The sequence below is a fragment of the Oncorhynchus keta genome, chromosome 28 (genome assembly GCF_023373465.1).
Source record: "Oncorhynchus keta strain PuntledgeMale-10-30-2019 chromosome 28, Oket_V2, whole genome shotgun sequence".
Taxonomy (NCBI): Eukaryota; Metazoa; Chordata; class Actinopteri; order Salmoniformes; family Salmonidae; genus Oncorhynchus; species Oncorhynchus keta.
The window spans coordinates 43,860,100-44,004,278 of NC_068448.1; the positions used below are offsets into that span (position 1 = coordinate 43,860,100).

Consider the following 144,179-nt stretch of genomic DNA (forward strand, 5'->3'; position numbering starts at 1 on the left):
TGAACAAAATGTTCCATGCACCACTATGTGTTTGGGCAGATCAGTGTACTATTGGAAACATCGACATGATCTCTAGCTTTGTATGGTGAAGGTAATGTAATATCTACAGTATTGTTGGCAAATGTGCAGAGAGCGCATTTTCTCTTTGATTTTTTAAATTTTTTTTCATTGAATATTTTTTTTTTTTTACATCATATATTAAAGTGTTGTGATTTCAGGAAATAGAAAACAGATTTTGCATCAACAAGCTTGAATAGTGCCATCCTAGCCAATGCTTGTTTGTTGAGGCGTAAAAAGTTATCAATACGGTTGAGAAGCGAAAAATACGGAGAAAATAAAGTGCAATTTAAATGCTGTTTTACAAGGAAAATACAAGTTTTCTGTTTGCTGGAAGCGATAGCATTGTGATAATACACTAGCCGTGCAAACTTTATATTGTCATATTGTGTTTCAGTATTGATCCATATTGAGTTTGATACCTTTATATGAAATAACGACTTAATCTGTATGTTGGTATTTATTTGGATTGTCATGCAGTACTGTATTCTTATCAATAATGTGCATTATAATTAGTGGCATATTGATTACAACTTATTGTCATATGCATGTTTTTCAGTCATGGGAACCTTTACACAGAATCGAAAACAAACCTATAACTTTGGAGATGCTGAAAAAGTGAAAAAATAAAATGATGAAAAAATGAGTTTAGTCTAATGTATTACTGCTGAGCTAATCCTATGAAAGTGTTGTTTTGTTTTCCTATAGAGAGGTGTTATGCTGTGTAAAGGTAGTCATACTGGTTCAAATCAATAAATGTGACTAAAAAGACAAAGTGTCCCGTGTGTATTTTCATCCCAAACTCTCCCACTGTAAGTAAATGAACAGTTAACTTTGGAGCCAGTCTGATGCTGCAGGCTCCCCCTCAGAAGATCCCCAGCTGGGAAACAGAATGAGGGGGGACTTCCCAGCTGTCTGTAAAGACTCCATGACATGATCAAATTTCACACAATGCACAAAACTCTTCCACCCCCACCTCCTGTCTGGCTCCCCCTCTTTTTCCTCTCTCCCTGCCCTCATCCTTTGTCTTCTCTATTCTTCCTGTTATATTCCATTTTCTTTTTCTGTTCTCCACATCTCACCCCTTTATATCTCTTTAACTCTCTAGATCTTTTTTTTCTCCCATTTACTCTCTTTTTCTGTCCTTTCCCTCTCTTTTATCCATAATTTGCTGCTGTATATTAAACAAAAACTCCCACATACAAACAAACCGGGTGACTCTTGACCTCTCCACCCCCAGTAACTTCCTGTCCATGCTCCGTTAGGACCAGTTTCCATGAGTCATAAAGACTTGCCCCGTTTGTCTCATGCAACAGTTTTATACCACGTGGATGGTTTTATATGGCAAGAATATGTAGAGCGCTATTGATTTTCAGAAGAAAAAAAATGGATACAAAATACAGAAACAGATGAACAATACAAGTGATACAATAATCGGTCCCGTTCAGAAGGTGTCATTCTACAAATATAAGGATTTATTGTATTCTAATGTCCAAAGTTTATAAATCACATTTTTAGACCACCGTACAATTTTGATTAATAACCATCTTACAGAAGTAGAATGGAAACAAAAGGACCATTCATTGAGTTTTTAAATAATCTATCCCAGTGAGAGATGGTGGGAGAGATGCGAAAGTTCTGCAAGCAGGGCTCTGCTCTAAACGCCTGATTTCCTCCTCTAGTCCTCTCTGTAAAGGGGGGCTGATGAGGATGGCTGGCTTTGTGTCTCTGAAACCCCACAAGTACAGAACAAATTCTGTTCCAAATCTGGTGACATTGAAAAGCAATGTGTGTGTATGGCCAACAATGAGTGTGATGTCTGAGTGATGGAAGAAGTGCTCTAATCAAGACAATCAATGGTTTGCATGCAGGGCTGAAACATAAAAACTATAATACACACTATTCATACACAAAGAATCACATACAACAAGGCTACAGTGTACCATTTACCAACCACACTAAATAACAGAGACTGCCCCAACTGAAAAAGTCCCAATTTGCAGAATCAGGATACTGTATGAAAGAAAGGTGGGAGGTCACTCCATTGGCAGTCTATGACATCACTATCCCCCACAGTGGACGCTTTGTCGTCATGGCATCTCCCCCATTTCCTGTTCATTATGCCATATGGAATATGGGTCAGTGGAATATGATCTATCCCACTGCTCCAATCCAAATTCAGGTGGTATGATTGTACCTGAAGCAGCATGCAGCGTCGTCTCACAGTGGTTGGTGCAGTATCCTCTCTGACCAATTGGGGTCACCATAACACTGACAAATACAGTGGTATCCAGTGTCTGTCTGAATCCAATGAGATTCTTCACTCTTTTTTGAGTGATATGATATGGGTATGTGTTTGTGCACAAGCGTGTTTTGTATGTGTGTGTGCGTATGTGTGTGTGGGTGTGTACGCAATGTTGAGTGTGAGTGTGTTTACGCAATGGTGAGTGTGCTGCTGTCAGTGGAGTGGGGCTACTAAACCGTAACCTAACACAAAGAGCCCTCTCTCTTTCTCAGCCACTCCTGTCATGTGATGAGCTGAACACATGAGGACCCTGAAGGAGCATTGAATGCATCAGGTGGTGCACAGAACACACACACACACAGTTACACCACACGACCAAACAGACAGCCTCGCCATGTCTGACTCATGTGTCTCTGACTACTGTGCGCCCCCCACACACACACACACAGCAGGTCTGACGAACTGTGTGACCTCATCCTCATCATACACCAAACATTCCTGCTGGACAGGGATGTGTCTTCTCCCCTATGCTCATGAGATAAATGGATACTCCAACAGAGATCTATCTCTCTGTAATCTGTCGTGCAAAATGTTCACTTTATTTTCAGTTCACACTCTTTGATGAGTGAGGTGGTTTGATAACAGCAGAGGAGGTGTGATTTGAAATTGGTGTGAAAGAAGTGGATGGCCTAACTCACACCTTCCCTCCTTTCCCCCACATCTCTCTTATCTCTCTGCCTACCTTTCTTTTTCCTCCAATTCTCTGCGCTTCTCTGACTCCCTCCCCCCATTTTCACTCTGCTTCTTTCCTTCCTCCAATCCTCTCTCCTTTATCCATTTCCCTCCCTCTGACTATCTCTCGCCATCTCTCTCTTCACTCTCAATTTCAATTCAATTTAAGGGGCTTTATTAGCATGGGAAACATATGTTAACATTGCCAAAGCAAGTGAAATAGATAATAAACAAAAGTGAAATAAACAATACAAAATTAACAGTAAACATTACACTCCCAAAAGTTCCAAAAGAATAGATACATTTCAAATGTCATATTATATATATATACAGTGTTGTAATGATGTGCAAATAGTTAAAGTACCAAAGAGAAAATAACATAAATATAGGTTCATTTTAAAATGGTGTCTGTTCTCCACTAGTTGCCCTTTTCTTGTGGCAACAGATCACTAATATTGCTGCTGTGATGGCACGCTGTGGTATTTCACCCAATAGATATGGGAGTTTATCAAAATTGGATATGTTTTCACATTTTTTGTGAGTCTGTGTAATCTGAGGGAAATATGCGTCTCTAATATGGTCATACATTTGGCAGGAGGTTAGGAAGTGCAGCTCAGTTTCCACCTCATTTTGTTGGCAGTGTGCACATAGCCTGTCTTCTCTTCTCTCTTCGGCAGCCTTTCTCAATAGCAAGGCTATGCTCACTGAGTCTGTACATAGTCAGAGATTTCCTTAATTTTGGGTCAGGCACAGTGGTCAGGTATTCTGCCACTGTGTACGCTCTGTTTAGGGCCAGATAGCATTCTAGTTTGCTCTGTTTTTTTATCAATTCTTTCCAATGTGTCAAGTAATTATCTTTTTGTTTTCTCATGATTTGGTTGGGTCTAATTGTGTTGCAGTCCTGGGGCTCTGTGGGATCTGTTTGTGTTTGTGAACAGAGCCCCAAGACCAGCGTGCTTAGGGGGCTCTTCTCCGGGTTCATTTCTCTGTAGGTGATGGCTTTGTTATAGAGGGTTTGGGAATCGCTTCCTTTTAGGTGGTTGTATGGGAGTTTATCAAAATTGGATATGTTTTCACATTTTTTGTGAGTCTGTGTAATCTGAGGGAAATATGCCTCTCTAATATGGTTATACATTTGGCAGGAGGTTAGGACGTCTATTTTCTGGATTTTGATAATTAGTGGGTATCAGCCTAATTCTGCTCTGCATGCATTATTTGGTGTTTTATGTTGTACACAGAGGATGTTTTTGCAGAATTCTGCATGCAGAGTCTCAATTTGGTGTTTATCCCATTTTGTGAATTCTTGGTTGGTGAGCAGATCCCAGACCTCACAACCATAAAGGGCAATGGGTTCTATAACTGATACAAGTTTTTTTAGCCAGATCCAAATTGGTATATCGCATTTTATGTTCCTTTGATGGCATAGAAGGCCCTTCTTGCCTTGTTTCTCAGATCGTTCACAGCTTTGTGGAAGTTACCTGTGGCGCTGATGTTTAAGCCGAGGTATATATCGTTTTTTTGTGTGCTCTAGGGCAACGGTGTCTAGACGGAATTTGTATTTGTGTTCCTGGGAACTGGACCTTTTTTGGAACACCATTATTTTTGTCTTACTGAGATTTACTGTCAGGGCCCAGGTCTGACAGAATCTGTGCCGAAGATCTAGGTGCCACTGTAGGCCCTCCGTGGTTGGGGACAGAAGCATCAGATCATCAGCAAACAGTAGACATTTGACTTAAGATTCTAATAGGGTGAGGCCGGGTGCTGCAGACTGTTCTAGTGCCTTCGCCAATTCATTGATATATGTTGAAGAGTGTGGGGCTTAAACTGCATCCCTGTCTCACCCTCCGTCCCCGTGGAATTAAATGTGTGTATCTCTCTCTCTTTCAGTAACTGGTTCTATTTAGCACTGATCTGTGGCTTTGACTGTGGGAGCCCCCAGGCGATTAGAGGATGTTGTTATAATTATACATTATACATTATTATTACAACAATAGTCCTCAGACCTCCACAATATGTGATTTAGAGAGTGCAAATCTGAAACGTATTTGTTTTGCCATAAAAAACATAGGCTTTTTCACATTGGGTGCCTTTCCTTTGCTGGGCAAGCCGTTTGGGATTTGTTTAGCAAAATATGAGTATACACACTTCTCCAGGCTCCAGTACACCACTGCATAGTGCCGATGGAAAAACAGCAGTCACACACAGAATGATGTTAAAGGTTAGGCAGTCCATTCACTTGGACATTAGCCAGTAGGTCCCAATCATAAGAATACAAAAACACAACCATTAGGCTAAGCATTCCAAATAAAAATGTACAGCAATTGCTTCCCATGGCAAAAAACCTTTCACGTTTAGCACACAAAGTAACTGACGACCTAAAGATTAAATGCAACAATGTTTCACACATCAGTTATTTTCAACGAGATGGCCAACAACAGCGAAGGCGCTGCAATACACAACACAGTTCCACTCACCAGATGATAATTTGAAACGTAACTTCTTGTTGAAAGTTATTCTTGAAAAGGGAGAAGATAACAAACAAGCAACAACATCCTCTTTGATAATACCTGCTGCAGCCGCAGCAAACTAGCCTATAACAAAAAATAGCTAGCTAGACCGTCAGAAAATGAATGCTTGCTATTTCGCAGTGACCTTTTTTGGCTTTTGAGAAGGCAGAAGCTTCCATACGTTTTTTGTCAAAATGGTCCCAGCTAGTTGATTCCACTGTCACTCCAAAATGTTGCTCTCGTACAGTTGAACAGCAGATAGAACAGCACCTTCTATCTAGCTTCTGAAGGCTTAGCCAATGGCTGACTTGGCTAGCTAGATTTATCTCCCTAGATAGCACAAAATAACAATCCTGATTGGATCTTCTTTCGCTTCAATGTTAACCCTTTCCTTTCCAACAAAACTGAAGCGATTAAATCAGAACATCATTGAAAATAATAATGTAATTATAATTATAATTTTTATTATAATTATTTTATAAATCCTTAGCCCTTCTCTGAAGGGGTAGAAGGCCCTCCTTGTTCCCCACTATGTTGGGGTTAGTAATCATTTGTAGAGTGGCTCTATTTTCCCTCAGCACGCATTGTTTCACCATTCTAAATGTCTAAAGAATCCATATGTCCTTCTGAAATATGAACATAGAAATACTGGACATTTTGAACTCTTATTATGGTGGCGATTTGACAAAATGTTAATCGTGGTCTAGAATTGAACTCGCATTTTTCTGGTCTCGGTTTTGACCCCTCCAGGTCTCACCCCTCCTCTGGTCTTGGTCTTATATATGCCATTTAGCAGACGCTTTTATCCAAAGCGACTTACAGTCATGTGTGCATACATTCTACGTATGGGTGGTCCCGGGAATCGAACCCACTACCCTGGCGTTACAAGCGCCATGCTCTACCAACTGAGCTACAGGAGGACTCGATTTGCTCCAGTCTCCCTTTAGATGGTCTCGAACACAACACTGTTAAGTGCCATACTCATTTTGTATTACAAGGGCATATAAAACAGACATTTCACCTTGGGTATTTGAACCAGAAAATATTTGTTTACTAACCCAATGCCTTAACCGCTAGGCTACCTGCAGCCTACAATAATGTAGCCTACAACTTTTTTCTGTGCTTGTCCTTAGTGCCTGCTATGGCTAGCTACAGTAGCCGGACACAGACTATCACAGACTGCAGAGTGTCAGTGAATGAACAAGTGAATGGCAGCCAGCCAGCCAGCCAGTGGGCATGTCACTGCAGACTCCAACACTTTGGCTGTGTTGATCAAGGGCAGATGAGGAGCGTGCAACTACAAAACGAGGCACAAAAGGGGTTAATTGCGCATAGCTAAATTGACATGGGTTAACTCAGAGGGAGCGAGAGGGAGGGAGAGAGAGACAGGAGAGAGAAGGACCTACCACAGTCGACCATTACCCACATGATTGGCTCAAAATGGTAACACAGTTAGCCAAACAGTAGGCCTTGATATGTCTATTCAAATTAGATAGCATTACAACATGCCACAAACATACTTTACAATCATATGGTTATTGATGGCAGAGGGTGGCTACAGACAGTAGCTCTACACAATATCACATGTTCGTTGACATTATTAAAAAAATTATATTGAACCTTTATTTAACTTGGCATTAGACATTAAACTTAATTATAACTCAGGGAGTCATACCGTCACCTCAAACTTTGCATTTTTATTCTGAGGGGCGAATTAACAGTTGGTTATGATACAGAAATAGCAAAGTATTTCATATTTAAGCAAGCAATTTTGCTCTCTGCCTCAATCAATTCCTTGTTCCTCTGAAAACTAACTCACAGGGACAGCTGACAAGGTTTATTCAGCGTGCTGGGAATTCAAGATGAATCAACACTGCTCATCTATGGGAGGGAGAGGGCCTGAGCAGTGACATAGAAATGCCAGTTAATATTTGTGTTTTGTAGTCAAAGGACCAAGGAGGACGCCAAGCCCAATGATAACCATTAATGCAGTGATGGCAGCACCCAGCGACCCTTATACAAAGGGTCAAATGGGGCATCGATTTAGGCCTACAGTGGTGCTCATTTCAACATATGTTCTGTTATAATGACCCTGCTAAATGGTCAATATTAAAGGTAAAACAATTTGTGTTTTCCAAGGCCTGATCCTGCCACTTTGTTTGGTAGAAGGATGAGGCTGGGTGGGAACTGACAGTCCATGAGACTGACGTGATAGTTTGTTTAAACATATTTTGAAGCACTGTTTACGGACTCAAATACATAATCATTGGAAATATTTGATTTGGGGTTATAATATGGTAAAAGCCTATGGTAATAGGTTCAGGGTTGGGTAGGTTACTTTATAAATGTAATCACTTACTAATTGTCTGTCCAAAACTGTAATCAGTAAGGTAACTTTTGGATTACCCAACTCATTAACGTTACTGTTGAATTACTTTCCCCTTTAGAGGCATTAGAAGAAGACAAAAGGGATCCATCAACCACATTTGGTGTGTCATCATGGTGTTCTCTGACGTGCTCAGGTGGAACAGACTTAAACTTGCACCAGTTTAAATGCTGAATTTGATGTAATTGAGAAAACATAAACATTTTGTAGGTTATTGTGTAAAATAACTAAGAAAAAGACATGCAATAAACAACAACGTATACAAACATAATAGTCCCATGGTTTACTTTATTCTACTGTCCTCAATGAATGACCATGGTTGTCGTGACCGCGCATCAGCGTGAACTCGCAACTCCTTTCTCCAGTGGCGGAGTTGAGCGCACTCAACGCATAGAGAAGAATAGTTTTGCTATAAGGAGGACAGAGCCGGGAGGAGTGAATGGATCAGTGCTCCAATGCATCAAACGCGCTCATTGGACACCCTCTTATATCCGTGAAAGAAACCCTACATGCCCGTTATGCCCTGCCGCGGAGGCTAGAGATTTTTGCCAAGAGAAGGGAAAACGCAGAGGACTCTGAAGTCGGGACACTCCTTCGTTTGAGTTGACTGTAACGATAGTTCGCCTGTGCACTGTTTCCAATCTCCTGTGAGCCTAGCGTCGGAGAGGGGGGATTCAGCCAAGCAGGACAACAACTGTAGGCAAGATGCAGGGGGTTTCAGCAACAACTGGTAAGCTAACGCTTAGGCTACACATTTTACAGCTCTGAATGGTTCTGTTTCTTGTTTTGGGAGGTTTGTCTTGAAGTATCCATTTCTAGTGGCAGTATCGTGCCACAAAGTTACAACAGGGGAGGCTACATGTAGCAAAAACGATCTCCTTTATGGCGCAAATTTATGGGGCAAACTTGTCCTTTCTATTGTTCCCCGATTCAAGTCTAACGAATGCAGTTTATACGGGCCAGAAAGACAAACTTCAACAAACGGATTATCATTATTCATAGGCCTACATAACAGGACATTTACCTTTCAATCAAATGTCACACACACACATCACAAAAAACGTCAAGGTCCTTGGGGAGAAGAGGGAAAATCGTTACCAAACCCCAAGTGGCAGCAGCTCTGACTTCACCATTGCCCCTGTGCCACGCATTATAAGGCATATGCTTCTCTCAGCCTTTCTCTTAGACACACACACATACACACACACACACACACACACACACACACACACACACACACACACACACACACACACACACACACACACACACGCACACGCACACACACGCACACACACACACACACACACAGCTCAGCTCTCTAGACACGGGTGGATTGGCCATCTGGCAATTCTGGCAAATGCCAGATGGGCTACACAATTTTCTTGTTTGGTGGGCTGGTCGAAATTCACACACAAAAATATATAAAGGTGACATGGCCATACTAATCTATAATGAGCCTTTGGCTGATCATTGGGCAACAGCTGGCACTTACCAATATGGGTTTTCTGAGCTGAGGTAACGCAAATACACATTCAAAGTCAAATGCGGTATCAGCAAAGAGACCTCCCCCGACTCGTGATCAGATCGACATCCAAGATCATGGATCGTAAAAAACGGAAAGGGTGCCTGTACATGCAGAAAGAGCACATTCTACATCATCATCTCATTCAAAACGTCCTAAAACCATGGTTTGGTCAAACAGTAAAGTGTATTATCCTCATGATCCCTGTAATAAAAGTGTCTACCCTGCCGCTGTGCCTGTGCCCTAGATAGGGCCTGCTGCTGTGATGGGCAAGCCACTCTCATCTCCCCCATGACATTTCAAAATGCAATTGGGGGAAAATGCTTTCGAAGCTTTGTCCCTTGTCGCTGTCGAAGAGAGATGGGTCTCAGTTTTCTGTAGGTACAGAAAACTTTCAATTTTCAGCTCAATAGCAGCTATTTTACAACCGAGATATTTGATATGGGTTTGAGATATGCACACCAGCAAGGGCATAGGCCGATAGATCTCGTGCTTGCAACTGCAAAGTTTGTTAGGACATTACATTTACTATTGGATGAATACATGGCTACTAGCAGTGGGTATTATATTTAGAGTTGGAGATCTAGTTCATTTGTGTTGAGTTTCCACTTCCTCAGGTGATGAAAATCAATTAGCCAACATTAGTTAGTGCACATAACAATGTATGTAATTCATCTCTATGGGGAAAAAAGGAGATTCTGGAGTGCTATTTTGACTAGGGTGACCAGACATCCGGAGACAGTCCCCGATTTCCGGGGACAGTCCCCGATTTTGGTGGCCTGTGCCCGGCTGGAGCTGTCCCCGAAAATGGCCCAGATTAGCCCTCAGAAGAAAAAGCAACTCTGAAGTTAAATTGAGGCCGATATCTCAATAATCAAAATATGTATCCAATGAGATTTGCATATAAAAGTGATGTCTATCCCTGTACCAAACTCTTTTGATACCACAACCTTTTATGAGAACATTTGACCAGTGATACATTGTAACCACCGCATGAGCAACCATGCCCATGTCCAGAAAATGAATACAACAGCATAGGCTACCAAATTTAGGTGATCGTAAAATTACTAGGTAGGCGAAGATTCTGTGTTATACAGTGCTTTCAGAAAGTATTCAGACCTTCCCATTTTCCACATTTTGTTACATTACTGCCTTATTCTAAAATGGATTCAATATTTTTTTCCATTTCATCAATCTACACACAATACCTCATAATGACAAAGCGAAAACAGGTTTTTAGACATTTTTGCAAATGTTAAAAACAACAACAACAGAAATACCTTATTTACATAAGTATTCCCACCCCTTTACTATGACACTCCAAATTGATCTCAGGTGCATCCAATATCCTTTGATCATCCTTGATTTGAGTCCACCTGTGGCCAATTTAGTTGTTTGGACATGATTTAGAAATAAACACTACTGTCTCTATAAGGTCCCACAGTTGACAGTGCATGTCAGAGCAGAAACTATACTAAAAAGTCCAAGGAACTATCCATAGATCTCTGGGCTGTTGTGATGAGGCATATATCTGGGGATAGGTATAAAATCATTTCTGGTGTTGAAAGTTTCCAAGAGCACAGTGGTCTCCATCATTGGGAAATTGAAAAAAATATAGAACTACCCAGACTGCCTTGAGCTGACCATCCAACCAAACTGAGCAACCGGGCGTTGGTCAGGGAGGTGACCAAGAACCCAATGACCAGTCTGACAGAACTACAGAGTTCCTTGGCCGAGAAGAACCTGCCAGAAGGACAATAATCTCTACAGCACTTCACCAATCTGGGCTTTATGGGAGAGTGGCCAGACAGAAGCCAGTCCTGAGAGAAAAAACACATGACAGCACACCTGGAGTTTGCAAAAACGGGATGTGAAAGACTCTGAGATCATACGGCAAAATATTCTGTGGTCTGATGAGATGACAATTATATGTCTGGAGAAAATTAAGGCACAGCTCATCTCCCATCTAATACCATCCTTACCGTGAAGCATGGTGGTGGCAGCATTATGCTATTGGGATGCTTTTCAGTGACAGGGACCGGGTGACTGGCAAGGTTAGAGGGAACAATGAATGCAGCTAAATACAGGTACATCCTTGATGAGGACCTGCTTCAGAGTGCAAACGACCTTAGACTGGGCCAAAGAGTTACTTTCCAACAGGTCAATGACCCCAAGCATACAGCCAAAGCAACACTTGAATGGCTTCAGAACAAGAATGTGAAAGTCCTTGAGTTGCCCAGCCAAAGCCCAGACTTGAGTCCCATTGAAAATCTGTGACAAGACTTTAAGATTGCTGTTCACTGCCGCTCCCCATCTAACTTAACAGAGCTTGAGAAAATCTGCAAGGAAGCAGATGGGAGCAAATCCACAAATCCAGATGTGCAAAGCTGATACAGACATACATACCCAAGACGACTCATAGCTGTAATCGCCGCCAAAGGTGGTTCTACAAAGTATTGACTCAGGGGTGTGAATATTTATGTGAATACATATGTAAACGAGAGAGTTCTGTATTTAATTTTCTATAAATTTGAAAGTTTTCACTTTGCTATAATGGAGTATTGTGTCACGGCACACTCAGTGATGTGGCTGGTGTGGATAAAATGCCAGAGCCGAATTCTTGTCCCAGTCCGCCCCTGCCAAGACATTAATATGTTCTTTGTTGTAATGTCCCCTCCTCATTTATCATATGTGTTTTGTCTGATGATGATTATTAGGCTACAGGGAAATAGTTGTATTGAATGGAGGGAGGAGGAGGATGTTTGAGATGAGGATGTTTATATGACATGTACTGGGGGGCAGGATGTTGAGTGGAGTTATAGACTGAGATATGACAATTGTGATGAAGATGGTGATCATGAGAGGCCAGTAACTGATACTTGTAGAGAGGAGTTAGTTTCTGATGTGTTCTGCTGAAGATTATGAAGCCAGTGAACAGGGGTGATAATAATGATCACAATTAATTATAGAGGGGAGTCAGAGGCTGAGGCTGATACATGGTGTGTGTATAAAGACTCGTGTTCTCATGCTCTTCTCCATGTGAATCCCTCATGGTGAGGAATATGATTAGACTGGAGGAGAGTCTGTCTGCAGACAGGATCTAGGAGAGAATCGCCTGGCCTCAGGATCGCCTGTCCTCTGGAATGAGATGACTAGATAGGAGAGGGAAAGGGAGAGGGAGCGAGAGGGAGGGAGGGAGTGGGAGAGAGAGAGCAAGAGTGAGTATGTAAACTCAGCAAAAAAAGAAATGTCCTCTCAATGTCAACTGCGTTTATTTTCAGCAAACTTAACATGTGTAAATATTTGTATGAACATAACAAGATTCAACAACTGAGACATAAACTGAAGTCCCACAGACATGTGACTAACAGAAATTGAGTAATGTGTCCCTGAACAAAGGGGGGATCAAAATCAAAAGTAACAGTCAGTATCTGGTGTGGCCACCAGCTGCATTAAGTACTGCAGTGCATCTCCTCCTCATGGACTGCACCAGATTTGCCAGTTCTTGCTGTGAGATGTTACCCCACTCTTCCACCAAGGTACCTGCAAGTTCCCGGACATTTCTGGGGGGAATGGCCCTAGCCCTCACCCTCCAATCCAACAGGTCCCAGATGTGCTCAATGGGATTGAGATCCGGGCTCTTCGATGGCCATGGCAGAACACTGACATTCCTGTCTTGCAGGAAATCACGCACAGAACGAGCAGTATGGCTGGTGGCATTGTCATGCTGGAGGGTCATGTCAGGATGAGCCTGCAGGAAGGGTACCACATGAGGGAGGAGGACGTCTTCCCTGTAACGCACAGCGTTGAGATTGCCTGCAATGACAACAAGCTCAGTCTACTGTACTGTGACACACTGCCCCAGACCATAACGGACCCTCCACCTCCAAATCGATCCTGCTCCAGAGTACAGGCCTCGATGTAACACTCATTCCTTCGACGATAAACGCAAATCCGACCATCACCCCTGGTGAGGCAAAACCGCGACTCGTCATTGAAGATAACTTTTTGCCAGTCCTGTCTGGTCCAGCAACGGTGGGTTTGTGCCCATAGGCAACGTTGTTGCCAGTGATTTCTGGTGAGGACCTGCCTTACAACAGGCCTACTAGCCCTCAGTCCAGCCTCTCTCAGCCTATTGCAGACAGTCTGAGCACTGATGGAGGGATTGTGCGTTCCTGGTCTAACTCGGGCAGTTGTTGTTGCCATCCTGTACCTGTCCCGCAGGTGTGATGTTCGGATGTACCGATCCTGTGCAGGTGTTGTTACACATGGTCTGCCACTGCGAGGGCGATCAGCTGTCCGTCCTGTCTCCCTCTAGCCCTGTCTTAGGCGTCTCACAGTACGGACATTGCAATTTATTGCCCTGGCCACATCTGCAGTCCTCATGCCTCCTTGCAGCATGCCTAAGGTACGTTCACGCAGATGAGCAGGGACCCTGGGCATCTTTCTTTTGGTGTTTTTCAGAGTCAGTAGAAAGGCCTCTTTAGTGTCCTAAGAGTTCATAACTGTGACCTTAATTGCCTACCGTCTGTAAGCTGTTAGTGTCTTAACGACCGTTCCACATGTGCATGTTCATTAATTGTTTATGATTCATCAAACAAGCATGGGAAACAGTGTTTAACCCTTTACAATCAAGATCTGTGAAGTTATTTGGATTTTTACAAATTATCTATGAAAAACAGTGTCCTGAAAAAGGGACGTTTCTTTTTTTGCTGAGTTTGTGTGTGTATGCGCATGTCATTGTACGTGTGAGACATTTGTTCTCAGTCTATTAATATAGAGTTGTGTTACTTGTGTAGAGAGTTAACTACAGTGGTGTGATCACACATTTGCCACAGGTACCCAGACAGCCACTGACTTAACAGTTAAATGCAATGTCCTTTACCTATTAAGGTCTTTTGCATTGGTTTATTTTAAAATATCTTGGTCATTTTGCCTTTAAGAGTGTCAATCATTGGGTCAAAGTGCACACTAAACCACAAAGAGTTGGAGAACCATAACATAATATTAGAAAACAAAATCTTTGCATAGTCATAGAGATGAAACGATATACTGTAGGTCTTAGAAAGATATGTACAAAATGGGAGACAGTCAGAGAGAGATGGATGGAGAGAAAGATGGAGCGAGAGTGATGGTGTTGATTGGACAATAACAAAGGTTGTTGGGGTGGTGAACTGTAGAGAGTGTGTTTGTTGGTGGTCTCTGGGGACGGATCGATTGGCTCTCCTCCCGGCTGCCTTCCGCCAGTCTGTCTTCTTTCTCCTACAGTTCTCTCCATCCTACATATCTCTCTCTCCCTCTCTCAGACCTCCAGACATTCTCTTTGCCAGACCTCTCTCCCCCAGATCTCCCCCCGTTGTATATTTAAGCAGTAAGGCACAAGAGGCAGTCATATGTAAATGGCCTTGTTCAGCCCAATGGCGAGCAATAATTAATGACACATTTTCATAAAAAAACTTTATTTTAATAAAGTAAATTCATACAATTTCATAGTCCGGACAGACATCTGGTCGTTAGTTATTTTGGTCATGTTGCTACAGACGTTAATTATTTTTGCAGAGTTGCTATGGAAAAAGACTGGTTATCCGTTCTAACAAAAATGGTTGCTATCAAATCATATCAAATTTTATGGGTCACATCCACATGGTTAGCAGATGTTAATGCGAGTGTAGCGAAATGCTTGTGCTTCAAGTTCGGACAGTGCAGTAATATCTAACAAGTAATCAAACAAATTCACAACGACTACCTTATACACTCAAATGTAAAGGGATGAATAAGAATATGTACATATAAATATATGGATGAGCGATGGCCGTGTGGCATAGGCAAGATGCAGTAGATGATATAGAATACAGTATATACATATGAGATTAGTAATGTAGGATATGTAGACATGATTAAAGTGCTGTTATTTAAAGTGACTGGTGATACCTTTATGAAATCAATTTATTAAATGTATTAAAGTGGCCAGAGATTTGAGTCTGTATGCTTGGCAGAAGCCACTCTTTGTTAGTAATGGCTGTTTAACAGTCTGATGGCCTTGAGATAGAAGCTGTTTTTAAGTCTCTCGGTCTCAGCTCTGATGCACCTGTACTGACCTCGCCTTCTGGATGTTAGTGGGGTGAACAGGCAGTGGCTCGGGTGGTTGTTGTCCTTGATTATCTTTTTGGCCTTCCTGTGACATCGGATGCCGTAGGTGATGCGTTGTGCAGACGGCACTACCCTCTGAAAAGCCTTGCGGTTGTGAGCGGAGCAGTTGCTGTACCAGGCGGTGATACAGCCCGACAGGATGCTCTCGGTTGTGCATCTGTAAAAGTTTGTGAGTGTTTTCGGGGACAAGCCACATTTCTTCAGCTGTTGCGCCTTCTTCACCACGCTGTCTTTGTGGGTGGACCCTTTCAGTTGGTCCGTGATGTGTATGCAGAGAAACTTAAAACTTTCCACCTTCTCCACTACTGTCCCGTCGTTGTGGATGGGGGGCTGCTCCCTCTGCTGTTTCCTGAAGTCCACAATCATCTCCTTAGTTTTGTTGACATTGAGTGAGAGGTTATTTTCCTGACACCACACTCCAAGGGTCCTCACCTCCTTCTCTGTAGGCCGTCATGTCATTGTTGGTAATCAAGCCTACCACTGTATTTGTGTTTGTTTTTATTACCGATCCCCATTACTCTTAAGTCAGTTTATACCATTTTTAAATATTACACTACATTCACAACACACTGTGTGCACTCAGGCCCCTACTCCACCACAACCACACATCTACATTACTAAATCCATGTGTATGTATAGTGCGTTGGTTATCGTGCGCGTGTGTGCATGCATGTGTCTGTGCCAATGTTTGTGTTGCTTCACAGTCCCCGCTGTTCCATCAGGTGATTTTTATCTGTTTTTTAAAATCTAATTTTACTGCTTGCGTCAGTTACTTGATGTGGAATAGAGTTCCATGTAGTCATGGCTCTATATAGTACTGTGTGCCTCCCATAGTCTGTTCTGGACTTGGGATCTGTGAAGAGACCTCTTGTGGCATGTATGAGTGTCTGAGCTGTGTGCCAGTAGTTTAGACTACTGGATGTCCTAAGGTGTATGCACCAATTTGTAAGTCGCTCTGGATAAGAGCGTCTGCTAAATGACTTAAATGTAAATTTAAATGATGTCCACTGACAGCTCGGTGTATTCAGCATGTCAATACCTCTCATAAATAAAAGTAGTGATGAAGTCAATCTCTCCTGGCTGAAAGTGGAGGAGAGATTGACTTCATCACTACTTTTATTAATGAGAGGTATTGACATGCTGAATACACCGAGCTGTCTGACATGCATATTATTAATGATCAACCCTGCCGATGACGCATTGGCATCAATGCTTTGGCAATTCAAGATGGCCTACCTATACCTCTAATAAATGTTGTTCAAGATTAAAGTCTTAAAAATAGAGATGTTTCTATGTTAAATGTACATGTTTAGTATTAGTGGATTGAATTACACCTCTACTGCCCAAAGTGTTTCCATTCCCCTGTAACAGTTCCATTTGATTTATCAATGTGCATCCACTGTCCCACAGCCCAGCCAGGCAATTCATAAACTTAATCTCCCCCGGAAAAAAAGTGTCTAGACATTATTTCCCCATGCTACTAGGCTAGCATTTGGTTTGCAACAGTTGGGATGTGTTTAAACATTGCTGCCTGCCTCTCTGACCATGTGCAACAGTGTTGCTGTTTTTTTTTGTTGCAATCTCCACTTTGCCATATTTTTTATTTATTTTACCTTTATTTGACTAGGCAAGTTAGTTAAGAACAAAATCTTATTTTCAGTGACACCAAGGAACAGTGCGCCTTGTTCAGGGGTAGAACAGCAGATTTTTACCTTGTCAGCTCAGGGATTCAATCTTGCAACTCTTACTAGTCCAATGCTCTAACCACTAGGCTAACTGCTACCCCAAACCATAGAGTGAATGAACGTGACGAGACTGACAGCTTCTTTGAGCCAGCCAAATTCATTTATCAGGATCATTACAATGGATATATCCAAAGAAATGGCAATAGAAATAAAGGCAAAACAAATGAAAATGCACATAGTTTGCTGTCATTTCAACTGCTTGATGTGATTGTTAGTTGGCTAGCTAGCAAAGGAGAAGTAGCTAACCTCCAAACCAACCTTTTTTGCTTAGAACTTTGGATAGCAACTAGAGATCAACCGATTAATTGGAATGGCCGATTAACTTCTTAAGCACACCCGACACGCAGACGTCCCATCTAGCCATCTGGAAATGCAAATGCGCTACGCTAAATGCTAATAGCACTCATTAAAACTCAAACGTTCATTAAAACACACATGCAGGGTACTGAATTAAAGCTACACTCGTTGTGAATCCAGCCAACAAGTCAGATTTTTAAAATGCTTTTCGGCAAAAGCATGAGAAGCTATTATCTGATAGCATGCAACACCCCGAAAGACCCGAAGGGGACGTAAACAAAATAATTTGCATAGCCGGCGCTACACAAAACGCAGAAATAAAATATAAAACATTCATTACCTTTGACGATCTTCTTTGTTGGCACTCCTAGATGTCCCATAAACATCACTATTGGGTCTTTTTTTTTCGATTAAATCGGTCCATATATACCCTAGATATCGATCTATGAAGACTGTGTGATCAAGGAAAAAACAGCGTTTTAAAACGCAACGTCATTTTTTAAAATTAAAAAAGTTGACGATAAACTTTCACAAAACACTTCGAAATACTTTTGTAATGCAACTTTAGGTATTAGTAAACGTTAATAATCTATCAAATTGATCGATGTGTATTCAATAGCTCCACGTCTTGAAATCATGTCCGGATATTTCTCATCCAAAATATCCTGTCGGAGACCGGAAGAAATGGGCTGTCTCTTACTCGTTTGACCAAGAAACAAAGCCAAGGCAAATGACAAGACTGGCGACATCGTGTGGAATCTGTAGGAATTGCAATCTAAGCCCCATGTAATTTGGTTTCCATTCAACAATACATGCAAGTGGTGCATTGATATATTTTCCAGTTTTCAGTGATCAGATTTTCTTGCGCTTTTCGATGAAACGCACGTTCTGTTATAGTCACAGCCGTGATTTAACCAGTTTTAGAAACGTCAGAGTGTTTTCTATCCACACATACTAATCATATGCATATACTATATTCCTGGCATGAGAAGCAGGACGCTGAAATGTTGAGCGATTTTTAACAGAATGTTCGAAAAAGTAGGGGGTAAGCTTAACAGGTTTTTAATTAGGGCTGATTTCAGGTTTTCATAACAATCGGAAATCTGTATTTTTGGACACCGATTTGGCCGATTTAATTATTATTATTTGTTTTACACCTTTATTTAACTAGGCAAGTCAGTTAAGAACACGTTCTTATTTTCAATGACACCTAGGAACAGTGGGTTAACTGCCTTGTTCAGGGGCAGAACGACAGATTTTTACCTTGTCAGCTCGGGGATTCAATCTTGCAACCTTACAGTTAACTAGTCCAACGCTCTAACCACCTGCCTCTCATTGCACTCCACGAGGAGCCTGCCTGTTACGCGAATGCAGTAAGAAACCAAGGTAAGTTGCTAGCTAGCATTACAAAACAATCAATCATAATCACTAGTTAACAACACATGGTTGATGATATTACTAGTTTATCTTATTACTAGTTTATCTATTATTATTATTATTATATTATATTTATCTAGCGTGTCCTGCGTTGCATATAATCAATGAGGTGCGCAGTTGTGAAAAAGGACTGTCGTTGCTCCAACGTGTACCTAACCATAAACATCAATGCCTTTCTTAAAATCAATACAAGTATATATTTTTAAACCTGCACATTGAAGGTTGTACAATGTAACAGCAATATTTAGACGGGATGCCACCCGTTAGATAAAATACGGAACGGTTCCTTATTTCACTGAAATAATGTACGTTTTCGACCATATTAATGACCAAATGCTCGTATTTCTGTGTGTTATTATGTTATAACTAAGTTTATGATTTGATATTTGATAGAGCAGTCTGACTGAGCGATGGTAGGCAGCAGCAGGCTCGTAAGCATTCATTCAAACAGCATTTTTGTGCGATTTTCGAGCAGCTCTTCGCAATGCTTCAAGCATTGAGCTGTTTATGACTTCAAGCCTATCAACTCCCGAGATTAGTCTGGTGTAACCAATGTTAAATGGCCAGCTAGTTAGCGGGATGCGTGATAATAGCGTTTCAAACGTCACCCGCTCTGAGACTTGGAGTAGTTGTTCCCCTTGCTCTGCAAGGGCCGCAGATTTTGTGGAGTGATGGGTAACAATGCTTCGAGGGTAGCTGTTGCGAATGTGTTCCTGGTTCGAGCCCAGTTAGGGGTGAGGAGAGGGACGGAAGCTATACTGTTACACTGGCAATACTAAAGTGCCTATAAGAACATCCAATAGTCAAAGGTATATGAAATACGAATGGTATAGATAGAAATAGTCCTATAAATACTATAACTGCAACCTAAAACTTCTTACCTTGGAATATTGAAGTCTCATGTTGAAAGGAACCACCAGCTTTCATATGTTCTCATGTTCTGAGCTCATGTTCTGAGCTTTTTTACATGGCACATATTGCACTTTTACTTTCTTCTTTTGCATTATTTAAACCAAATTGATGTTTCATTATTTATTTCAGGCTAAATTGATTTTTATTGATGTATTATTTTAAGTTAAAATAAGTGTTCATTCAGTATTGTTGTAATTGTCATTATTACAAATAAATAAATAAAAATTGTCCGATTAATCGGTATTGGGGTTTTTTGGTCCTCCAATAATTGGTATCGGTATCGGCGTTGAAAAATCATAATCGGTCGACCTCTATAGCAACCATGCTAAGAGAATGGATGACCAGCTTGTTTCGCTAGAAGCTTCAGGATATCAGATCTAACAACTGGCTTTTGCCTGGAATATATCGTCTGGTAGAAGGATGAAATAAAACCAATCTACTCATTAAAATAAAGTTTTTAATGAAATCACATTGTTTATATTTAAAAAAAAATGTTGGTAAATGTTTTATAAACGCAATAAGGCCCTCGTACCCAGGAATGATCATGAATAACACCCTTATTAGGGCTGCTTCCCCAGCCGGGCCTAAGAACAGCCCTCTGTTCGGAAGTTATTCACACGATAATCCCCGGGTTCTCATTCCTTATTGCTTAAGTATTCTAGAGTATACTACAGTTTGCTAAAGAATTCTATAGTATGTAGTACTATAGTTCCTTCCTCCATTGATGTGTTGATTGCAGCCCCCTACAGGTTTTAGCCTCCTTAAAGGTTCTACTCCTCAGACAAAAGATAACTGAGTCCTTGTCACATTCCCTCTACTGTACAGATGAATTCGTCCCTGTTTTATCTTCTTTTCTAAATAACCACACACACTATTCCACTCTCTGTCTCTCTCTCAACTTTCCCTCTCTCTTTCTCAACCAGGGAAGTGGGTAAATGTGAATGTGGGTGCTGTCTCTCTGTCTGTTAGTGGATCAGATCCAGATACAGGACAATGTCCCTGGCACACCAGCCATCCCAGCATGCTTTGCGGCATATTGCAGTTTACGTTATTTATTATTAACAAAAGTGATTGGCTCCGGCTGTGTTTAACCTAGACTCTGTAAACATCGCCCCTATGTGTTAAATAAACACTGAACACGGGAGAAGAGAGGAGGCGGAGGAGGATGGGGAACATTTTGAAATTTCTCCCATCCAACACCCTCTTTTAATCTCACTCCCCAGTCCCCAACTCTCACACACATGCTGTTTCTGTACTGTAGCTCTTTCACACTCAATGTCTCAAACTCTCCCTGCTTCTTTCAGCACTCTGTGTTATAATTATTTCTACCTCTCCCTCTGTCTTTCCCTCCCTCCCTCCCTCCCTCCCTCCCTCCCTCCCTCCCTCCCTCCCTCCCTCCCTCCCTCCCTCCCTCCCTCCCTCCCTCCCTCCCTCCCTCCATCCCTCCCTCCCTCCCTCCCTCCCTCCCTCCCTCCCTCTGAGACAGCATGACGAAGTACTAAAGACCTATAGAAGCCCCAGGTTTCTTCCCTGCATGTGTGTCACATTGATTTCTCTAATTGTGTTCCTGCTTGGGACACACTCACTGTTGGAGGCACGTCACGGAGCCTGCAGAAAGCAAGAGAGAGAGAGAAAGTGTGATTGTTGTGTGTGCATGTGTGCCTGTGTGTGTGCGTGTCCATCTCTATGTAAGATGAGATCGAGGCCATTTTAAAAAAAAGTTATGTTTTTGCTGGATGTCCGGAAGGAACGGAAGCCCTTGCCTGGACTCGCTGTTTGAATGGACTGTAGGAATGTGTGTGCTTGTGTTCGCATGCCATGCAGTGTGTAACTGTTTCCCTCAGATGATGCTGTTTGACTACTGGTGACATGACATTCATTTGTGACATTCAGAGTAGGGAACATTCACTACAGTCTACTATTCTATTCACATTTTCAGTCCTAAAGCCCATTGTTTGAATCTTGCTCTATCTCCAACTGTTCTGATGATATATGTGTTTATGTTGTGTTAAACATTAGCCATAATGACAGAGAACTCAGGGACTGTAAACTGGTGAACAGTGATGGTATTATACTCCCAGAGGTGCAGAGAGGAATGCTGGTGTGGTCTGTTACTGACACCCTAACCTCGTCCTCAGGCTATTGCACACAGCACATATACAGTTGAAGTCTGAAGTTTACATACACTTAGTTTGGAGTCATTAAAACCCATTTTTCAACCACTCCACAAATTTCTTGTTAACACACTATAGTTTTGGCAAGTAACTTAGGACATCTACTTTGTGCATGGCACAAGTCATTTTTACATTGATTGTTTACAGACAGATTGTTTTACATTTCACACACTGTATCACAATTCCAGTGGGTCAGAAGTTGACATACACTAAGTTGACTGTGCCTTTAAATAGCTTGGAAAATTCCAGAAAATGATGTCATGGCTTCAGAAAATTCTGATAGGCTAATTGACATTATTTGAGTCAATTGGAGGTGTATCTGTGGATGTATTTCGAGGCCTACCTTCAAACGTATTGCCTCTTTGCTTGACATCATTGGAAAATCTAAAGAAATCAGCCAAGACCTCAGAAAAGAAATTGCAGACCTCCACAAGTCTCTTTCATCCTTGGAAGCAATTTCCAAACGCCTGAAGGTACCACCTTCATCTGTACAAACAATAGTATGCAAGTATTAACACCATGGGACCACGCAGCCGTCAAACAGATCAGGAAGGAGACGCGTTCTGTCTCCTAGAGATGAACGTACGTTGGTGCAAAAACTGAATATCAATCTCATAACAACAGCAAAGGACCTTGTGAAGATGCTGGAGGAAACAGGGATACAAGTATCTATATTCACAGTAAAACGAGACCTATATCGACATAACCTGAAAGGCCGTTCAGCAAGGAATAAGCCACTGCTCCAAAACCGCCATAAAAAAAGCCAGACTACGGTTTGCAACTGCACATGGGGACAAAGATTGTACTTTTTGGAGGAATGTCCTCTGGTCTGATGAAACAAAAATATAACTGTTTGGCCATAATGACCATCGTTATGTTTGGAGGAAAAAGGGGGAGGCTTGCAAGCTGAAGAACACCATCCCAAACGTGAAGCACGGGAGTGACAGCATCATGTTGTGGGGGTGCATTGATGCAGGATCGACTAGTGCACTTCACAAAATAGATGGCATTATGAGAATGGCTACCTGAAACGTTTGACCCAAGTTAAGTGCTGCTCTCCGGACCTCGTGAAGATTGAACTCAGCCGACAGGGAAGATGAGTTTGACACCCCTGTTTGTATCTGAATGCATCTACCGTGTACTACTGGGGTTATGGTTGTTTACACACATTAACTTCTTGCGTCGAGCCATCCTGGATCCGGTATCGTGACTACAGCCTCAAGCTCATTACCATAACGCAACGTTAACTATTCATGAAAATCGCAAATGAAATGAAATGAATCTATTTGCTCTCAATCTTAGCCTTTTGTTAACAACACTGTCATCTCAGATTTTCAAAATATGCTTCTCAACCATTGCAAAACAAGCATGTAACAGTATTGATAGCTAACGTAGCATTGAGCGTAGCATTTAGCGTTAGCATTCAGCAGGCAACATTTTCACAAAAAACATAAAACGCATTCAAATAAAATAATTTACCTTTGAAATACTTCGGATGTTTTCAATGAGGAGACTCTGTTAGATAGCAAATGTTCAGTTTTTCCTGAAAGATTATTTGTTTAGGACAAATCGCTCCGTTTTCTGCGTCACGTTTAGCTACGAAAAAAAACCTGTATCCAGGATTGTATAAATCTATCCGCAAGCTCATTAGCATAACACAACGTTAACTATTCATGAAAATCGCAAATGAAATGAAATTAATCTATTTGCTCTCAAGTTTAGCCTTTTGTTAACAACACTCATCCCAGATTTTCAAAATATGCTTTTGAACCATAGCTAAACAAGCATTTGTGTAACAGTATTAGTATTAGTATTAGCCTAGCATTGGATTATGCCTCTATTTCAGCATGCAACATTTTCCACAAAAACCATAAAAGCATTCAAATAAAATAATTTACCTTTGAAGAACTTCAGATGTTTTCAATGAGGAGACTCTGTTAGATAGCAAATGTTCAGTTTTTACAAAAAAATATTATTTGTGTCGACTAATCGCTCCGTTTTTTTCACGTTTGGGTAAGGAAAAATAAATAATAATAAATCATTAAAACGCAAACTTTTTTCCAAATTAACTCCATAATATCGACAGAAACATGGCAAACCGATGTTTAGAATCAATCCTCAAGGTGTTTTTCACATATCTATCGACGATAACTGCCACGATGGATTTTTACTTTCTCTTCTGAAGAAATGGAACGCGCATGGACCTACAGATTACGCACACAGGACACCGGGCGGGACACCAGGTAAATGTAGTCTCTTATGGTCAATCTTCCAATGGTATGCCTACAAACACGTCACAATGCTGCAGACACTTCGGGGAATAGACAGAAAGCGCGGGCTCATTCCTGACGCATTCACAGCCATATAAGGAGATATTGGAACACAGCGCCTTCAGAATCTGGGGCATTTCCTGTATGGAACTTCATCTTGGTTTCGCCTGTTGCATTAGTTCTGGGGCACTCACAGATAATATCTTTGCAGTTTTGGAGACGTCAGAGTTTTGTCTTTCCAAGGCTGTCAATTCCATGCATAGTCGAGCATCTTTTCGTGACAAGATATTGCACTTAAAACGGGCACGTCTTTTTATCCAATAATGACACAGCGCCCCCATAGGTTGAAGAGGTTAAGATGAATCTTTCTACTAATTTTCTTGGAGAGAAATGGCTTAACACCAAGTGTAAACTTAATCTTCATCTTAAAGCGGTTATGGGCTTGGCGCCTCCAGCAATGCAGTCTCAGTCTATAATATTGAAAGACATAGTCGTTCCTGCCCTTTACATTTACATACAAATGAATGGGATGCTAAGTTAATCAAATCAAATTGTATTTGTCACATGCGCCGAAAACAACTAGTGTAGACTGTCATGACGTGGCCCTCTTTGGGTATATTGTGTGCCTTCCCCCTCTCTTCCTCTTACACCCAGGTTCTGTTATCTCAGGTCGTAAATTCCGGAAGGAGACTCTCTCCCTCATGGAGTATAGAGAGGGTTCACAGTAGAACAAAGAAACTTCTTCCTCATAGAACTTGAGAACTGAACAATATCCATGTTTGGACAATGTGTAAATGGTCGGTGGAGAATCCAGCTACGACCGGTCCATTTTGTCTAATGTTTGTGACATCATGAGAGACAATACAGCCACATTACCATAACTCTGTTTATACAAGAGTCTCCGTTATGAGATTTGCATCTAATTATTGTATAAAATTAATGAGTAAAGATGAAACTATTTATGAAATTATGTCATGTGATTTTAAACTGTTTAACCTTTCTGGGAAGGGTGTTCCGGAACACCTGGCCTACAGCCAGTGAAATTGCAGGGTACCAAATTCAAACCACATAAATCTCATACTTAAAATTCCTCAAACATACAAGTATTATACACCATTTTAAAGATAAGCGTCTTGTTAATCCAACCACAGTGTCCGGTTTCAAAAAGGCTTTACGGCGAAAACACACCATGCGATTATGTTAGGACAGCACATAGCCACAAAAAAAATACAGACATTTTCCAGCCAAGGAGAGGTGACACAAAAGTGACATAGCTTTAACATTAATCACTAACCTTTGATGATCTTCATCTGGTGGCACTCCCAGGACTCCATGTTACACAATAAATGTTTGTTTTGTTCGATAAAGTTAATCTTTATGTCCAAAAACCTCTGTATAAATTGGCGTGTTATGTTCAATAAGGCATTGTCTCAAACAAACATCCAGTGAAATTGTAGAGAGCCAAATCAAATGACAGAAATACTCATCATAAACATTGATGAAAGATACAAGTGTTATACATAGGTTTAATGAAAGATAATCCAATTCCCTTTAAAATTTAACGAAGTAATTGGCCCAACCCATGAGCACAGACATTGATCTGGCGTCATTGGACAGCCCTTTTCTGCTGTTCTGAATATAAACCCTACATGGAGAAGCCCACTTGAGACCATGTGTACCTCAATTACTGAGAGGGCTAAGGTTTGAGTAGAGACCATGCATTCCTCGGTTGTTGAATTCCTAACCAAACCACATGGAGCATTGGCTACACTGGTGGAAATGGTTAATCTCTGAGACTATTGATACCGACAGAGTAAGAGCAAATCTTCGATACGAATTACTAGTCTGCCGCTAGAATTTATGTCGACTGAGTGCGAAGACCGACAACCGCCGAAACATCTATACAATAAGAATATTTCTGAATGGGACTCTGAAGTATCCATTCTAACCACAAAAGACTCCAGGGACGCAAAGAAAAGTTCAGATGAACTTTCCAACAGAAAGACGGACGATTCCAACAGAGATCATGGCGACACACTGAGCGTAAATATATATATTGATTGCAATTATTCCCGAATGAGTGTGTGTTCATGTGCAAAGGATTAGCATTTACATTATTATAATTATCAACTGTGTAATGTGTTTTGTCTTTCGCGCCCTGCTCAGTCCCTTTGTCTACCATGCCGCCATATCTGTTTAGCCCACTAGGGCACATCCCCTATCATTTCCTTGTAACCGTATCTACTGTTTGTTTGTTTGTTTATGCATTTCTGTGATTATTTAGTGAGTTAGTAAATAAATTAAAGACAATTGATGTATGGATGATTCAGAGCAAAGACTGGGTTTGTGCAGATAACAAACAACTTTCGACGTTTGGATTGAGACTAGCGTGAGGTAAAGAATGATTCATTAATTAGAAGACTAATTGGTTAGATATTAAAATATCTGAAAAGTTATATTAGGAAAATTATAACTTTAATCTGAAGGTTTTCTTTGGTGCCCCGACTTCCTGGTTAATTACATTTACATGATTAGTTTAATCACGTAATAACAATTACAGAGAATTGATTTGATAAAATACGTCTTCACTTTAATGATGCCAAAGACACGACAAGACTTTACCTTGAAATGCTTGCTTACTGCCCTTCCCAATGAGGCATAACATAGTAACACAAGGAATCTAGGGTAGATAATAAAGAACAGAGTAGCAGCAGTAAATTCCAAATCAAATCCAATCAAAGTTTATTTGTCACATGCGCTGAGTACAACCTTACAGTGAAATGCTAATATACAGTAGCGAGGCTAAAAAAGTAGCGAGGCTACATACAGACACCAGTTAGTCAAGCTGATTTGAGGTAGTATGTACATGTAGATATGGTTAAAGTGTCTATGCATATATGATTAACAGAAAGTAGCAGTAGCGTAAAAAGGGGGGTTGGCGGGTGGTGGGTGGATGCAAATAGTCCGGGTAGCCATTTGATTACCTGTTCAGGAGTCTTATGGCTTGGGGGTAAAAACTGTTGGAAGACTTTTTGTCCTAGACTTGGCACTCCGGTACCGCTTGCCATGCGGTAGTAGAGAGAACAGTCTAGGACTGGGGTGGCTAGGGTCTTTGACAGTTTTTAAGGCCTTCCTCTGAGACCGCCTGGTGTAGAGGTCCTGGATGGCAGGCAGCTTAGCCTCAGTGATGTACTGGGCCGTACACGCTCTACCCTTTGTAGGGCCTTGCGGTCAGAGGCCGAGCATTTGCAGTACCAGGCAGTGATGCAGCTCAGGACCCAGGCCAAGTCTTTTTAGTTTCCTGAGGGGGAATAGGCTTTGTCGTGCCCTCTTCGCGACTGGAGAGGGCAGCACCAGTGTTGAGGATCAGCGTGGCAGATCAGCGTAGCAAAAGACACTTACCACATGTCCTGGTAATCCATCTGGCCCCGCAGCCTTGTGAATGTTGACCTGTTTAAAGGTCTTACTCACGTCGGCTACAGAGAGCATGATCACACAGTCATCCGGAACAGCTGATGCTCTCATGCATGCCTCAGTGTTGCTTGCCTTGAAGCGAGCATAGAAGTGATTTTAGCTCTTCTGATAGGCTCATGTCACTGGGCAGCTCGCGGCTGTGCTTCCCTTTGTAGTTTGTAATAGTTTGCAAGCCTTGCCACATAAGACGAGCGTCGGAGCTGGTGTAGTATGATTCAATCTTAGCCCTGTATTGACTCTTTGCCTGTTTGATGGTTCGTCCCCGGGCATAGAAGGATTTCTTATAAGCTTCCGGGTTAGAGTCCCGCACCCTGAAAGTAGCAGCTCTACCCTTTAGCTCAGTGCGAATGTTGCCTGTAATCCATGGCTTCTGGTTGGGGTATGTACGTACAGTCACTGTGGAGAGAGGGAATTAGAGCATACTTAAATTCACACAGGACACCGGATAAGACAGGAAAAATACTCCAGATATAACAGACTGACCCTAGCCCCCCAACACAAACTATTGCAGCATAAGTACTGGAGGCTGAGACAGGAGGGGTCGGGAGACACGGCGATACCCCCGGACAGGGCCAAACAGTACATAACCCCACCCACTTTGCCAAAGCACAGCCCCCACACCACTAGAGGGATATCTTCAACCACCAACTTACCATCCTGAGACAAGGCCGAGTATAGACCACGAAGATTTCCCCCCACGACACAAACCCAATGGGGAGCGCCAACCCGGACAGGAAGATCACGTCAGTGACTCAACCCACTCAAGTGACTCAACCCTCCTAGGGGCGGCATGGTAGAACACCAGTAAGCCAGTGACTCAGGCCCTGTAATTGGGTTTCTTAGGAGATAATCCCAGTGGAGAGAGGGGAACCGGCCAGGCAGAGACAGCAAGGGCGGTTCGTTGCTCCAGTGCCTTTCCGTTCACCTTCACACTCCTGGGCCAGACTACACACAATCGTAGGACGTACTGAAAAGATTAGTCTTCAATAAATACTTAAAGGTCAAGACCGAGTCTACGTCTCTCACATGGATTGGCAGACCATTCCATAAAAATTGAGCTCTTATAGGAGAAAGCCCTGCCTCCACCTGTTTGCTTAGAAATTATAGGGACAGTAAGGAGGCCTGCGTCTTTTTACTGTCGCGTACGTGTAGGTATGTACGGCAGGACCAAAACAGAAAGATAGGTAAGAGCAAGCCCATGTAATGCTTTGTCGGTTAGCAGTAAAACCTTGAAATCAGCCCTTGCCTTAACATAAGCCAGTGTAGAGAGGCTAGCACTGGAGTAATATGATCAAATTGGTTCTAGTCAAGATTCTAGCAGCCGTGTTTAGCACTGACTGAAGTTTCTGATTTAGTGCTTTATCCGGGTAGCCAGAAAGTAGCGTGTTGCAGTAGTCTAACCTAGAAGTGACAAAAGCATGGATTCATTTTTCTGCATACATTTTGGACAGAAAGTTTCAGATTTTTGCAGTGTTACGTAGATGGAAAAAACTGTCCTTGAAACAGTCTTGATATGTTTGTCAAAAGTGAGATCAGGGTCCAGTGTAACGCTGAGGTCATTCACAGTTTTATTTGAGTCGACTGTACAAACAACAAGATTAATTGTCAGTTTCAACCGAGGATCTCTTTGTTTCCTGGGACCTAGAACTAGCAGCTCTCTCCAAGTTTAAATGTAGAACATTTGGCACCATCCACTTCCTTATGTCTCAAACACATTCGGTGGATTTGATTTAAATTGATCATCATTGAGATGTTTCTATAACTTGATTGGAGTCCACCTGTAATAAATTAAATTGATTGGACATGATTGGGAAAGGCATACCACTGTCTATATAAGGTCCCACAGTTGACAGTGCACGTCAGAGCAAAAACCAAGCCATGAGGTCAAAGGAATTGTCCGTAGAGCTCTGAGACAGGATTGTGTTGATGCACAGATCTGGGGAAGGTTACCAAAAATGTCTGCGGCATTGAAGGTCCCCAAGAACACAGTGGCCTCATCATTCTTAAATGGAAAAAGTTTGGATCAACCAAGACTCTTCCTAGAGCTGGCCACCTGGCCAAGCTGAGAAATCAGGGGAGAAGGGCTTTGGTCAGGGAGGTGACCAAGACCCGATGGTCACTCTGACAGAGCTCCACAGTTCCTCTGTGGAGATGGGAGAACCTTCCAGAAGGATAAACATATCTGCAGCAGTCTACCAAACAGGCCTTTATGGTAGAGTGGTCAGACAGAAGCCACACCTTAGTAAAATACACATGACAGCTCACTTGGAGTTTGCCAAGAGGCACTTGACCTGTCTGGGAATGAGGGGTTCCGCTAGTCAACAGCCACTAAAATTTCAGGGTGCCAAATTCAAACAACAGAAATCTCATAAATCAAAATTCTCAAACATATAAATATTTGGCACCATTTTAAGATACAATTCTCGTTAATCCAGCCACAGTGTCTGATTTCAAAAAGGCTTTACAGTGAATGCTCCACAAACAATTATGTTAGGTCACCACCAAATCACAGAAAAAAAAATTTCCAGCCAAAGAGAGGAGTCACAAAAAGCAGAAATATAGATACAATTAATCACTAACCTTTGATGATCTTCATCAGATGACACTCATAGGACTTCATGTTACACAATACATGTATGTTTTATCAAATGAAGTATAGAATCAATCTTTAGGATGTCTTTAACATAAATCTTCAATAATGTCCCAACCGGAGAATTCCTTTGTCTGTAGAAAAGCAATGGAACGCGAGCTAACTCTCTCATGACCCCGCGTCACGAGCCCGTGGCTCTCTGCCAGACACCTGACCCATTCCTCTCTCATTCAGACCCCTTCACAGTTGACTCCTGAAACAACGTTCTAAAGACTGTTGACATCTAGTGGAAGCCGTAGGAAGTGCAACATGACCAATATCCCACTGTATCTTCAATAGGGGCTGAGTTGAAAAACTACAAACCTCAGATTTCCCACTTCCTGGTAGGATTTGTTCTCAGGTTTTTGCCTGCCATATGAGTTCTGTTATACTCACAGACATCATTTAAACCGTTTTAGAAACGCCAGAGTGTTCTCTATCCAATACTACTAATACTATGCATATATTAGCATCTGGGACTGAGTAGCAGGCAGTTTACTCTGGGCACGCTTTTCATCCAAAAGTGAAAATGCTGCCCTCTATCCCAATGAAGTTAAAGGACTCTCAGACCATGAGAAACAAGATTCTCTCATCTGATGAAACCATGATTGAACTCTTTGGCCTGAATGCCAAGCGTCACATCTGGAGGAAACCTGGCACCACCCGCCTATTTAACAGTCTTATGGCTTGGGGTAGAAGCTGTCTCGGAGCCTGTTGGTCCGAGAACCGATACTCCGGTACCGTTTGCTGGACGGTAACAGAGTCTATGGCTTGGGTGGCTGGAATCTTTGGCAATGCTTTTGGCTTTCCTCTGACACCACCTGATATAGAAGTCTTAGGTGGCAGGGAGCTCGGCCCCAGTGATATACTGGGCTGTCCGCACCACCCTCTGTAGCGCTTTGCGGTCAAGGGCGGTGTATTTGCCATAGTAAGTCAAGATGCTCTCGTTGGTGCAGCTGTATAACTTTTTGAGGATCCAAATCTTTCCAGCTTCCTGAAGAGGCACTGCCGTGCCCTCTTCACACATGTAAGAATAAGGCTGAGGTTGAAAGAGGGATAGATAGACAGATAGTGATGGTGAGACAGTTGTGTGATAAAGAGAGATAGAAGGATGTTTCTGTCGGGAGTACCATGTGTTTATATTGCAGGTCTCTCAGAGTAGGGTCTGGCTGAGACACACATCCTGCTACACGCACGGACACACACAGTCTTACAGAAGGCGGAAGTGACCTAGATTTGCTAAATGGTACCAACTGTTGGAGTCTTCCAGAAATGGACTGAATTGGTTTTTTACTCAGTGTCATCCAATATAGAGCTGATATGCTCAGTGACTTGGATATAATGTATAGCTTTGACATATTGACTATCACTAGTAGCTTATCTTGGTCTAGATACTAAACACTGATGCAGTAATATTGTATCTGTGAACCAGTATAAAACCTATGGACATTGTGGAGCCTCCATGCACACTCAAACAACTACTGTGTCTGGGCTATAGGTATAGGAGAGTGATAGAGACTCTCCATGCTCCTTCTTTGTCTGTCCTCCCCAGGCTCAGGGCTGTCTGACTGGGTTGGACCTACACTGATGAGGGGGAATTTACTGGGAAAGTCATATGGAAAGAAAAAAAGTGTAATATTAAATGCACGTGCCATTGGATTTCTCTGTGTTTGTGCGTGCATGCTTGTGTGTATGTGTGTTTTATGAGTTGTGCTCCTTCTAGCACACTGTCGGAATTGTGTTTTTCCCCTCTGATCATCAAAGAAGCCCACTCTCTGGAATGGAAGCTTCCTGCACACGCAGGGGTGAGGCTGAGGGATCCGGAGGGAAGGAGGAAGAAGACAGGACGAGGAGGAGTAGAGGAGAGAGATAGGAGAGGAGAGAGAGAGAGAGGTAGAACAAGGGAGGAGAGAAGAGGATTGAGGGGAGAGAGGATAGATGTAAATGGAAGAAGAGAGGGAAGGAGGGAGGGAGAGAGACAGGGAGGAGGGGTAGAGGGAGGTGACGGGTGGTCGGTCATGGGTGGAAGGGAGGACGAGGAAGCACCTGTGTTAGTCTGCTGTGGAGCTCAACAACAATGTGTTCTAAATTGGTACTTTGGGCTGGCACAATTACCGTATGACCGTGTAACCTTTGGTTATGGATGAAGATTGTCATGAAAATAAAATAACCCTGTGTCAATTTTACACATATTTGAGTTTGAAATCACATCGGAGATTTAAGTATGATTTCCCTATGATGCTCAGAGGGTGAGCAACACTGATCTGAAGTCAATTTGACCTGCAATTTGATCTATAACTCTTAAACAGTGTGCCTTAGAAGCAAGCTGCTTCATGCACATGAAAGGCGTGACCATGACGATCACATAGATATAAGTATGATTTCCCTATGACGTTCAGAGGGTTTGCGCATCATCTTACACGCATCACACGGTAGGCAAAAAAAAAAGATCAGTTTCGGACTATCAAACCAGAAAAAAAGAGTGTTTGGAAGAGGACATTCTCAGCAACATTTCGATAACTGTACTTACCGTATTTTCTGTGCTTATTGTACTGTGTCAAATTGACCCGGAACATAACAGTGTATAGCCAAATAGAACACAAGGCAAGGGTTAGAAGAATAGATAAAAATAAGGTGCTATCTAGACGCTTAAAGTATTCTTTGGCTGTCCCCATAGGAGAACCCTTTGAAGAACCCTTTTTAGTTGCAGGTAGAACCGAACCAAAAAGGATTCTCCTATGGGGACAGCCGAAGAAGCCTTTTGGAACCCTTTTTTTGAAGAGTGTAGCCTACTCGACAGAAATCGAACAGTTTTAACACATTACATTCTTGGACATAATGAACTAGGCCAAACCTTCCATACATCCTGATGGGCTATGCTAAGCTAAGCTAATACCATGTCCTCAGCCCTCAGGTCATATCAGTCAGTTGGAAACCAAACACATGTCATCTGTCTTTTCTGTAGCACCTGCCCAAGCCTGTCACCATGTCTCCCCAGACTAAATAGCTTGCCTGTTTGCACACTCTCAAGGCATTATTACAAATTCACTGTGAGGGGAGAGAGAGGGAGGTAATAATGTATTTTTATTTTTTGTTGAACTTTTAGTTATTAAGTGGAACCCACCTGAGACCAGGGTCTCATTCACATTTGTGCCCTGAGTACAAACATTCAAAATGAAACAAGAAGAATAACAAAACTACAAGGTACAATTAAAATACTACAATTTCAACAAATAAACCATTACAATAAAAAAAAGGGGGGGGGGGGGCAAGTGAAAGGGATAACAGAAAGAGGGAAAGGAGATATAGGGGTGGGAAGGGTGTGTGCTGGTGTCAGCGGAACTTTGGTTCTTAGCGCCCATGCTGTGTTTGAGAGGAAGGCTTTATGAAGGAAGTGTGTTGTTATCTTAAGACCCTCTAGGCCCCCTGTTGGCTTATCATACAGAATACAGAGAAAGAAGGACCTGGAGACCCCATTTGGAACTACTCAATGCTGTGGAATTGTTAACAGTTCAGTAAATAGTTGTTAACACTAGTTCATTGTTACAGTTGTACTTATGGAAATGCTCAAATGTCTCTTTGTATGGCTTTGTGATAATGGCTGAATTTAGTCTGTCTGTTGATCTTTCCTCCCACATATTGTCTCTGGAGTGTTAATGAGCGATCTGAATTTGAGGAGCTCAAGAAATTGTCAAATTCAATCAAATGTATTAATAAAGTGCTGTACAGAAATCGCAAGCAATGCAGGTGTAGAAGCGGGTGTAGAAGCACGGTGGCTAGGAAAAACTCCCTAGAATGGCTAGGAAGAAACCTGGGGAGACCTGGAGAGGAACCAGGCTATGAAGGGTCCACTCATAGCCTAGGTCCTCTCATAGCCTGGTTCCATGTTGAAATTAGAGGTTGGCCGATTAATCGGAATGGCCGATTTAATTAGGGCCGATTTCAAGTTTTCATATCAATCGGAAATCGGTATTTTTGGGCGCCGATTTCCTATTATTATTATTTTTATTTATTTTTATTTTTATAACTTTTATTTAACTAGGCAAGTCAGTTAAGAACACATTCTTATTTTAAATGACTGCCTAGGAACTGTGGGTTAACTGCCTTGTTCAGGGGCAGAACGACCGATTTTCACCTTGTCAGCTCAGGGTTTCCAATCTTGCAACCGCACAGTTAACTAGTCCAACGCATTGCACTCCACGAGTAGCCTGCCTGTTACGCGAATGTAGTAGAAGCCAAGGTAAATTGCTAGCTAGCATTAAAATGATCTTATAAATAACAATCAATCATAATCACTAGTTATAACTACTGGTCAAGTTGAACAGGCAATATTAACCAGGTGAAATTGTGTCATTTCTCTTGCTTTCATTGCACGCAGAGTCAGGGTATATGCAACAGTTTGGGCAGCCTGGCTCATTGCGAACTAATTTGCCAGAATTTTACGTGATTATGACATACATTGAAGGTTGTGCAATGTAACAAGAATATTTAGACTTAGGGATGCCACCCGTTAGATAAAATACCGAACGGTTCCGTATTTCACTGAAATAATAAACGTTTTGTTTTCGAAATGATAGTTTCCGGATTCGATCATATTAATAACCAAAGGCTCGTATTTCTGTGTGTTATTATGTTATAATTAAGTCTGATTTGATAGAGCAGTCTGACTGAGAAGCAGCAGGCCCGTAATCATTCATTCAAACAGCACTTTCGTGCGTTTTGCCAGCAGCTCTTCGCAAGCACAGCTCTGTTTATGACTTCAAGCCTATCAGCCTAATGGCTGGTGTAAAAAATGTGAAATGGCTAGCTAGTTAGCTGGGTGTGCGCTAATACTGTTTCAAACGTCACTCGGTTTTAGATTTGGAGTAGTTATTCCCCTTGCGCTGCAAAGGGCCGCAGCTTTTGTGGAGCGATGGGTAACGATGCTTCGAGTGTGGCTGTTGTCTATGTGTTCCTGGTTCGAGCCCAGGTAAAGGCAAGGAGGGGGACGGAAGCTATACTGTTACACTGGCAATACTATAGTTCCTATAAGAACATCCAATAGTCAAAGGTATATGAAATACAAATGGTATAGAGATAAATAGTTATATTAATACTATATTAACTACAACTTAAAACCTCTTACCTTGGAATATTGAAGTCTCATGTTAAAAGGAACCACCAACTTTCATATGTTCTCATGTTCTGAGCAAGGAACTTAAAGGTTAGCTTTTTTACATGGCACATATTTTACATGGCACACATTTTTACATGGCACATATTACTTTCTTCTCCAACACTTTGTTTTCGGTATCGAAAAATCATAATCGGTCGACCTCTAGGGAGAGAGAGAGAGAGAGGGAGAGGGAGAGGGAGAGGGAGAGGGAGAGAGAGAGAGAGAGAGAGAGAGAGAGAGAGAGAGAGAGAGAGAGAGAGAGAGAGAGAGAGAGAGAGAGAGAGAGAGAGAGAGAGAGAGAGAGAGAGAGAGAGAGAGAGAGAGAGAGAGAGAGAGAGAGAGAGAGAGAGAGAGAGAGAGGACATAAAAAACATCTCTGCTTGTTTTTAATTGTTTTGTAATAATACGAAGGGGAGTCATGTGTTCCTTTTCACATAGGACCTACTGGTACTGTTCTACTGTACTATCTCTGCCTGTACTGTTCCAGTTTGACCACTAGAGGCCTCTGTAACACAGCCTGAATGGTGCCTTTTCTCAGCCGTCGCACACACCCTGCCTTCACAGAAGAGGAACCATCTACAGGCCATGGCCACTCTGAGTCAGTGTTCAGCCAATGATGAATACTCAATGGCATTTCATTACGGGAATGAATTGGTATCAATTTTACATGAGGTTGCTTGGCATTGCATAACTTTATTGTGGATTCCTATGGTCTCTTTGGCCTGTTTTGTACAAATGCACTCTCGATTTAACAAATCTTGCCTACTTCAAGTTTAGCTCTGCCTGCCTCAAACCATCATAAATGAGAACGCTCTAACTCTATATTTCTATATTTGTCATTCATTTGGGTTTGAAGTCTGCAGATTTCAACTGACTCCCCTTGACTTTTAAGATATGAAAAGTTACAACCTGACATGTTACACTGTGATTGCTTAGTGTTCGCTGACTCACTGGTCTTGCCCTATGTTTGGGGCCCTCTGGGGTTTGAGGGCATCCAGATTGAGCTCAGCGGTGCTCGGCTCGTTCTGGCTGTTGTCAAGATGTTTGACTCTTGAAGGTCACCGTGACAACGACAGACTGATTCTCCCCATCTCCGCTCTTCCTCTCTTTCTCTGTCCTATTATAGTCAGCGCACACTGTGAGCCATATATCATGTCACTCTCTTCTTCTATCCTCCCTCTCTCTGCCTCTCTGGGTGTCAGGCAGTAATGATTTTGTAAAACTGGATACTCTCTGAATTCAATTCAATTCAAACATTACACTCACAGACGTTCCAAAAGAATAAAGACATTTCAAATGTCATATGATGTATATATACAGTGTTGTAACGATGTGCAAATAGTGAAATCTTTCTATCTCTCTTTGTCTCGCTCTTTCTTCGTTTATACAGTTGAAGTCGGAAGTTTACATACACTTAGGTTGGAGTCATTAAAACTTGTTTTTCAACCACTCCACAAATTTCTTGTTAACAAACTATAGTTTTGGCAAGTAGGTTAGGACATCTACTCTGTGCATGACACAAGTAATATTTCCACCAATTGTTTACAGACAGATTATTTCACTTATACTTCACTGTATCACAAATCCAGTGGGTCAGAAGTTTACATACACTAAGTTGACTGTGCCTCTAAACAGTTTGGAAAATTCCAGAAAATGAAGCTTCGTAGAGGCTAATTGACATCATTTGAGTCAATTGGAGATGTACCTGTGGATGTATTTCAAGGCCTACCTTCAAACAGTGCCTCTGCTTGACATCATGGGAAAATCAAAATAGATCAGCCAAGACCTCAGAAAAAAAGGGTAGACCTCCACAAGTCTGGTTCATCCTTGGGAGCAATTTCCAAACGCCTGAAGTTACGACATTCATTTGTACAAACAATAGTACGCAAGTATAAACACCATGGGACCACGCAGCCGTCATATCGCTCAGGAAGGAGACACGTTCTGTCTCCAAGAGATGAACGTGCTTTGGTGCGAAAAGTGCAAATAAATCCCAGAACAACAGAAAAGGACCTTGTGGAGATGCTGGGGGAAACAGGTACAAAAGTATCTATATCCACAGTACAACGAGTCCTATATCGACACAACCTGAAAGGCCGCTCAGCAAGGAAGAAGCCACTGCTCAAAAACTGCCATAAAAAAAGCCAGGTTACTGTTTGCAACAGCACATGGGGACAAAGATCGTACTTTTTGGAGAAATGTCCTCTGTTCCGATGAAACAAAAATATAACAGTTTGGCCATAAATATCATCATTATGCTTGGAGGAAAAAGGGGGAGGCTTGCAAGCCGAAGAACACCATCCCAATCGTGAAGCATGGGGGTGGCAGCATCATGTTGTGTGGGTGCTTTGCTGCAGGAGGGACTGGTGCGCTTCACAAATAGATGGCATCATGAAAATTATGTGGATATATTGAAGCAACATCTCAAGATATCAGTCAGGAAGTTAAGCTTGGTCGAAAATGGGTCTTCCAAATGGACAATGACCCAAGCATACTTCCAAAGTTGTGGCAAAATGGCTTAAGGACAACAAAGTCAAGGTATTGGTGTGGCCAACACAAAGCCCTGGCCTCAATCCTATAGAACATTTGTGGGCAGAACTGAAAAAGCGTGTGTGAGCAAGGAGGCCTACAAACCTGACTCAGTTACACCAGCTATGTCAAGAGGAATGGGCCAAAATTCACCCAACTTAATTGTTGTGGAAGGCTACCTGAAATGTTTGACCCACTGGGAATGTGATGAAAGAAATAAAAGCTGAAATAAGTCATTCTCTCTAGTATTATTCTGACATTTCACATTCTTAAAATGAAGTGGTGATCCTAACTGACCTATGACAGATCATTTTACTAGGATTAAATGTCAGGAATTGTGAAAAACTGAGTTTAAATGTATTTGGCTAGGGTGTATGTAAACTTCCGACTTCAACTGTATCAAATAGGGCTATCTCCTGTATACCACCCCTACTTTGTCACAACACAACTGATTGTCTCAAACGCATTAAGAAGGAAGTCAATTCCACAAATTACCCTAACCCAAACCTGTTAGGGTAACATGGAACACATATTAATTGAAATGCATTCCAGGTGACTACCTCATGAAGCTGGTTGAGAGTATGGCAAGAGTGTGCTAAGCTGTCATCAAGGCAAAGGTGGCTACTTTGGTACTGTTCTTTTTTGGTTACTACATGATTCCATATGTGTTATTTCATAGTTTTGATGTCTTCACTATTATTCTACAATGTAGAAAATAGTAAAAATAAAGAAAAACCCTTGAATGAGTAGCTGTTTCCAAACTTTTAACTGGTACTGTACATATACTTAGCAATTTTTTTATAGAGTCCCTTTTGTGCACTTCCGGCAATACCGTATACCCCAGTATGGTACAGAAATGGTATGACAGTATACAAATTTGGATACCGCCCAACTCTAGAGAACACTCATCACACAATTCAATCTGCCTTCCAGCTAACATGACTCCCCTGCTATAGCATATGTCTGGTGTCACGTTCTGACCTTTATTTCCTGTGTTTTGTATTTAGTTAGTATGGTCAGGGCGTGAGTTGGGTGGGCAGTCTATGTTTGTTTTTCTATGTTTTGGGTATTTCTATGTTTCGGCCTAGTATGGTTCTCAATCAGAGGTAGGTGTCATTAGTTGTCTTTGATTGAGAATCATACTTAGGTAGCCTGGGTTTCACTGTTTGTTTGTGGGTGATTGTTCCTGTCTCTGTCTTTGCACCAGATAGGACTGTTTTGAGTTTTCACATTTCTTGTTTTTTTTGTAGTGAGTTGTTCATGTGTACCTTAACGTATTAAAAAGAACCATGGACAATTACCACGCCGCGTATTGGTCCTCTGATCCGTTTCGCCTCTCCTCTTCGGAAGAAGAGGAGGAAATTCATTACATCTGGTCTACGTTGTTACTGTTTCTAGACTGATAATAGTAACAACACAACAGCACGCTACTGTCTTTCAACTATTTTGACAGCCAGGACGTGCCAGCAACACACTCAGAGGTGAACCAGTCACACTGACAACTAATTGGAGCCTGGTAGTACTGTCATAACCACAAACAGGATCTCTGCATGGATTGCGTTCTTCAATAACCTTCTCATTGTCCTCTATTTAATTTTAGATCCTGGTTTTGTTGAGTTGTATGAATAAGTAAACATTAAACATTAACATGGCCCTAATTCCTCCTGTGAATCAATGTTTGTCTGTATATTATGTGGAACATCTCTAGTTACTGTATATACAGTGGGGCAAAAAAGTATTTAGTCTGCCACCAATTGTGCAAGTTCTCCCACTTAAAAATATGAGAGAGGCCTGTAATTGTCATCATAGGTACACTTCAACTATGACAGACAAAATGAGAAAAAAAATCCAGAAAATCACATTGTAGGATTTTTAATGAATTTATTTGCAAATTATGGTGGAAAATAAGTATTTGGTCAATAACAAAAGTTTATCTCAATACTTTGTTATATACCCTTTGTTGGCAATGACATAGGTCAAACATTTTCTGTAAGTCTTCACAAGGTTTTCACACACTGTTGCTGGTATTTTGGACCATTCCTCCATGCAGATCTCCTCTAGAGCAGTGATGTTTTGGGGCTGTTGCTGGGCAACACAGACTTTCAACTCCCTCCAAAGATTTTCTATGGGGTTGAGATCTGGAGACTGGCTAGGCCACTCCAGGACCTTGAAATGCTTCTTACGAAGCCACTCCTTCGTTGCCCGGGCGGTGTGTTTGGGATCATTGTCATGCTGAAAGACCCAGCCACGTTTCATCTTCAATGCCCTTGCTGATGGAAGGAGGTTTTCACTCAAAATCTCACGATACATGGCCCCATTCATTCTTTCCTTCACACGGATCAGTCGTCCTGGTCCCTTTGCAGAAAAACAGCCCTAAAGCATGATGTTTCCACCCCCATGCTTCACAGTAGGTATGGTGTTCTTTGGATGCAACTCAGCATTCTTTGTCCTCCAAATGCGAGTTGAGTTTTTACCAAAAAGTTATATTTTTGTTTCATCTGACCATATGACATTCTCCCAATCTTCTCCTGGATCATCCAAATGCTCTCTAGCAAACTTCAGACGGGCCTGGACATGTACTGGCTTAAGCAGGGGGACACGTCTGGCACTGCAGGATTTGAGTCCCTGGCGGCATAGTGTGTTACTGATGGTAGGCTTTGTTACTTTGGTCCCAGCTCTCTGCAGGTCATTCACTAGGTCCCCCCGTGTGGTTCTGGCATTTTTGCTCACCGTTCTTGTGATCATTTTGACCCCACGGGGTGAGATCTTGTGTGGAGCCCCAGATCGAGGGAGATTATCAGTGGTCTTGTATGTCTTCCATTTCCTAATAATTGCTCCCACAGTCGTGGACATGTGTCTTTTATGCTGATAACAAGTTCAAACAGGTGCCATTAATACAGGTAATGAGTGGAGGACAGAGGAGCCTCTTAAAGAAGAGGTTACAGGTCTGTGAGAGCCAGAAATGTTGCTTGTTTGTAGGTGACCAAATACTTATTTTCCACCATCATTTGCAAATAAATTCATTAAAAATCCTACAATGTGATTTTCTGGATTTTTTTTCTCATTTTGTCTGTCATAGTTGAAGTACCTATGCTGAAAATTACAGGCCTCTCTCATCGTTTTAAGTGGGAGAACTTGCACAATTGGTGGCTGACTAAATACTTTTTTTGCCCCACTGTACATACAGTACATATACTGTACATTTATGTTTATAACATGTGTAAATCTCTACTGTTGTATAAGTCTGTTTTTCTAACCACATCATACATTTAGCTCTATAAATTGAGTCTGCAGATACTTTCACTTGGAATGTCCCTTCATATTTAACATAAACCTTTCAAAGCCACTCCAGAATCAGCCTCCAGCTTCTAACATAAACTGTATAACTTAAACTTGGTATTTTGGAAAGGTGAGGCGGTACTTATTTTTGTGGGCTATGTCGGTGTGCTTCATGAGCAATGGCGTGATCCATCATGTCACCCTGGAGTCTAGTGACGAATGTCCTCATGGGGAACTCTGGGCTGACAGAGTCACACTGGAATAGGCCCCAATCCATCAACTGCTGCTGCCGTGTGCGTATCACCTCACAGAATGTAGATAGGAGCTCTATTCAGTTATCACATTGACACCCTCCACATCTGTGTGTCAGAGAAATGTTGAGGTGACATTTTAGTTAGGGAATGTTGGTTGCATGTTGAGGGATGATGATGAGATTTAGGGAGTCTGTATTAGAATCAGGCCCCCTGTGTCCGGTCTAGAGCGTGAAGTCACGAGCCAAAAGTCCTGGTCTGCCCTAGAAAGCCTATATGTAAAGTATGATAGCCAGAACGGCCAAGCAACAAAAATGTTGATGGCCGTTCTGGGCTGTAAAATGAGTTTATAATGAGCTAGTTCGATCCCCACAGTGAATTATTTTGAACTTTGCTTCAAATCGAGATATTTAATTAAATAGTACATTTTTCGTCACACAGGACCACGTACTGACACAAACCAATCACTAGCCAGCAGGCTACGAGGTCGCTCACGCCCTCATGCCATAGACATTAAGGTTGACTCAGGCAGGATGAAAATGACTACATCGACCATGATCCTTTGCTAGTTATGGCCACTTTCACCATGACCCTTAGAATTTGTTTGGTGCCATTCAGCCCCCATTCAGCAATATGGTGATCTTCAAATACTTCCAGCTTCATGCTCCATCAGGAGTTTTCCATAGGAATACATGGATGATGTCAGCTCCATCACTATCTACTGGTTTTAATGGCATTGGTTAGAATATGGTTGAGATAGTCAGTTATGGGAAAGGATGTGGGAATGACGTAGCATTGTCAATCCTCTGCTCTATGCCAGGTGTCCTACCCTGCTGCATCCTACTGCCACTACCTCTCTCTCTCCATCACTCTCTCCCTCCCTCTCGTTTCCTCCAACTCCTGCTCCCTTCCTCCCTCCTCCTCTCTCTCCCTCTCTCTCTGTGTTAATCTCTGCTGAGCCGTGTGTAATAACAGGCCATCTGGGCTTGTTGGGGAGATGAGATGAGCCTGCAGCTTGTCAGATGAACAAACACCACCGAGGACACTGCTCACTACACACACAATCACACCTTTAACAATAGCACCATACAATGCACAGACGCAAAATCACCCCTAAACTTACATCACACAGGAATATACATATTTACACAATATAACTTGCATAGATAAATACAATCACACACAGTATACTGGGTACTAAACACAGCGGGCAGAAAATTATTCTAACAAGCTTGGCAATACACAAAATATCACACCTTTACTAGAAGCAGAAAATGAACAGTATGTACAGAAGCACTTTAAATAATATCACACCTTTTCTCATGGACCAGGATAAAGCCACGGTCTCTCAAACACAGAACATCACACAGTTTATCACACATGCTCTGGCACAAAGGGATAGCAACAAAAGAGCGGGATATCACACCTTAATTACTCTCTGTCAAACCCCACTGAAAAGAGCATGTGATATGCCAATATTAATGATATCGGTCATTAAAAAAACAAGTTTTATTTCACCTTTTGTTTAACCAGGTAAGCCAGTCAAGAACAAGTTCTCATTTACAACTGTGACCTGGCCAAGATTAAGCAAAGCAGTGCGTCAAAAACAACAACACAGAGTTACACATAAACAATTACACAAATAAAATACAAATTTAAAAATCTATGTACAGTGTGTGCAAATGTAGAAGAGTAGAGAGGTAGGCAATAAATAGGCCATAGAGGTGAAAATAATTGCAATTTAGCATTAATACTTGAGTGATAGATGTGCAGATGATGATGTGCAAATAGAGATACTGGGGTGCAAAAGAGCAAGAGGGTAAGTAATATATGGGGATGAGGTAGTCGGGTGTGCTATATACAGATTGGCTGTGTACAGGTACAGTGATCTGCTCAGACAGCTGATGGTTAAAGTTAGAGAGGGAGATATAAGACTCCAGTTTCAGAGATTTTTGCAATTCGTTCCAGTCATTGACAGCAGAGAACTGGAAGGAAAGGTGGCCAAATGAAGTGTTGGCTTTGGGGATGACCAGTGCAATATACCTGCTGGAGCGCGTGCTACGGGTGGGTGTTGCTATGGTGACCAGTGACCTGAGATAAGGCGGGGATTTACCTAGCAAAGACTTATAGATGACCTGAAACATCCAGAGTAGTTATGCTCGTTGGGCGGGAGGGTGCTGGCAGCAATCGGTTGAAGAGCATGCACTTAGTTTTACTAGCATTTAAAAGCAGTTGGAGGCCACGGAAGGTGTGTTGTATGGCGTTGAAGCTCATTTGGAGGTTTGTTAGCACAGTGTCCAGAGAAGGGCAAGATGTATACAAAGAATCACCAGCAGCAAGAGCAACATCATTGATATATACAGAGAAAAGAGTCAGCCCGAGAATTGAACCCTGTGGGATCCCCATAGAGAATTCCAGGCCCTCTGATTTGACACACTGAACTCTATCTGAGAAGTAGTTGGTGATCCAGGCGAGGCAATCATTTGAGAAGCCAAGGCTATTGAGCCTGCAGTAAGAATGCTGTGATTGACACAGTTGAAAGCCTTGGCCAGACTCAAAGAAGACGGCTGCACAGTACTGTCTTTTATCGATGACGGTTATGATATCGTTTAGGACCTTGAGTGTGGCTGAGGTACACCCATGACCAGCTCGGAGACCAGATTGCATAGTGGAGAAGGTACGGTGGGATTCGAAATGGTCGGTGATCTGTTTATTAACTTGGCTTTCAAAGATTTTAGAAAGGCAAGGCAGGATGGATATAGGTCTATAACAGTTTTGGTCTAGAGTGTCTCTCCCTTTTGAAGTGGGGGATGACCACTGCAGCTTTCCAATCTTTGGGGATCTCAGACGATACGAAAGAGAGGTTTAACAGGCTAGTAGTAGGGGTTGCAACAATTTCTGAGATTATTTTAGAAAGAGAGGGTCCAGATTGTCTAGCCGAGCTGATATGTAGGGATCCAGATTTTGCAGTTCTTCCAGAACATCAGCTGTCTGGTTTTGGGTGAAGGTGAAGCGAGGGGGTGGGGTTGGGCAAGTTGCTGCTGGGGGTGCTGAGATGTTAGCCAGGGTAGGGGTAGCCAGGTGGAAAGCGTGGCCAGCCATGGAAAATGCTTCTTGAAATTATCGATTACTGTAGATTTATCGGTGGTGACAGTGTTACCTCTCCTCAGTGCAGTGGGCAGCTGGGAGGAGTTGCTCTTATTCTCCATGGACTTTACAGTGTCCCAAAACTTTTTGGAATTAGTGCTACAGGAAGCACATTTCTGTTTGAAAAAGCTAGCCTTAGCTTTCCTAACTGACTGAGTATATTGGTTCCTGACTTCCCTGAAAAGTTGCATATTTGTGGTTCTGCTCTCTTCAGTTCTGCTCTCTGCACCCTAATGTAAAAACGGCAGAGCTCTGAAATTCGAGCTGTGCATTATTTGATTTGGTGTATACAATCTCCTCACTGCACAGATTACACATATCTGACGTCTCCAGCCTTTTCCAATCCCAATCAAATCAAAATCAAATGTATTCATATAGCCCTTCGTACATCAGCTGATATTGCAAAGTGCTGTACAGAAACCCAGCCTAAAACCCCAAACAGCAAGCAATGCAGGTGTAGAAGCACGGTGGCTAGGAAAAACTCCCTAGAAAGGCCAAAACCTAGGAAGAAACCTAGAGAGGAACCAGGCTATGTGGGGTGGCCAGTCCTCTTCTGGCTGTGCCGGGTGGAGATTATAACAGAACATGGCCAAGATGTTCAAATGTTCATAATTGACCAGCATGATCAAAAATAATAATCACAGGCAGAACAGTTGAATCTGGAGCAGCAGCACGGCCAGGTGGACTGGGGACAGCAAGGAGTCATCATGCCAGGTAGTCCTGAGGCATGGTCCTAGGGCTCAGGTCCTCTGAGAGAGAAAGAAAGAGAGCAAGAGATAATTAGAGAGAGCATACTTAAATTCACACAGGACACCGGATAGGACAGGAGAAGTACTCCAGATATAACAAACTGACCCTAGCCCCCCGACACATAAACTATTGCAGCATAAATACTGGAGACTGAGACAGGAGGGGTCAGGAGACACTGTGGCTCCATCCGATGATACCCCCGGACAGGGCCAAACAGGAAGGATATAACCCCACCCACTTTGCCAAAGCACAGCCCCCACACCACGAGAGGGATATATTCAACCACCAACTTACCATCCTGAGACAAGGCTGAGTATAGCCCACAAAGATCTCCGCCACGGCACAACCAAAGGGGGGGCGTCAATCCAGACAGGAAGATCACATCAGTGACTCAACCCACTCAAGTGACGCACCCCTCCTAGGGATGGCATGAAAGAGCACCAGTAAGCCAGTGACTCAGCCCCTGTAATAGGGTTAGAGGCAGAGAATCCCAGTGGAGAGAGGGGAACCGGCCAGGCAGAGACAGCAAGGGTGGTTCGTTGCTCCAGAGCCTTTCCGTTCACCTTCACACTCCTGGGCCAGACTACACTCAATCATTTGACCCATTGTAGAGTTGAGTCTTCAGTAAAGACTTAAAGGTTGAGACCGAGTTTGCGTCTCTCACATGGGTAGGCAGACCATTCCATAAGAATGGAGCTCTATAGGAGAAAGCCCTGCCTCCACCTGTTTGCTTAAAAATTCTAGGGACAATTAGGAGGCCTGCGACTTGTGACCGTAGCGTACATGTAGTTATGTACGGCAGGACCAAATCAGAGAGATAGGTAGGAGCAAGCCCATGTAATGCTTTGTAGGTTAGCAGTAAAACTTTGAAATCAGCCCTTGCCTTGACAGGAAGCCAGTGTAGGGAGGCTAGCACTGGATTAATATGATACATTTTTGGGGGTTCTAGTAAGGATTCTAGCAGCCGTATTTAGCACTAACTGAAGTTTATTTAGTGCTTTATCCAGGTAGCCGGAAAGGAGAACATTGCAGTAGTCTAACCTAGAAGTAACAAAAGCATGGCTGAATTTTTCTGCATCATTTTTGGACAGAAAGTTTCTGATTTTTGCAACGTTACGTAGATGGAAAAAGTCCTTGAAACAGTCTTGATATGTTTGTCAAAACAGAGATCAGGGTCCAGAGTAACGCCGAGGTCCTTCACAGTTTTATTTGAGACGACTGTACAACCATTAAGATTAATTGTCAGATTCAACAGAATATCTCTTTGTTTCTTGGGACCTAGAACAAGCATCTCTGTTTTTTTGCAACCATCCACTTCCTTATGTCTGAAACACAGGCTTCTAGCGAGGGCAATTTTTGGGCTTCACCATGTTTCATTGAAATGTACAGCTGTGTGTCATCCGCATAGCAGTGGAAGTTAACATTATGTTTTTGAATGACAATCCCCAAGAGGTAAAATATATAGTGAAAACAATAGTGGTCCTAAAACGGAACCTTGAGGAACACCAACATTTACAGTTGATTTGTCAGAGGACAAATCATTCACAGAGACAAACTGATATCTTTCCGACAGATAAGATCTAAACCAGGCCAGAACTTGTCCGTGTAGACCAATTTGGGTTTCCAATCTCTCAAAAAAAATGTGGTGATCGATGGTATGTATCAAAAGCAGCACTAAGGTTTAGGAGCACAAGGACAGATGCAGAGCCTCGGTCTGATGCCATTAAAATGTAATTTACCACCTTCAAAAGTGCAGTCTCAGTGCTATGATGGGGTCTAAAACCAGACTTAAGATTTCGTATACATTGTTTGTCTTCAGGAAGGCAGTGAGTTGCTGTGCAACAGCCTTTTCTAAAAAAATTGAGAGGAATGGAAGATTCGATATAGGCCGATAGTATTTTATATTTTCTGGGTCAAGGTTTGGCTTTTTCAAGAGAGCTTTATTACTGACACTTTTAGAGAGTTTGGTACACATCTGGTGGATAGAGAGCCGTTTATTATGTTCAACATAGGAGGGCCAAGCACAGGAAGCAGCTCTTTCAGTAGTTTAGTTGGAATAGGGTCCAGTATGCAGCTTGAAGGTTTAGAGGCCATGATTATTTTCATCATTGTGTCAAGAGATATAGTACTAAAACACTTGAGTGCCTCTCTTGATCCTAGGTCCTGGCAGAGTTGTGCAGACTCAGGACAACTGAGCTTTGAAGGAAAATGCAAATTTAAAGTCCATAATTTGCTTTCAAATAATCATGATCTTTTCCTCAAAGACGTTCATGAATTTATTACTGCTGAAGTGAAAGCCATCCTCTCTTGGGGAATGCTGCTTTTTAGTTAGCTTTGCGACTGTATCAAAAAGGAATTTCGGATTGTTCTTATTTTCCTCAATTAAGTTGGAAAAATAGGATGATCGAGCAGCAGTAATGGCTCTTCGATACTGCACGGTACTGTCTTTCCAAGCTAGTCGGAAGACTTCCAGTTTGGTGTGGCGCCATTTCCGTTCCAATTTTCTGGAAGCTTGCTTCAGAGCTCGGGTATTTTCTGTATACCAGGGTGCTAGTTTCTTATGAGAAACGTTTTTAGTTTTTAGGGATGCAACTGCGTCTAGGGTATTGCGCAAGGTTAAATTGAGTTCCTCAGTTAGGTGGTTAACTGATTTTGTCCTCTGACGACCTTGGGTAGACAGAGGGAGTCTGGAAGGACACCAAGGAATCTCTGTGTTGTCTGTGAATTTATAGCACGACTTTTGATGTTCCTTGGCTGGGGTCTGAGCAGATTATTTGTTGCAATTGCAAACGTAATAAAATGGTGGTCCGATAGTCCAGGATTATGAGGAAAAACATTAAGATCCACAACATTTATTCCATGGGACAAAACTAGGTCCAGAGTATGACCGTGACAGTGAGTAGGTCCGGAGACATGTTGGACAAAACCCACTGAGTTGATGATGGCTCCGAAAGCCTTTTTGAGGGGGTCTGTGGACTTTTCCATGTGAATATTAAAGTCACCAAAGATTAGATTATTATCTGCTATGACTACAAGGTCCGATAGGAATTCAGGGAACTCAATGAGGAACGCTGTATATGGCCCAGGAGGCCTGTAAAACAGTAGCTATAAAAAGTGATTGATAAAGCTGCATAGATTTCATGACTAGAAGCTCAAAAGACGAAAATGTCATTTTTTTTGTGTAAATTTAAATTTGCTATCGTAAATGTTAGCAACACCTCCGCCTTTGCAGGATGCACGGGGGATATGGTCACTAGTTTAGCCAGGAGGTGAGGCCTCGTGTTTCAGTCAGGCCAAATCACATCAAAATTATGATCAGTTCATTGACTATAATTGCCTTTGAAGTAAACATTAAGTAGCTCTATTTTGAGATGTGAGGTATCATGATCTCTTTCAATAATGACAGGAATGGAGGAGATCTTTATCCTAGTGAGATTGCTAAGGCGAACACCGCAATGTTTAGTTTTGCCCAACCGAGGTCGAGGCACAGACACGGTCTCAATGGGGATAGCTGAGCTGACTACACTGACTGTGCTAGTGGCAGACTTCACTATGCTTGCAGGCTGGCTAACAGCCTGCTGCCTGGCCTGCACCCTATCTCATTGTGGAGCTAGAGGAGTTATAGCCCTGTCTATGTTGGTAGATAAGAGGAGAGCACAAATTCAGCTAGGATGCATTCCGTCACCACCTCAGTAGGTCAGGCTTGGTCCTGTTTGTGGGTGAGTCCCAGAAAGAGGGCCAATTATCTACAAATTCTATCTTTTGGGAGGGGCAGAAAACAGTTTTCAACCAGCGATTCAGTTGTGAGACTCTGCTGTAGAGCTCATCACTCCCCCTAACTGGGATGGGGCCAGAGACAATTACTTGATGCCGACACATCTTTCTAGCTGATTTACACGCTGAAGCTATGTTGCGCTTGGTAATCTCTGACTGTTTCATCCTGACATCGTTGGTGCCGACGTGGATAACAATATCTCTATACTCTCTACACTCGCCAGTTTTATCTTTAGCCAGCACCATCTTCAGATTAGCCTTAGCGTCAGTAGCCCTGCCCCCTGGTAAACAGTGTATGATCGCTGGATGATTCGTTTTAAGTCTAATACTGCGGGTAATGGAGTCGCCAATGACTGGAGTTTTCAATTTGTCAGAGCTAATGGTGGGAAGCTTCGGCGTCTCAGACCCCGAAACGGGAGGAGTAGAGACAAGAGAAGGCTCGGCCTCTGACTCCGACTCGTTGCTTAATGGGGAAAACCGGTTGAAAGTTTCTGTCGGCTGAATGAGCGACACTGGTTGAGCATTCCTACAGCATTTCCCTCCAGAAACCATGAGAAAGTTGTCCGGCTGCGGGGACCGTGCGAGGGGATTTATACTAACGTTACTATCTGTACTTACTGGTGGCACAGATGCTGTTTCATCCTTTCCTACACTGAAATTACCCTTGCCTAGCGATTGCGTCTGAAGCTGGGCTTGTAGCACAGCTATCCTCGCCGTAAGGCGATCGTTCTCCTGTATATTATGAGTATGGCGACTGCAATTAGAAGGCATCATGTTAATGTTACTACTTAGCTTCGGCTGTTGGAGGTCCTGACGAACCATGTCCAGATAAAGCGTCGGGAGTGAAAAAGTTGAATGGAAAAAAAAGTTGAGGAAAAAAAAAACAAAATATCATTAAAAAGGTCATTAAAAAGTAAAAAACGTAAAGTTGTCAGGTAGCAAAGTAAGGTTGGCAACAAAACGCACAGCAACACGTAAACAAGTCTACAGCCAGTGTGTCTGCCCAATAACAATTGTGTACAGTGTACTATATATTACCTGGTATTTCTCAGTATATTACTGTAGGATGATTAAGTAAAGTTCCTGATGAAGCTAATATAAATGTAGTTAGTAATATTCTAGCTCCCTTGTCATATCTCTGTCCATCCTGGCCTGGGGCCTGTTTGGGGTTGTAATCTCACAGTGTTGTAGTCCCACTCTGCTTCCTGTCATTATGCAGTCACACTGATTGAACGCAACACTATGAGCTTAATGATGTTTCATTATTTCACTTCTGGTTCGGAGTCATATTGCAGCTACTGCTACTAGAGTATTACACCTCACTAAACTACACCATTTCAATATTCTAAAGCACAGTCAGAGTTCCCGCCACCACCATTACAACATAATAAACTACAACACTTATAATGTCTCTGTTCTCTGAAGTTCAAGTTAAACGATACCCACATAGAAGTTAAGTCAATAGAAACTGCACTCTTTTGCAACTAACAACTTGTAGTAGTCTTATTTTAGATAGATAAAAAAGCTCTCATATGACTGAGTCCATGTTCAGGCCACAGTGGATTCCATGCCCCAGGGAAAGGGGGTCACGAGACGGGCTCGACGGGTGTTGAGGGGTACTCTGGGGGGGGCAGTGCCTCATTACTGGGTCTCCATGGTCCAGCACCTCTAACTGTCACCCCCTGGGGCAGTGTCATCTGTTACACACGCTAACAGATCATGTGACTCCTCTATCTCTCTCTCAGCCCCAGGGCCAGTCATCCTCAAACAGAGTGACAAGCATAGATATGCAGTCGCCAGATCATTCCACTCTAGTCCACTGACATGCCTGACCTCTGCTCTCATTGGGAGAGCAGGTCTAGTAATTCTATCTAGAGGGCATTACAGGGATTATACAGTGGTTTGCCCACTTTGTTATTCTGTTTCTTCTTCACTCCACCAGATCTGTTTTAATTGTAATAATAAATTAAAGGCTCCTCTAGCTGGGTGAAATATTAATGGCTTTGCTCCTTTAAATATACACTGTGGCTGATGATAATGGGTGAAAGAGATGAGCAGATCAGAGGGTTTTAAACCCCATTGTGATTTGGGCTACTGAATATTTGAGGAGCTAAGTAAAGCCTTCCGCATGCTTTTGTTCAGGTGGCGCCTTAGGTGAACTGAACGAGTATGCTCGTATACTCCCTTAAAAGACCTTTGCTTGAAAAACAAGAAAAAGCGGCATTAGTACTGTTTTTCCATCTTGAGATGCCGTAGCCAGTATACGCTTCCTCAAAATAGGCAGATTTTATCTTGGGATAACTCAAGAAATCTGTAATTAATTTTGACATTTTGGCCGACGAAATCTTAGTCGCACAATTGTACATCTAACTAAGATGTTTGGTGCAGTATTTCTCGTGAAAGAAAATGACATGAAAACGAGTCGTCTCATTGAATGACATCAAACGCTTTATTGAAGAATCCCTACTGTTGATCAATCACCGATGAAGGGCTGTAGACTTCGGCTACCAAACTTCGGCTTGCCTCGAGAATTTGTTTTGTGTACATGAAGAGCCCAAAAAAACCTTGACGAAGATCAAATTGAATAAAAACATAATATACTGTAAGCAGAAACTTGTCTGAACTGTTTTGGACGGGATTGTCAGTGTCAACATTAGAACACTCAGTGTATTTGATCGTCTGGAGACCGATCTGAGTAGGTATACACACTTGGACAAAGCCTATAATGCTCCATCCATTCTTTTCCTATTTGTTATTCCCAAACTCTCATTCAATTACATTATTTTAGTAGCTTAGCAATAGAATTAGACCAGAATCTCTTTGATGGTTAGTGTGTATAAAGAGTGTGTCTTAGTAGCTGTAGAGGGCCCTTCTGTTGCGATGCCAGTGTCCTTTCGCGACCTCTTCCCCCTACAGAATAGAAGCCAGGCAGCATGTTGTGTCTCTGACATTGGCGATATTCACACACACAGGCCTTCAGAGATAAGCCTGAGATCACTGAAACGCGGTCTGTCCTCACAGGATAGGGTATGGGGCATGCTTGCACGTGCATGTGCGTCCTGCATTCACGTTATGTATTTGTAGTTGTGAGTGAACTGTGCGCGTGGTCTCCATGACAACAGCCCAGTGTCCTCCTTCCGGCTCACACCCGTAGGGTGCACTGACCCTCACCATGGCGACATCTCATCGATTTATATTAACTATTTAAAAATCATTTTAGTTGAAGTATCTGTAGAATTCAGTATCAGGTCCCCTGATCTGGAAGCAGGTAATGTCCTCGGGAGGGGGGTTTGTGAGGCAAATGCAGACATAGTCTTTGAAGGCTTTGGCAAGACTATGGCAGGCTTTCTTAAGAAATGTTGTTTAAATGTTTTTGTCTGCATGTGAGTGGGTGAGGGGGTAGTGTGTGTGAGAGTGTGTGTGTGTGTGTGTGTGTGTGTAGGTAGGGGGTAGTTAGTCGGGTTGTAATGGGGGATGGTTTGCTGCAGGACTTCATGTGCCTTGTTCTCTGCGAGAGCACACACACACACCCACGCAGACACACACGCACAGGCAGTCAAGTTGGCCGACCTTGACTTTTTCACAGTGTCAGACCTTGCCAAAGGAATATAATCTTCCCTCAAATTAGAAAACATCTCCAAATAGTGTCTTCCATCTGTCTCTGTGTGTCTGTCTGTGTATGCAAGTGTGTGTTCTAGTGTTATTTGAGCACTGTTGGTCAAAACGAGTGCTATTACATGCATATGTGTGTTGACCCCCTCAGGCAGCAGTGAGACAGATGCTGTGCTCAGGTCAGTGGAGCATATGAAGAACAGGAGATTTAGACTGGTGTTCTTCGCAGTGTGTATATGTGCATGTGTGTGTGCATCCGTCAGTGTGTGCGTTTGCATCTCGGTGACTTGATCAGAATAAACCCCTACACTGTACTGTGAAGATATAATGAATCTGACTAAAGTCGTAGATGAGAGTAGAGTACAAGCAGTTTAGATGGTGAGAATGACCTGGTTGTAGGACATAAGGAAAGAGGGCACACGTATAGGCCAGGGAGAGTTGACCAACTTAACTCAGCCCTACTTTCCCAAGACACACACACACACCGTCCCTGTTCTCCAGTGTTGCATAAGCCAAAGGGATGTAGCAGGAAGGATGATGGGGAAGTTTTTAAATTCCTTTCTGTTTCACAGTGTCCCAAATTCCTCTCGTCCGTGTGAAGAGTAAAAGTGTCTCTTCATCAATCCTTTCCATATCGCTCCCCTGCTATCTACTCCTAAGTAGAAGATTAGGTCTGCTGCCCTCTTTGTGTTTTTCCTCAGATCGATTTTACCTGAGCAGCTGTGTTCGGTTCAGCACCCTGCTTTAGTACAATGGAGAGGAGCAGCTGATCGACAGCAGAGAATATCAACCACCATGCATGCTTCAGACAGCAACAGTGCAGTAAATGCTGAGGCATGTGAATTAATACAGGTTACCTCCCTAATGCCACAGTACATTTACAGCCTCGTAAGGCAAAGGCAGGATCAACACAAAATCAACAAGCTCTCATGCTAGCTTTTTGACTCTATTTCCTAAATTTGCATGTGCGTCTCTTGACAAACATTTCACCCATCCCCCACTCTTCCTCTTCTCTAATTCAACGTCATGATTTAGGGAACAGTGATTACTTCGACGCCGTTTCCATGGAAATCACAACTATTCGTGGTGGGTTCCGTGCGGGCGTCAGGCGATGTCACCTGCTTCTTTCAAACAAGCCCCTCACCCGTTACCCTGACAGATACTTGGCCCATTGAGGGGAGGAGGGGAAAGGGAGAGAAAAAAAAGAGGTATAATAGTCTGTGCATATGAAGAAGGCTTGGGCGCGTCTGGTTGAAGAAGGCTTTCTCCGTCTGGTTGAAGTCACTTGGGGTATGCTGCACCCTAGACTCTAGTGATCCGCTGTGGAGTAACTAGCTCTCTGGAGGTATGGAATTTATGGAGTTCTATTTTAGGATTGCCCCTTGAACAATAAAATATGTACTGTATATCATCACCGCCTGAAACTAGAATTCTCAAACCTTCCCCCTATCGCTCATTCAATCACACACTTCCCCATCTTTCATACAACCACTCCTCTCCATTCTCTATCGCTCCTCCTCATTCTCTCTCTCTCTTGCTTGCCCTCCCTCTCCCCCACCCGGCTGGGCCTTCATTAGTTTCCATAGTGACGGTGGAAAGGCATTATTGCCAGCTGAGAAAGGCTTTGAGAGTTGCGGCGGTTGGGGCATTGTTCACCAGCGCTCTGCTGAATGGGAGAGAGGGCTCAGGACAGGGAGAGCGAGGAGGAGGACAGGAGCACACTTTTGGGGCTCTACAAACACTGGGTGTGTTTGTAGAGTGGGGGAAGGAGGAGAAGGAGGAGGGAAGAGAGAGAGAGAGAGAGAGAGAGCCTGGAGTAGGAGAGTCATGCTGCCTGACTGACTGACTGAAGATCCACACTACTACTGTAATAAACCCTTCCAGGTTTCTCTCACAACAACCCTGTGGCTGTAACGACATGCTGCTGGACTAAACTGGACCCTTGTGATTGGTGTTAGTGTGTGTGTGATGTGTGTCGGGCTGGAGAAGAGTGACCCTACAGAGATTTCAGGGAGAGAGAACAGGAAAAACATATAGTGCAGATGGCAGCCTATGCTTAGCTGGTGAGTTCCAGTGTGTGTGTGTGCATGTGCGTATCTGTGTGTGTGTGTGTGTCTGTTTTTGCAAAAGTATAAATATTTTAACACTCTCATTTATGATAAATATGTGTATGTGGTTATATCATTGACTTGTGTTTTCATATTCTCTGTTTATGCACATTGCTCATCTGTGCAGCCGTAGCCAGTTGTAGTAATGTCTGTAACGTTCGTCTCAGACCGTCTAAGTATGTGTGTGTATATGAGTTTTCTCTGAACCTCTGTCTGGGTCGAGGGGGTGTGCAGGGATGTATGGGGTAGAAGCTGTCTGCTGAATGTGGGCTAATTCTTTTAGCCTGTTGAAATATTCATGCTAGCCTGCATGTTTTATTGAGAGACTAACATTGGGGACAATTTATGCTGCCTTCAGTCTCCCCGCTGGTGTTATTTCATTGAATACTACAGTGCTGGGTGTATTTTTACTCCTTGAAAGAGTGATGTTAGCCGAGCAGTGTGGGAATGAGTGTGTGAACTACGTTAACTGCTTTACATTCCTGCTCAGTTTGTCTATATTACTGGGTGTTTGACTGATGAGGTGAGTAAGAGTTGCCCCTTCCTCACGCTGTTTAGATCATTTATGGGGGTTTTCAAATGTCCTTCTGGTGATTTGACAACGCCCGGTCCCATCAGCAGGAGGAAGAGGTCATGTTGAAACAAGGTGACATACCAGTGACCTCATTGAGCTGTCCAATATCATCTAGGGCATGACCACATCCCACACTATCCCCAAAGATTACTCAGCTATAACAGCAAGCTAATTGAACCACTATTATTACTATTTTGGAGGTATTTTACTATCATGTGTCTCTTCACTCTTTGTATTTCGCCACACCATCCTTCAGCTGACAAAGGGGGTTATCTTGAGTCGTTTGGAGTCGTAGTGTTTCCATGACGACCGGCGCCAGCTGTGCGAGGCAGGGGACTGTTGTGTTCGTGTACTCACCGACCTTGTGACCGGGGATCAATCCAGGAGTAAAGCTCTCAAGGATTAAATATCTACAGCCTTCAATATCTACAACCTTCACTATCTACAGCCTTCACTATCTATACCCTTCAATATCTACAACCTTCAATATCTACAACCTTCAATAGCTACAACCTTCAATAGCTACAACCTTCAATAGTTACAACCTTCAATATCCACAGCCTTCACTATATCTACAGCCTTCAATATCCACAGCCTTCAATATCCACAGCCTCTACTATCTACAGCCTTCACTATCTACACCCTTCAATATCTACAACCTTCACTATCTACAGCCTTCACTATCTACACCCTTCAATATCAACAACCTTCACTATCTACAGCCTTCACTATCTATACCCTTCAATATCTACAACCTTCAATATCTACAACCTTCAATAGCTACAACCTTCAATAGCTACAACCTTCAATAGTTACAACCTTCAATATCCACAGCCTTCACTATCTACAGCCTTCAATATCCACAGCCTTCAATATCCACCGCCTCCACTATCTACAGCCTTCACTATCTACACCCTTCAATATCTACACCCTTCACTATCTACAGCCTTCACTATCTACACCCTTCAATATCTACACCCTTCACTATCTACAGCCTTCACTATCTACACCCTTCAATATCTACAACCTTCACTATCTACAGCCTTCACTATCTATACCCTTCAATATCTACAACCTTCAATAGCTATAACCTTCAATAGCTACAACCTTCAATATCCACAGCCTTCACTATCTACAGCCTTCAATATCTACAACCTTCACTATCTATACCCTTCAATATCTATACCCTTCAATATCTACAACCTTCAATATCTACAACTTTCAATAGCTACAACCTTCAATAGTTACAACCTTCAATATCCACAGCCTTCAATATCCACAGCCTCCACTATCTACAGCCTTCACTATCTACACCCTTCAATATCTACAACCTTCACTATCTACAGCCTTCACTATCTACACCCTTCAATATCTACAACCTTCACTATCTACAGCCTTCACTATCTACAGCCTTCACTATCTACAGCCTTCATTATCTACAGCCTTCAATATCTACAACTTTCAATATTTACATCCTTTAATATCTACAACTTTCAATATTTACATCCTTTAATATCTACAACATTCACTATCTACAGCCTTCACTATCAACAGCCTTCAATATCTACATCTTTCACTATCTACAATCTTCACTATCTACAACTTTTAATATTTACATACTTTAATATCTACAACATTCAATATCTACAGCCTTCAATATCTACAGCGTTCAATATCTACAGCGTTCACTATCTACAGCGTTCACTATCTACAGCCTTCAATATCTACAGCCTTCAATATCTACAGCCTTCACTATCTATAGCCTTCACTATCTACAGTCTTCAATATCAACAACCATCAATATCTACAACCTTCACTATCTACAACCTTCACTATCTACAGCCTTCACTATCTACAGCCTTCAATATCTACAACTTTCAATATTTTCATCCTTTAATATCTGTAACATTCAATATCTACAGCCTTCAATATCTACATTGTTCAATATCTACGGCGTTCAATATCTACAACCTTCAATATCTACATCGTTCAATATCTACAGCCTTCAATATCTACATTGTTCAGTATCTACGGCGTTCAATATCTACAACCTTCAATATCTACATCGTTCAATATCTACAGCCTTCAATATATATAACCTTCAATATGTACAGCGTTCAATATCTACAACCTTCAACATCTACAGCCTTTAATATCTACAGCCTTCAATATATATAACCTTCAATATCTACAGCCTTCAATATCTACATCCTTCACTATCTACAGCGTTCAATATCTACAGCCTTCAATATCTACAACCTTCAATATCTACAGCCTTTAATATCTACAGCTGCTGCAAAGATTAAACCAACTATTAAGTCAGATTTGTTTATATATATATTATATGTTATCGTTACATTTTGCGCTATTAAGCATAACTATGACTAAAGATTCTAACCATGATGAATATGAAGATTGATTGAACCTCTCCTTGAGTGTCAGATGGTGGTTGTCTGATCTCCTGTCCTTGGTAAGTCTGGAGGGACAGGAGGAGTAGATCTAATTGGCTGGCTACACCACACCACACACCCAAATACCAGGTTGAACAGTCAGCATGATCAGGCTGCTGTATCACAGCTGTAATTATCCTGTGCTAGTTGATACAGGGCACCTGGGGTCCTTCACTGGAGAACTTCCATTACCTCCCTGCCTGCAGTGTGTCATTTTAGGATTTGTCTGAGGGTTTAAAGGTGTTTTAGCGGACCTACCCCTAACCCATACTCTTACCATAACCTTAACCCTAAACCTAACCCTAGCTCCTTACCCTAACTGTAAAACTAACCCTAACTCCTAACCTTAACCCTAAACCTGATTCTAACACTAATTCTAACCTTAACCCTAAACCCCCTAGAAATAGCATTTGACCTTGTGGGGACTAACAAAATGTCCCCAGTTGGTGAAATTTCTGTTTGTTTTTAAACATGTCCAGACACACACACACGCACGCACACAGGGTTTGAGAGTCAAGTCTCTGTAGTGCTAGCAGCCAGGATGATATTTAACATCTCTTGGAGGGGAGGCCATTTGCGTCTCCTGTTTTAAAGCGCTTCATTACTTCAAAAGGAAGCAGGAGCCGTGAGGTATCAGTGATGCTGGAGCTGTGCCTTTGTAGTGCCCTCCTCTAGTCTCTTACCAGTCTGGGGAAGAAGAGGGATGAGTTGCAGGATATTTAACAAACCCAAAGAGCCCCTCTCTCCGCCGTAGGCCACGTTGTGTGTATGTGTGTGAGGATGTAAGACCCTGGAGTCAAGGCCCTCTAGACTAACATCAGGAGGCAATTTTAAAGGCTGCTTTAAAGCTGGAAACTCCGTGCTTATACTCACCAATGGGCATGTGACAGGAATACCTTCAGCTGTCATATGCTGTTTTATAGATACTCATAAATGCATCACAAAGAAATCTCATTTCATTTCTCTCATGAATGAACTGTAGTTGGTGCATATGATGCTGCTGTGCTCGGTTACTAGTTAGGCTAGTGGGTACTACTGTTGCAGGAATAGAAATGGGGAAACAGTATTATTGTTCTGTTTTTCCACCAGGGTTACCGCAGTATATGATTGTTAAATGCTTTTATGGGTACCACATTTGTTTTGTGATGCAATTTCCTGAAGAACACTGCATTTTTTACTTACCTTTTATGAATTTACCTTCAGGAATTCTCTCGACCCAGACTAAAGCTCCACAAATGTACATCCTCCTCATATCATTGGCCTGGCTTTGGCTAATATGGTAATTTATCTTAGCAGAATTGTTTTATCCAAAGTCAAGACATTGAAGGTTGTGCAATGCAACAGCAATATTTAGACTTATGGATACCACCTGTTCGATAAAATACGTTACAATTCCATATTTCCCTGAAAGAATAAACTTTTTGTTTTGAAATTATAGTTTCCGGATTTGACTATATTAATGACCTAAGGCTCGTGTTATGTGTGTTCATTATAATTAAGTCTATGATTAAATATTTGATAGACCAGTCTGACTGAGCGGTGTTAGGCAGCAGAAGGCTATTAAGCATTCATTCAAACATTTCCTGCGTTTAACAGCAGCTCTTCGCAATGCTTGAAGCACAGCGCAGTTTATGACTTCAAGCCTATTAACTCCTGAGATAAGGCTGGCAATACTATAGTGCCTATAAGAACATCCAATAGTCAAAGGTATATGAAATACAAATGGTATAGAGAGAAATAGCCATATAATTCCTATAATAACTACAACCTAAAACTTCTTAAGTGGGAATATTGAAGACTCATGTTAAAAGGAACCACCAGCTTTCATATGTAATCATGTTCTGAGCAAGGAACTTAAACGTTAGCTTTTTTTTACATGGCACATTTTTCACTTTTACTTTCGTCTCCAACACTGTGTTTTTGCATTATTTTAACCAAATTGAACATGTTTCATTATTTATTTAAGACTATATTGATTTTTATTTATGCATTATATTAAGTTAAAATAAAAGTGTTCATTCGGTATTGTTGTAATAGTCTTTATTAAAAATATATAAATATATAAAAACATCAGCTGATTAATCGGTATCAGTTTTTTTTTTTGGTCCTCCAATAATTGGTATCGGCATTGAAAAATCACAATCGGTCGACCTCTAGTACAGACAGTAACAGAGTCACTGCTCAACCAATCCGGAGTACCTGATGATTAGGTGCAGGCCTTTCTACTTGCCTCTGGAGCTTAAATCCATTGTTGTTACTGCAGCCTATATACTGTACCTCCGGATGCTAATGCTAAACTAGCAATGAAAGAACTGCAGGTTTCTATTAGCAAACAGCAAACTGCACATCCTGATCATGCTTTTATTGTTGCAGGGGATTTTAATCACTCAAATCTGAAAAGTGTTGTTCCTAAATTCCACGAAATTGTCACCTGCCCCACTAGAGGAGACAATACACTAGACCACGTGTATACAAACAGGCTTGCAAAGCCGTTCCCCTCCCCCACCTTGGACAGTCTGATCACCTTTCACTGTTCCTGCTCACCAAGTATTTACCCCTCGTTAAAGGCGTGAAACCATCAGTGAGGACAATCAAAGTGTGGCCAGAGGGGTCAGACTCATTGCTACAGCACCAGTTTCAACACACAGACTGGAGATTGGTTGCCACACAGGCCACCCTTGACTCCCATACGGACATTGAAACATATGCTTCTTCCATTATGGATTACATCAACATCTGCATAAACAATGTCATCACCCATAAACTAATAAAGACCTTCCCCAACCAGAAGCCTTGGATGAACAGAGAGATCCGACTACTGCTAAAGGCAGTAAAGGCTAAAGGCTTTTAGATCTGGTGACCCTCATCCAGGGTCAACCTAAAAAAAGGGCATCAAGATGGCTAAACATGACCACAAATTGCAGATTTAGGAGCACTTCAACAACAACTCCGACCCTCGACGAATGTGCCAGGGCATCTAAGCCATCACAGACTACCGACCAAAAAACCCTACCCCCACAGCCAGCGATGTCTCCATCGCCGATGAGTTAAATAGGTTCTATGCTCGCTTCAACAGGGACAACAAAGATCCAGCCATCAAAGCTGAGCTCCCCCCAGACGACCTCCCCCTCAGACTATCCATTGCAGATGTGTTGTCTGCACTGAGTAGGGTGAATGCACGCAAGCCTGCTGGCCCTGATTGGCGTCCCCGGTCGTGTACTCAGAGCATGTGCTGGGCAGCTGGCCGAGGTCTTCACTGACATTTTCAACCTGTCACTGGCCCAGGCGGTTGTCACCACGTGCTTCAAGACCGCAAACATTATGCCAGTGCCGAAGCAGTCAACCGCATCAAGCCTGAATGACCTGTTGCACTCACCTCCACGATCATTAAGTGCTTCGAAAGACTGGTTTTGGCCTACCTTAAGTTTTGCCTCCCTCGACCACTGGATCCCCACCAGTTTGCATACCGACCAAACAGGTCTACAGAGGTCGCCATCGCAACAGCTTTATACTCTGCACTGACACACCTGGATAAAACCAACACCTATGTGAGAATGCTGTTCATAGACTTTAGCTCAGCATTCAATACAATCATTCCCTATAGGCTGATCACCAAACTCCATGACCTAGGGATCAGTCCCTCTCTCTGTAACTGGACTTTGGACTTCCTGTCTGTCAGGGAAGACAACTTCACTTCCTCAACCCTGAACCTGAACACCGGTGTGCCACAGGGCTGCGTGCTGAGTCCCCTCCTGCACTCCCTCTTCACCTATGACTGCGTTCCTGTACACGGTCAAGCACCTGGTTGCATGGTGATCTGACAACAACCTGGCCCTCAATGCAAAGAAAACCAAGGAACTCATTGTGGATTACAGGAAGTCTAAAAGCTGCAGCCACGCCCCAGTTCTCATTGATGGCACTGATTTGGAGCATGTGCCCAGCTTCAAATTCCTGGGTGTCTACATCTCTTATGACCTCTCCTGGACCATCAACACCTCAACCCTGGTCAAAAAGGTGCAGCAGCGCCTGTACTTTTTGAGGAGGCTGAAGAAGGCCCGCCTGTCTCCCAAGATCCTGGTGAACTTTTACCGCTGCACGGTTGAGAGCATTCTGACTAACTGTGCCACAGTGTGGTTTGGTGGATACTCCGTGGCCGACCGGAAGGCCCTGCAACGGGTGGTGAAAACCGCCCAGCACATCACTGGTGCTCAGCTCCCTGCCATCATAGACCTCAAACACAAGCGGTGTCTGCGTAGGGTGCGCGGTATCATCAGGGACCCTTCACGTCCATGCCACAAACTGTTTGCCCTCCTACCATCAGGCAGGCAGTACAGGTCTCTACATTCCCACACTAGCAGCCTCAAGAACAGTTTCTTTCCAGCTACTGTAACCCACCCGGAATCTGTGACACGGCACTAGCCATCTCCACCCGCTCAAATCCTAGTACTGCCTCTCAGGGACCTTGTTGCACTACTCTCTTTGCACTCTTCATGGTACTACTGGACTCTGACATTGCTTTGCAAAGTCTGATTAAGGACATTATTCAGTTGTACATGTCTACCTCGGTAACCTCATTGCTGCTATCCCTGCATTTCAGTTGCATGCCTCCTTGCACTTTCATTTTGCCTTCCTTGCACATTTAGACTTGCCATTTGTACTTGCCACTGCTCCAGAGTCCAATGGCGGCGAGCTTTACACCACTCCAGCCAACGCTTGGCATTGTGCATGGTGATCTTCGGCTTATGTGCGGCTGCTCGGCCATGGAGACCCATTTACTGAAGCTTCCGACAAACAGTGCTGACGTTTCTTCCAGAGGCAGTTTGGAACTCAGTAGTGAGTGTTGCTATTGAGGACAGGCAATTTTTAATGCGCTTCAGCACTCAGCGGTCCCATTCTGTGAGCTTGTGTGGCCTACCACTTTGCGACTGAGCCGTTGTTGCTCCTAGACCTTTCCATTTCATAATAACAGCACTTACAGTTGATCGGGGCAGCTCTAGCAGGTCAAACATTTCACAAACTGTCTTGATGGAAAGGTGGCATCCTATGACGGTGCCACGTTGAACGTCACTGAGCTCTACAGTAAGGCCATTCTACTGCCAACGTTTGTCTATGGAGATTGCATGGCAGTGTGCTTGAATTTTATACACCTGATGCCGCCCTGTGATAAGCAGTGCCCACTTTGTCAAAGGCAAAATATTTTGCTTGTCCATTCCCAGCACACCTTTTCAGGATTCTGTTGGAGAGATGCATCGCTGTGGTGCTCCACCAATGTTCCCTAAACAAAAAAACATGAAACATAAATCATGTAGATGATACAGGATATGGTAAAAAATAATATGTGGCTTACAGGCTGGAGATAAAATGTATGACAATTTATTTAGATCGACACTTTCTACATCATCCATGCAGGTTTTTCCGCTCAAATAGGCTAAGCTAAATCGCGCCCAATCAACAAAATTAACATGCGGAGTCAATTACAATTGTTTTCGTGATTCAGTGATTTTTGACAAGCTGATCATAGCGAAAAATAAAATACTCCTGCATTTCCTGCTGTGTAAACACATTGTAAATAGGCTCACGATATCTCCCCCAATAATTGTGTAGCTGATATTCAGAGCTTAAATAGCCAGATTGAATTGGTCACAGGAATCAGGACTAATAAAGTCAGTTCAATAGCCTGTTTTACAAATGGTGGGCCTACCACATGGATGGTCATTCATAACATTCCATTGCTGGCTGACATGGAAGGCTACACTTCAGTAAGCAGGAGCCAACGTCCTTGGGACGTCTTTTTTTGGTGTTTTACAAACAGTAGGCTTATCACGTAGATGGGTGTTCATAAAACTCTATTTCAGGCTACACCTCAGTAAGCACGGACAGATGCTGATGCCTTTTGGACATCTTTTTTTGGTGTAGCCCATACCTGCCTTGATTTTCATATCCACATTTTTGTCACGGTCCGAACCAAATCTGAAATTATCATAGATGTCTATGTTTGGTTCAGATTTGGTCCGGTCTGGACCAGTCCAACATAGACGTCTATAAATGACGTATTTTCAACTTTCGTTCAGAACAAAAAATAAACCTAATTTCAACGTCCAGAAAAAACATATTTTCAACCTCTGGAAAAAAATAAGTATTTTCAACTTTAATTCAGAACCAAAAATGAACCTGATTTCAAAGTCTGGAAAATACATATTTTTCAACATCTTTGGTGCCTTTTCAACATCCTGGAGGATGTGTATTTTATACGTTCAGAAAATACGTCCTTTCACCGTTCATCCCGAACCTAAATTTAACCTAACTTCAAAGTCTGGAAAACGTATCTTTTAGATGTTTTTTCAAAGTCATTTGGCTTACTGGGACTATTTTAGTTTTGCGGTGGCAGCATTTTTTGGTCTTGCCTTGGGCGCCAGAGAGGCAAGAACAGGCCCTGGTGACAGCCCTCTCATTAAGAGCCCACTGGCCTGGCCAGTTTACATGATTTAACTGAGTGAACAGGAAAGTGGCATGTCTCCTGTGGGCTTGCTAACATGCCTCAGGTGTAGAGTAGACAGGGTAATAAAGGACCTTATTTCCTCTCTAATGGCTCCAGAGTTTCCCCCTATAGCAGAGCAACACTCTGTGCTCTATAACCAAGGCCACGTTTTCCCACTCTCCACTGTGTTTGTGTGTGTGTTTGCTAGCTATCAAGATGAACTGAGGGATTTTTAAAAATTGATGTTGTTTTTATTTAACCTTTGTTTAAGTAGGCAAGTCAGTTAAGAACTAATTCTGATTTACAATGACGGCCTACCAAAAGGCTTTCTGCGGGGACAGGAGCTGGGATTAAAAATACAAAATAAAATGAAAATATAGGACAAAATCACATCACGACAAGCGAGACACCACAACACTACATAAAGAGAGACCTATAAGACAACAACATAGCATGGCAGCAACACATGACAACACAGCATGGTAGCAACACAACATTACTCTTTTTTTGATGGGAGGCTCTGCTGAAGACTGTTTGAGGTGTTTTGAGAGAAGGTCAGCAGTTGTTGTCTTTTCCAGGGATATCACATGACCATGTCCCGTTTTGTTATTGTTTCAAGTACAAGAGTCACATGAAATGTTAAACCTTTCTCTCCGAGTCCTGAGTCTCACATATTATTCCCCACATAGTTTTGAAAACAGGAGCATGATTGGCGAGAGCTCTTCAAAGTTTGGAACGTTTCCAAGCTGACGCTGCCATTTTGAGGCCCAAAACCCTGAGTGACTCTATAAAACAGGTACTGACGTCAGATTAAGATACTAAAGCCCAGTTAATGTGCAGTTGTCTGTTTGTTGGGTAGAGTCTGTGTATCAGCACAGGAGATCAGTGGGGGGTGTCACCCCCTGTCATGCCCTCAGCACACCCACCCTCACCCCTTCCATCTCCTCTTCTCTCACCTCCATTTCTCTTTTCTCCACCTATCCCACCTCTAGCACACATCCTCTCCCTGGTCTCTTCTGTTCTGTCCACACCCCTTTCACCTCTCTCTCCTCCATCTCCACTCCTCTCATCCCCTTCCATCAGTGTACTGGTGTGGTCTGGACACGGCTTGTCCTGTCCTGGGCGATACCCCAATCCCAACCCCAGACCCAGGCAGTACTGTATCTATCTTCCCCCACAGGACCACTCTGACTGTCAACAAACAGGGTGTCACTCCCCTCTACAGGCACACACCCGTCCGGTCCTACGGAGGACCACACCACACGTGTGAAGGAAAAGAGAGGGAGGAGGGGTATGAAGCCAGGCTGGAGAGAGGTTAGGGGTGAGGATGAGGGGGAAGCTGGTCTCATCCCTCCCTGTCAGTGATAGCAAACCACACTAAATAAACACACACACACACACACACACACACACACACACACACACACACACACACACACACACACACACACACACACACACACACACACACACACACACACACACACACACACACACACACACTGACTCTTTAAATGCCACTTCCTGCTGCTGGTCTCTTGATAAACTGTCTCCAAGTGATACTGCAGGCTGTACTACACACACACAAGCACACAGGGTGTTTCTCTCTCCCTACTGTCTGTACTGTTACATAGCCAGTAAATTACAGTGTGGGAGAGAATTTAGGGTTTGAGTGAAATGTTATTTTGCGGCAGTGAGAGGTGTCTAGGTTGTTGTAAGTGTGGAGTGTGTGTTTTTTGGGGGCGGTGTGTGAAATGTTTGCTTTTGTAGGGCTATGTTTTTGGTCTCGGTAGAATGTTATTGTGTGGTAGCGGTGGGAAATGTTTGCTTTTGTAGGGCTATGTTTTTGGTCTCGGTAGAATGTTATTTTGTGGTAGCGGTGGGACTGTTAGTAAGAGATGTAAAATGTTTCCGTGGGAATGTAATGAGTTACGTGTCACAGGAATGTTGTGGTCTCTCTCAGTTTAGTGCTTGACATCTTAGAGGATGTGGCTTACCTGCAGAAGCAATGAGTAGTAGTGGACCCACACTGAGCTGAGAGTGTGTGTGTTCAGCGTGTTTGTGCTGGCATTTGTACGTGTGTAACCAGTAGCATTGGGTGCGGGAATATGGGGGTGGACTTTAATACATAACAATTAACATTCAAAATCACATTTAAAATCATCAATTAATCAATCATGCTGTCACCTGCTGGTCATTCAGTAAGCCGTTCCTGTCCGTCATAGTGATTGGTGAAATCAGAACAGTCAATATTAATTAAGATAATCACTACTTTCACACATCAGAAGCCTTTAGTCAGTAGAAGATAGCAGACAGTGTATTGACCTGTAATCTAGAGGGAATCAAGTCTCAGAATCTACATAATCAAGGAATACCAAGTTAAATCTCTTTATAGTAGGCTAGTTGTTGGTAGGGCCATGACTCATGTTTACTGTAGTGCAACCAACACCCCCTAGTGACAGTGGTCAGGGTGGGACTGTCGTTTTCAACCAGCTACTGTATGTGTGTGGTCTCTTTTCCGATGAGAGGATGTGTGTCTGTCTGAGTAGCTGGAGATCAGTGATGGGGCAGCTTTGATGGGGGTGAGGGCCACAAAAAAATCTGAACGCATCATGAGTGGCCAAAGTGGTTTGCGGGTCTGCATACCCCACATCCTACCCACACATGTAGTCAACTGATTTGTGCAATCAATCCATTTGTGCAGTCAACTTAACCTAACTCTCTGTCTAAATGCATTATACCAGACGCCAGGTCCGGCCGTTGAATTCGTCATCTTTCTTCTCGAATCCGGAGCACAAAACGATATCGATAGATATCGATTTTGAAGACATGACATTTTGGTACGCGAAGTTCCTGCTCTTATTTTGAAGATTTATCACAACAAGCGTGTTTTGCGAAATGACACAGAGCACTGAGCTCATTTTATTCCGTTCGTGTCAGGTTAATTGAACTTCTTGCGACCCACGTGTCAACAACCTTTCAGATAACCACCACAGCGTGTCAAATCCTCGAAAGTCGCTTCGAGAAAGCACACCGCTCTGTAGACAAAGCTTGGTGCTTATTATGGGATGTACGGGGTTACGAAATCGGACTTTTTGGATGTCATGTTAATGATGTGTTAGAGAAAGAACTCAGCTGAACGATTCAGAACATGAGCAATCCTATTTGTCTTGGTAACATGTATTTTAGAACATAAGAAAGTAATCCAGCCGAAGATAAAGGGCTTGTTTTCCAGTCCCAGTAATATCCATCCGTCATGGTTGGTGAGCAGCATGCATGATGATTCAGCTCTGTGTTCAACCACCCACTCTTTTTCTCTTAACATCCTCAGTTAGTGGAAGCAACAGTGGACTCACCGTAACCTTCTAAGTGCTCTGATATTACATCACGTATGGTACAAGTGTGTTTGGTGAGTATGTTCGGCTGCTGTGTTGCACTTTAGCCATTGTTGACGAGGATCAGCTCACCACAGTGGATCTGTATCCTCCCATACATCTGACCTCTCCTGTACACCACACGACATGAACAGTACGCTGACTCGGGGCTTTATGTTTACACTTTCTCCCCCTGAGACGTTTCTCCCCCTTGCGGTTTGCCTGTGTACATGTGTGTGCATGCGTGTGAGGCTGTGTGTTACTGGTTTGACAGAGTGCTCTGTCGTAGTACCTGGTGTCTGCACGCCACACTGCTCTCCTGTAGAGGTGTGAAGGAGAAGAGGACTGGACTGCTCATTAAAGGGCAAACAGATAAACTTGATTTCTACACACCTTTGGGTAGAAGTGTTGGCTTCCGGTCAGCTCAGACGGTTTAGGCATGGTTTTCAGAGTATGTAGTCCTTTTGAAAAAGTGCCTGCTGAAAATGAACAGTGTATATATAGGCTAAGTGTGAAACTGGGCAGCTGTGGTAGTAGTCCCAGTCTCCCTGACCCACCTGCTATCTTACCAATATGGATCAACTGGCCTGTTGCCATGACAATGCCCTGTTCCACTGGTTTCCCCTGCTCCAGAGCATATTCACTCTGGCATTGCTTCATTTAGCCTCCGACTCCACAGGCAGGATGTCTCTCTGGCATTAACTCATCAGGCCCTGTTGGTGCTAGCTTTTTGTCTGCCTGCACCCTACATACTGCTTACTGTGTGTGTGTGTGTGTGTGTGTGTGTGCGTGTCAGCACTCTCTTTGCTTATTATTGTCCACATGTCATTTAGACCTCTCTAATAACTACAGCTTGGCTCCCTTGAATGTTCTCCTCTATCACTTCCCTTGTTCTCCCTTCTAAACATACTCTCTATTTCTTTCTCTCCCCCCTTCCTTCTGTCTCATCCTCTATCCTCTTTCTCATCCCCCCCAAAATCCTTCCGTCTTAATCTTTGGGAGCTGGTGAAATACTCCTACTTAGTGTGTGAGCTGGGTTGATTCACTCTACTGCTGTGCCCACTGACCTGATTTAGGACTGACAGGGGCAGGAGCAGGATGACTTATCCCTGATCCCTCTCTCTTACCCCGTTCCCTTTCCGTCTGTAGCGTAGCTTGGGGAGCCATGATTACCATGGAGGCTTTGAGGCATGGCTCTTTCCTAGGAGAAACGCTGCCTGGTTTTAGGTCTACATGTCTGAGAGAGGCGCTGTCTGATGTTGTCTGGTTAAATCAAACAGATAGGAGGAGATAAATGAATGGATGTGTAGTAGTAGAGTAGTAATCTGAATGAGGGAGGCCAGCTGTTACTGTACTTTTGCCTGTGTGATTGGATGAGATCCTTATCCCTCTGTATGTGTATGGATTATCCACAGATTGAACTAGGCACGCTGCAGTATCACTCTAATGTACTGTAGCCTACTGTACCTGACTGAGAAATCTGCTGAGTTGCCATCGATTGGGAAGAGCTCTAACCTCTATTATATATACCTTGTGTCCCTAGAACAGCTGTTTTACTGCATTTCCACTGTTGAGCCTTTCCCCTGTGTAGAAAATAGGGATCCCTTTTTTTTTAGCTGTTAGAGCTGTAGAGATCTGCTCTAGTTAGCAAATATGAATACTGTCCTTTAGTTCTAAGCAGTACAGTACAAAAACATAGACGCAACATGTAAAGTGTCGGTCCCATGTTTCATGAGCTGAAATAAAAGATCCCAGAAATGTTCCATACTCACAAAAAAGCTTATTTCTCAAAAATGTGTGCACAAATGTGTTTGCATCCCTGTTGGTGAGCATTTCTCCTTTGCCAAGATAATCCATCTCCCTGACAGGTGTGGAATATCAAGAAGCTGATTAAACAGCATAATAATTACACAGGTGCACTTTGTGCTGTGGACAATAACAGGCCACTGAAATTTGCAGTTTTGTCACACAACACAATGTAACAGATGTCCCAAGTTTTGATGGGAGTGTGTAATTGGCATGCTGACTGCAGGACTGTACACCAGAGCTGTTGCCAGAGATGTTCATTTCTCTACCATAAGCCACCTCCAACGTTGTTTTAGAGAATTTGGCAGTAGGTCGAACCGGCCTCACAACCACAGACCACGTGTAACCATGCACAGATACACTCTGATCCTGAGGCCCATTGTTGTGCCATTCTTGCTCCACCATCACCTTGTGTTTCAGCATGATAATACAAGGCCGCATGTAGCAAGGATCTTCACACAATTCTTGAGAATGTCCCAGTTATTCCATGGCCTGCATGCTCCCCAGTCATGTCACCTATTGAGCTTGTTTGGGATGCTCTGTATTGACGTGTATGTCTCTGTGTGTGTATTTCCATGTGTTTTCCAGCGTGTTCCAGATCCCTACAATGTCCAGCAACAGAGTTGCAGAAAGGAAAGAGAGATGGATTGAGAGAGATGTATGGAGAGAGAGGACATCCATTGAAGAGGGTTGGGACAAGCCTGATCAACTCTATGCAAAGGAGAGTCTGTTCCAGTCTGTCGAGTCAGAGTGCTGGTAGGTGTGGGGGTAGCTGTGTGATTGGGAGATGGGGCTTGAAGGGGGGGGGATCAGGTGTGGGGGAGTGGTGACTGACGGACTGAGACGAGACTCCCACGTTGGAAGTGATCCATCTCCCAGACAGCACTGGGGCAGGAAGACTTTACTCTAGGGATGGTGGGTAATAAACAACTCCAACAGGGTCGCCTCAGGCCTGGCAGTGATTGGCAGCAGTGTGTGTGTGTGTGTGTGTGTGTGTGTGTGTGTGTGTGTGTGTGTGTGTGTGTGTGTGTGTGTGTGTGTGTGTCAACATTCAATGTTCAGCGAGAGAAAGGGGGAGGGGAAGAGGGAATATTGTGTGTGTATGTACTTCTCAGTGCATGTGTGTGTACATGTGCATGCAGGAGATGGGTAAGGATTGTCATTAGAGGTCAAGTCTGAATGGCCAAGGATATATATTTTTTATTTATTTAAATGCCGCCCTCTCCACTCTCGCTACTCTCTGCAGTAGTATAAATTACCATACCTTTATTTCAGACTGAGACCAAGGTCTCACACACACACACACACACACACACACACACAATACACACACGATGCCTTTATGCTTCCATATCCGCAGTCCAAATGACTTTAGAGTATCAGAATAACTCAGTGTATCCGAACACACACTACCTTTCCACTGTCTTAGCGCTAGCAGTACTGCTGTCTTTCCGTTTACTGCTCTCTCTAGTGTTGTTCTGTTCTCTCTGAGTCCGTCTCACTCTCTCCTGTTCTCTTCTGACTAGAGTGTGTGGCGATGACATCACCATCTCCACTCTCAAGGAACAGGCAACAGCTTGCCTCAAAGACGCAGTCCTTTGCCTGTCCATAATGATGGTGTATGGTCATTGATGAGTTGGCCTTCGAAGTCAGGTCGTCCTGGCAACCCGCTGCTTCCCAGAGCACCGTGGCGATGGTTGTCCTTGGAAGCAAATTGTTGTATTTCTCATGTTCCTCATCATGATTGGAGTTTAGAAGAGGAAATCCACTTCTCTATTCTCTCGTGTGTGTTTATTAAATTGCGTTTAAATGGATTCTCATAATTACAGAATGTTAATCTCATCTCTCCCTCTGTGAGCAAATGTATTACTTTACTCGGTTTGTGTCAAACATTGTTTAGTGCCTGTTTGTCCTGTAGTTGTTTGCTATGTTCTGATCAAGGTTATTATAGTTTTGTGTTTTTATATTTGTTTTTTGTTTTTATATCCATTTTTATATTTGATTAGAAATTCTGTTTAGTTTCAGTTAGCTGTCAGACCTGATTTGGATTGCCCATTGAAACCCCCATTACATTTTTGCCCAAAGTTTAGAAGAACAAAACACTGAAACTGAACATAATTCATGATGGTTTTGTTAATGATTTTATTTCAGTTTACGAAATAAATGTGTGTGTGTGTGTGAACACACACACACACACACACACACACACACACACACACACACACACACACACACACACACACACACACACACACACACACACACACACACACACACACACACACACACACACACACACACACACACACACACACACACACACATACACACACGACAGCTGGGCACGGGGACAGGTGTGTATAAGGCAGGTTTGGCAGGTGCAGTTAGACTAAAGCACACCTAACTACAGATGTGTGTTATGCAGGACTGAGTTTTAGTTTTTGCTCCAGGGTGTGTGTGTGCAGGGAGCTGGCACAGAGAGCTTTCCGGTCTTATACACACACACACACACACACACACACACACACACACACACAAACTCACACACACTGGGAGAATGTGAGTTACCTTGTTGGCCAAGGAAGGTGTGTTGGATTTTCCTATTGAAATGGTTCCCTGGATTCTTGGTGTCTAAGGAAAGGCAGAATATTCAACGAGACGGTAGCTTTTTCTTTCTTGTTCTTGTCTTTTCTTGTCTTTGACACTCTTAAAATAAGCACAGTCTGGCTATCAGATTTAGGTCGTTGTTCAACTGAACAACCTTTAGTCTTTAAGACCTTTGGAAACGTTTGAGTTTTCAGTATCGTACAGAGGCGTAGTATAATTGTGAGTGTTGTGTAGAGTTGTGAGTGTTGTGTAGAGTTGGTTAGTTGTGTAGAGTTGTATACAGTGGTATGAAGTTGTATAGAGTTGTATAAAGGTGAGTTGAGTGTTATGTAGAGTTGAGTTAAGTAGATGTAGTTCCTCTCTCGGTGCTGTGTCATCAAGTTCCAGTTTACTGTTAGGATGTTTGATCTGCGGGCCAGATTTAACTGTCTTAGGTAACCATGACTATGGAATGTTTCCATATGCCAGACCCCTATGGCACCATCGGTCTCATTAGTGTCTGTCTGCTATTGCCCTTTTTTTTTTTTCCCAAGACCCGACCTGTGTCTAGAGTCAAAGACTTTCTCAGTGGTTTAGCTGGACATCGTCAGGGTAGATAGATGTTGCCCCTAACCACTTGCTCTAATTTCATCCCTCTAATGGTTAAGGGTAGGATCGAGTGTCGAAAAGCTGATCCCAGAGTCTGTTTTACGATGTTCAAGACACCAATTATTTTTGATGAATGGCGGAAATCAGCTTTCCTCTATCGGAGACTGTAGAATGCTTTTTCCTCACCACTGTAACAGGAAACTGGCATTTATACGGTCATTTTAGGTATTATCAACAGTAAAAAGAACTGAAATGTTTTACTGCAGCATACTGTAAATTACTGTGCATTGTGGGGAAAGTGCTGTATTTCAAATGGTACTGTAATTCTACCCCACAGAATACAGTAACGTATCCTTGGAGAGTGAAAAATCCTTTTGACCAATAGTGGGTTCATAGTATTGTTGTTTCTGGCTCATCAACATAGTTTCAGCCATGCCTTGTACGAGGCTATATTTGTTGCGCCCGTGAGTGAGAATTCTGTACCTATTTAACTTCTATGTGGTTAAAGTGCCCCATCAATTTAAAATGTAGAGGGGACAGATTGGAAGGGGCAACTACATTTTGCCATGCCGTTTTGGTATTTTTTAACCCCTTATGTCAATGCCAGTTTGGAAGCCTTTGTTACGGCCTCTAGAAATGCAAGTAATATAAAACACCATACATGAATTCATATCCCGTAGTGTGTGAACACTTTACCTAGCAGCCATCCTGCTTGCACCGTCCCTTGTAAAATACTGTGAAATACATACCCCTCCCCTCAATGAATTTCATTCATGAATTCAGATTACGGTAGAATTCGCTTTTTTACATGATATAATACAGTATTTTACTGTGCGTCATTACACAGTACTTGCTTTGGTACCGTATGTATATTACAGTAGATGTACAGCTGCCTGTAAATTACTGTCAAATTCACGGTAACCTGTTTACAGTGTATAGTCCATTTCTGTTGCAACAGTGGTAAGGTGAGAGCTGGAACTGGGCTATATATTTTACGATTTGCTACTGTACATCTATTGACCCAGCAGCTGCACACATTATTGGCTGTGTAATACAGATACTGTTTATGTCTGAAGTGAAAATGTGTCTTTCACAGATGCATGTAAAGTCTCTTTCTCCGTCTCCCTCTGTGGTTTGGTAAAACTGTATAACAGGGTGGGAAAGCCAGCCTTTCAAGCAGGGCGTCATGGGGGCAGACAGCGTAGCAGGACTTATTGCCGACTCACAGAGCTCTGCCTCCAGTGCCTGAAGCTGCAGGCTGGAGCTGGGCTGGAAAACAGCAAATTACACATGGAAGCGCTCCTCAGGGGTCTCACAACCATCTCCGGACTAATCCTTTGGAGATGCGTGTGGCGTGAATAGATACTGCCCCCAAGCCTGCATGAGATAGAGCAGTGTGGATGTTAGTTTACATAGCGATTATCATAATGTACTGCGGGGGTTATCGTTGACGTCTAATGGACAACCACATCCGATAACACACAAGCCAGTCTAAACAAAGGCTGTGATAAGGGCCCTTGGAACAAAGACATAGCAGCACTTAGACACACACACAGGCGCACACCCATAGACACACATACAATACACAGGAACACACACATAGGCACAGTAATACATAAGTACACACACACACACACACACACACACACACACACACACACACACACACACACACACACACACACACACACACACACACACACACACACAAAACGCACCATTTTTCGTCCATTAACCGAAAAATTGCTGGTTCGAATCCCAGAGCCAATTCGGTGAAAAATCTGCCGATGAGTCCTTAACCCTAATTTCTCCTGTAAGTCGCTTTGGATAAGAGCGTCTGCTAAACTGTAAACTCGTATACTGTGTATATACTGTAAACACACACTTCCCCATCTTTCAATGCAAACACAAACCATACATTATGTGACCATACCAACATATTGCACAAAACAGCACTCATTACAAAGTCCACACTTCAATTCACTTGACTGGATTTCACAGAGCCCCTATAGGCATCAGATGATTGGACTCACTGACATACAATTCCCTGATGTAACTAGCTAGCTGCTAAAGGTCTCATTGTCCCAGTGTTTGGAGTTCTGTTGAGTGGGTTGTGATGCGCTTTTACAGGAACACACACACACACACACACACACACACTTTCTCAAAAAGCCTAATATCACAGACATACAGAGAGAAAGTAAGACACACACATACACAGGCCAGTATCACTCCCAGACAGTCTGAATGGATGGAGGATCAGGATATAGAGATGTATTAAATATAGGCAGGCCTATCAAAGAGCTTTCTGAAGACGCATTGAGGCAGAAGCCTCACCTCTCTCTCCCCTGGCCTGGTGTCAGGATTGATGCAGGGGCTGTCTGCTCCCTCTCTGGTTCATCTCTGCTCCCTTTATGGTTCCTCTCTGCTCCCTCTCTGGTTCCTCTCTGGTCCTCTCTGCTCCATCTCTGGTTCCTCTCTGGTTCCTCTCTGCTCCATATCTGGTTCCTCTCTGGTTCATCTCTGCTCCATCTCTGGTTCCTCTCTGGTTCCTCTCTGCTCCATCTCTGGTTCCTCTCTGGTTCCTCTCTGCTCCATCTCTGGTTCCTCTCTGGTTCCTCGCTGCTCCCTCTCTGGTTACTCTCTGCTCCCTCTCTGGTTCCTCTCTGCTCCCTCTCTTGTCCCTCTCTGCCCCCTCTCTGGTTCCTCTCTGCTCCCTCTCTGCTCCATCTCTGGTTCCTCTCTGCTCCATCTCTGGTTCCTCTCTGCTCCCTCTCTGGTTCCTCTCTGCTCCATCTCTGGTTCCTCTCTGATTCGTCTCTGCTCCCTCTCTGGTTCCTCTTTGCTCCCTCTCTGCTCCATCTCTGGTTCCTCTCTGGTTCCTCTCTGGTTCCTCTCTGGTTCATCTCTGGTTCCTCTCTGCTCCATCTCTGCTCCCTCTCTGGATCCTCTCTGCTCCATCTCTGGTTCCTCTCTGGTTCATCTCTGTTCCATCTCTGGTTCCTCTCTGGTTCATCTCTGCTCCATCTCTGCTCCATCTCTGGTTCCTCTCTGCTCCATCTCTGCTCCATATCTGGTTCCTCTCTGCTCCATCTCTGGTTCCTCTCTGCTCCATCTCTGGTTCCTCTGGTTCATCTCTGGTTCCTCTCTGGTTCCTTCTGCTCACTGCAGCATGACAAAGGCATTGGGGTGAAGGTTGTTTGTTCCCCTCTTACTGTTACAGTAACACACTGCACTGGACCACTCAGGGAGACTGGGGCTGGGACTGTATAGAACTGCATCGGTCAGGTCTGTTTGGACTGGGGCTGAAGCTGTTGGGTATTTGGTCTCAGCCATGACTCTTTCGTGCTGTCTCTTTATACGCAAATTAATACTGCACTCTTAGAAAAGAACGATGCTATCTAGAACCAAAAAGGGTTATTTGGGTGTCCCAACAGGAGAACCCTTTGAAGAACCCCTTTTGGTTCCAGGTAGAATCCTTTACACAAAGAGTTCTACCTGGAACCAAAAGGGTTCTCCTTTTTTAAATCTAACGCAACCTTCCAAACAGGTTGCGTTCCTGCATGTTGTGTGAATGGAAGTAATCCACTCAGTCAATCTAATATATTCTCTCTCTCTCTCAGACCTCCCTCCCTCTTCTCTACAGTGCCAGTGTGGATCGGTGGACTTCCTGTGTTCCCCGCGGCTGGCAAAGAAAGCCCTGCCCCCTCCCAGACAATGTCACGTCCGGCCCGCAGTCAAGCCCCGCCCCCAGCCCACAGCCACACCCACCTCTCAGAAACCTCAAGGTACACTGTTGGTTTATCACTAATTTAAGCACTACTACTTGTTGTTTATAATATTAATAATGTCATTATCATTGACTAAGAGTGTTGGTTACAATATAAAACCTTGTGTTTATCAGCCTAACCCCAGAGTTTTACCTGCGTACAGTATTTATCCCACAAACACATCAGTCAGATAGACACATGGTTGGCTCTAAAAAAACTCCTTGTTAATCCTACTATAGACTCATGCTATCTGCCTGTTGATGCATGAGTTTAATTTCCATACAATACACCCTGCCATTCTCTGCTGTGATGTAGCTGCACACACACAATCAGAGAGGAAGGAAGCAGAGGCACCTCACACAGAGAGAGCTGAGGCAGAGATACCTGCTTCCTCATTCAGCCCTAATGCAATACCAAGAACACAGCAAAGACTGGCCCACATAAAATATATGGAGAAAGCCTGCTGTCCTCTAAATGCATTCTGCAGTAACCATGTTTTAAGAACATGTCGGTAGCCAAACAGTAGTAATTTAGCTTCTGATAGCGTGGGCGGCCATTTGTGCAGTCGGTTTCTGGACCACTCTCGGCCTGTAATTTGTGCGACTGCGTGTGCATGTTTTCTTTTCTTTCTCTGTCTGTGAAACCACAGTGACTTAGACACACTCATCTCCACATCCTGTTCTGAAATCAGGAAGCTGTCTTAGCTCTGTGAAGCACGATCAGAACCGTCTCCTGCGCTGCGTTCGAGAACCTACTCTCAGAGTTTAGCGATTATATGTTGTGTTTTGTGGCGGTATTTGGACTGTGGTTTTGTCATCTGTAGTAGGTAGCAGCAGCAGCCATCTGGGATACAGTAATGGAGGCTTTCTCCCTCGGAACTCCACGGGGCACTTGAAACAGGACTCTTTCCGTGGTTACGCCAGTGACCTGACTTCGTCTCTCTCTTTTTCTCTCTTTCCTTCTTCCTCCCTCCATCACCCCTCTTCCTGAACCTGGACCTGCAGTGCCCCCTAAACCCCCCTTCCTGCTGGTCCTCGGACAGGACAAGAAGCCCAAGAGGATTCCCCCAGCTCCCTCCAGGCCTCTGCCTGCCCCTCCACCTCCACCCAAACCGCGGCCCAGTCAGACACCACCTGGCCTGGCCACACAGCCTCAGAGAGGCCCAGAGGCCCAGAGCGTGGGGCTGCTCATCGAAAGGTTTGAGAACTCCAGGTACTGTACTGTCCTGCAGGGGGTAGGGTATTCCACAAGGTGCTCTTGCCCTGTTGACGCATCAGATGAGTGTTTTGTGCATGTGTTTGTGTTTGTGTGTAAAAAAACTGGAGGGATGACACATATATTTTGTTTGATGATTTATGATGTGGGTATTGTTATACACTATGAGTAGGACTTTGAATGTTTTGCACGGAATACACACTCTCTTACCCTCTGTCTCGTAATACGCACTCTGTTTTTCTGATGTTACCCAACCTGTGTTTCACACTTCTGTCTGTGGGAATGTTAGGCTCTGGTGGTATGTTGTGGTTTCAGCCCAATCAAGGCTGAAACTGAGAAAGTTTTCACAAGTGTTTATTTTTTATATCCCATTTTTTATATCCCAGGGTTCCAATTCTTGGTGTCCCTCCAAGGAATCAGCTCCACTTGTGCCTGAGTATGGACGCGACATCCGAAACCACAGCTCGTTCTGCCCCTGACCCCATAGCACATGCCCCTTCAGGGTCAGCAGGAGCAAAGGACTCTGGGGAACCCTCCCCCGCCGACAAACTTGCTCTTCTCGTCTCGGAGCAGACTGATGAGGTCACCGAGCTGACGGAGCTTTCGTGCCTGGCCTCACTCCGCATTGACAGCCCCGGCGGCATTCCTTTGGACTCTACAGAGGACGACCTCAACATCGTCCACGGCGATCGAGTTGGTTGCCTTGACAACACGGAGAGGGAGGAGAGAGACTCTTCCCATGAGCTCCAGGACAATCCGGACTCACAGTCCTTGGAGCAGAACGGAAACGGGAAGATTCCCAACCGGGACAGCGGGATCGACAGTCCATCGTGCGCAGCAGAGGGCGAGGTGTTCCCCAACGAAGACGCCATCGACGAGGAGGAGCGCTACGACAGCGTCACGGAGACAGAGACTAGCGTATCCTGCTGCGTAACACTGGGCAACAAGCGTGACTCCACGCAGGACGAGGACAGTGACCTGGATGAGGTCAGCAGTGGCGAGACAGAGGGAGGGGAGAAGGCGGACACACACACAGAGGTACACAGGGTGAGTCACACACACACACACATTCTTATCAATCTCCTTCAGTTCAGCAGCTGTACCTTGTCTTTCTATTCTTATCTGTGTCAGTTTCAGGCTGTCTAGACTCAGGTGTTTTTTATGGGTATTTGGGCCTAAACACACACACACACACACACACACACACACACACACACACACACACACACACACACACACACACACACACACACACACACACACACACACACACACACACACACACACACACACACACACACACACACACACACAAACAAACAGACACACTATTTCAGACGCTCAAGTGTGTGTGGTGGTCACAAGCGTCTTTGCTGTATCTAAAAATGGATGTGCTGTGGGGTGTGGAGGAAAGAGTACCTGCCCAGGGCTGTAACGGGAGCTTGTGACTGCTACTGCTAGAGGACAGACAGAAACAAAAGAGCTCTCAGCTCAGCTACTGTTTCCACCATTGATCTGTGTGTGAGCGTTACCGACACCTCCAAAAGAGAACTTTGCATCATACCGGTATTCATGAATCCCCTGACAGAAAAATACTGTCTATTTATTGAAATAAAAGGATGGTGGGAAGGTCAAGAAACATCAGACAAAAATAGGGAGAGGGAGAAAAGGAGGTAGAGAAAAAATAGAGAGGCAGAAAAGTGAGAGCGTGTAATGAAAATTAGTCTGTGAAAGAGAAAGAGACAAGGAGGGGTGTGTGAGTGGGAGCTGGAACTCTGGTTCGAGTTGTTGTGTACAGTCAGTTTTTATCACCTCAGCATTGTTATAATGGGGCAAAGCCCGACACACCCTGTACCTAGGCACCACACCAAACACACATGAGCACACACAGACACACACACGCCCTGTATTGGCAGCCAACACCCTTTGCCTCATGTGGAAGGGATCTCTGGTATCCTGTGTTTCCTGATATCAGCATTACTGCCCAGAGGAAAGGTGTGTGTGGATGGGTGTGAGGGAACAGTGCCACTTCTCTCTGACACTAATAGCTGACAAGTTGATAGCTTTTTAATGACACTGCTGTCGCAGAGGATGTGGGTTTTGGGGATGCACATTGAAACAGGAAAAGAAAGAAATGTATTTCTCTTCTTTCAGTGTTTAGCATCGTCTGCTACAGAAATAGATTAGACATGTTGTTTGTGTTTGTATGTGTATGTGAGTGTGTTCAAGTGTGTGTGTCATGCTTAAAGGATGTGAGTGTGTGTTTGTTTGTGGACATATCTCTACTGTACATTCCAAAAGGGTTATTCAGCTGTCCCCATAGGAGAACCCCTTTTGGTTCCAGGTAGAACCCTTTTTGGTTCCAGGTAGAACCAAAAAGGTAGAACCTTTTGGGTAGAACCCTCTGTAGAAAGGGTTCTACATGGAACCCAAAACGGTTGCACCTGGAACCAAAAGTACCCAAACTCTTTCACTTGTAATTGCTTTCGTTTTTTCTGTCAATTGTTTGTCAGAGTTGTTTTTTTTATTGTATGAATTTGTTGTTTACTAATGTTGTGAGGCTTTTCTGCCACCAGGTGACATACTTGAAATACTTGAAAGAGAAAAGGGTTCTACCTGGAACCTAAAATGGTTCTTTAAATGGTCCCTCTATGGGGACAGGTGAAGAACCCTTTTAGGTTCTACATAGCACCTTTTTGTCTAAGAGTGTATGTTTCACAATTTCCACCAATTTCCCAATTTTGTGCGTGCATGCGATTGTGTACCGGACAGCTGTTGCAAAACACAATGTCGCACACCCTCCCTTTCTGAGGACGGGTCTCAGTCACACGTCATAAGTTAATTCCTGTTCCTGAAGTAGTCAAACTGAATGCACATCCGCAGCACCTTTACATGTCATCTCAGCTCCGGTAGTAAAAAAAAAAGTCTTGGTGACTAACTCAGCTCTCAGTGAAGCAGCACTGACTGCCAATTGTTACAACATGCACAACAACCGAGATGAAAAGAGCACCTGCGGACATCCCCTATTCAGACCACTTTTATCTTATATGTAATCACTGGTTAGAGTTTGCTTGCTTTCACCTAATAGGTTTTGTGTTAATGTTGATGATATTCTCTCTCAAAGGTCATAGGCCCAGAGGCATATGTTTAATGTATGATACAGGTCTAATGTAGGTTTGTGTAGGGAGTGTATTCTATATGGTATGCTCTGGCTCTGACTGTTTGTGTCCACTTCTCTCCCTCAGTACTCAGAGACACAGAGGTTACTGAACATCGCCAGAGAGCTCCTTCACACTGAGGAGGCCTACGTCAAAAGACTCAACCTCCTAGACCAGGTATGCACACACTCACACTCAGTGGGTTGTGTACTCTGAAAAACACAACCGCATGCAAAGGACGTCAGACTGCTTGCTTAGAGAGTACCACTTCTTCCCGATTCGGCACATACTTGGCTTGAACCTGGGGCCTCAGCTTCATGAACACACGTTACCGTTCTCCCTCAAGTGCCCCTACCTGTCACTAGTGCAAATGTGGACACTTAAGGCTGAGGAGTAAGTTTCACACATCTCCATGTGCTACACATACACACCAAGTTATGGTAAAACACATACAGTGCATTCGGAAAGTATTCAGACCCCTTCCCTTTCTCCACATTTTGTTACGTTACAGCCTTGTTCTAAAATTGATTCAATAATTTTTTTCCTCATCAATCATCACACAATGCCCCATAAAGACAAAGTGAAAACAGGTTTTTGGACATTTTTGGAATTATAACATAAAACATATATAACATTTCTGCAACATTGACGGTCCACAAGAACACAATAGTCTTCATCATTCTTAAATGGAAGAAGTTTGGGACCACCAACTCTTCCTAGAGCTGGCCGCCCGACCAAACTGAGAAATCGTGGGAGAAGGTTGACCAAGAACCCGATGGCCACTCTGACAGAGCTCCAGAGTTCCTCTGTGGAGATGGGAGAACCTTCCAGAAGGACAACCATCGCTGCAGCACTCCACCAATCAGGCGTTTATGGTAGACGGAAGACACTCCTCAGTAAAAGGCACATGACAGCCCGCTAGGAGTTTGCCCGAAAGGCACCTAAAGGACTCTCAAAAAGTTCAATGTTCGTTTCATCAGAGCAGAGAATCTTGCTTCTCAGGTCTGATGAAACGAACATTGAACTTTTTGGCCTGAATGCCAAGCGTTCACTTATGTAAATGTGATATTTCAGTTTTGTATTTTTTATACATTTGCAAAAAATATATATATTGTTTTTCTTTGTCATTATTGGGTGTGTAGATTTATGAGGGGAAATCACTATTTAATCAATTCTAGAATAAGGCTGTAACATAAACAAAATAGTGAAAAAGTCAAGGGGTCTGAATACTTTCCGAATTCACTGTCCTTAATGAAGGCCTACTCCTCCCATATTAGGCCATATTCATATTGTTTTATATCTGGTGTGAGATATACATATTTGTTGTTGAAGTTGACCGTCAATTACATGACTACAGACAAAAGGATATGTGCTGGCACAGACAGTAGGCTAATCTCAGAGCTGCTTCCTGTTTTTGTCAAGCCTCTGCTCCCTCACATTGGTACCGTTTGTCACGGAAACTCAGGTGCACGCAGGCCTGTGGTTGGGTGACTGACAGGGAGGTGAAAGGTCACGGACCTGATGATGACAGACAGATCTAACCATCATACACATCCCCCTATAAAAAAATATTATTCGATCAAGGAGCCCATGGTTTGTTATATAATTTATAGTAATGTAGTTAGTAATGTTACTGTGTGTTTGATATAATTTCTATCATTGTTCTCCTGTTGTTTGTAGGTATTTTGCACTAAGCTGACTGAAGCTGGAATCCCTCAGGACGTGATAACGGGGATCTTCTCCAACATCTCCTCCATCTACTGCTTTCACCACAAGTTCCTGCTCCCTGAGCTCAAGACACGCATCACTGGAGAATGGTGAGGAGACCAGGGACAATGTTGTAATAGTGTTTCCTTAACATTATTTGGTTCTATTAGCAAATCAAATGTTATTTATCACATGCACGGTAGACCTTACCTAGAAATGCTTACTTTACAAGCCCTTAACCAACAATGCAGATTAAAGAAAATAAGAGTTAAGGAAATATTTATTAAATAAACTAAAGTAAAAATGTTTTATTTATATATATATATACAGTTGAAGTTGGAAGTTTACATACACTTGAGTTGGAGTCATTAAAACTTGTTTTTTAACCACTTAACAAACTATAGTTTTGGCAAGTCGGTTAGGACATCTACTTTGTGCATGACACAAGTCATTTTTCCAACAATTGTTTACAGACAGATTATTTCACTTAGAATTCAGTGTATCACAATTGCAGTGGGTCAGAAGTTTACATACACTAAGTTGACTGTGCCTTTAAACAGCTGGGAAAATTCCCGAAAATGTTGTCATGGCTTTAGAAGCTTCTGATAGGCTAAGTGACATCATTTGAGTCGATTGGAGGTGTACCTGTGGATGTATTTCAAGCCCAACCTTCAAACTCAGTGCCTCTTTGCTTGACATCAAGGGAAAATCAAAAGAAATCAGCCAAGACCTCAGGAAAAAAAATGGTAGACCTCCACAAGTCTGGTTCATCCTTGGGAGCAATTTCCAAACGCCTGAAGGTACCACGTTCATCTGTACAAACAATAGTACGCAAGTATGAGCACCATGGGACCACGCAGCCGTCATACCGCTCAGGAAGGAGACGCGTTCTGTCTCCTAGAGATGAATGTACTGTGATGCGAATAGTGCAAATCAATCCCATAAGAACAGCAAAGGACCAAGTGAAAATACTGGAGGAAACAGGTACAAAAGTATCTATATCCACAGTAAAACAAGTCCTATATCAACATAACCTGAAAGGCCGCTCAGCAAGGCAGAAGCCACCGCTCCAAAACCGCCATAAAAAAGCCAGACTACGGTTTGCAACTGCACACGGGGACGAAGATTGTACTTTTGGAGAAATGTCCTCTGTTCTGATGAAACAAAAATAGAACTGTTTGGCCATAATGACCATTGTTATGTTTGGAGAAAAAAGGGGAGGCTTGCAAGCCGAAGAACACCAGCCCAATAAAGTGGTGATCCTAGCTGACCTAAAACAGGGAGTTTTTACTAGGATTAAATGTCAGGAATTGTAAAAAACTGACACCTTAGCCAAAGGCACTGCATCGCAGTGCTATCTGTGCCACTAGAGATTCTGGGTTCGAGTCCAGGCTCTGTCGCAGCCTGCCGCGACCAGGAGACCCATGGGGTGGCGCACAATTGGCCCAGCGTCGTCCGGCTTAGGGGAGGTTTTGGCCGGCAGGGATGTTCTTGTCCCATCCCACACTAGTGACTCCTGTGGTTGGTTGGGTGCAATGCACGCTGACATGGTCACCAGGTGTACAGTGTTTCCTCCAACATGTTGATGCGGCTGGCTTCCAGGTTAAGCGGGCATTGTGTCAAGAAGCAGTGTGGCTTGGCTGGGTTGTGTTTCGGAGGACTCATGGCTCTTGACCGTGACCTCTCCTGAGTCTGTACGGGAGTTGCAGCGATGGGACAAGACTGTAGCTACCAATTGGGGAGAAAAAGGGGTAAAATAATTATTCTAATAACGTAACACAATAAAATAACAATAATGAGGCTATATACAGGTGGTACCGGTACTGAGTCAATGGGGGGTTTGGGTGCCAGGCTGGTAGAATGGGGGCATTCATCTGCTGGGAGTACATTTACCAAAAGTGTGTGTGCCAACGCTAGTCTCTCTCTGTCTAGAGATTATTGTTTCATAGAAATGATGTAGAGGGATTCCACCTGTCCCCTTCTGCGCACATTAAACAGTAAATGTACTGTAGGTTACTCTTTCTATGAATTCCATATTGTAATTTTGTATTGAATGGAATGTGTACTGCAAGTATACTCTAAGTTCAGAGTACAGTACAAAAATACACATGGAAATCGACCATGAGTGTTTAAAAACATTTTTTTTTTTTGAGTATTAAGCCCTATGGGCGGGTGTGTGTTCTGTGTGTTAGGGACTCAAACCCACGTATTGGAGACATCCTCCAGAAGCTGGCTCCATTTATGAAGATGTACGGAGAGTACGTGAAGAACTTTGACCGTGCTATGGACCTGGTCAACACCTGGAGCCAGCGGTCGTCACAGTTCAAGAGTGTGGTCCAGAACATACAAGTAGGTGGCATCTCCCACAGAATCAATGTGTATATATGGTAATGTATGCTGTTGTTATCTGTGAATTGAAGTGTGGTGTACCTACAGTATGTTTACAGTACTGTATGCGTAACTGTGTTGCTGTGTGTTCTATCCCTACAGAAGCAGGATGTGTGTGGGAACCTGACTCTCCAGCACCACATGTTGGAGCCTGTGCAGAGGATTCCACGCTATGAACTCCTGCTCAAGGACTATCTAAAGAAACTGCCTGATGATGCACTGGACAGGAAGGACACAGAGAGTATGTCTGTCTGCCCATCCGTCCGTCTGTTTGTCTGTACCTACACACTGCTCACCCACTCATTACCTGTCTGTCTGTCTGTCTGTCTGTCTGTCCCTCACTACCCTTCCTAAACTAGGACCCATACTAGCCACTCTACAAGCTTGTATGGTAATTTACAGTTGGCCCACAGTCTGATGATGCACAGGCTGGCTGCAGTGAAAGGTTGGACACTGACCCATTTGTCACAGTATTCAATTCAATTACTAAGAGTCGTATATACAATGAGGATACAAAACATTAGGAACACCTGCTCTTTCCATGACATAGACTGACCAGGTGAATCCAGGTGAAAGCTATGATCCCTTAATGATGTTGTTATTCAGAGGGTGGATGGGCAAGACAAAATATTTAAGTGCCTTTGAACGGGGTATGGTAGTAGGTGCCAGGGGCACCGGTTTGAGTCTCAAGAACTGCAACGCTGCTGGGTTTTTCACGCTCAGCAGTTTCCCGCGTGAATCAAGGATGGTCAACCACCAAAAGTACATCCAGCCAACTTGACACAAATGTGGGACGCTTTGGAGTCGACATGGACCAAGCTTTGGAGTCAACAATCCTTGTGGAACGCTTTCAACGCCTTGTAAGAGTCCGCGCCCCAATGAATTGAGGCTGTTCTGAGGGCAAAAGGGGGGGTGCAACTCCTAATGTTTTATGCACTTAGTGTATGAACAGTGAGTGTTTCAAGTGTGTAGGGCTGATGCATGGTTATGTAGAGTTGCTGCAGACCGGTGTAACACTGTCTGTGTGTGTGTTTTATAGAAGCACTGGAGCTCATATCCACAGCAGCCAACCACTCCAATGCTGCCATCAGGAAAATGGTAAGATTGTGTTTTTTTTCCTGCTTGGAGCCCTCCCTCCCCTCTCAGTTCCCTCCATCTGTGAATCTCTCTGACATACTTCTCCTACTTTTCATGATGGTGGTGTTGTAGTTCACAACAGTGTGGGGAGGAGGGAGAGTTTTGATTTTTTTTTTTTTGACAATTTAAAAACACAATACAAGTACAAACGTAGATACAATGCACTTAAAACATGTGTTGATGATAAAAAAGAAGAGAAAAGTGCAATAAACATCACATGGCCTGAATAATGAAACGACTGTGCAAAGACCTAAACACAACACATTTTGAATAGTTCCCCAGATGACAGTGGTTACTCTCCTTGGGAATAGCTCGCAGAACTAGCCAGCCAGCCAGCTGTCCAAAATGCGTTGGATGCGACGACTTGCGGGGAGGGAGGGTGCTTCAGTGCAGACAGGAAGCTGCTGTTTCCTGCCACTAGTTTCACAGCCTGCAGAAGAGTGAATTCTGTCTCTGTGACACACACACACACACAGTCACACTTCTGCCCTCTGGTGTGACTTATCGTGTCTTATTCTGTCTCAACAGTTTTAGTTCCCCTGACTTAAATCAATGTATAATTTTGCTCTGTATGTGTGTGTTTCACATTGTTCCATATCCTTGGTGTTCCTCAGGAGAAGATGAACAAACTGCTGCAGGTCTATGAGAGACTGGGTGGAGAGGAGGACATTGTGAACCCAGCCAACGAGCTCATCAAAGAAGGACACATCAAGAAGATGTCTGCCAAGAATGGGACGGCTCAGGACCGATACCTCTACCTGGTGAGTGGCAGAAGGAGTTGGAATGAAGAGAATGTGTAGGAATGGGACTACATCAATGTGTGTGTGTGTATTCATGTGTCTATTTACTGTGTATTCTCATCCGTTGTCCCTTCTCTCTGTGTGTCCGTGCTGCAGTTCAACAACATGGTGCTCTACTGCGTTCCCAAGCTGAGGCTGATGGGGCAGAAGTTCAGTGTGAGAGAGAGGATCGACATCGCTGGGATGGAGGTCAGGAAAGAGGTAACGGAAGCCACTCATCATCTCTTCTCTTGCTCCTAATTTCCTTCCATTCTGAATGGGTGACGCGTAGAAGGGCCATTGCTCTTGAGTATCTCACCGGTAAAGTGGCACTTTTCTCCTCTGCGGCTTCAGGTGCAAGAGAACGTGAAGCAGAACCTCCCTCACACGTTCGCCATCATCGGCAAGCAGCGCTCACTAGAGCTACAGGCCAGGTAAGAACTATGGAGCAATTACATCGGAGAACTGTAGAACTGTGCCTTTTTGTTTGTAACAGAAATACAACATCACAGGCACAGCGGGAACTCATAGAAAGTATTAATAGCTAGAGGGCTGTTGTTGAAACATTCCCTCTGTTTTTCAGGACGGCTGAGGAAAAGGAAGACTGGATACAGGTCAGGAATACCAGACCAACACTAACATGGAATGTTTTTTTTTAATAAGGGATTTGTGTATTAGGAACAGTATTCGTGTTACTGCATCTTTCCTCCACACTGCCATACTGAGTTGGGAAATTGTTTCCTCTCGTTAAGCTGCTCATTAAAGCTCATTTAGCCCATTACAGCTAACTAAAGCTGGTTAAAAGGGCTCGTAGGCTGGAGGGGAGGAGTGTGTGCCAGGCAGGGGGTCTGGGAGTGTGTGGAAAGGAGTGGAAGGGCCCTTCGGCATTCTGAAGGACACAGGAACGTGTGGTGTCTCGAGACTTTGGAGAGGGCTGCACAAAGATTGTGCATACACAGTCTATTATTCACACATGAACACAGTGCTCTCTCTCATTTATTATGGATCCTCATTAGCTGTTGCCAAAGCAGCAGCTACTCTTCCTGGGGTCCAGCAAAATTAAGGCAGTTTATACCATTTTTAAACATTAGAATACATTCACGGATTTCCCAACATACTGTGTGACCTCAGGCCCCTACTCCACCACTACCACATATCTACGTGTGTGTGTGTGTGTGTGTGCCAATGTTTGTGCTGCTTCACAGTCCCCGCTGTTCCATAAGGTGTTTTTTAATCTGTTTTTTTTTAAGTCAAATTTTACTGCTTGCGTCAGTTGCTTGATATGGAATAGAGTTCCATGTAGTCATGGCTCTATGTAGTACTGTGTGCCTCCCATAGTCTGTTCTGTGTGCCAGTAGTTTAGACAGACAGCTCGGTACATTCAACATGTCAATACCTCATAAATAAAAGTAGTGATGAAGTCCATCTCTTTCAGCCAGGAGAGACTGACATGCATATTATTAATATTAGCTCTCTTTAACTCAGACAGGCAGAGGCCCTCTCTCTCCCTGTCTCTCCCTCTGTCTCTCTGTCTCTCTCCTAAGGGGCCGTAGATTGTGTGACTTGTCTGTCTTTTCACTTTTACGGTAAACCAGTGAAGAATATTTTAACGGTCTGAAACTTAACGGCTTATCTCCTTCTCTCCCCTCCACCTTCTCCTGTTTCCCTCTCCCCCTTCCACTTCCAGGTGATCCTGGCCACCATAGAGAAGCACAAGCAGAACAGTGAGACCTTTAACAAAGCCTTCAATAGCTCCTTCTCCAGGGACGAAGACCACCTGCCAGACTCACCGGTCAGTCAGTCTGTCTGTGTTTCTTTCTTTTCTCTCTGTCAAGCCATGCGTTAACCATCTCTATGCATGTATATATCAATAAGAAAGCACTATGGCTTTGTCAGAAACTGTGTCACCGTCAGGTCTTTGTCTGACAAAGCACCTATCCTCACGCAACACAACACACACACACACAGCCGTGTGTGTCACGTGTCCCTCACTGCAGACACTGATAGACACACAAAGAAGCTCTTACTGAACTCACACATACACACACAAACACACAAACATGTATACTTATGAAGGAGCTCTTTAATCCGTTGCACACCCACACAAACGAACACACACACTATCAGGGTCTGTCTTTAGTTCCCCGGCACTCTCTCATGACCTAATAGGGGAAGCCCTCATGCACACTGTACAAAAATCTCTTCTGAATCTCCACTGACCCACTTTGGGCTGGCTGGACCTGGACACAAGCCAAAGTAGGAACACATGCCAGGCCTATTGTCTGTCTCTGAGGCATGGCTTCCATCTAGTGGGGACAAACACACACAGCAGCTTTAAGTAATATTCAGAGGTTGATGGTCCCATTCTCTGGCAATGTGTGAGAGAGCTTTGTTGACACCTGAAATGAAGTGCTAGCCATGTAATAACACTGGATGTACTTTCAATGTAACTCATACATCTCTCCCAGGGTTAAATAGGTCACTCTGATCAGGTATTCATGTTCTTCTCTTCTCAGGGTCCCTGGAGCAGCACATCCGTAGACTCAGACAGTGAAAGACTGCATGAAAGGGTAGGTGTCAAACGTCCTAACACAATACATTTCCTCAGGCTCTATTGCCTGATGCTGTTGTGTTACTGACTCTGCTTTCGATTTGAAGAGCATGTATCTTTCTTTGCTACAGCATGAATGGCATCGCCCCCACATAGTAATAGAAACCATACAATGGGCAATATAATGTGAATACATTGTACCATGAATGACTGAGTTCATAACAAGAAGTACATTGATCTCTCCTATTCTAAAGCCTGGATGTCTGTCTGTGTTTGAGGTAGCAAGACAATGGTAGTGTTACAATGGTAGTGGATCTATAATCCACACAGTAGGCTGCAGAGAGGTATAAATAGCAAGTTGTCTTCTCTATGGGGATAGCATCACTAGCTCACTCTCTAGAAGCGGTGGGGGGTGGCTGTGGAGAGATGAGACACAATCAGGGGGTGAATTTCACACTCCCTACCACAATGCAAATGTGCTAAACGGCTGGTGGGTCTATCTATGCCCCAGCCTGAGAGAGCAGAGGGAGGGGCTTCTATTTTCACTTTTTGTTTATAGAGGAAGATGTTGGGAGTGGGAGAGAAAGAATAGGGTAGATAACAGAGAGAGTGGGGAAATGGCAAGATAGAGAGAGAAAGGGCCCCCCTAGTCCCCTTCATCCAACTATTTCAGGGCAGGGTTACTTAGGTAACACCAAGATGTATTGAGACAAGATGACCTTGTAATTGGACAGATCTTGATACATTGTATGTGTTTCTCTGTTTTCCAGAAAAGTTCCAAGAAGAAGGAAAAGGAGACATGTAAAGGCTGCAACGAGAGCTTCAACTTTACCAAGCGCAAGCACCACTGCAAAGCCTGTGGAGCGGTGAGCACAGAGGGAGAGGAGGTTGGGGCCTGGAACAGTTAGTGCCAGGATGCTGCATTTTCATCAGTTGATGTCCTGTATAATTGATTTTCAGTTGTCTAAATATATATTTTTCTCTCTCCATTCCTCTCTCTTCCTCTTTCACTCTTCCCCTCCCTCTGCAGGCCATCTGTGGTAAATGCTCTAAGATGTTGGAGAATAAGACGTGTCGCGTGTGTCCCGAGTGCTTCGAGACTAGCCAGGGCCCTGAGGGGCCTGCAGGGGCCCCAGTAGAGCTGAAGAGGAAAGCTACAGCCGAGGTGAGGACCGACTCTCAGCTTATACTATAGAAAAGAGTAGAATATAACTTAATTTAGAAAAAAAAATCCATCCAGAGACTTCCTTTTGGCTTCCCCTCACAAACAACATAAGACAATCAAACATCATACTTATTGTATAATGCACAGTGTTGTTGAGATGCTAGCATGGACATGCTGCACAGAGTGGACTCCCAGCAGAGTAGGTCTGAGGAAGGGAGTTGGAGTATGGAGGTTAGCAGGGGGCACACTATCTCAGTTGCAGCCTCTGGAGAGAGCGGCATAAGCACGTTAGTTGCACCAGCATGACAGAGAAGACAGAGCCCAGCCCAGACAGGCCCACAGAGCATCATGCACCTCTATCAATCAAATACACATATTCTTATCTGTGTCAGTTTCAGGCTGTCTAGACTCAGGTGGTTTTTTTTATGGGTATTTGGGCCTAAACACACACACACACTAGAGAAATAGAACAGTCTATAGTCTGCACGGCTCAATAAGATCCATCTCTGTGTGTGTACCAGGAGTCAAGGTGAACTAGTGTTCAATAGACTGCTTGTGTAGAGCACAGTGTATAACAGAAACTGGATGAAGCAGATTGTTGTCTTAAAGCCTGTAAGCAATCGTGAACAATATCTCTAATATACTGTAATATCTTTGTTTTATTGCAGTATCATTATCCATGTCTATCAAGCCCACAGTGCTGCTGTAAAATAAACTGAAACTCACTCACTCACTCACTCACTCACTCACTCACTCACTCACTCACTCACTCACTCACTCACTCACTCACTCACTCACACACACACACACACACACACACACACACACACACACACACACACACACACACACACACACACACACACACACACACACACACACACACACACAGCAATATTAAGTAACCTCTATTTGAGAACAAGTACCATGACTAGTTAAGGGGCTTAGTGGAAAGCAGCAGACCCTGCTGAGTAAGTAGTCTCTACACTTCATGCCTATGATGCAGCAACTGAGCAGTCTAATCTGTCTGTCTTGGGGTTATACTGTCTCACACGCACAAACTAGAGCTTTCACAGTAGCAGTACCATAATGACAGTGATCTGCAGTGGTATTATTTCCCATCAAGGGGGGGGGGGCTACAGCACCACATCAGTAACAGTGGGGCAGCAGCATGAACACCTGTCCATGTCCAAATCTCCCAATAAATGTTTCCTATATGCTGGACACCAGGTTTGTTATGTAAGCGAATGTCCCAGAACTTTATCCTCGAGTGCCCCTTAAACGTCCAGGCTGATTATCACTTTGAATTAAAAGTAGAATTGACAGTGAAGGTGAATTCCAAATCCAAACGTTGGTTTGTGCATGGGGGAAAGAGCTACTGTAATTGTGTTGAACTATAGAATATTATTTGAGTATTGGCACCCACTGCAGTAGATCAACTTTGGGACTGGGCCTTTAACTCTGCCTCCTGTGTGTGTCTCTGTCTCTCCAGAAGCAGGTGTCTCTGTCGGGGGACAACTGTCTGCTGTGTGCCCAGCTACAGGTGCAGGAGAAGGGCAAGAGCTGGACCAAGACCTGGGTGGCCATCACCAAGACTGAACCACTGGTGCTCTACCTGCAGACCAGCGGACAGGTAAGGGTTAAACTCACACACACACATGTCTGTCTTTATCTGTGTCTGTGTTCCTGTCTGTCTGTCTATTAATGTCTTTGTACTGCTGTCTTGTCTACATCCTGTCTCCATGCCCTGGTCACCTGTATATGTAGGTAGAGGTTTCCCCTAACAACTGACACAGGGTCAGTTATTTTTCATCCCATCAATGATATTTTGTGTGTCAATGTGCTTTACACCTCCTGTACTGTAAAGTCTGTGTCCTTGTCATGTGTTCCCACTGTCTGTACTCAGTAGATTTGGGTCAGGGGGATTTGTCTGTCCTCAATCTGACATCAGATGGAGCTTCTGCTGCTCAGCTGGCTGACTGTCACACTGTTAATACCATGGTGTTATTACTCGATTATTACTCTATTATTACACTGTTATTACTATGTCATTATTACTCTATTACTACACTTGAATTACCATGACGATATTACTCATTCTACGCTATAATTACAATAGTGATATTACTCTTATTACACTGTAATTACAATGGCGTGTTTACTCTAATAAACTAATTACCATGGTGTCATTACTGTATTACGCTGTAATTACCATGGTGTTATTACTCAAACTGTAATTACCATGTTATTACTCAAATAATCTGTAATTACCATTGTGTTATTACTCTGTTACATTGTAATTACCATGGTGTTTTTACCCTAATAAACTAATTACCATGGTGTTATTCTGTTATTACACTGTAATTACCATGGTGTTATTAAACTAATTACAATGGTGGTATTACTACACTAATTACCACGGTGGTATTACTCCAATAAGCTGTAATTACCATGGTGTTATTACTCTAATAAACCAGTTACCATGGTGTTATTACTCTATTAAACTAATTACCATGGTGTTATTACTCTTATTAAACTAGTTGTCATGGTGTTATTACTCTAATAAACCAATTAACATGGTGGTATTACTTTAATAAACTGTAATTACCATGGTGTTATTACTCTAATAAACCATTTACCATGGTGTTATTACTCTATTATTAAACTAGTTGTCATGGTGTTATTACATTTACATTACATTTAAGTCATTTAGCAGACGCTCTTATACTTACAAATTGGTGCATTCACCTTATGACATCCAGTGGAACAGCCACTTTACAATAGTGCATCTAAACTTTTAAGGGGGGTGAGAAGGATTACTTTATCCTATCCTAGGTATTCCTTAAAGAGGTGGGGTTTCAGGTGTCTCCGGAAGGTGGTGATTGACTCCGCTGTCCTGGCGTCGTGAGGGAGTGTGTTCCACCATTGGGGAGCCAGAGCAGCGAACAGTTTTGACTGGGCTGACCGGGAACTGTACTTCCTCAGTGGTAGGGAGGCGAGCAGGCCAGAGGTGGATGAACGCAGTGCCATTGTTTGGGTGTAGGGCCTGATCAGAGCCTGGAAACTGAGGTGCCGTTCCCCTCACAGCTCCGTAGGCAAGCACCATGGTCTTGTAGCGGATGCGAGCTTCAACTGGAAGCCAGTGGAGAGAGCGGAGGAGCGGGGTGACGTGAGAGAACTTGGGAAGGTTGAACACCAGACGGGCTTTCTGGATGAGTTGTAGGGTTTAATGGCACAGGCAGGGAGCCCAGCCAACAGCGAGTTGCAGTAATCCAGACGGGAGATGACAAGTGCCTGGATTAGGACCTGCGCCGCTTCCTGTGTGAGGCAGGGTCGTACTCTGCGGATGTTGTAGAGCATGAACCTACAGGAACGGGCCACCGCCTTGATGTTAGTTGAGAACGACAGGGTGTTGTCCAGGATCACGCCAAGGTTCTTAGCGCTCTGGGAGGAGGACACAATGGAGTTGTCAACCGTGATGGCGAGATCATGGAACGGGCAGTCCTTCCCGGGAGGAAGAGCAGCTCCGTCTTGCCGAGGTTCAGCTTGAGGTGGTGATCCGTCATCCACACTGATATGTCTATTCGCCACCTGGTCATCAGAAGGGGGAAAGGAGAAGATTAATTGTGTGTCGTCTGCATAGCAATGATAGGAGAGACCATGTGAGGTTATGACAGAAGTGACTTGGTGTATAGCGAGAATAGGAATAGAACAGAGCCCTGGGGGACACCAGTGGTGAGAGCGCGTGGTGAGGAGACAGATTTCGCCACGCCACCTGGTAGGAGCGACCTGTCAGATAGGACGCAACCAAGCGTGGGCCGCGCCGGAGATGCCCAACTCGGAGAGGGTGGAGAGGAGGATCTGATGGTTCACAGTATCGAAGGCAGCCGATAGGTCTAGAAGGATGAGAGCAGAGGAGAGAGAGTTAGCTTTAGCAGTAGCGCCTCCGTGATACAGAGAAGAGCAGTTCAGTTGAATGACTAGTCTTGAAACCTGACTGATTTGGATCAAGAAGGTCATTCTGAGAGAGATAGCGGGAAGCTGGCCAAGGACGGCACGTTCAAGAGTTTTGGAGAGAAAAGAAAGAAGGGATACTGGTCTGTAGTTGTTGACATCGGAGGGATCGAGTGTAGGTTTTTTCAGAAGGGGTGCAACTCGCTCTCTTGAGGACGGAAGGGACGTAGCCAGCGGTCAGGGATGAGTTGATGAGCGAGGTGAGGTAAGGGAGAAGGTCTCCGGAAATGGTCTGGAGAAGAGAGGAGGGGATAGGGTCGAGCGGGCAGGTTGTTGGGCGGCCGGCCGTCACAAGACGTAGATTTCATCTGGAGAGAGAGGGGAGAAAGAGGTCAGAGCACAGGGTAGGGCAGTGTGAGCAGAACCAGCGGTGTCGTTTGACTTAGCAAACGAGGATCGGATGTCGTCAACCTTCTTTTCAAAATGGTTGACGAAGTCATCTGCAGAGAGGGAGGAGGGGGAGGGGGAGGAGGATTCAGGAGGGAGGAGAAGGTTATTACTCTAATAAACCAATTAACATGGTATTACTTTAATAAACTGTAATTACCATGGTGTTATTACTCTAAAAAATGTAATTATCATGGTGTTATGACTCAAATTAACTAATTACCATGGTGTTATGACTCTGTTATTACACTGTAATTACCATGGTGTTACTACTCTGAAACTGTAATTACCATGAAGTTATTACTCCAATAAACTGTAATTACCATGAAGTTATTACTCCAATAAACTGTAATTACCATGGTGTTATTACTCAAATAAACTATTTACCATTTTGTTATTACTCTATTATTACACTAATTACATGGCGGTATTACTTTGTTACACTGTAATTACCATGGCGTCATTACTGTAATAAACAGTAATTACCATTGTGTTATTACTCTAAAACTGTATTTACCATGGTGTTATTACTCTATTACACTGCAATTACCATGGCAGTATTACTCCGTTATTAGACTGTAATTTTCATGGTGTTATTACTCTATTATTTCACTGTAATTACCATGGCATTATTACTGTTATTACACTAATTCCCATAGTGTTATTACTCTATTACACTGTAAATATCACGGTGTTACTCTATTACAATAATTACCATGGTGCTATTACTCTGTTACTACCATTGTGTTATTACTCTATTGTTTCATTGTAATTACCATGGCGTTATTACTGTTATTACACTAATTCCCATAGTGTTATTACTCTATTACACTGTAAATATCACGGTGTTACTCTATTACAATAATTACCATGGTGCTATTACTCTGTTATTACCATTGTGTTATTACTCTTATTTCACTGTAATTACCATGGCGTTAATTACTTTATTATTATACAGTAATTACCATGGCGGCATTACTCTATTATTTCACTGTGTGACCAGTGGTGGCACTCTGGGGCCTCTTCTTAAAGGTGGCGGGGACTTGCTCGGTGGAATTTTAACCATTGATGGAATTAAAAATAACTGTTAGGGGAAACCTTCTTCCCTCTCCTCAGGGTTCTTCACCACTGTCCACCACTGTATAGTATAGGTACAGTATGCAGACATAACCGGGGCTGAAAACTAGCGATGAGACGATACCGGAGCACCAATGCTCCAATGCAGTTTTCAAAGCACTACTGATCCGAAACAATGTACCGATGCTCGTTTCAAAGTAACATTACTTTGACATCAATGACGTACGAAGCTTCGTTTGATCACGTGGTTTTTCAAACTGTGTGTTGCCAAATGCGAGACCCCAATGATTTCGCTGTGGTTCCGGTGCTTTCTTCGATTCCAAGCTGCTTTCAAACACCGACCTCTACTTGACACCCTACTTACAATTTTAGTTAGGATATTTTTTCATGCAACATTATAGCTGAAAGGTAGCTCAGCAGATAGAGAACACTCAGACGACAGGGAATGGGGTCGAATACCGGCAAAGTCATATTATTTAGAAAATTGTTTTATGTGAAACCATACTTTCTGCACATTGTTGTGCAAACAATTTGTTTTATTTAGTGAAGTGTAAGCTTCTGTCTTAAGCATCCTAAATAATGCCATAGATTTACAGTTTTTGACAGCAAAAAATGGAAGCGTGATGGAAGGTTGCGAACCTGTATGGTAACTGATAGTAGGCTACTAGACCTGCAACTAACCGCCACGCCACAGAGATTTGCTGAATATTGTAGTCTATTTGAACATAAAACAATGTTTTTGCCGACCAGTAGATGTCACTAATGTGCATTGTGTTAAAAGCTCAGCGTAGTGAAGCATTTTCTGGCACAATTTGGTAAAAGCCCCAAAAGCTACTGAAAACCAGTCACTGTAGCCTCTGCCCATTCCGTTTTACAGACCAAAATCCCAACAAAATCCTTTCTCTGCGACAATCCCAGGCAGGCAGAAAGCTGACATCCCCTGGCAAAAGATTAAGATTAATGTTTGTTAGATGAGCATTTTTGTATGATTCGATAGAAACTGTGGAAAGAGGAGGGGAAGGGAGGAAGCTTACAGTGCATTCGGAAAGTACTGTATTCAGACACCTTGACTTTTTCCACATTTTGTTACGTTACAGCCTTAATCTAAAATTAATTTAACTGTTTTTTTTCATCATCAATCTACACACAATTCCCCATAATGACAAAGCAAAAACAGGTTTTTAGAAATGTTTACAAATGTATAAAAAAAAATCTATGAAATATTCAGACCCTTTACTCAGTACTTTGTTGAAGCACCTTTGGCAGCGATTACAGCCTCAAGTCTTCTTAGGTATGACATTAAAAGACTGGCAAACCTATATTCAGTGGTGGCAAAAGTACCCAATTGTCATACTGGAGTAAAAGTAAAGATACCTTAATAGAAAATGACTCAAGTAAAAGTGAAAGTCACCCAGTAAAGTACTACTTGAGTAGAAATCTAACAGTATTATTGTTTTAAATATACTTATGTATCAAAGTAAATGTAATTACTTAAACATACTGACAAACATATATTAAGCAAACCAGACAGACAGCACCATTTTCTTTCATTTTTAAATGTATTGATATCCAGGGTCATGCTCCAACAATCAGAGATAATTTACAAACAAAGCATGTGTTTGGTGAGTCCGCCAGATCAGTGACAGTAGGGATGACCAGCGATGTTATCTTGTGTGAATTAGACAATTTTTCTGTCCTGCTAACCAAAGAAAATGTAACAGTACTTTTGAGTGTCAGGGAAAATGTATGGAGTAAAAAGTACATTATTTTCTTTAGGAATGTAGTGAAGTAAAAGTTGTAAAAAATATAAATAGTAAAGTAAAGTGCAGATACCCCAAAAAATGACTTAAGTAAAAATACATGAAAGTAGTTCTTAAAGTAGTTCTTACACCACTGCGTATATTTGGGGAGTTTCTCCTATTCTGCTCTGCAGATCCTCTCGTTCTGTCATGTTGGATGGGGAGCGTCTCTGCACAGCTATTTTCAGGTCTCTCCAGAGATGTTTGATCCGGTTCAAGTCCGGGCTCTGGCTGGGCCACTCAAGGACATTCAGAGACTTGTCAAGAAACAAGTCCTGCGTTGTCTTGGCTGTGTGCTTAGGGTCATTGTCCAGTTGGAAGGTGAACCTTCGCCCCAGTCTGAGGTCCTGAGCGCTCTGGAACAGGTTTTCATCAAGGATCTCATTGCTCCGTTCATCTTCCCCTCGATCCTGACTAGTTTCCCTGTCCCTGCTGCTGAAAAACATCCCCACAGCATGATGCTGACCCTACCATGCTTCACCGTAGGGATGGTGCCAGGTTTCCTCCAGACGACACTCTTGGCATTCAGGCCAAAGAGTTCAATCTTGGTTTCATCAGACCAGAGAATCTTGCTTCTCATGGTTTGAGAGTCCTTTAGGCGCTTGGTGACAAACACCAAGCGGGCTGTCATGTGCCTTTTTACTGAGATGTGGCTTCCGTCTGGCCACTCTACCATAAAGACCTGATTGGTGGGGTGCTGGAGAGATGGTTGTCCTTCTGGAAGGTTCTTCCAACTCCACAGAGGAACTCTGGAGCTCCGTTAGAGTGACAATTGAGTTGTAGGTCACTTCCCTGACCAAGGCCCTTCTCCCCTGATTGCTCAATCTGGCTGGGCAGCCAGCTCTAGGAAGTCTTGGTGGTTATAAACTTCTTCCATTTAAGAATGATGGGGGCCACTGTGTTCTTGGGGACCTTCACTGCTGCAGAACATTTTTTGGTACCCTTCCCCAGATCTGTGCCTCAACACAATCCTGTCTGGGAGCTCTACTGACAGTTCCTTTGACATCATGGCTTGGTTTTTGCTCTGACATGCACTGTCAACTGTAGGACCTTATATAGACAGGTGTGTGCCTTTCCAAATCATGTCCAATCAATTGAATTTATCACAGGTGGACTCCAATCAAGCTGTAGAAGTGAAACAGCATGCACCTGAGCTCAATTTTGAGTCTCATAGCAGGGTGTGAATACTTATATAAATAATGTATTTACATTTTTTATTTTTAATAAATTTGCAAAAATTTCAAAAAATATTTTTTGCTTTGTCATTATGGGGTATTGTGTGTAGATTGATGAGGAAAATATTTAATTTAATACATTTTAGAAAAGGGCTGTAACGTAATAAAATGTGGGTCTGAATACTTTCCGAATGCACTGTATGCATGTGCCTTATGAAATAAAATCTATCCCCCTGCATTAAAGGAGGGGAAAACTACACTGTTATGCTTCCTTTTGACTCTGATTGGCATGTTTGTTGTGTCTCTTCAGGACTCTCGCGGGGCACGGGCCATACCCCTTCCGGGGTTTGAGGTGAGCGTGGCAGCGCCATCGGTAACAGAGAAGTCTGAGCTTAAGCACGCGTTCCAGCTGAGTCACTCCCAGCAGGCTTTGCTGTTCAGCGCCCAGGATACAGAAGTCCAGGCCAAGTGGGTGGAGCTTCTCTCTAGAGCCGCCCGCGGGGAAACGCCCACAGACACGCCCTTCAGCCTGACGGAGCACAGGGAAAGTCAATAGGGCGGCTCCGCTGAAACCACAGGACCCCCCCATCCCACCTTTCACCCCTCTCCTGTGGACAGAGCACAAGTTACTTGAATTCACTTTTCCTTTGCACTTTTTATTTTCTTTGAAGGGAGGGAAGATCCCCCCACCCCTCTGCTGCCACTTCAACCTTTCCTCCACCAGACACACTTTCATTTACACACAGACTTGCTCTCTCTTTCATTCGCACACTCTCTCTCTCTCTCTCTCTCTCTCTCTCACACACACACACACACACACACACACACACACACACACACACACACACACACACACACACACACACAGACACATTACACATACACACCTGTTTCACCAACTCCGCCACCATTGTATGCGTGGTTATGTTATATTTCTCTCGGTGTTCTCTGCAGTTCAAGAAGAACAGAACTCTTTGATTTAATGTTTAGAATTATAGCCGAAGGCATTTATTAGATGGATCCTGTATTATTTTGTAAAAATGTGAAGTTCCTTGTACATTGTGTGACTGTGAACCATTAACCCCTGTCGGTCTGTCTGTATGTGTGTGTGTGTGTTTCCCCTGTGTTTTATTTCAGTATTCAATGTTAGCGTATTGAACCCCACATGCAGATACCCCCTCTCCCCACCACTGTGGACCCAGTGGCAGCTCAGTGGTGATTGTACAGTGTGTATACTATCGTGTGTCATTAACTAAAATAACTCAATTTTAACTTAAGAGATGTGAACGAACGCTTGTGGCTGGCCACCTGAAGCTCCCACAATCAGCCTCCCAAACTCCTCACACCCCAAACACACCCTACTCCCTTGCTGTGTCCCATTCTTTTAAAAATGATGTTCTTTCTTTGCTCTCCTTTGTAAGCCACTTAATCTGACTGGATAGTCTATTCAATATGGTGGATTTTGTTCCTCTGGGTGGAGTTCCTGCCAATGTTGTTTTGACCTGTCCAGTAACTGAAGAGAGGAAGCCACTGTAAAGGATTAGGACATTACTTAGCACAGATCTAAGATCAGCTTCCCCTCCCCAAATCACCATGTTGGGAAACAATGCACAACTGGCCTTAAATCAGTTTCTACAGACAATTTAGCTAGTCGCTGGCTCCTGTATGGTCTTGCTCCCGCCCTCCCCTCTCTATCAACTCTGCCCTCAGCGGCCAGGAATATACTCCCACTTCCTGTTTCTACTGCTCACCTGCTCTGCCCCTTCTGGTCACGTGATAGAAACCATATCCACAATACAAGTACTGGCTAAGCTAATTTAAGCTTGATCCAAAAATGTGGTCAGAGGCTTCGTAGAGGCCAAATCAATCTTCCTACCACATCTCCATGCACCTCTCAAATTTTGTAACAATGTGGAGGGCTCCGTATAGCTCCACATTGACATGATTGGTTGATGGTAGGTGGGGGCGGTACATCCTGTATAAATACAAACTCACTTTCTTGACAACTTCCTTCACAATAGCTCTGCCCTGCTCCGCTAAACACAAGATGTATGAAAGCCCTGATGTTCTGCGGAGGCTGCATCGCAGAGGCAGTCACTAGATCTCGGATTGACCATGCAAAGCCTTGAAGACAGTGTTTTTTGCCTTGTCCCCCTCTACCCCCCAATCCCCCTGGCACCAGCTTGTAAATAACCAGAGGACTGTTCAGTGGCTCTCTATGTGCATGTATAAACTCACTCATATTTATGTACCGTACTCTGAAAACCCCAGTGCCCCTCTTTCCTCTTTGTCGTACTGTAAAGTGAGCAGACTCTGTATTGCGTGTTTTAACCCTGGCTTGTGCACTGTGGACAAGCAGTCAAGCATACCATCAATAAAGAGACGAATGGCTCACTCAGTGTCATACTGTCCAACATGATCCTTCTAGTGTCCTGTCGGTTTGTGTTCTCTCTCTCTCTCTCTCTCTCTCTCTCTCTCTCTCTCGTTGTCTCCTTCCTCCTATCTCTCTGTAAATGGGTCTCTTTCTTATGTCATTTCCATTCCCCAAGTTGAGGCAATGTTTGATCAAGTATGAATATTGGATCTCATGCTATGTTTGTCAAGTAGCCCTACACTACACTAATAGATGGAGAGAGGTACTGAATGCTTACTTGCAAACTATGCAAACCTGATGTGTAAGTGACTTCTTGAACTTGTCTTTTCTTAATAGCGACGAATTTGCTGATAGCTACTTTATTGAGGAAAACATTTACTTATTGTGAGCATAATATGTGGTTGTCTAACCTAGCTATCTTAAGATGAATGTACTAACTTTAAGTCACTCTGGATAAAAATGTAAATGCAAACGTCTATGGATTTAGGATTTAGTTTATCATGAATGTAAAGTGATGGACCAATCGTTTTGGAATGTTACCATGTAACTGAAATTAGATCCTCCATTGACTGGGTTGACAGTCTCTCCTAACAGTGATATCATACATCAAACATCCATCAGATATAAAATGCCAGCAGATATTTGACCTTATCTTTGGATAGGGTGCAGATGGATTAGGGGTGTGTGTGTGTGCGTGCGCGCGCGAGAGAGAGAGATAGATAGACAGGATGAATAACTGGCCTTGATGACGATAGGAAACCTATCTGAATTAACTGAAGGCCTATAGTGCTGTGGGACAATTTTATACCGTCATTCCCCAGTCGCATCTCTCCATGAGAACAGAACAATACGTATCTACTTTACATTATGAAAACAAAAGCCTCTCGGGTTGGTAAGCCAGAACATTTTGTAATACAACACAAGTAGTCATAAAGCCTTTGAGCTTATCTAAGCCACAGTGTGAGTGTGTCCCTGAGAATGGTTATGTGTACTAGAGAGTAGAACGTTACAAATGACATCACTGATAATGTGAATTTTTGTCTGTGTGCTTTTTACATGTCCTTTGGTCATTGTATTACAGTACTTGTATGTGATGGTCAGTGATTCTATAATGTCTTTGACTGTCTCGCTGTGTGTCTCCAGGACATACGTGCTTCTGCCTTCGTACCAGAGGACAAGTGTCTGTGTCTGAAACTACACAGACTGATTTTTTAAATTTTTTTATTTTATTTCACCTTTATTTAACCAGGTAGGCTAGTTGAGAACAAGTTCTCATTTGCAACTGCGACCTGGCCAAGATAAAGCATAGCAGTGTGAACAGACAACACAGAGTTACACATGGAGTAAACAATTAACAAGTCAATAACACAGTAGAAAAAAAAGGGGAGTCTATATACATTGTGTGCAAAAGGCATGAGGTAGGCGAATAATTACAATTTTGCAGATTAACACTGGAGTGATAAATGATCAGATGGTCATGTACAGGTAGAGATATTGGTGTGCAAAAGTGCAGAAAAGTAAATAAATAAATAAAAACAGTATGGGGATGAGGTAGGTAAAAATGTGTGGGCTATTTACCGATAGACTATGTACAGCTGCAGTGATCGGTTAGCTGCTCAGATAGCAGATGTTTGAAGTTGGTGAGGGAGATAAAAGTCTCCAACTTCAGCGATTTTCGCAATTCGTTCCAGTCACGGGCAGCAGAGAACTGGAACGAAAGGCGGCCAAATGAGTTGTTGGCTTTAGGAATGATCAGTGAGATACACCTGCTGGAGCGCGTGCTACGGATGGGTGTTGCCATCGTGACCAGTGAACTGAGATAAGGCAGAGCTTTACCTAGCATGGACTTGTAGATGACCTGGAGCCAGTGGGTCTGGCGATGAATATGTAGCGAGGGCCAGCCGACTAGAGCATACAAGTCGCAGTGGTGGGTGGTATAAGGTGCTTTAGTGACAAAACGGATGGCACTGTGATAAACTGCATCCAGTTTGCTGAGTAGTGTTGGAAGCAATTTTGTAGATGACATCGCCGAAGTCGAGGATCGGTAGGATAGTCAGTTTTACTAGGGTAAGTTTGGCGGCGTGAGTGAAGGAGGCTTTGTTGCGGAATAGAAAGCCGACTCTTGATTTGATTTTCGATTGGAGATGTTTGATATGAGTCTGAAGGAGAGTTTACAGTCTAGCCAGACACCTAGGTACTTATAGATGTCCACATATTCAAGGTTGGAACCATCCAGGGTGGTGATGCTGGTCAGGCGTGCGGGTGCAGGCAGCGAACGGTTGAAAAGCATGCATTTGGTTTTACTAGCGTTTAAGAGCAGTTGGAGGCCACGGAAAGAGTGTTGTATGGCATTGAAGCTCGTTTGGAGGTTAGATAGCACAGTGTCCAAGGACGGGCCGGAAGTATATAGAATGGTGTCATCTGCGTAGAGGTGGATCAGGGAATCGCCCGCAGCAAGAGCAACATCATTGATATATACTGAAAAAAGAGTCGGCCCAAGGATTGAACCCTGTGGCACCCCCATAGAGACTGCCAGAGGACCGGACAGCATGCCCTCTGATTTGACACACTGAACTCTGTCTGCAAAGTAATTGGTGAACCAGGCAAGGCAGTCATCCGAAAAACCGAAGAAGCTGGCCTTAGCTTTCCTGACTGACTGTGTGTATTGGTTCCTGACTTCCCTGAACAGTTGCATATCGCTGGGATTATTCGATGCTATTGCAGTCCGCCACAGGATGTTTTTGTGCTGGTCGAGGGCAGTCAGGTCTGGAGTTAACTAAGGGCTATATCTGTTCTTAGTTCTGCATTTTTTGAACGGAGCATGCTTATCTAAAATGGTGAGGAAGTGACTTTTAAAGAATGACTAGGCATCCTCAACTGACGGGATGAGGTCAATGTCCTTCCAGGATACCCGGGCCAGGTCGATTAGAAAGGCCTGCTCACAGAAGCGTTTTAGGGAGCGTTTGACAGTGATGAGGGGTGGTCGTTTGACTGCAGCTCCGTAGCGGATACAGGCAATGAGGCAGTGATCGCTGAGATCCTGGTTGAAGACAGCGGAGGTGTATTTGGAGGGCCAGTTGGTCAGGATGACGTCTATGATGGTGCCCTTGTTTACAGATTTAGGGTTGTACCTGGTGGGTTCCTTGATGATTTGTGTGAGATTGAGGGCATCTAGCTTAGAATGTAGGACTGCCGGGGTGTTAAGCATATCCCAGTTTAGGTCACCTAACAGAACAAACTCTGAAGCTAGATGGGGGGCGATTAATTCACAAATGCTGTCCAGGGCACAGCTGAGTGCTGAGGGGGGTCGGTAAGCAGGCGGCAACAGTGAGAGACTTATTTCTGGAGAGAGTAATTTTCAAAATTAGTAGTTCGAACTGTTTGGGTATGACATTACTTTGCAGGCTATCTCTGCAGTAGACTGCAACTCCTCCCCCTTTGGCAGTTCTATCTTGACGGAAGATTTTATAGTTGGGTATGGAAATCTCAGAATTTTTGGTGGCCTTCCTGAGCCAGGATTCAGACACGGCAAGGACATCAGGGTTAGCAGAGTGTGCTAAAGCAGTGAGTAAAACAAACTTAGGGAGGAAGCTTCTGATGTTGACATGCATGAAACCAAGGCTTTTTCGATCACAGAAGTCAACAAATGAGGGTGCCTGGGCACATGCAGGGCCTGGGTTTACCTCCACATCACCCGCGGACAGAGGAGGAGTAGTATGAGGGTGCGGCTAAAGGCTATTAAAACTGGTCGCCTAGAGCGTTGGGGACAGAGAATAAAAGGAGCAGATTTCTGGACATGGTAGAATATATTCAGGGCATAATGTGCAGACAGGGGTATGGTGGGGTGCGGGTACAGCGGAGGTAAGCCCAGGCACTGGGTGATGATGAGAGAGGTTGTATCTCTGGACATGCTGGTTGTAATGGGTGAGATCACCGCATGTGTGGGAGGTGGGACAAAGGAGGTATCAGGGGTATGAAGAGTGGAACTAGGGGCTCCATTGTAAACTAAAACAATGATAACTAACCTGAACAACAGTATACAAGGCATATTGACATTTGAGAGAGACACACAGCGAGGCATACAGTAATCACAGGTGTTGAATTGGGAGAGCTAGCTAAAACAGTAGCTAAAACAGTAGGTGAGACAACAACAGCTAATCAGCTAGCACAACAACAGCAGGTAAAATGGCGTTGACTAGGCAGGGAGGGTCGGATTAACTACACACAGAGCCTGAGTGCGGCTGGGGCCGACAGATAAAACATAAACAAGCAGAATGGAGTACCGTGATTAAATGGACAGTCCAGCATGCATCAGCTATGTAGCCAAGTGATCAGTGTCCAGGGGGGCAGCGGTGGATGGGGCAGGGAAGCTGGACTGGCGAGTGTTATCCAGGTTAAAAAAAAACTTTCTGGCTGTGCAAAAGGTAAAAGCCGTTAGCAGTGGCTAACAATGACTAAATAGCTTGTAGCTAGTTAGCTGGTTAGCTTCTGGAGGTTATTGAGCGTGTTTTAAAAATAATAGCGATTCCGTATCACATTGGATGAGGCAGGTTACCGGAAGGTATAAACAAATTAAAAATCGAAAAGAGATAGAAAGTAAATATGGGTCCAGTGAGTGTTTGGGACGCGGTGATTCAGACGGTTAGCAGGCCTGTGCTAACAAGCTAACAGTTAGTAGGCCAGGGTTAAACAAGGTAGCAGTTAGCGGACCGGGGCTAAACAAGCTAGCAGTTAGCAGGCCGAATTAGCAAGCAAGGAGATAGCAAGGGCTAGAAAGTTAGCCTTTGGTGGACGTCGCGATGGGGCGAGTCTGTTTATTCCACTTCATGCGGTGACATCGATAGACCGGTCGTGGGTCCGGATATTGTAGCCCAGGAGTATGCTTCGGTGGTAGCACAGGAGCTCTGGCCGGGCTAGATTCAAGCTAAGTGGGTGGAAACGCTAGCCAGGAGTAATCATCCGGGGTTGCGGTTAGCTAGATAGCTAGTTGTGATGAATCCAGCTGAAAATGTTCCGTTTGCGGTGGGAATCCGGGGATAAAAAATAATAGGTCCGTTATGCTCTGGGTAGAGTCGCGTTGTTCGAACTGGCGAGAGCTTTCCGAGCTAAAGGTTAGCTGATGACCGGTAAGCTGAAGACCGCTAGCAATGGTTTGCTGACTGATAGCTGGTAGCTAGCTGGCTAGCTTCTGTTGAGGGGTTCCGGATCCAAAGTAGATATAAATACTTTAGAAAAAAATAGCTACATTGGGTGAGGTGGGTTGCAGGAGAGTATTTAGAAGTTGAGGTTTAGCAAAATGTTTTAAAAGATCTGCAAAGAAAAATATGTTAAAAATGTACAAAAATTTACAAAAATTTAAAAAACGATATATACAAGGGACACGACACGACAAGACATCCGACTGCTATGCCATCTTGGATTTTTTTTTTAAATCTGATCTGGTTTGGTCAGAAAAGAGGGGAATGGCGAAACCCATGTATAGTAGGAGGGTTAAACCACAGCAAGAGAGCAGTGGGGAATAACAGGGCGGCCCTAACACACATTCCACAAACTCTTATACCTTTTTTCAGCTCTTTGTTTTCCAGCCATGCAATGACCTTCTGTGATACAACATTTAGGTTTGTGTGTGTTAACACCTGCATATTTGTGTGTGGGTCTGTGGATGTGTGTGTGATGGGTGTGTGTGTGTGTGCTGTGTGTGATAAAGAAGGACAGTTATAGATAGTGTGAACCCCATCTTTTTAAAGCAATTTGAGCTGCCAAAGTGATGTATTAAAAATGTGCCCCTCTCCCAAGCTGAGAGCTGTGGTGCAGAGAGATAGTCCCTAAAATGCTGACGGTTACTTCCTGTCATAGTTTACATGCAGTTAGAACTGAGTGCTGGGTGCATTGTGTCACTGCTAGACAGAGACCATGCTGAGAAACTCTTCACGTTTTTCCTTTCAAAAGAAAACTACATTTCTATGGGATTTTTTCCCCAACTTTTTGGTTGGTAGCAAAGCCAGATTTCGAGCAGCATATCTCCCCAGGCAGCAGAGGCAGTTTCAAGTATCTGGAGGCTGGGGCTTTTGAAGTAGAGCAGCAAAACTGTTTTGTCTTTCCCTAATTGTTCATAATGCCATATTTTGTTTTTGTGTATTAGGGTTGCTACTCTGTTTCATACGGATCCTTTCTCTCCTGCTCCTCTCTGTAGGCACCAGCTGACTGGCTAATAAAATGTGTATGTGCGCATGTGTTTGTGTGTGTGTGCATTAGAAAATAGCACAGAAAGAAAAAGACAGAGTACCCAACCCAGTTCTTCTGTGTACAGTCAGATCCACCAAGGTAGCGTAGGGTGTGTTACTTTGGCCTCTCCGAATGACTTCATTCATCAAGGCCACAAACCTGCTTTCATCAACACAACAGACATGTTAGGTCCAACATGGCTGCTATCATTGCCAGCAACTCAATAGGGAACCGCTTTAAGTCAGGTCAAAGAACACACATTTCCATACAGCCTTAGTTCTGCTGTGAGATATCTTACCACCCCGTGCCAAGCAATATTTTTACACACTGATCAGGGTAGCCTGGGTACCAGGCTGCAGGGTGGGATTGGATGTCTAATATTCCCCAAACACAGCTGATTAGAATTGTTTTAATGTAGATGTGGATGCTTTTTAAGGCCATTGGAATGTAAAGGCTCTTACCAGTGACTGTTTGTGAGTGTGTTCACACACAAAGCTAACGTTTCCAGTGACTGTTTGTGAGTGGGTTCACACACAAAGCTAGCGTTTCCAGTGACTGTTTGTGAGTGGGTTCACAAACAAAGCTAGCGTTTCCAGTGACTGTTTGTGAGTGGGTTCACACACAAAGCTAGCGTTTCCAGTGACTGTTTGTGAGTGGGTTCACACACAAAGCTAGCGTTTCCAGTGACTGTTTGTGAGTGGGTTCACACACAAAGCTAGCGTTTCCAGTGACTGTTTGTGAGTGGGTTCACACACAAAGCTAGCGTTTCCAGTGACTGTTTGTCACACAGACAGACACACCCACAGCAAAGCTTTTGTTGCGCTGCTTGGCAAGACTATGTTGACATTTCTTGATTTGTGTCGGGGAGTCGGTTGCAACTGTCATTTGGTTTCCTGGCATTTCCGTGGTACAGTATGTTGAGATGTAAATGTCCTCAGAAGTTGTTTTTCTCAGAGGTTGTGTTTCAGAAGCCATAGGTTCCTGTCATATCTGTCCTGTGTGGTAAAGGAACAAACTTTATCCGGTTTTGTATTGTGTCACAAGTCAGTCTCAAAAGAGGACAAAGCTTCACAGGTGATTTGCCTTGACAATTTTAATCTAAACAGTCCTTCAACAGCTACAGTCTTACTCACAGCTTTCAAAATCTAGGAATCACAAGCTGTAACCTCAAGCCCTGAAAGGTGGTCCTGTGTTTGAATATACTGTATAAAGACATTTACTAGATGGTAACATAATGACACAATACAATACTATCCCACATCTTAAAAAAGCATGCATTCCCATTCACAGACTCACAGCCAGAAGCAGGAGGCTTAACATTGCATCATTACTCGCTAATTAAAGCTGTTGAACTGACAACGTTTTAGGAACATGAACTCTTATTAAAATATTTTCATACACACCGCCAAGAAGAATATGACACATTTGGTACATTTTCATACATTCATAGGAACTATATTTATTTGTATATACAAATAGTCTGTGAGACCAGTCTGAGCAAAGTGATTCACATTTCTTGCCGGCTAACCAAATGACACCTGCATCTCAAGCTGTAGCCACAGAAAAAGTTGACCACTCATCTACTAACACAACATCCTCCCAGCAGATAGCTAGCTAGCTAACATTAGGCTCTGTGTTTTTAGCTTGGTTAAGGAATAGCTACATTAATAGATAAGATAGCCTATTAGCTATGATATGACTGACTTGTGATTATTTCTAGTTTCATTGTATTGACATTCCCAGCCTTATTTACATTCTTCTGTTTTGTCCAAAATATTGAGTAATTGAAACTGAAACGGATGGCTGGAGGAATCAAACCATGTACCAGGCCAGCTGTGGTTTAAAACCTGAAAACAGTATTTGTTGGAATACCAAGACATTTATTGGAGAATTATACCTTACTCAATGTCATGGAACTCTGAGTTGAGTATAACCTATTTTTAAAGCCTCTTATAAAGTGTTTTTTGTAACATAAACTGGGAATTTTACATTTTGACTGATATTATGATTGTCTGTTTGTTTCATATCTGCATAGTTAAAACGCTGTCAGTTCTACTTTAAGCTGAATGTAATGTTGATGAGTGCAAGGTTCATTTAACTGTGGGAGTGTGTTTCAGAGAGTGACCAGTGTTTTCCCTGCGCAGGGAACTAGAACAACTGCGATTTTTCCAACTAAAGAAAGATAAATCGACTAAGTGTGTCCTTCTCCACCCTTAAAAACCTATCCCTGTAGAGGAGACATTTATCAGGACAGAACCAGAGTAATTTCATGGGACATTAACACATCTCACAACAGATATCAGCTTCCCCCTTGAGAGTGTTCAACCTGAAAACAACCTGTGAGAAACTGAGTTTAAATGTATTTGGCTAAGGCGTATGTAAACTTCTGACACAACTGTATATCTGTATATGTGTGCATGCATGCGCATGTGCAGACAATCATAATATCTAACTGCATGTAAAACTATGACAGGAAGTAACCGTCAGCATTTTAGGGACACACACACATGCACATGTGCATGCATGCATGCACACATACACACATATACAGTTGTGTCAGAAGTTTACATACACCTTAGCCAAATACATTTAAACTCAGTTTTTCACAATTCCTGACATTTAATCCAAGTAAATATTCCCTGTTTTAGGTCAGTTAGGATCACCACTTTATTTTAAGAATGTGAAATGTCAGAATAATAGTAGAGTGATTTATTTCAGCTTTTATTTCTTTCATCACATTCCCAGTGGGTCAGAAGTTTACATACACTCAATTAGTATTTGGTAGCATTGCCTTTAAATTGTTTAACTTAGGTCAAACGTTTCAGGTAGTCTACCACAAGCTTCCCACAATAAATTGTGTGAATTTTGGTCCATTCCTCCCGACAGAGCTGGTGTAACTGAGTCAGGTTTGTAGGCCTCCTTACTCGCACACACTTTTTCAGTTCTGCCGACAAACTTTCTATAGGATTAACTTCTTATGACTGGGGGGCAGTATTGAGTAGCTTGGATGAATAAGGTGCCCAGAGTAAAATGCCTGTCCAGAAGATAGGATATGCATATTATTAGTAGATTGGGATAGAAAGCAGTCTGAAGTTTCTAAAACTGTTTGAATGATGCCTGTGAGTATAACAGAACTCAAATGGCAAAGAACAACATGAGAAAAAAATCCAACCAGGAAGTGGGAAATCTGAGGTTTGTAGGTTTTCAAGTCTTTGCCTATCCAAGATACAGTGTAAATTTGGTCCGATTGCACTTCCTAAGGCTTCCACTAGATGTCAACAGTCTTTAGAACCTTGTTTCAGGCTTCTACTGTGAGGGCGAGCGAATAAGAGCTGTTTGACTAATGGGTCTGGCAGAATGCCATGAGCTAAGTAATGCGCGTGGCTGTGAGAGCGAGCTGCGTTCCCTTTAATTTCTAAAGACAAAGCAATTGTCCGGTTGGAACATTATTGAAGATTTATGATAAAAACATCCTAAAGATTGATTCTATACATCGTTTGACATGTTTCTACGAACTGTAATGGAACTGTTTTTACTTTCCGTCTGCACCTAGTTCTCGCGCCTTGTGAATTTGGATTTGTGAACTAAATGCGCGAACAAAAAGGAGGTATTTGGACATAAATTATGGACTTTATCGAACAAAACAAACATTTATTGTGGAACTGGGATTCCTGGGAGTTCATTCCGATGAAGATCATCAAAGGTAAGGGAATATTTATAATGCTATTTCTGACTTCTGTTGACTCCACAACATGGCGGGTATCTGTATGGCTTGTTTTGGTCTCTGAGCGCTGTACTCAGATTATTCCATGGTGTGCTTTCGCTGTAAAGCTTTTTTGAAATCTGACACAGCGGTTGCATTAAGGAGAAGTATATATTTAATTCCATGCACAACAGTTCTATTTTCATCAACATTTATGATGAGTAGTTCTGTAAATTGATGTGGCTCTCTGCAAAATCACAGAATGTTTTTGAAGCAAAACATAACTCGCCAATGTTAACTGAGATTTTTGGATATAGATATGAACTTTATCGAACAAAACATACCTATATTGTGTAACATGAAGTCCTATGAGTGCCATCTGATGAAGATCATCAATGGTTAGGGATTAATTTTATCTCTATTTATGCTTTTTGTGACTGTCACGAATCCCGCCGAAGATGGTTCCTCTTCCTGTTCGGGCGGCGCTCGGCGGTTGGAGCCCTTGTTTTTCTTTTCATGTGTGTGGATTATTGTGGGTTCCTTTTTCCGAACCGTTTCGTCCTGTTTGTTTGGACTTGGTATTTTATGTGCCCTTGTGTTTGGCGTGACCGTTACTCTGTTCCTGGAATAAAGACCCACGTTATTACTAACCCTGCTCTCTGTGCATGACTCCTCCACCCACTACTCCTAGAAGCCGTGACAGTGACTCCTCTCTTTGGCTGGAAAAATGGCTGTGTTTTTATATGACTAGGCACTGACCTAACGTAATCGCATGGTATGTTTTCGTCGTAAAGCCTTTTTGAAATCAGACACTGGTGGGATTAACAACAAGTTCATCTTTAAAATGGTGTAAAATTCTTGTATGTTTGAGGAATTTTAATTATGAGATTTCTGTTGTTTGAATTTGGCGTCCTGCACTTTCACTGGCTGTTGTCAAATCGATTTCAGCCGTAAGAAGTTATTAAGGTCTGTGCTTTGTGATGGCCACTCCAATACCTTGACTTTGTTGTCCTTAAGCCATTTTGCCACAACTTTGGAAGTATGCTTGATGCCATTGTTCATTTGGAAGACCCATTTGCGACCAAGCTTCAACTTTCTGACTGATGTCTTGAGATGTTGCTATGTCGATATAGGACTAGTTTTACTGTGGATATAGATCATTTTGTACCTGTTACCTGTCTCCAGCATCTTCACATGGTCCTTTGCTGTTGTTATGGGATTGATTTTCACTTTGTACGTGTCTCTGTGTGTGGGTTAAAGATGGTCTAGAGTTTTTTTGCTTCTGGTTGCACATTTAACATGCTGGTAGAAATGAGTTAAACCGGATTTAAGTTTCCATGCATTAAAGTCCCCGGCCACTAGGAGCGCCACCTCTGGATGAGCGTTTTCCTATTTGCTTATGGCCGTATACAGCTCATTGTGTGCGGCCTAAGTGCCAGCATCGGTCTGTGGTGGTAAATAGACAACTACAAAGATTATAGATGAAAACTCTCTTGGTCAATAGCGTGGTCTACAGCTTATCATGAGATACTCTACATCAGGCGAGCAAAACCTTCAGACTTCCTTAGATATTGTGCACCAGCTGTTGTTTACAAATATACATAGACCAGCACCCCTTGTCTTACCAGAGTCTGCTGTTCTATCCTGCCAATACAGTGTTTAACTCGCCAGCTGTATGTTATTCATGTCGTCATTCAGCCACAACTCGGTGAAACATAAGATATTACAGTTTTTAATGTCCCGTTGTCCTGTTGGTGCTTGTAGTTTGTCCAGTTTACTATCCAGCTATTGTACGTTTGCCAATAGTACCGATGGCAAAGGCAGATTAACCACTCTCCGCCAGGCACCCCGATCTCCTTTCGCGATATCTCCATCTCTTTCTCCTGCGAATGATGGGGACGAGGGCCTTGTCGGGTTTCTGGAGTTAATCCCTCTCATCCGACTCATTAAAGAAAAATGATTTGTCCAGTTCAAGGTGAGGAATCGCTGTTATGATGTCCAGAAGCTCTTTTCGGTCATAAGAGAGGGTATCAGCAACATTAACTAACAAAATAGCACGGTTGGTTAAGAGCCCATAAAATGGCAACCATGCCCTCCGGCGCCATCTATGTACGTTATTGAAGTGTGATAATTAAAAAATATCTCTCTTTGCATCAGGTAACAAAAAGTTGTCAGTGTTGTGTATTCCATGGATGAGGAGTATTTGAGATAAACAGTTTACTGATGTATAGAAAACAGAGCCATGCTTGACAGAATTCATCCACAGTGGGAGATACTGTATATATCCAGACGACTCACACTAAATTAATACGCTGCTCTGCCGTTCGCTACATAGTTTAGTCTGAGTGCATCATTGAAGTCGTTTCTGGTGCCGGGGAGCATGAGGGGCTTTGTACCAAACAAAGTAATAAGCGATTGGATCGTCTCTAACTAATCAGAGTATCAAAGCCAATAAAGAATTTTCAGACCGCCGCTTTACCCACGTGTGTTCTGGCTCTGGCCCAACCCATTGTTGAAGGGTCGGGGAGGTACTCAGATCCAGACTCATTGCGGCGAAGAAACTAACGTCCGTGGGTATGGCATAGTGTTTGGCCGGAGCAAGGAGTCTGGGAAGCAATGCAAGGAGATACTGTATTTTGACTCAATCAGATCAATATTGCATACAGATACAAATTATTCCCAAAGAAGGGTTGGTGTGTTGTGTATGTGTTAGAATCTTTTCCCAGTTTTTTTCCCACACAAACACCTGACAGCCATACAAGTCTTTCGATAGTTTCGTTTCTGGTAAGATGGAGAAAAAATGTATCAAAGTTGCAGGAGGGAAGGTGGATAAAAGAAGTAACAATTAGTTATTGAACCGTCCCACTCACTCAAATAACCGTTATTATGTCTCACCCTCAGTCTCAGAGATACTCAACAGAAGCAGTCATATCACCATGGCAACCCGAGACATTGGTCAGGGAGTTCTTCGTAGACACAGCAGTTGGCAATCTGCCATAGAAGAAGAGTGAGAAGACAGGAAACATTTCCATGCAGAAGCATCATCTATTGTTCCCCAAAACAATCACAGCGCAGGTACAAATGCTCTCTCTCTCTCTCTCTCTCTCTCTCTCTCTCTCTCTCTCTCTCTCTCTCTCTCTCTCTCTCTCTCTCTCTCTCTACATCCATATTTATAACTTTATTCACTTACAAAATGCCTCTAAAGTAAATGTAGCTGTGATACTGCAATCACTGTAGTTCAGCTTAGTAACAGATACACTGTTTGTCCTCCCACAATCCATCTCTATCATGAGACTAACAAACCTTCAAATTGGTTATTCGGGAAACTGGGTCCCTGCTAGGATTTCTGTCTTTTGGCCTCAAATATCTTCATTCCAGACCCTCAATATCCGCCTGGACCTCCTTTTTTGCCTCCCCCTCTCCCTTCCTTGCCTCCACTCTCCCCTTCTTACATCCCTGTTTCCCCTCCTGTCCTCCCACTCTCCTCTCCCCTCCTGTCCTCCCACTCCCCCCTGCTGATCTCTTTCCTCTCCCCTCCTGTCCTCCCACTCTCCCCTGCTGATCTCTTTCCTCTCCCCTACTGCCCTCCCACTCTCCCCTGCTGACCTCTTTCCTCTCCCCTCCTGTCCTCCAGAGCACTCCCAGCCCACCACAGAGAGCTCTGTGTCAATAGCTCAGTGGGGATTATTCTCTGCAGCAGCATGGTTATCAGCTAACAGAGCTATCACTACTTTCTCAGATCCATGCCTCTCAGGACAGACATGGAGGAGGACCACTGAGGCCAGGCAGGTCACACACGGAAACATTGATCTAGGCCACAGCATTACTGTTTATTTGTTCATTTGTTTCACTGAGAGACATATAATCCAAGACAGCATCTATTGCGATGTGATTGTTTTAAATGTAGATTTTGTCTGTGCCATTGGCCTGTACTGTATCGTACGACCCTAGTCGCCAGTAACCTCATGTTAAATTGTTAAATGTTCTCACAACAGTCCTGCTGAGACAAGACCAGGGCACAGTAGGCTCTACCTCAAAAACAGTAGGATATATCAGTAACATATATCAGGTTGATCAATGATTGTGTGTGTGTGTGTGTGTGTGTGTGTGTGTGTGTGTGTGTGTGTGTGTGTGTGTGTGTGTGTGTGTGTGTGTGTGTGTGTGTGTGTGTGTGTGTGTGTGTGTGTGTGTGTGTGTGTGTGTGTGTGTGTGTGTGTGTGTGTGTGTGTGTCATTGTTGTGTTCTAGACCACCTAAAGCGAGACCGATTCAAGTCCAAGACTAGAGAAAATCGAGTCCGAGTCAAGACCAAGACCGGAGGGGGTTTTCTGATTTAATTCTCTTCCGTTTTTGTTAGAAAGGAAAGGGTTAACACAACAGAAAAAAATATCTAATCTGGATTTTCGTTGCTGGTCTCTGTGAATATAAATCATTACATTAGAAGCTAGATAAAGGCATATGCCATTCAACTGTATTAGGGCAACATTTTGGAGAGACAGTGGAATAAACCAATCACATTTTTACTTAATGAGTGGGACCGTTTTTACCAAAATGTATGGAAACTTGTGCCTTCTTGAAGGTCAACAGGTCACTGCGCAATAATGAGCAGGATATTTCACATGGTCTAGCTAGCTAGCTTTTGCTGTTGGCTAGTTTGCAGGGGCTGCAGCAGGTGTTACCAAAGAGGATGTTGTTTGCTAACGTTTCAAGTGATTCTCATTTGGTGAGTGGAACAGTCTTTTTTATTGCACTGCAGTACAACACACAGTTCCACTCACCAGATGATGATCATTTGAAATGTAGCTTCTTGTTCAAAGTTATTCTTGAAAAGGGAGAAGCTAACAAATGATTAACAACATCCTCTTTGATAACACCTGCTACAGCGCATGCTGTTGTTAGCCATCCCAGTGAAGGAAATGCACTTTGTGTGAAAAATCCACTTTTCCTATAGATTTTTCACATCTTCACTCTCAAAATCATTATTTTTGTAATAGAAAAAGACTCAAATGTGATGGTTTAAGTCCACAACGATGCATAAACCACATCAATCTGATTGTGTGGGCCTGTCAGGGTCTCGCTCCCCAACACTTCGGACTAACCTTTTTCAATACCTGGTTTGCATATTTATTGTTACCTATGTTAGCATTTACTGGTAGATATCATACATTTAAACGTCTTTCCTACCTTGGCAGCTACCGATGTATTCTTCTGTGAGATGCTCCATACCAAAACCAGTTGAGAGCTGCACATTCTTGCTGCCCTGCAGATTATATTACGCTGAAGCTCGGCTATGTGTTTCACGTGCTTTGCAATTATGTAGGCTACTTTTTGCATGATTTCTCTATTGTAACACATCATTGATAAATTGTATACCTCCACTACACTACTTTGATACACATCCGTAGGAATTAAGAAGTGAGTATAAGCAATGCCCATTAACAAAAAAAGTGTGTATATGGTTTATACCTGCGTGTACCCTCCGCTACACCACTGGCCCTTCGTGTTTTAAAAAGTGCACTCTCCTACGTGAGTGATCCTTTTAGAATCACGAACCTGTCACACACGGAAGGCCTATAAATGCGCCACTGCGCAAACATGTCTATAATAGATTCTGAAGGCTGTTAAGATATTAATGTTTCAAGAAAGGAGTGTATATATTTGTGGCGAAGCGGTTATATGCGCTGACTGAATGGAAGCTGATAATTATGACTTTTTTTTCTCTGCTGCTCTCAGGGAAGAAATGATGAGTCCTCACTGTCTGAGATCGAGTACACATGTACCAATAGCTGGTCTCGAGTACAACCGCACTGGTGCGTGCGTCATATTTGTGTATATGCACGCGTGCATGTATGCATGTGTTTGTGTGTGTGTGTGTGTGCTCTCCTCCCATGCATGTGTGTGTGCAGGCTGAAGGTTTCCCTCATAGTGATTTAGATGTTACTTGCAGACATCTAGCACATTAATCATCTCCAGTACTCCTGTGTTCATCAGCTCAGTGGTTATTACCATATCCTTATGGATGTTGAGCTAATCTACAGCCACTGTTCTCCGTACCTTTTCATTTACAACACTAGAAATTCCTATTTCTTCAGCCCCAGAAATGCTTAATAGACAGTTTTTCCCTTTTTGCCTGCCTCTGTGTATCCATCATCTCAATGGTATTAAACGAGATCCTCTTGCATGCTGCACTGACACTATTCCTGCCACCCTGGACTGTACATTAGATTGAGGGGAGATTTGTTGCACAAAAATGCTTGATGGACTCAATTTCCTTTTAAAGCCTTATATTTCTATCTCTACCCCACCTCACATCTCCTCCCTCTCTCTCTCTTTTTATCCCTCTATATTTAGTTTTAGTTTTCCTCTTCCTATCTCACTCTTTCTCCATTTCCTAACCCGAATAAGGGACAGTACTGATATGTCTGTAATATGATGGTGTAGTACTGTAGATTATTGATGTAGTAGTAGAAACGCCGGTGGGCAGGATCCAGTCTGGAGTGATGACATTTGCTCCTAAAATCAGAGACACAGATCGAGGATCACAGCATTAATGATGATACATTAGGACCACCAGGGAGGAGGGGTGGATCTGTCATTTGTGTGGAGCATTAGAAAGGCTATGGAATAAGCAGTTTCACTCTCAAATGGCTATGGTGGGTTTTCAAATATGGGCCTTCATCAAGTCCCAGATTTTCATTTGTCATTGGTAGCTGATTGAGTTATATTGAATCACAGTCCCTGAGCGAGGAGGAGAGGACTGATGAAAACCAGCAGTGCTGCGGACCTCCTGCCGTGGTATATTTTAATCTCTTATGAAACAGAAAAAACGTCTTTAACACGGGTAGAAATGTACAGAAGTACCTTGACACCCCCTCCACTCTCCACCCTCCACTCCTCCCTCCACCAAGACCCCTCCTACTCGCCGTGTGTGGCCTAGTTGTGTGGGTGTTGATGGGGGTGTTGGCAGCATCCGTGGAGCCCCTTCTGTTGTGGTTAATTACCTGTGTGATGAGTGGGTCTCTCCAGCATTGTCACTGTGTCAGAGCGGACACATCAAGGTGACCCCCTTCCCTTGTTCATTCGTTCTTTCCTTAATTTGACCTCGCTCTCTTTGCCCTCTCTCCTTCCCTCTCAGTCTCTCTCTCATTTGCTCTCACTGTCTCTCTCCTTTGCTCTCACTGTCTCTCTCCTCTCTCTCTCTCTCTCTCTCTCTCTCTCTCTCTCTCTCTCTCTCTCTCTCTCTCTCTCTCTCTCTCTCTCTCTCTCTCTCTCTCTCTCTCACACACTCTCTTCCTGGAGGACAGGAGACTTTGGGGATCTGAGGACAAGTCTGGCAGACAGATTACGTTAATAAAATAATCTCAGCAGCCTGAATCTCTCACCCTCTCACTCACTCTCTATCTCTCTCTGACTCTTTCTTCCTCGCTCTGACTCTCTCTGACCCACTCTCTGTCTTTTATTTCTCCTCCTCTTTCTCTTCCACATTCCTTTCTCTCCCACATTCATTTCTCTCTCACATTCCCGTTCCTCAATTCTCTCTTTCTCCCAATCCACCTATTTTCATTTTTGTATTCATTTTTGCACGTTTTTAGACATAGAACTAACATATTGATACGACAGAACTAACTGTATTGATCCTATTGGAATTCATAGGTTCCTCCTCTGCTGCTCGATGCCCCTGCTGTGTTGTATTGAGCCCTTGTGGTTCAGAACAGGATAGGGATGGATAGATCAGAGGAGGATATGGATAGATATGTATAGATGATGCTGGGAGCCCAAACTGTGAGGGGAGAAACCATGCCAGAACAAATTCACTGTTGCTGGGCAACCTTCTCCAACACCGGAGAGGATAACTCCAGAGCTGTACCAAACTCAACGAGCGTCACCAGTGTGTGTGTGATTGTGTATGTCCGTGTGTGTGTGTGCGTGCATGTGTGTGTGCATTTGTGGTCCATCATGTTCTGCGCACTAACACTAAGCACACACACACGTGATACTTTGCTTGCTGGATAGTGAAAAGTAAACCAACCTGAAGGACTTCAATTATTGTGGACAAATACTGGAAACAGCAGGTGTGTTGATTCACGGTTTTTGTATCGTTAATGCTTTTTGAGTGATTCACTGTGAGCGTCAACACAGTTTAATGTCCAACTCCCATTATCCTTTTCGATCCCGTTTCAACTCACCTCTGGGAAATATCCCACTACATTTTACCAGCAGCATATAGGCCAGGTGTGTCTTGTCTACACTTTCTCTTTGATTGTCTATGTTTATAAATTAGGAAGTTAGATTGAGATCTGCCTTCAAAAGTGGGGCGTCTTTTCCAGTAGTGATCTACAGGCTTGGGGTCAATTCCATTTCAATATTCAATAAAAAAAACATTTTTTTTTGTATTTTATCCGAAGTTCTTATAAATTGTTTTGCTAAGGGGAATAAGACAGGTCTTATTTAAGATACTCTTTGAAAATGTAGGGTTTCAGACATTTTAGAAGGACTCTGCTGTCCTAGCATCAGGGGGAGGTTGGTTTCACCATTGGAGTGAGCTTTGACTGGGCTGAGCGGGAGGGGTGGGATGGCCAAGAGACCAGAGGTGGCAGAACGGAGAGCTCATGATGGGATGTAGGGTTTATAGCCTGAAGGTAGGGAGGGGCAGTTCCTCTTGCTGCTCCATATGCAAGCGCCATGGTCTTGTAGTAGATGTGATTTTATGACTGGAAGCCAGTGGAGTGTATGGAGGAGCGGGGAATTTTGAAGGTTGAACACCAGACAGGCTGCGGCGTTCTGAATGTTTCAGTGGTTTGATGGCACAAGCGGGGAGCCCAACAAACAAAGAGTTGCAGCAGTCCAGACGGGATATGACGAATGTCTGGATTAGGACCTGCGCCACTTCCTGTTTGAGGAAAAGTTGTACTCTACGCATGTGGTAGAGCATGAACGTGAGTCAACACTGGTTGATGCTTATTTATAAAACTCTCTTAGGCCTCACTCCTGGATTCCCCACTATACTACTCCCTTGGATTCCCCTCCGGACCTGCTTTCCTTGTCTCAACCTCTCTCGCTCCAGCCTCGGCCTCCGCACCTGTTTCCCACCCGAGCTTCCCTTGACCTGCACTCCAGTTCCCCCCTGTGTGTCAATAAGTTACTTCATCCTAGTCTCCTCATCTGAGTCTGCTCTTGGGTTCCCCTGTTCCACTCCGCATAACAGTACGATCTGGCCCAAAGATATGAACCCAGCAGACTCTGCTACTCTCCACCAAACCTTTGTCGGCCAATGCACCCTGCTCGAGCAACATGAACAAGCCCTGAAGACCCTTCTGGAACACATCAAGGAGTTTTCAGAGCCTGTCTGACCTACAGGGCCGACCCTTCGCCCAAAGCTCACAACCAGTCCCAAATCATTCTCCTCTGCTCCGGGAGCTGTTTGTTCCGACTCCCGAGAGGTTCGATGGCAACCTCGGAGCTTGCACAGCCTTTTTGGTACAACGTTCACTAGTATTTGAGCAACAGCCCTACTCTTATGCTAGCGAATGAGCCAGGATTTCCTTTCTGATTGGCTGCCTCTGTGGAGCAGCGCTTTCCTGGGCCACGGCGGAGTGGGAAAGACAGTCCCTCATCTGCTTCTCCTACTCCAGATTCACGGAGGAGATGAAGAAAGTCTTCGACCACCCGGTCTGCGGTAAGGATGCCGTTAAATGACTCCTGTCCCTCCGTCAAGGCCCCCATAGTGTTGCTGAGATGGCATGTGAGTTTCGCACCCTCACCGCTGAGAGCGGCTGGAATGAGGAGGCCCTTCAGAGAGCATTCCGGAACGCGCTCACTGAGACCCTCAAGGACGAGATGCTGTTCAGGGATGAGCCTGATGGACTTGATGAACTCATCTCTCTCGCTATCCGCATCGACAACCGTGAGCGTCGGAGAGAGAGGGTATGCAAGGTTGCATGTCCCATAACATCTGCTTCAGTGCCTTGTCCTCCTTCTCAGACTGCATCCCATCCCCAGGCTCGTCCAGATCCTGAACCCATGCAGCTCGGCCAGGCCGTCTCTCTCCAGAGGAGAGGCAACGATGAATCGGCGCTAGGAGCTGCCTATACTGTGGCCTGGTTGGTCACTTTGTCTCCACTTGTTCCCTGCGTCCAGCAAAAGAGGGGGCTCGGCAGTAATGGGGGATATACTGTTGAACCTTGTGTGGTAGAGCCAGGCTTTTCCTCTGTTTGCTCTCATTGATTCAGGCGCCGACAAGAGCTTCCTGGACCGAGGTGTCGTTACCCAGTTGGGCCTGTACACTGTCCCACTCGATTCACCCCTCGATGCCAACGCTCTCAATGGACAGCTCCTCGCCGGTGTCTGTGAGAGAACCGTCCCTGTCATCCTGCGTCTCTCTGGAAATCACCAGGAAAAGATCAGTTTCCACATAATCAACTGTCCTTACTCTCCCCTGGTTCTTGGCCATCCTTGGATAAAGCTACACAACCCACAGATTGACTGGACCACTGGAAAGGTAACCAACCACTTGGAGTTAATTTTGTCACTCTAATGGTTTACATTCTGCCCTTTCCCCTGCCTTGTCTGTGCCCCAGTTCATTCCATTCCAGAACCTCCGGACCTGTCATCAGTTCCTCCTGAGTATTACAATCTAGCTCCTGTGTTCAGCAAACACCACGCCCTGTCGCTGCCGCCTCATCGGCCATACGATGCACCATTGACCTCCAGCCTGGAGCTCCTCTCCCCAGTAGCCGGTTGTTTACAATTGTAACTGCTCTCATCCTGAGCAAGAAGCTATGGAGAGGCACATCCAGGATTCTCTGGCTGCAGGACTTATCAAGCCATCTTCGGTGGGTGCTGGGTATTTCTTTGTGAAGAAGAAGGATTGGTCACTGAGGCCGTGCATAGACTTCCGTGGGCTGAATAATTTCACTATTAAGAACAAGTACCCCTTGCCACTCATCAGCTATGCTTTTTCCCCCCTCTATGGTGCCACAATATTTACCAAACTCGACCTCCGGAATGTCTACCACCTTGTCCACATAACAAAGGGGGACGAGTGGATGACTGCATTCAACACACCACTTAGCCGCTTTGTATTTGGTCATGCCTTTTGTTCTTACTAACACCCCTGCTGTTTTCCAGGATCTAGTCAATGACATGCTGAGATATGTGATTGGACGCTTTGTTTTTGTCTATGACATCCTGATTTTTTTCCAAGGACCTTGAGGCTCACCAGCAACAAGTTCTTCAACGGCTGTTGGATAATTTGCTTTTTGTTAAAGCTGAAAAATGTGAGTTCCATGCTGTCAGTGTCTTTCCTGCATTATATTATTACCCAGGGACAGTTACGTATGGACTCCGCCAAGGTCATGGCAGTCAGAGTGGCCTGCGCCCTCAAACCTGCAGCAGCTACAGCGTTTTTTGGGGGTTTTCAATTTTTTTAACGTTTCATCTGCAACTACAGCTGTCTGGCTGCACCTCTCACCTCCACCTCCACTCCGTTCCACTGGACTCCTGAGGCAGAGGCAGCATTCATGGAACTCAAGCGTCGCTTCACCTCCGCTCCGGTCCTTACTCAGCCCAACCCAGAACTCCAGTTCATCATGGAGGTGGACGCCTCTGACACCGGGTAGGTGCTGTTCTGACTCAGCGTTCCCCCTCTGATCAGAAAGTCCACCCATGTGCATTCTTTTCCCGTAAGCTCTCATCTGCAGAGGAATTTTGACATCAGAATGCGGGAACTCCTGGCAGTTAAGCTGGCTGTGGCGGAATTGCGTCACTGGTGGAGGGCTCTATAACCTCCTTCATAATGTGGACTGACCATAAAAACCTGTCCTACATCCAGACCTCCAAACATCTGAACTCCCGGCAAGCCAGGTGGGACTTGTTCTTTGGTAGATTCAATTTCACTTACTTATCGCCACGGTTCGAAGAATACCAAGCCTGATGCCGTCTCTCGCCAGTTCACCACTGACAACACGGGTACCGAGCCAGAAGCCATTGTGCATCCACCAGCATCGTTTCCGCTGTCACCTGAGAGATTGAGACCCGTATCCGCCAGGATCAGCAGAACCAGCCTGACCCGAGTAACGGTCCTAGTAATGCTCTGTTTGTTCCAGATTGTGTTTGTGCTGATGTTCTTCAGTGGGGCCATTCTACCTGCCTCACCTGTCACCCTGGTATGAACCGGACCCTCGCTTTCCTGCATCGGCACTTTTGGTGGCCCACCATGGAGAGATGTCCGGGAGTTTGTCTGAGCCTGTCCGGTTTGTGCCCGGAACAAAACCTCCACTAAACCCACGTCCGGTCTGCTTCGCCCTCTTCCCATACCCAGACACCTTTGGTCACACATAGTCTTGGACTTCGTCACTGGCCTTCCCCCATCTAATGGTAACTCCGTAATCCTCTCCATTATTGACAGGTTTTCCAAAATGGCTCACTTCATTCCTTTCTCCAAGCTCCTCCAGGGAGACTGCGGACCTGTTAGTATCCCATGTGTTTCGTCTGCATGGCATTCCCACTGACATCATTTCTGACAGAGGACCTCAGTTTACCTCCCAGGTATGGAGATCCTTCTGTTCAGCTCTTGGTATCAATGTCAGTCTTTCTTCTGGATATCACACCCACACCAACTGCCAGACTGAACGGGCCAACCAAGAGATGCAGACTGCCCTACGCTGCATGACATCTGCTAACCCTTCCACCCAGAGCACTCAGCTACCCAGAGTTGAATATGCCCACAACACCCTCACCAATGCCTCGTCAGGTACAGTTGAAGTCGGAAGTTTACATATACCTTAGCCAAATACATTTAAACTCAGTTTTTCACAATTCCTGACATTTAATCCAAGTAAAAATTTGCTGTTTTAGGTCAGTTAGGATCACCACTTTATTTTAAGAATGTGAAATGTCAGAATAATAGTAGAGAGAATTATTTATTTCAGAATGTATTTATTTCATCACATTCCCAGTGGGTCAGAAGGTTACATACACTCAATTAGTATTTGGTAGCATTGCCTTTAAATTGTTTAAATTGGGTCAAGCGTTCCGGATAGCCTTCCACAAGCTTCCCACAACAAGTTGAGTGATTTTTGGTCTATTTCTGCTGACAGAGCTGGTGTGCCTGAGTCAGGTTTGTAGGCCTCCTTGCTCGCACACACTTTTTCAGTTCTGCCCACAAATTTTCTATGGGATTGAGGTCAGAGCTTTGTGATGGCCACTCCAATGCCTGGGGTCATTGTCCATTTGGAAGACCCATGTTGCTTCAATATTTTTTATGGCAGTTTTGGAGCAGTGGCTTCTTCCTTGCTGAGCGGCCTTTTTTGGTTATGGCCAAACAGTTATATTTTTTATGTCAGTACAATCTTTATAGGAGTCTGGCTTTTTTTATGGCAGTTTTAGCAGTGGTGGATATGTCAATATAGGACTCGTTTTACTGTGGATATAGATACTTTTGTACCTGTTTCCGCCTGCATCTTCACAAGGTCCTTTGCTGTTGTTCTGGGATTGATTTGCACTTTTTGCACCAGAGTACTTTCATCTCTAGGAGACAGAATATGTGAGCGGTATGACGGCTGCGTGGTCCCCTGGTATTTATACTTGCGTACTATTGTTTGTACAGATGAACGTGGTACCTTTCGCGTTTCGGAATTGCCCCCAAGGATGAACCACACTTACCACACCCACTCCAAGCTGTTTAAATTCACAGTCAACTTAGTGTATGTAAACTTCTGACCCACTGGAATTGTGATAGAGTGAATTATAAGTGAATTAATCTGTCTGTAAACAATTGTTGGAAAAATGACTTGTGTCAAGCACAAAGTAGATGTCCTAGCCGACTTGCCAAAACTATAGTTTGTCAACAAGAAATTGGTGGTGGTTGAAAAACAAGTTTTAATCATGCCAACCTAAGTGTATGTAAACTTCCGACTTCAACTGTATGTCACCCTTCGAGTGTTCTCTGGGTTACCAATACCCCCTCCCTTCTTTAAACCTCCGACAGGACCCAGTCCCAAGCCAACCGTCGCCGGGCCTCAGCTCCAGTCTACACCCCGCGTCGAGGTATGGCTCTCATTGAAGGACCTGCCATTGAAGGTGGTATCGAAGAAACTTTCCCCTGATTCATTGGTCCCTTTGAAATTGACCGTGTCATTAACCCCTCTGCAGTGTGCATGAAACTCCCAGCCTTTCTCAGGATCAATCCCATCTTCCATGTATCCCTGACTAAACCTGTCTGCTCCAGCCCCTGTCTCCTCCTGCAGCAGCTCCTCCACCCCCTCGGCTCATCGACGACCATCCTGCCTATACTGTCCGGCGGCTTCTGGATGTGCACCGTCATGGCTGGCAGTATCTGGTGGACTGGGAGGGATACGGGCCTGAGGAGCACAGCTTGGTGCCCCTCCATCACATTTTGGACCCCTCCCTCTTTCAGGATTTCTATACCTCACACCCAGATAAGCCTAAGTTCCTGAAATGCCCTCTACTGCTTGTTCCTGAAACGCCCTCTACTGCTCATTCTGTGTCTCCTTGACCTACCGCCACTCCCACAGTACTCTCTCAATGCCTAGGTTTACCTCCACTGTACGCGCACCCTTCCGCACCCTTCCGCACCCTTCCGCACCCTTGTCTGTACACTATGCCCTGAATCTAGCACTGTTCCCAAAGCACTAGACGACCAGTTCTCATAGCCTTTAGCCGTACCATCATCCTACTCCTCCTCTGTTCCTCTGGTGATGTAGAGGTTAACCCAGGCCCTATTTGTCCCCAGGGGCTCTCATTTGTTGAATTCTGCAACCGTAAAAGCCTTGGGTTCATGCATGTTAACATCAGAAGCCTCCTCCCTAAGTTTGTTTTATTCACCGCTTTAGCACACTCCGCCAACCCTGATTTCCTAGCTGTGTTTGAATTGGTTCACTCCAGACTTGACTGCCCTGGACCAGCACAAAAACACGCTGTAGCGTACTGCACTAGCTTCGAATAGTCCCCGCGATATGCAACTGTTCAGGGAAGTCAGGAACCAATACACAGTCAGTTAGGAAAGCAAAGGTTAGCTTTTCAAGCAGAAATTTGCATCCTGTAGCACTAATTCCAAAAAGTTTTGGGACACTGTAAAGTCCATGGAGAATAAGAGCACCTCCTCTCAGCTGCCCACTGCACTGAGACAAGGAAACACTGTCACCACTGATAAATCCACGATAATTGAGAATTTCAATAAGCATTTCTCTACGGCTGGCCATGCTTTCCACCTGGCTACCCCGAACCCGGCCAACAGCTCTGCTGTATACATCAGTGATGTCGCTCTTGCTGCTGGTAAGTCTCTGATCCACCTCTACGCAGATGACACCATTCTGTATACTTCTGGCCCGAAACTGTGTTAACAACCCTCCAGACGAGCTTCAATGTCATACAACTCTCCTTCCATGGCCTCCAACTGCTCTTAAATACAAGTAAAACTAAATGCATGCTCTACAACCGATCGCTGCCCGCCCGTCCAGCATCACTACTCTGGACGGTTCTGACTTAGAATATGTGGACAACTACAAATACCTAGGTGTCTGGTTAGACTGTAAACTCTCCTTCCAGACTCACATCAAACATCTCCAATCCAAAGTTAAATCTAGAATTGGCTTCCTGTTTCGCAACAAAGCATCCTTTACTCATGCTGCCAAACATACCCTCGTAAAACTGACCATCCTACCGATCCTCGACTTCTGCGATGTTATTTACAAAATAGCCTCCAATACCCTACTCAATAAATTGTATGCAGTCTATCACAGTGCCATCCGTTTTGTCACCAAAGCCCCATATACTACCCACCACTGCGACCTGTACGCTCTCGTTGGCTGGCCCTCACTTTATACTCGTCGCCAAACCCACTGGCTCCAGGTCATCTACAAGACCCTGCTAGGTAAAGTCCCCCCTTATCTCAGCTCGCTGGTCACCATAGCAGCACCCACCTGTAGCACGCGTTCCAGCAGGTTTATCTCTCTGGTCACCCCCAAAACCAATTCTTCCTTTCCTCACTAGCTTTAAGCACCAGCTTTCAGAGCAGCTCACAGATTACCTTACCTGTACATAGCCCATCTATAATTTAGCCCAAACAACTACCCCTTCCCCTACTGTATTTATTTATTTATTTTGCGGGCTCGGGAGAGCCCTGGCAACCTTGGTTAGCGCGCACTGCGACCTAGGCCAATTGTGTGTCGCCATGCGGACCTCCCGGTCGCGCCCGGTTGCGATACAGCCTGGGCGGGAACCGAGAGTCTATTTTGGCACAGCTGGCGCTGCAGTACAGCGCCCTACCACTTCGGCACCGGGAGGCGCATAGACGTATTTTTCTACTGTATTATTTACAGTATGTTTGTTTTACTCCATGTGTTACTCTGTGTTGTTGTATGTGTCGAACTGCTTTGCTTTATCTTGGCCAGGTCGCAATTGTAAATGAGAACTTGTTTTCAACTTGCTTACCTAAAGGTGAATTAAAAAATATTTAAAAATCTGCAAGTGTGACCTGTCATATTCAATGAAACTCCCATGTTCCATGGCTGAATTGAATTAAACTTTCTGTCACTCAAACTCACTTCTACATCCTGTGGGGTGTGGCCAATTCAATTTGAATTTCAACTCATGAGTTAAATAGGAGTCAATTCCAAAATTCTGAATTGAGCCCAATCCTGGTATGTTTGTGAATGAATACTTTATTTGTCCATCTGATAGGACCATTTAGAGTTTGAATTAGTCTTTTTGACCTAGTATAACTTTGTTATTTTTCAGAATTAATGAGCATTAATTAACATGGTTACTTTGCCTCCGTTGGTGACCCTGGCATCTAATTTGTACTGATGTCCATTTTGCTTTGTGTAGAGAGAGCAGAGTAGAGTTGGTGTGTGTAGGTCTCTACGCTACGAGCAGTGTATCGCTCTTGGCTGGCAGAAAGGCTATTCCATTAATAAGGCTATCTGATGAGCAGTATAATAGAGCTAAATGATTCATACCAGCCCAGAACCAATTGGATGGTTTACCATTAAGCTAATTGAACTATGCCACATCAAAACGATCTGCCAGGGCACAAAAGGAGGAGCAGGAAAAACACACTATAGGGCCTTCAATCTCAACTCTGGACTTCAAAACCAGTTCCACTGCATTTATTTATTTATTTATTTATTGTCGCCCTCTAATCAGGGACTGATTTAGACCTGTGGCACCAGGTGGGTGTAATTAATTATCAGGTAAAACAGTAAACCAGCACTCTTGGGACCTTGTTGAGTAGCCCTGCTATAGGGAATGAGATGGACCCCTTGGACGGTGACGTGGTTTACTCTTTCTTCAGGAGAAAAGACTGATTATGTTAACTGGTTGGTAGAGGACTGCTCTATAGACACAGGATGTGAAGACAGTGATTGAAAACAACTCCCACGTCATGTATTCAAATGCACCCCTGCACAGTACGCATCAATAAGGACATGATTTCCTGTTTGGCTGATTGTTCTTGGACAGCTGGTAGTGAAGAGTATTATGGGTAAACAAACAATATTTGTTCTGCTGACAGATTTCACTTGCATTGATTATAGGCTCTGACTAGTCTGATTCTGAACCCCCTCTCTCTATCTCCTTTGCTTTCTCACCACCCCCCCTATATCTCTGGCCTTATCCGATTATAAACATTAACAGCCATGCATATGAATGATCAATGTTTATAAAGATAAAAAATTATTCCTGTTCTGGCACAGAGAACAGAGTGGCGAGCCTCATGTAAATCATATTACATTTTGTATTCTATAAATCAGAAGGGCAACCTCCAGGCTGTAATACTTTCAGAATCTACCCAGGAAACTCTAGGCCAAGACTAATGGTTTAGCTGTATAAGTGATGGTGATGACCAAAGGTTACAGGTTCAAATCCCCGCCGTACAGCCATCGTGCTCTAGACCGAGTCATGCAATCGGAGTCCCCTCACTAAATGTCCCGCCCGACAACTTATTATCTGTGCAAATTGATTAGGCAAGGATTTGTGGTCCTTCTGTAGCTCAGTTGGTAGAGCATGGCGCTTGTAACGCCAGGGTAGTGGGTTCGATCCCCGGGACCACCCATACGTAGAATGTATGCACACATGACTGTAAGTCGCTTTGGATAAAAGCGTCTGCTAAATGGCATATATTATTATTATTATTTGGTACAAATATATGTAGCCTACAACTGTACAGTGGATTCATGTGAGTAGAGGATGAAAGCCAGCCAGACCCTGTCATGTGATGTCAGATTGAAGTGTGCAGTGGTGGACACTATCAGTCTCCATGATATCCTTTGATGCATTACATCATTCAACAATAAGCACATTCTAGATATCTGAGGCTTACAAATAGCATTTTATAAGAAATATAAAATGTGACTACTTCCAAATAGCTTATAGTATATCAAAAGACTGGTTATATATGCTTAGTGCTATGAATGACAGCATATAGTAAGTACCATTATCATAAAGTATAAAACAAACAGATCATCAAAGGCGGGGCAATGTGACAGAATCACCTCTAGCCCACAAACACACAGATTACTACTGTATTGTGAACTGAAAGAAGGAACTCGCTGCCAACCATAGCGATCATATTACATTACTTAATGTAGGCCTATTTTAATTCCTAATTCTGGATAAGAGCGTCTGCTAAATGACTTAAATGTAAATGTAAATGTATTCTGCCAGCCTTCGGAGCGCCTTGACAACACGCCTATTACCGTGACATCAATTGAACCAAGTGATGTTCTGACAGTCTACACACCGATTAGTTTAGCAGAATCTCGCAGACAAAGAAGGACGGATTTTGCTCGGGACAGTCAGTGCGTTCCCAGAGCGCAGCGCGACATGCCGAGCCGATACACCAACACACCTACACACACACTGATGGTTTGCTGTTGGGTCCGTGTGCTCCGGAGTAAAGAGACAGAAAAAAAGCAAACGCATGAGCACGCACTGCGAACACAATCCAGCACAGTGACCATAATTATCCAGCTGTAGGCTACCGTAGCATACTCTTGTGGGTCTCCTTGTCGTTTTTTTTTTTTTTTTACGCGCGTCCTGGAGGGGTTCTCGACCGTTGGGTAGATTACGTCCGACATGTCAACGGTTACAGCTTCGGTCGTTGATGTTTCCAGAACTATTTATTCAACCAAAAACGGCAACCGTGGCCGTAATTATACAGGTAAGCGAGCTTCAGGATGTATCCAATGTGGTGATAAATGTCACGTCATTAGTACAGTGCCTGCTTTATTGGTGGTGTTTAATTGATTTGTTAAATATAGCTGTAAACTGTGTGAGTATACCATCACAGAGTAGGCCTACCAACATGTAGCCTAATTTTGGGGAGAAAATGCATTCCATGACACACAAATAGCTCTTCATTTATATGATGTATCTGTACTCAATGAATTACATTGCAGGAAAACAACATTAGGCCTACTTTCTGCAAGCTACGCATAATATGTTTGCAAACTATCACATGACAACAAAACATACATGGAATAAAATGCCTTAACGTTTTATAAGCTATGGCTGTAATGGAATAATAGAGTAGCCAGCCTATGTCTATTCTGAGCCTGCACTGTAAATAAGGACGAAAGAATGGAAAGGGCGAAGAGAGAGTGTGTTCCTATAGATCACATGGTCTGAGAAGCTGCAGGTGGCTTTCAGAATGCACTGTTTCTTAGTTTCACACCGACTAACACTGCGGTTGTACTGAGCTAGGAAGTACAGCTACACTTTTAAACACACACACACACACTCTCTCTCTCTCTCTCTCTCTCTCTCTCTCTCTCTCTCTCTCTCTCTCTCTCTCTCTCTCTCTCTCTCACACACACACACACTCACAAGTGACATAAAATTGTCCTTGTGTACTAAAAAGATGTTGCATAAATATGGTGTTTTCTGTGTGGTTCTGTTCTGGCTGATGAGGTTTCATCATGGCCCTGAAAGGCCTACTCAGCAATTTAACTCACCCTGCCAGCCCTGCTGACAGAGGAAACTGATATCTTAGATAAGAAATCTATGAGTCACAGACTGCTGGAGAGCCCTGTCTGCCTGCCCTGCAGAAATGATGGTTTATGAATTAGCCTACCACCCAATAGTCAGTCAGCTACATAACTCTCTTGCTTGCTGACTCTCTCTGTCTCTCTTTCTCACTCTTTCTCTCTCTCTCATTCTCTCTCGCTATAATTCAAAGGAATACTCTCATGAGTCTCAGAAGTCTTGGAATTTACTAACACTATTTCAAACCTGATCTGAATTAAAACAACTTGGTTTCTCTTTCAGATAAGTTGAGTTCAGGAAGTAATTTCTTGAACATGTAGGACCTCTTGTGGTGGCAAGAAAACACTGCAACAATTCCCAAACAATCGTAATAGGCCTAGGCTACATGATTTCACAGACAATGTCATTTGAAAATAGTGTTTGTAAATTCCAAAACTTCTGAGACTCGTGAGAGTATTCCTTTGAATTATGGTGAGAGAGAATGAGAGATTAATTACATTTTAATTTAATTACATTTCCGTTATACTCTTGAGGTGATAAGATGTGATGTGTTCCCAGTGAATGTGTTATTTGTTATATTAACCAATTACAGTAGCACAGCCAGTGTAGAAACAATTGACTGAACACGCTTCACAGGATGTGACAGAGCTGTTTTGTTTATCCACAAGCTGTGGCTCTTGTATATTTGCATTAGAGCAGTGTCATTCTGTTAAGGGTCATAGTTCAGTATGAAAACCAGAGCTCACAGCGGGAGTCCATTTTCCTGCTGAGTGCTGAGTCTGAAAACCAGCTGTTTAACATGGCCACAAATGGGACCTGAGTTTCTGCCAAGCTAGCAGGCCATTTATTTAATGATTTATCATGTTTCCTGCTTTGATACCATCAGCATTAGATGCAGCAAAGCGTACGGCTGCAGATGTGGTGTGTGTTTTTTTCACGCAATACTGAGCAGCCCCCAACGGGCTTCGATGCAGAGTGTTCTGTAATGTAGTGTTCTGTGCTGAAAGGACGCAGCAGCATTCCAATGTGAGGGTTCCATGTGGTGCTCTCTCCTCTGAAAGTTCTGTTCTAGTTTGAGTTATCTGTTATGCTCACATATGGCTGTATATACCATAGTTACCGTCTCCCATCACCCCCTCCAGGCCAGTGCACGCCCATGCCCCAGCCCGCCCTGGGCACCCAGAAGATCATTCAGGGGAATGGCACCAATGTGGGCACGGTGATCACCCTGCAGTGCCCATCCAGACACCATCTGGTGGGGGGCAATGAGGTGTCCTGTGTTTGGGGCAGCAACAGTACCCAGTGGTCAGGAGGCTCTCCATGGTGTAAACGTATGTATCTGTTTCGTTCCACGAAAAGAGTGCCTTTTGCAACCCTTTGATATTTTATGTGGAAATTGTGGACAAATATAGCATTTTTAAAAGCATGTTATATTAAATGAAGTGTAATTTAATATGAATGAAGGCTTGCTAAAGTGAAGTTCCAAAATTCAGAATTTTTACATGTCCCTCCTTCACACCTGTGTCACTTCTAGATATGTTTTATCCCACTTAATCCCCAAATTAATCTAAACAAACAATGAACATTTAATAGTCAAATCATAGAGTAAAAGCAAGTGAGCTGGTTCTACTCTTTTTGGCCTTTTTCTGGTGTTTTGTGATAGAAAACTGAGTGGGTTGAGCGTAACACGTAGATAGACAGGGTAGGAATATTTTAACAAATGTATTTTTGGTGTGAATCTTGCATTCAATTGCAACTCCCTGTTGCACAGAACATGCTTTCATTCATCCTGTCACAAGGGGATTAATGGCTGATTTAAGAAGAAATCGTCAACCCTGTTACAGTCAACTCTGTTACTATGTTTGGTACTTAATAGGCACTTACTATATTATATATTTTTTATTTAAACTCTTGAGATGGGAAACCATGTTTTGTATTAAGTTGAACATCTGCGCTTTGAAAAACATTTTAAAAAGTTACACTTCTCAAAAGGCACCGAATTAGTCGAATGACTCATCTAATGCTGAGAGGATACTCACACACCTATGTACCACTGGCCTTTACTTGTAGGTGTTATAGTTACAGTTACAGTATGTTAGTATATGGCAGAGTTATGGCAGAGTTGGTCTGAGGACACCAGTCTACTCCTTTAGGACATGTTGTCATAGAAAATGACATACCAGCCAGCAATTAAAGCACTCCGCATTAGTACATTGCCAGTTATGTTTGTTCTTGAAATATTCATAGACGTCCTTTTCATATTTATAAGCAACTTATGTAAAGCATATTTGTATTCAATGAGGAACCGAAGTCCAAATGAGAGACTGTTAGGTTTGTCACTCTCTCACCCTTCTCCATCTGACTCTAGGGAGTCAGCTCATCTGGCCAATCAATGGCCGAGAGCATGTGAAGACAGCTGTCACTTCAGTCATACACTATGGATGAGTCAGACTCTGCTTTATTGTGAAAATGAAAGTTGTCCTCTTAGGAAAGTGTGTGTGTGTGTGTGTGTGTGTGTGTGCGTGCGTGCATGCATGTGTAGGAGTATATTAAAGCTTCAGAATGCATTGAGTTGAAAAATGCATGGATTGCAAACTCCCTGCCTGTCAGCCTCTTAATTATTCTGAAATAGAGGAATATAGAGGAATATATTGGAGATTTATGTTTTATGTGCTCTCTGACCATGGGCAGTGTTATGTAGATGTCAATGTCATACTTTAGGTAACATGGTACCAAGGTACCAAGGTACTTAAGGTACCAAGGTACTTGATGTCTGTTATAAATGGATGCAATACACTTAAAAAGGCATTCAAATATATTATATTTCCATCACTTTCTGGAGTGATTTGTTTTTATATATCTGGTTTGTTATCTGTAGACAGATCTCATAAATTAATTGATAGATGTTTTATCTTTTCTTCCAGCGGTGTCCCCGTCGGAAGACTTTGGGTTCCGTGTGGCAGTGGTGGCATCCATCATCAGCTGTGCCATCATCCTCCTCATGTCCATTGCCTTCATCACCTGCTGTCTGCTCGACTGTGTCACAGAGGAGGAGAAGAAGAAGGAGGAGAGGTGAGAGGAGAGATGGAGGGAGTAGAGGAGGTGAGGAGAGAAGAGCAGAGGAGGAGAGGAAGAAGGGTGAGAGGAGTGATTGAGGGAAAATGGGAGGAGAGGTGAGAGGCCGGAGGGAGAGATGGAAGTGGGATGGAAGGAGAGGTGACAAGGAGAGACAGACTGGAAAGGTGAGAGTAGATAGTAGATGAGGACAGAGGTAGGAGAGGAGGAGCCATGACTAGTGGAAGGGGAGAAGGAGGAGAGGAGACCAAAAGATGAGACAGGACACATGAGAAGGAGAGTTGAACGGAAGAAAGGGGGGAGAGAAAGGAAAAGAGGTGAGAAAACAAGCGAAAGTTGGAGAGCTGTAATGTATACAATGTGGTAAAGGGGAATGATAACAATATTGAGACATACAGTAGCTATTGACAGTACAACATTTAGATGTTAACAGATGCCTTTATCCAGAGCAACTTAGTGAGTGTATACATTTTCAGGTTTAGAGTAATGACTACATACATTTTCATACTAGTCTCCCATGGGAATCAAACACACAACCCTGGCGTTACAAGCATCATCCTCTACCAAGTAAGCTACATGGGACTATACACATGTAGGGTCTTAATTTAAGCCAGTTTGCTATAGCAGGAAAATAATCTTGCGGCAACAGGAAATGTGAATTATTTTGTGAATTATCATTAATGACCATTTTTTGTGTGGGTTGATACATTTTTCTTTAGGGCAAATCAAGTCTGAAATTTCAAAGTCGAAATTATTAACTTTAGAAGCCTTTTTAAACCTCAAATACACTACAAGTTTGGATTTCCCACTGTTCAGGAAAATTCTCAGCAACCAAAGAGTGAACAAATTAAAACTTTTTTTTTGCGTTGCCAGGGAGACACGTCTGTGGCACCAGCTAGAGCAAGTGGAACTGGAAGAGAACAGGGCCTCTCGCTATGGCCACAATAGCAGGAACAACAATAACAACACCCAGGAGAAGGCACTTCCACCATGGGTCAACCATGACCCTTCAATGTGTGACAATGAGAGACCCAGCTGGTGAGGACTGTGTGTGTGTGTGTGTGTGCCTGCGTGCATGCGTGAGTGAGTGAGTGAGTGAGTGAGTGAGTGAGTGAGTGAGTGAGTGAGTGAGTGAGTGCTTGTCTGCCTTGCAAAGCTCAATGTCTCTGTGTCTGTCCTCTCTACAGGTATCATCAGTACCCCTATGCTCTGACTTGTCCAGTCCAGGCCACCCCCACTGGCCCAGCCCTCAACTCAGCTCCTCTTCCCTGCAGAGGCTACAACCAGCCCATCCTCCCACACATCTCAGGCCTCTACCACAACCCAGGTCTGCCACACAATCCAGGCCTACTTCAAAACCCTATCCCAACCCAGTATCCAGGTCCACCTCGGACCACGGGCCAGGTTCAGAACCAAGTGGTACCCCCAGGCTCAGGCCTGGTCAGGCAGTATGGAGAACAGGAGTGCAGTGTATCTCCACTTCTGGGGAAGCCCTACAGGATGTGTCGACACCCCCTCTATGTCAAGGAGCGTCCCGTACGGGTCATATCCGTGTGAGGTCACAACCAGGAAGTGACTGAACATAGACCTCAGGGTCATGGATAAACTGAACATCAACCAGCTGGAAACTATATCCAAAAGGAAAGAGAACCACCTGAATTGTTACCAAGCCTATGCCATTATTAAGCAGGCACCAATGAATATCACCAGACTCAATGACCACATGACCATTTATTAGTCATTTGACATTGACCTGCAGTAGACCATTCAGTGACAAGGCAGCATTTCTAGGGTGCATCAGACATGTGCCTTAAACACAGACCCTATCCCTCTGGACACTGCCCTAAGCGGAAAGTTGCGCTTACAGGGGAGAACTGTCTTTCTTCCATAGGAATCACTTATTATGTTGCTGCCTGATTTCACAGTGTTCCTCCTGGAAATGTACAATAGTAATACATATGTGCACAGTAAATATTTCAGTTCTGAAATGGAATGTCCTGTATCTCTGAGCCATGAACTCTAGTAATTATGATTCTGGAAAGAATCATGTTGTACAGTATTCAGCATTTGTTTTATGTTTGATGCTTCTGCTTTGATGGATCAAGGGTTAGCATGTGTAGGCCTACATTTCCCAATCCTGTTGTGTACAATATGGGATGGTACTTCATGGTATAAATAACTCTAACATGTTAATCTGTACTATTGGAATGTGAAGGGAATTTTATGATACTTTTTTACATTTTCCTATAGCCTACTGACAATGATGGTACGTTGTGCAAGTTGATTAGTCCCACTGCAGATGGATTGACAATTAATCATGTAATAAATGATATGTCCTTAAACTTTTCCAATCAATGAACAAAGATGTGGCAGAACCTTGCATGATCATCAGTTAGGAATACGATTGTTAAGGAGTTTTTACCAAAATAATTGAATCGAACCAAAATAGTCAGTCACCAAGTTAGGATGAGAGGTTTGCCGTCAATAAAACAACCAATCAATGAACAGACTATTTTTGAGTGATCCAAGAGACTCAATATTATACTTGTGTGGGTGCCATATAAAACATATATAAGTTACATAGGTAGGTAGGCTACAGTGTAATTACAGTGTAGGTACACATTCTTGCATAGTTTAGACCTCAGTCAGTTACGTATTAATAGTCATTAGTGCACCACTACAGTGGGGCCGGGGTGTTCGGCCGGGTGTGCTGTCATCACGGGAAGAGCGTCAAATTAGTGAGAGGAGGAAGTTAGCGAAGAGGCAGTCATTGGCGGCAAAGAGGCATCCGTTTTCTTCCATGGCAGGTTATTGAATTTGAATATAGCTTTTGCTGCTTTTGATTTATGGGTGAATCATGAGCTGCAGAGTACAATCTGTCACAACTGTCCACAATGTCTTCTCAACACCCGGAACCTGTTGCATGCTGACCTTCTCAATCTACAACAACTCAAACGAAAGTATTGGTTGTATTTAACTTCATTATTTTACCAACATGAAAGTAGATCCAAAATAATCGCAAGTACTGTGAATGAGATTGACATTTTAGTAGGCCTATATAGGCTAAACATTAATCAAATCAGGACCCTGTCTTTCAAAGATAATTAGTAAAAATCCAAATAACTTCACAGATCTTCATTGTAAAAGGTTTAAACACTGTTTCCCATGCTTTTGCAATGAACCAGAAACAATCAATGAGCATGCACCTGTGGAACGGTCGTTAAGACACACTAACAGCTTACAGAAGGTAGGCAATTAAGGTCACAGTTATGAAAACGTAGGACCTTTCTACTAATTCTGAAAAACACCAAAAGAAAGATGCCCAGTGTCCCAGCTCATCTGTGTGAACGTGCCGTCAGCATGCTGCAAGGAGGCATGAGGACTACAGATGTGGCCAGGGCAATAAATTGCAATGTCCATGCTGTGAGACGCCTAAGAAAGTGCTACAGGACGGACAGCTGATCGTCCTCGCAAAAAAATGCTTTTCACTTCACTCAATCCCATTGAGCACGTCTGGGACCTATTGGATCGGAGGGTGAGGGCTTGGGCCATTCCCCCCAGAAATGTCCGGGGACATGCAAGTGCCTTGGTGGAAGAGTGGGGTAACATCTCACAGCAAGAACTGGCAAATCGGGTGCAGTCCATGAGGAGGAGATGCACTGCAGTACTTAATGCAGCTGGTGACCACACCAGATACTGACTCTTACTTTTGTGTCCCTTTGCTCAGGGGCACGTTATTCCATTTATGTTAGTCACATGTCTGTGTAACTGGTTCAGTTTATGTCTCAGTTGTTGAATCTTGTTATGTTCTTACAAATATGTACACGTTAAGTTTGCTGAAAATAAACGCAGTTGACAGTGAGAGGACGTATTTCTTTGGCAGAGTTTATATATCTTCTAATTAAGGTGCTGCCCAAATGTGTGTTCTTTGTACCTTTTTTCCTGTATTCCCCAGCTCCCTGGTCAGGCTCAGACAGCTACCATGAGCAGCTAAAAAGGAACTCCCAAGTTCCTGTGTTTAGACCAGAGGATGCACACTGAGCTGGTGGGCAGGCTGGTGCTGCAGCTCAACAGGACCAACCCTCAAATACTTACTGACAAGGAGGCCCAGAGGGTAAGTAGCCTAGTGAATATGCTAACTCTCTGAAGGGATTTAGGTTCACTACAGGGTGCACACAGCTTTACATCACTTTCGCCAGACCACCCTTACCCTCTAGGCCTTTACATATCTAGCTCTACATGGTCATGCAATTTACAATATTTCAGTCTTTGCAATTTGTTGTGTTGTATTTTGTGATTCTAGGGAATACTGGGCAATAATAAGTCAGGATGAAGGCCTGATTACAGATCCATCAATGCATTATGGTTAATTGGACAGTTGACTGGACACTTGTGATTGGATGCTTGACTAATTCTACAGTTCAGGAACCTGAGCGTGCCTACTGCAGTGCGATTGGCTGAGCTGCTGGTGTACTTACAGGGGAAGGGCGAGGAGTCTAACATACTGAGCTAACCGGCCATTGGCTAGGGCGCACAATTGTTGAGATGCACCAAGCCTCTGCAAGTGCTGGCGCGTAAACTAACAAGTCCACCAACAGCATAGCCTGACAAGACTGGACCCTCTTGGTTGCTCCTTGTGGCAATTCCAAACGGCTGGGGAATTAGATCAAATAGTAGACTGCTTGCTTATCCTGCGAGAGGTAGAGGCATCGATGCCCGTATTCTCCAAAAACACTTTGTTTTGGTGGACCCAAGAAATCTCAATTTTCCACTTCATGCAGCCTTGCCTTACGACAACCTACTGTCATGTAACAATGACAAGCAACTTTCATGTAACAGTGATGTCACAATGTCAGATGAAAAAGAAAGACATAACTTACTTTCAGAGGAGCAGTGTAGCACACACCATTGAGGCCCACAAACAAAGCTGTGGGCAGTTTCCTTGAAGCCAAAGCAAAGCATAAAGAAAGAACAACAACTAATGCCGACACCCGGGATCAAACCAGGGACCTTAAAATCTTCCGTCTTACTCTCTCCCAACTGAGATATTTCTGCAAGAAGCTGGACTTATTTCTGTGGCACTCTTGACAATACACATGCATGTGAGTCACAAATTTACACTTAATATGTACCTCATGGCCAGTACTGGGACCGAACCCACACGCATGGAGTTTTTAACACCACGCTCTAACCAACTAAGCCAACCGGCCGCTGGCTATGGAGCACAATTGTTGAGATGCACCGAGCCTCTGCAAGTGCTGACGCGTAAACTAACAAGTCCAGCAACAGCATAGCCTGACAAGACTGGACACTCTTGGTTGCTCCTTGTGGCAATTCCATCCGGCTGGAGAATTAGATCAAATGGAAGAGTGCTTGCTAAGCATGTGTGAGGTAGTGGGCTTGATCCCCTTGGGGGTGCTCTTGCATCATTTCATCAGCATCACTGCCTTGTAGAATTAAAACTCTTTGTCTGTTTTTTTCCCACAAGGCTGAAATATGTGCCCTCGCTTTGAAATAAGTAAGCAAGGTCAGTTTGTATTTCATCCAACGGTCTGTGCTACAAAGTGATGGCAACATTATATGCAATTTCTTCCACTTTTTGAGTGACACAAAGATGCTTATCTAAATGGTGAAAGTGCAACATATGTAAGGGAATACCCCCATGAAATGGACAAAAATGAATGGGAAAACATTGGCATTGGACAAACCATATACACGGTGTCCAATACCACATTTGTTTTAGGGGCTGGATGTCATTTCAAGTGTATTACATTTGAATCATTATCATTGTTCGTGGCAGTTAGAATTGCTCCTACATTCTTCAGTTTATCTAAAATAATAAATGTTGTGCGACGTTGAACCAACAAGTGCATATCAAAATATATTTGCATTCCATCGCCAAAACCATTCAGCCATCCTTGTCCTGCGCCCAAGAGGTGATAGTTGGGGTTCCGACCAGTGGCCCAAGATCTGCCTGTCTGAGCTTGTTCAAGGATCTGCAAAAGGGCTCATCCGGGATTTGAACCCGGGACCTCTCGCACCCTAAGCGAGAATCATACCCCTAGACCAACGAGCCTTATGCCCAAAGTGTTTTTCTTTCTTTCTGCAGCAATGTCAGTGAAGATATCGATTGACGTGTCCACGGTGTTTGGAACGATTGAACATCATGTGAGTGTTTTGTGCTTTACTTGTGAGCATGACAGTCTTCCAAACTCTTGACCATGCTTCAGTTCATATCTTCTGTAGTTCATCTGCTGTGTCTTTCACATTCTGTCTTCTTCAGTCGCGACAGCAAACTGATGACGAGTTTTTATAAATGAATATAGTGCAAAATGAGATCAAATCATTTTTTAAGGAGAAAATGAAAAATAAGACTTCAAAAAGAATGGAACTCGTTTATTTTGAGTCAAAGCAAAGGTACGTGAATCAAAGTAAATTCATGTTGAAAATACCCATTCAAATAGATCAGTTTTCAAGAGAGAGATTGAGACTCAGCGTTTCCGTCTCCATCCTCCACAACTTATGTTACCCCTCCATATCTGCAGTGAAAGATGGTGGACCTAGATCGTTTTTGTCAAACCACGAGGCATACCTATAATCGGTCTTCTCACAAAAACATCTCTAGCTTCGAACCGTTTGACCTACAATTTCGTATGACCACTCTCTGGAAAGGGGAGACCCTCACGAACACGGTGGTATTCTCAATTTTTCTCTACATCCCCCACAAGTGTCAGGAGACTCGTCTGAAGTCAGAACAGTCTATGTGCCAACTTCTGTTTGTAGAATCCAAAATCTTTGGGCTTCAAAGTAATGTGACCCCACTTGTCGCAATGTTCTCCGTTTTGCCCTACGTTCCCCACAAGTGTCACAGGCCGAATCTGAAGGTAACCTGTACTGATTAAAATGATAGATGTTTTAACCAGGGACCTCTCGCAACCTAAGCCATAATCATACACCTAAACCTACGATCCGTTTGGTCAAAGAATGATCACTTTCCACAAAAATGACGGTCAAGATATGAGTCGATGTCTCCATGTTGCTAATGACCTGCACATAGCATTGGTGGTATAGTGGTGAGCATAGCTGCCTTCCAAGCAGTTGACCCGGGTTCGATTCCCGGCCAATGCAGAGCAAGAGAAATTCACTTGTTTTATGGGCTGGATGGCATTTCAAGTGTATTACATTTGAATCATTATCATTGTTCGTGGCAGTTAGAATTGCTCCTACATTCTTCAGTTTATCTAAAATAATAAATGTTGTGCGACGTTGAACCAACAAGTGCATATCAAAATATATTTGCAGTCCATCGCCAAAACCATTCAGCCATCCTTGTCCTGCGCCGCCCAAGAGGTGATAGTTGGCGTTCCGACCAGTGGTCCAAGATCTGCCTGTCTGAGCTTGTTCAAGGATCTGCAAAAGGGCTCATCCGGGATTTGAACCCGGGACCTCTCGCACCCTAAGCGAGAATCATACCCCTAGACCAACGAGCCTTATGCCCAAAGTGTTTTTCTTTCTTTCTGCAGCAATGTCAGTGAAGATATCGATTGACGTGTCCACGGTGCTTGGAACGATTGAACATCATGTGAGTGTTTTGTGCTTTACTTGTGAGCATGACAGTCTTCCAAACTCTTGACCATGCTTCAGTTCATATCTTCTGTAGTTCATCTGCTGTGTCTTTCACATTCTGTCTTCTTCAGTCGCGACAGCAAACTGATGACGAGTTTTTATAAATGAATATAGTGCAAAATGAGATCAAATCATTTTTTTAAGGAGAAAATGAAAAAATAAGACTTCAAAAAGAATGGAACTCGTTTATTTTGAGTCAAATGGCGCAAAGGTACGTGAATCAAAGTAAATTCATGTTGAAAATACCCATTCAAATAGATCAGTTTTCAAGAGAGAGATTGAGACTCAGCGTTTCCGTCTCCATCCTCCACAACTGCTTATGTTACCCCTCCATATCTGCAGTGAAAGATGGTGGACCTAGATCGTTTTTGTCAAACCATGAGGCATACCTATAATCGGTCTTCTCACAAAAACATCTCTAGCTTCCGAACCGTTTGACCTACAATTTCGTATGACCACTCTCTGGAAAGGGGAGACCCTCACGAACACGGTGGTATTCTCAATTTTTCTCTACATCCCCCACAAGTGTCAGGAGACTCGTCTGAAGTCAGAACAGTCTATGTGCCAACTTCTGTTTGTAGAATCCAAAATCTTTGGGCTTCAAAGTAATGTGACCCCACTTGTCGCAATGTTCTCCGTTTTGCCCTACGTTCCCCACAAGTGTCACAGGCCTAATTTGAAGGTAACCTGTACTGATTAAAATGATAGATGTTTTAACCAGGGACCTCTCGCAACCTAAGCCATAATCATACACCTAAACCAACGATCCGTTTGGTCAAAGAATGATCACTTTCCACAAAAATGACGGTCAAGATATGAGTCGATGTCTCCATGTTGCTAATGACCTGCACATAGCATTGGTGGTATAGTGGTGAGCATAGCTGCCTTCCAAGCAGTTGACCCGGGTTCGATTCCCGGCCAATGCAGAACATGAGAAATTTATTTGTTTTAGGGGCTGGATGTCATTTCAAGTGTATTACATTTGAATCATTATCATTGTTCGTGGCAGTTAGAATTGCTCCTACATTCTTCAGTTTATCTAAAATAATAAATGTTGTGCGACGTTGAACCAACAAGTGCATATCAAAATATATTTGCAGTCCATCGCCAAAACCATTCAGCCATCCTTGTCCTGCGCCCAAGAGGTGATAGTTGGCGTTCCGACCAGTGGTCCAAGATCTGCCTGTCTGAGCTTGTTCAAGGATCTGCAAAAGGGCTCATCCGGGATTTGAACCCGGGACCTCTCGCACCCTAAGCGAGAATCATACCCCTAGACCAACGAGCCTTATGCCCAAAGTGTTTTTCTTTCTTTCTGCAGCAATGTCAGTGAAGATATCGATTGACGTGTCCACGGTGCTTGGAACGATTGAACATCATGTGAGTGTTTTGTGCTTTACTTGTGAGCATGACAGTCTTCCCAACTCTTGACCATGCTTCAGTTCATATCTTCTGTAGTTCATCTGCTGTGTCTTTCACATTCTGTCTTCTTCAGTCGCGACAGCAAACTGATGACGAGTTTTTATAAATTAATATAGTGCAAAATGAGATCAAATCATTTTTTTAAGGAGAAAATGAAAAAATAAGACTTCAAAAAGAATGGAACTCGTTTATTTTGAGTCAAATGGCGCAAAGGTACGTGAATCAAAGTAAATTCATGTTGAAAATACCCATTCAAATAGATCAGTTTTCAACGAGAGAGATTGAGACTCAGCTTTCCGTCTCCATCCTCCACAACTTATGTTACCCCTCCATATCTGCAGTGAAAGATGGTGGACCTAGATCGTTTTTGTCAAACCATGAGACATACCTATAATCGGTCTTCTCACAAA

At 43.5% G+C, this 144,179-nt stretch overlaps 3 protein-coding genes and 5 non-coding genes across 16 annotated transcripts in view; 5 read left to right on the forward strand and 3 right to left on the reverse strand.

The window, feature by feature from the left end:
• LOC118361411 (protein bicaudal D homolog 2-like) overlaps nt 1-832 on the forward strand; it is a 75,737-nt gene extending 74,905 nt beyond the window's left edge. For all 6 annotated transcript variants that reach the window (XR_004820982.2, XM_035741316.2, XM_035741318.2 and 3 more), the window contains one exon: nt 1-832. This exon is cut by the window's left edge. The gene's annotated coding sequence lies outside the window, so the exon portion shown is untranslated.
• A 7,479-nt stretch (nt 833-8,311) lies between these two features.
• On the forward strand, nt 8,312-101,763 carry LOC118361413 (FYVE, RhoGEF and PH domain-containing protein 3-like). 3 transcript variants are annotated; one of them, XM_035741322.2, is made up of 19 exons: nt 8,312-8,657; nt 76,646-76,810; nt 77,797-78,004; nt 78,394-79,045; nt 81,253-81,342; nt 82,846-82,982; nt 85,065-85,221; nt 85,363-85,501; nt 86,300-86,358; nt 87,012-87,158; nt 87,294-87,398; nt 87,531-87,610; nt 87,760-87,790; nt 88,864-88,968; nt 89,693-89,746; nt 90,498-90,593; nt 90,758-90,892; nt 92,385-92,525; nt 99,655-101,763. In XM_035741322.2, exons 1-19 carry the CDS (start codon nt 8,633-8,635, stop codon nt 99,898-99,900), a joined length of 2,772 nt encoding a protein of 923 aa, XP_035597215.1. In that variant the 5' UTR covers nt 8,312-8,632; the 3' UTR covers nt 99,901-101,763. The 3 variants fall into 3 exon arrangements, with proteins under 3 accessions (XP_035597215.1, XP_035597214.1, XP_035597217.1); XM_035741321.2 differs by having other exon boundaries at nt 8,313-8,657; nt 78,394-79,054; XM_035741324.2 differs by lacking the exon at nt 8,312-8,657 and adding an exon at nt 72,342-72,488 and having other exon boundaries at nt 78,394-79,054.
• A 28,428-nt stretch (nt 101,764-130,191) lies between these two features.
• On the forward strand, nt 130,192-137,066 carry LOC118361414 (uncharacterized). Of its 2 annotated transcripts, XM_035741326.2 has the most exons (5): nt 130,194-130,825; nt 132,792-132,980; nt 134,574-134,721; nt 135,598-135,762; nt 135,912-137,066. In XM_035741326.2, exons 1-5 carry the CDS (start codon nt 130,741-130,743, stop codon nt 136,279-136,281), a joined length of 957 nt encoding a protein of 318 aa, XP_035597219.1. In that variant the 5' UTR covers nt 130,194-130,740; the 3' UTR covers nt 136,282-137,066. The 2 variants fall into 2 exon arrangements, with proteins under 2 accessions (XP_035597220.1, XP_035597219.1); XM_035741327.2 differs by lacking the exon at nt 132,792-132,980 and having other exon boundaries at nt 130,192-130,825.
• A 3,662-nt stretch (nt 137,067-140,728) lies between these two features.
• Nucleotides 140,729-140,800, reverse strand: trnap-agg (transfer RNA proline (anticodon AGG)). Its single transcript has one exon. It is a non-coding gene; the product is annotated as a tRNA-Pro (tRNA).
• Nucleotides 140,801-141,780: 980 nt separating this feature from the next.
• On the forward strand, nt 141,781-141,852 carry trnag-ucc (transfer RNA glycine (anticodon UCC)). The gene has a single exon. It is a non-coding gene; the product is annotated as a tRNA-Gly (tRNA).
• Nucleotides 141,853-142,142: 290 nt separating this feature from the next.
• Nucleotides 142,143-142,214, reverse strand: trnap-agg (transfer RNA proline (anticodon AGG)). The gene has a single exon. It is a non-coding gene; the product is annotated as a tRNA-Pro (tRNA).
• A 990-nt stretch (nt 142,215-143,204) lies between these two features.
• trnag-ucc (transfer RNA glycine (anticodon UCC)) lies at nt 143,205-143,276 on the forward strand. Its single transcript has one exon. It is a non-coding gene; the product is annotated as a tRNA-Gly (tRNA).
• Nucleotides 143,277-143,563: 287 nt separating this feature from the next.
• On the reverse strand, nt 143,564-143,635 carry trnap-agg (transfer RNA proline (anticodon AGG)). Its single transcript has one exon. It is a non-coding gene; the product is annotated as a tRNA-Pro (tRNA).
• Nucleotides 143,636-144,179: the final 544 nt, after the last annotated feature.

What these genes read in the sequence shown, in the direction of transcription:
- LOC118361413 (XM_035741321.2), top strand. Translation starts at nt 8,633, where the DNA reads ATGCAGGGGGTTTCAGCAACAACTG. An exon ending in GACTCAACCTCCTAGACCAG is followed by an intron (nt 81,343 to 82,845) that starts GTATGCACACAC and finishes TGTTGTTTGTAG; the next exon opens with GTATTTTGCACTAAGCTGAC. An exon ending in GGATGGAGGTCAGGAAAGAG is followed by an intron (nt 87,399 to 87,530) that starts GTAACGGAAGCC and finishes CTGCGGCTTCAG; the next exon opens with GTGCAAGAGAACGTGAAGCA.
- LOC118361414 (XM_035741326.2), top strand. Translation starts at nt 130,741, where the DNA reads ATGTCAACGGTTACAGCTTCGGTCGTTGATGTTTCCAGAACTATTTAT. An exon ending in CCGTGGCCGTAATTATACAG is followed by an intron (nt 130,826 to 132,791) that starts GTAAGCGAGCTT and finishes CACCCCCTCCAG; the next exon opens with GCCAGTGCACGCCCATGCCC. An exon ending in GAGAAGAAGAAGGAGGAGAG is followed by an intron (nt 134,722 to 135,597) that starts GTGAGAGGAGAG and finishes TTGCGTTGCCAG; the next exon opens with GGAGACACGTCTGTGGCACC.